The sequence below is a fragment of the Tribolium castaneum genome, chromosome 10 (genome assembly GCF_031307605.1).
Source record: "Tribolium castaneum strain GA2 chromosome 10, icTriCast1.1, whole genome shotgun sequence".
Lineage (NCBI taxonomy): Eukaryota > Metazoa > Arthropoda > Insecta > Coleoptera > Tenebrionidae > Tribolium > Tribolium castaneum.
Window position 1 is genome coordinate 1,960,927 of NC_087403.1, and position 119,041 is coordinate 2,079,967.

The 119,041-nt window shown below is 31.6% G+C and overlaps 8 protein-coding genes and 1 long non-coding RNA gene across 17 annotated transcripts; 4 read left to right on the forward strand and 5 right to left on the reverse strand.

Annotated features, from left to right (window-relative positions):
* Nucleotides 1-1,189: 1,189 nt before the first annotated feature.
* On the forward strand, nucleotides 1,190-13,213 carry LOC659133 (pro-interleukin-16). 3 transcript variants are annotated; one of them, XM_965465.5, is made up of 4 exons: nucleotides 1,190-1,528; nucleotides 10,313-11,175; nucleotides 12,659-12,899; nucleotides 12,950-13,213. In XM_965465.5, the coding sequence occupies exons 1-4, from the start codon at nucleotides 1,396-1,398 to the stop codon at nucleotides 13,096-13,098; spliced, it is 1,386 nt and encodes a 461-aa protein (XP_970558.1). In that variant the 5' UTR covers nucleotides 1,190-1,395; the 3' UTR covers nucleotides 13,099-13,213. The 3 variants fall into 3 exon arrangements, with proteins under 3 accessions (XP_970558.1, XP_008200226.1, XP_008200227.1); XM_008202004.3 differs by lacking the exon at nucleotides 1,190-1,528 and adding an exon at nucleotides 6,484-6,912; XM_008202005.3 differs by lacking the exon at nucleotides 1,190-1,528 and adding an exon at nucleotides 10,219-10,259.
* A 506-nt stretch (nucleotides 13,214-13,719) lies between these two features.
* On the reverse strand, nucleotides 13,720-15,349 carry LOC659052 (ethylmalonyl-CoA decarboxylase). Its single transcript, XM_015980752.2, has 3 exons — nucleotides 15,190-15,349; nucleotides 14,161-14,673; nucleotides 13,720-14,110 (listed from the first exon to the last, which is right to left on the reverse strand). The coding sequence occupies exons 2-3, from the start codon at nucleotides 14,664-14,666 to the stop codon at nucleotides 13,765-13,767; spliced, it is 852 nt and encodes a 283-aa protein (XP_015836238.1). The 5' UTR covers nucleotides 14,667-14,673; nucleotides 15,190-15,349; the 3' UTR covers nucleotides 13,720-13,764.
* A 434-nt stretch (nucleotides 15,350-15,783) lies between these two features.
* Nucleotides 15,784-16,880, forward strand: LOC135267208 (uncharacterized). Its single transcript, XR_010335565.1, has 2 exons — nucleotides 15,784-16,550; nucleotides 16,595-16,880. It is a non-coding gene; the product is annotated as an uncharacterized LOC135267208 (long non-coding RNA).
* Nucleotides 16,881-17,141: 261 nt separating this feature from the next.
* On the forward strand, nucleotides 17,142-23,468 carry Ipo9 (Importin 9). Of its 4 annotated transcripts, none has more exons than XM_064359232.1 (12): nucleotides 17,142-17,361; nucleotides 17,413-17,843; nucleotides 17,888-18,460; nucleotides 18,510-18,886; nucleotides 19,750-19,906; nucleotides 19,951-20,759; nucleotides 20,801-20,960; nucleotides 21,077-22,017; nucleotides 22,070-22,263; nucleotides 22,314-22,601; nucleotides 22,663-23,023; nucleotides 23,088-23,468. In XM_064359232.1, the coding sequence occupies exons 1-8, from the start codon at nucleotides 17,238-17,240 to the stop codon at nucleotides 21,293-21,295; spliced, it is 2,850 nt and encodes a 949-aa protein (XP_064215302.1). In that variant the 5' UTR covers nucleotides 17,142-17,237; the 3' UTR covers nucleotides 21,296-22,017; nucleotides 22,070-22,263; nucleotides 22,314-22,601; nucleotides 22,663-23,023; nucleotides 23,088-23,468. The 4 variants fall into 4 exon arrangements, with proteins under 4 accessions (XP_064215302.1, XP_064215303.1, XP_064215304.1 ...); XM_064359233.1 differs by having other exon boundaries at nucleotides 22,314-22,421; XM_064359234.1 differs by having other exon boundaries at nucleotides 22,070-22,086; nucleotides 22,139-22,263; nucleotides 22,314-23,023.
* LOC135267207 (uncharacterized) lies at nucleotides 23,402-25,657 on the reverse strand. Its single transcript, XM_064359235.1, has 5 exons — nucleotides 25,124-25,657; nucleotides 24,939-25,071; nucleotides 24,686-24,877; nucleotides 23,989-24,632; nucleotides 23,402-23,925 (listed from the first exon to the last, which is right to left on the reverse strand). The coding sequence occupies exons 1-5, from the start codon at nucleotides 25,461-25,463 to the stop codon at nucleotides 23,492-23,494; spliced, it is 1,743 nt and encodes a 580-aa protein (XP_064215305.1). The 5' UTR covers nucleotides 25,464-25,657; the 3' UTR covers nucleotides 23,402-23,491.
* A 142-nt stretch (nucleotides 25,658-25,799) lies between these two features.
* Nucleotides 25,800-26,744, reverse strand: Jwa. The gene is made up of 3 exons (XM_963319.5): nucleotides 26,452-26,744; nucleotides 26,187-26,404; nucleotides 25,800-26,141 (listed from the first exon to the last, which is right to left on the reverse strand). Exons 1-3 carry the CDS (start codon nucleotides 26,637-26,639, stop codon nucleotides 26,005-26,007), a joined length of 543 nt encoding a protein of 180 aa, XP_968412.1. The 5' UTR covers nucleotides 26,640-26,744; the 3' UTR covers nucleotides 25,800-26,004.
* Nucleotides 26,745-47,557: 20,813 nt separating this feature from the next.
* LOC103314818 (hypothetical protein) lies at nucleotides 47,558-59,458 on the reverse strand. Of its 4 annotated transcripts, none has more exons than XM_008201794.3 (9): nucleotides 59,090-59,447; nucleotides 58,308-58,500; nucleotides 58,087-58,263; nucleotides 57,801-58,039; nucleotides 57,443-57,754; nucleotides 54,366-57,395; nucleotides 51,347-53,441; nucleotides 50,396-50,565; nucleotides 47,558-50,307 (listed from the first exon to the last, which is right to left on the reverse strand). In XM_008201794.3, exons 1-9 carry the CDS (start codon nucleotides 59,285-59,287, stop codon nucleotides 49,267-49,269), a joined length of 7,455 nt encoding a protein of 2,484 aa, XP_008200016.1. In that variant the 5' UTR covers nucleotides 59,288-59,447; the 3' UTR covers nucleotides 47,558-49,266. The 4 variants fall into 4 exon arrangements, with proteins under 4 accessions (XP_008200016.1, XP_008200017.1, XP_008200018.1 ...); XM_008201795.3 differs by having other exon boundaries at nucleotides 58,735-59,447; XM_008201796.3 differs by having other exon boundaries at nucleotides 50,170-50,307; nucleotides 50,449-50,565; nucleotides 59,090-59,458.
* Nucleotides 59,459-59,518: 60 nt separating this feature from the next.
* Nucleotides 59,519-64,492, forward strand: LOC100141737 (kinesin-like protein KIF11-A). Its single transcript, XM_001807157.4, has 7 exons — nucleotides 59,519-59,683; nucleotides 59,735-60,026; nucleotides 60,077-60,234; nucleotides 60,280-61,663; nucleotides 63,197-63,484; nucleotides 63,534-63,707; nucleotides 63,760-64,492. The coding sequence occupies exons 1-7, from the start codon at nucleotides 59,634-59,636 to the stop codon at nucleotides 64,042-64,044; spliced, it is 2,631 nt and encodes an 876-aa protein (XP_001807209.1). The 5' UTR covers nucleotides 59,519-59,633; the 3' UTR covers nucleotides 64,045-64,492.
* Nucleotides 64,493-64,560: 68 nt separating this feature from the next.
* LOC655643 (cell division cycle protein 123 homolog) lies at nucleotides 64,561-66,308 on the reverse strand. The gene is made up of 7 exons (XM_962202.4): nucleotides 66,089-66,308; nucleotides 65,895-66,038; nucleotides 65,748-65,840; nucleotides 65,503-65,704; nucleotides 65,336-65,458; nucleotides 65,161-65,282; nucleotides 64,561-64,721 (listed from the first exon to the last, which is right to left on the reverse strand). The coding sequence occupies exons 1-7, from the start codon at nucleotides 66,104-66,106 to the stop codon at nucleotides 64,617-64,619; spliced, it is 807 nt and encodes a 268-aa protein (XP_967295.2). The 5' UTR covers nucleotides 66,107-66,308; the 3' UTR covers nucleotides 64,561-64,616.
* Nucleotides 66,309-119,041: the final 52,733 nt, after the last annotated feature.

Sequence of the window (119,041 nt, forward strand, 5' to 3'; positions counted from 1 at the left end):
CTTTTTGACTAAGTTATTCAGAGAAAGTCGCAATTATTTCGCAAAATTTTGTTTGAAACAAACCGAAAAGTCACTTAATTATACTAAAATTGGTGTTATTTTAGCCTTGTTTGATCTTGTTGACGTACAAACTTAAGTTTTTTTCTAATTTGGTTGAAATGTGATGAAAAATTTCCGAATTATATCGAAATGATTATTTTTTAGCTTATGAAACTGATTTATTTTGCAGAAATTTGTGAAAAACACCTAAAAATCACAAAATAAATTAAAATTAATGTTAGTTTCTTTGGATTTAACGCGTTTTTGGGTGAAATTTCTTTAAAATACTCCCAAAAAACATCGAAAATTATTTTCTTTTTTGAGTTGTAATTTTATTGTAATAATGTTTTCTTTGTACACCATTAAATTTTTATTACGATTACCACAACCGCAAGGACCTTTCTAGTTAATTTTCGGGCCACCCTTGTTATCCTAAACATCATTATCTGTTGTAAAACTTTACGGTCTACAAAGAAAATATAACTGCAAGCGAAATTTCGTCAAGGATAAGACGAAAAATGCCAAAATTTAGTCGGAAAAAGCTAAAATCCTACTTTTCTCAAACCTTTAAACACGTTTTTTACGTAGGTAGGCTAATTAGGCAAGAAAAATTAATGTTGGTTTTTCTCAAAATAAGCCGAAAAGCCACACTTGGTCGAAAATTTTTGGTTTTTGGTTCAGAGTTGTCGCTAAGAGCACGCTTTACAGCCAGAAAGGAAAATATTTCGCAAAATTTAATGCAAGTCAGACTGTTACAGTTGCAAAATTTCGCCTGGCTTGCTATTGATTGAAAAAGCGCCCGCATTTTTGGCCATTTCCCCACATTCTAGCCGTCATTAATTACCCCCATGCTATTAACTTAATGTGATTCTTGTGCCCCGATTAACCCAACGATTTTTTCGTTATGAAAATGGGTAGAGTAAAAATGCTGCTGCGCTCGGATGTTTCAGTGGTGTGTTGCGGAGATCGAGCCGGGATATCATTGTCTGGGCGAGGGTAGACGTCCTTTATCCACACCCTAATATCCGTTCCCCTTTTTGGGGTTCCACCGGCGAGCAGCGACGTACGTCGCACGTGTGTGGACCGAACCGACAGAGTCGGAAATAAAATGTTTGCGCCCTCGGAATTCCCATCTCCCCGTCCGTCGCGTATTTCGGGAGTCTTTATCCGCATCCCTCTCCTTCGGCAGTGCGATGTGCGACGTGCAGCATCATTCATCTGCAATTGTGGGAGCATGTGCGCATTGCCCGTCACATTGCCGGCGAGTAAACTCACTGAAAGCCACGATGCGGACACTGCTCGACGTCCTCGCAGCCAGTGCCCCAATTCGCGACACCTGAAGTGATCCCGCATATAATGGTACTTCTGCGACACTCGGAGTCCGCACACACCATGCTCGGGGCCGAGGGTGTGACCGACGCCGAAATCGCCACTTCGCCCAACCAAGACAACCGTCTCGGCAGCGCCGCCGAAAAACCATTCAACAAAGGTAGGCTATTTTACCGCATAGTTTCTCCAATCGGCAAAATTTTGCGGGGATAAGTGCCGGTTCACAAAATCACCGCTAATTGTCCTGACCCGACCTAAACACTCAGTTTGTTTTCCAGCTGCGGCTTCAATTAACTTTTACTTTTTATTACCATAATTCGATTTATACTTGGCTACTTGTGTAACTAATTTAAACAATCTGCCAGTAAAACATAAAAGAGTGAAATTTTGATTGGGCAATTAACCGAGTCAAGAAGCCTCACGTTGTTCTCCAAACGTATTCACCCCTGGCCGAGGATTCGATTTCAAGTTTAATGGCCCACAAAATTTTACCACCCACACTAACAAATTAACCGGCAAGTGCTAATGGCTGTGTTTATGATAGAATTCTTCTGGTGCACTGATAAACACATGTCGCAAAAAGCACGTGTGGTTGCTCAAGGTGCGCCGCAAGGTCCAGTTTTCGGCGAATGATCGGCGGGTAAGGTCAGAGTTTGGCGATTTTTTTGAAAATCTTAATTATGCGTGGCACAGATTTGGCGATTCGTGAGAGAAGCGGATGTGATTGATGGAAGGTCAAAGCGCCAAAACACGACTATCAGCTAATCGCTGTTAAACTGTTATTTTGACCTCATATTTCCCGATTTGTGTAAAGAGATGGGTTTATGACATGTGCGGGTGCCTCTTTATTGTTATTGCAACGGCCGGTGAAAAACTGGTGCGCGCTGGGAAGAGTAATTCGATTCGCTACACACGTTATGCAACGATATTTTATTCATATCGTATTTAGTGCTGACCATGGCGCGAATTTTTTCCACAATTACGTAGCGCAAGATTACCACAATATGCCCGCTATAAGCTGCAGACCCCTTGCGATGGTAGGATTTCTTAAAGGTGTCCAATTAACGAGACTGAATAAATTACTTCGATATTAAATAATATTTATGTGGACTAGCGTGGCCTATTAAGTTTGTGTCAACATAATAAATAAAATTCGGTTTCCTGCTTGTGCAAATGACGCAAATTGGATAATCCTAAAGCCTTAATTGAATTACGAGTAGCATTGATATCTGACACTTGATCGAGATTTGTTGCTGGAACGGGTCGAGGTTTTCGTCTTTGGAGGCGGTTTTGACTTCATCCCTCTGAAATATGGATACCTGGGGCAACCCTCGTCACCGTTCCGAGGGTGTTTTATTGCTATCAATAAATAACTCCGCTAACAGAGCAATTCGTTCAGGACCCTTTTGAGTAATATTTCATGGAATTTGTTGTTGGTAATGGACTTATCAGCACAAATACAAATACGATAAGAAAACCGTCTATACAATAAAGTACAAGACACGAGCCCGGTTTTATTGAGAGGTCAAAAAATAAATTTGACAATCACTAAGTTACACTCATTTATTTTACAAAATTTGGCCAAAAAGTGTCTAAAATCAACAAAAATAGACGGAATCTGCGGTATTTTACCCGCCTTACTTTACTTCTGAGCGAGATTGTATAAAAAAGTCAACAAAAAAATGTTATTAGGAGATATTATATATTTGTACAAGAAACTCATTTAACAGACATTTTTCAAAACAAATTTTGGTCAAAAGTGTTAATAAACTCGTCTTTATTGGGAGATAATAATAATAATTCTTGCTTTTTCGGATGTTTCAGCACATTTTTCAACCAGAAACCGAAAAATAAACAAACTTACGCTGAAATAAATTGTAGTTTTTGCTTTTTTCGAAAGGTTTTTTTCTCGATAAATTTTGTTGGCTGAAAAACCACCAAATTTTATCGAAATTGACATTTATTTTATCTTATTTCAGTTAATTTAGTTAGTTTTTGAACCTATAATTATTTTGTAAGATCTGGTCAAAAGATGCCTCAAAATCGCAAAAATAAAATGAAACTGATGTTACTTTGCCTATTACACTCGATTTTGTTTGTTTTTGAGCGAAACTTCGTAAAGAATAAGCCGAATATTGACAAAATCTGGTCGAAAAAGGAGTTATTCCTACTTTTTTCAAGTTTTTAAACAATTTTCAAAGTTGTGAAGTATTTTAGCTGGTTTTTGAAAAAGACACTTATTTATTTTTTAAGATTTGGTCAAAAAACTTCTAAAATTCACAAAAATAAGTCGGAATTGGTGATATTTTACTCGCTTTACTTCATTTTTCTACGAAATTGCATAAAAAAAGTCAAAAAAAGACAAAATATTGTTATTAGGACGCATTATATAAAAACGGTGTTGTTCTTACCGCTGAAAAATGATGAAATTAGATCGAAATTGATTTAATTTAGCTCGTGTTGTACAAGAAACTCATTAAAGATACACTTTTCAAAACAAATTTTGGTCAAAAGTGTGATTAAACTCGTCTTTTTTGGGAGATTTCGGTAGAGAAAACCGAAAAAGCACAATGTTAAGTCTATCAGTTCATAATTTTTGCTTTTTCGAGTGTTTGAGCACATCTTTCAGCCAGAAACCAAAGAATAAACAAATTTAAGGTGAAATAAAAAGTCATGTTTGCTGTTTTCGAACAGTTAATACACTAAGTTTTCTCTCTCGAAAAAATTTGCAAAAATTGGCTGAAAAATCACCAGATTTGATCGAAATTGCTATTGGTTTTATCTTATTTAAGTCAATTTAATTCATTTTGAAACCTAAAAACCATTTATTTTGTAAGATCTTCTCAGAAAACCTCTTAAAAAATCAAAAATATAATGAAACTGATGTTACTTTGTGACAGTTATACACGATCTGATTTGTTTTTGAGCGAAATTTCGTCAAGAATAAGCCGAATATTGACAAAATCTGGTCAAAAAAGGAGTTATTCTTACTTTTTTCAAGCATTTAAACACGCTTTTGAATTTCTTACCGAAATAAACCGAGCTAAAAAAATATCTTTACCAAAACTAAAAAAAATATTTTTTTTGCGGGACTGAAAAATCAAAAAGTTTAAGCCTAGGTTTTCATTAGTTTTTGTTTTTTTCGAGTGTTTTAGCACAATTTTCCGCCAGAAACCGAAGAATCAATCAACAAAGTTAGGTCGAAATAAATAGTAATTTTTGCTTTTTTCAGCGGTTAACGCACCAAGTTGTTTCTGGCTGAAAAATCACCACATTTGATCGAAATTGACATTAATTTTATCTTATTTCAGTCAATTTTGTTTCATTTATTTTGTAAGATCTTGTCACAATCCGCTTCAACATTGCAAAAATAAACTTTTTTCGCGTATTTTTGAGCGAAATTTCGTCAAGAATAGGCCGAATATTGACAAAATCTGGTCAAAAAAGGAGTTATTCTTACTTTTTTCAAGCATTTAAACACGCTTTTGAATTTCTTACCGAAATAAACCGAGTTAAAAAAATATTTTTACCAAAACTAAAAAAAAATTTTGCGTTTTATTAGCAAACCATCGTCAGTTTTGTTCATTAGTTTGAAATGTTATTCTAATTGAAATGAAATAACAATCCGCGTTTGCTGTTTGTTTGTTATTCGGAGCGACAAATGCAGCGAGTACACCCCTGGGCTACATTACTTGATACGTCTTACATGCAGATGCATCAGTGAGTCTATTTATGGATTTCTTTGTTGGCTATTTACATCATAGAGTGCATTCCACTACACATATTATGACGCTTGTTATATAGGACAAATTAATATATTTTCGAAACGGAGTAAAACTGTCCCCTGGCAATAGTAGGTTTGTTTGAAAAGGTGCGGTAGTATCGTAAACAGAAGTGTTTATTTATTGAAATTTTTCGTGTAAAGTGGGCGTCCTCTTAGCAATTACGAAAATAAACAAACAGCATAAAAGGGAAAAGGAAAAGCAGCGAGATTTAACTTTTTGGCGTAAGATGGTTTCGAAGATTGGGTAATTGATTGCGTGTGCGCCTCCCCCAGCCTTTGCAATTAATTTCTAATTACGTTTAATAGACGTTGCTCAAATGTCAGGTGACCATAACTAACAACTGGAATATAAATAATATTTCGCAACGAATTTCAATCTAGTTTTATTCCCGTTTCCACCACCGCCCCAAAATCCCACTTTTCCAAATTGTCCCCGAATGGTTATATTCGCTTGATCGCCCGCAAGTTGCTAAATATTTATTAGCGAATCAAGGTGTGATTATCTCACGTTACGCACCGACTCCTTCTGGCACAATTTGCGCTTTTTTCGTTTTCGGAACCGTTCTGAGCTGAATCAGCTCGTTTGCGGAGCTGTGACTGTCATCATAAAATTTCGAACTGCCAATTAAAAGGTCGTTACTGTCGCCGAACTCGATCCAATAACAATCAAATCATACTTTGCTCGCATTTCTGGACCGCCCCGGATTGAAAGCCGACACTTTTCTCGCGCTTCCGGACATTACATAATTTCGACAAAATTTGCCATGTGAGGGACTAATACAATATTATAATTTGTGAGTCACTTCAGCCCGTGCATTGTTATTGAACGTGGCCGACAAATACGGTTAATTAAAATATTATCTCGTAATTTATAAATAATCAACTTAATTGCGCAAGCTATTTTTAATCGTGAGTAGGCGACACATTTCCACATTTTCGTGCTTCTTCACCTCCAAGGCCGCCGGTAAAAATTGCTGAAACGCAGCATGTCAATCGCTTCCTTCCCTATCGTTGATTTACCTTAACAGGAAGCGGGCATGCGGAAGTCGTGCCAGGAATACTCAAAAGTACGCTCCGGCGTATGTGGATCATGGGTGCGAAATTTCCTTAATTATCCTCAGTGTGACGTCAGTTTTCTTGGTATACGGCTAAATTTGCATAATGAGCGCCTGCCACAATGTTGTTATTTAGAGCGGCTTCAGGTGCAGGCATGTTTGTATACAAAGGTTTACACCTACGAATTTTTACACGAAAACAATACGTTCTTTGAATCGGACTCGGTTTTGTGTATACCGTGTGAATCGCGCAAACTTGCCGTAATTCAGCGTTATTAAGCCTATCAGCAGAGGAATCAAACACAACATTCCAAATTTAGACATGTCGTAAATTATACATGATAACTTTATTTTCTCCATTGTGGTCAGTTGGTGGTTCGTGGAATTTTAATCCAGTCTTGGCGCATTTTCGAATTTGGGTTTTGCTGCAAATCGGTTAATTGTAGCGAAGGGTCAGTGACAGATCCATTTCCTTCGAAGTTCCGCAAGCGGAGCAATTTTCTTGCTAATGGAGTGAGTTAACAACGGGGGCTCGATACGTGTTTTAATTGGGTACTCGATTTGCTTAGTACGGTCCTGAGTTACTGTTCACGCTCAACAGGCGTATCCGTGAGTCTTCCTGCGTATTTCGACAAATAGTCAGCAACGTGAATGTGGTGTTATTTATGTGCTCCAAAGCGATTTTCAATGATTTTCCCGATATCGGTAAGACATTGCGGCCACTTCGTGGGCGGTTTTGTTGTTTCGTCTGAACTAATTTGAATATTTCGTCGGCAACTTTTGAATAAATTATTTCATTCTCGGGAATTTTGCACGTTTTTCCTTGCTGACGGACGATTAATTACCGATAACTGTACAATACACGTCACATTCCCGACCGGTGTAATAATTATTTACATTCGCTGCAATAAAGTAGCATTAATACTACAATAGAATAATAGAAATCAACTGTCTGCATTGTTTGACCGCGTTCGCTTTCAAACCAAGATGGTAAAAACGGTCAAATAGGGCACAGCGCGGCTCTGGAAAAATTTAAATACATATTTTCACCGATCGTTTCATTTATCCTCGACATAGTTGTGCACCAAGGGATCCCACGTCGAACTTTCGACAAATTTGCCGCTATTTCATGTCATTCGGACACAAACTACTCTTTTGGTGGCTTGATAACGATTTATTGGGGATGTAAACAGCTTTGTTCTCAGCGGAAAAGAGCCAATTGTTTTGCATGAGATAATCGCGTGTGGATGCCTGTTTAAAATATGTTTCCATTATATTAAAATTATTAAAAAGTCTGTGAATGGAAAATGCTTTATTCCTCCTGATTTACTTTCCACCATAAATTTGTACGATCTATCTACTTTACTGACTTGGAGCAGAGGCGGAGTTAGCGCCAGACGAATAAACCGAAAAAAGCAAAGAAAACCAATTTTGAAAAAATATAGTTTCAATTTATTCCAGTAGTAAATTGATCTTTAATATCAATTTCAGAGATCATCTCTGATAAAACAATGCTCGCGTCTTTGCTTAGATCGTCACTATTAGTGTTATTATCAAAAGTTGCAACTAAATAGTTACGTATCTTATTATAGTAATTCACTTTTAAGTCAAGTATGTGAATTCTCTTCACCAAGTCGACCAGAAATTATTCTTACGCAAGTAGCAAATTTTACTTTGCAGCTTTGAAAAAGTTTGTATTTAACTTTATACACGGGTTGTTTATCTACATGAAAAATTCAAATGACCTCAAACTCGGAAAAAAATCCTTGCAAATCATACGTACGTTGTTTATAGCATTATTATTTAAAAATAGCCACTAAACATGAGTTTTTTTATATGTGTTGTAAATACTTAAGGATATAGTACATGCAAAGAGGTTAAATACTAGCTAGTTTGTACTAATACAAAATAAAATCTCACTTACTCAAGATTTCAATTTCTTTGTTATTTTATTCTCAGAATTCTCAATTTTAAATCAAAAACAAAAGTCTTGTAAAAATATTTGGTACGTATAGTAATTTTTGTCAAATGGTTATTCCATATTTCTCTGCGACATGGTTAAATTTAAAATAATAAAAATGCATTAAATGGCAGCGTATTTAAACTTCTTTTACTTCAATTATAAAGATTTGTTCTTATACGATATAAACAAAAGGAAGTAAAAAAATAATCGACTTTTACAAATTCAAATTTTAAGAGTATGAAAAGTTTGTGGATGTCAAGTGCATTAATTGAGAGTTCAGTGGTAAAAAATGAGTTAAAAATTACACTAGTTTACAACGAATAACATATTTTTATCTCAAAAACATTATCTCTCCAACAACCAGAAACAAATTTTCATTTTCAAAACTTTTATTGAATATATTAAAAAAATAGACGTGATAGACAAATGGGACATACAGGGTGATTTTTTAGAACCTACATTAGAATCTTTTTAACATCCTAATATAGCTAGAGCTTTAAAATTTTGTATACTGTCTAAATCGACCATTTTGAGTTCAACTAAATTACTTTAAAAATGGCTGAGCTTTCGGAATTACAAAAAATTGACGCCAAGTTTGAAGTTTTAAATAGTAATCACACATTTTTATTGCATATTTGAATCCATCTTCTCAAGCTGAGTAAAATTTACCCAAGTTGTTGGTATTTATGTGTCATAGTTATTGACAGATGTCAGTTTTTTTGGTAAAATTTTTATATGCAAGGGTTTATCTAAGATATTACAGCCTTTGAACCCTATACGATATGTGAATAATTCTTTTGCATTCAATAACCGAAGGTTTGAGGAGTTTTCTAGAATTTTCGAGATCGTCAACTGTCAAAATTCATGGCTAGTATGATGGTTTTCAAAGTAACAGCTATAACTCACTTTTTTCAAATGGAACGACCTTGTTTTTTTACCGGCAATCGATAGAATATCGATATTTATTGTGACTTTTATCAATACGTCCTATACCTATCTCTTACAGTTTTTGAAAAAAATCACAAAAAACGGATTTTACTTCGTAGTTTTTATAGTTAATCAAGTAGATCTTGTAAAATGGTCAACAATTGTCAAACTTCAGTATTTTATTTAGTTTTTAGCTGGTTCATTATCGAATTAGCAGTAAAATAATAATATTTAATTATAGTTTATAATAGTCTGTCATTGAATTTTGAACTTCTTGACATTTTTTCTACTTACTACATACTTTTCTACTTATTATATAACACAATTTTATCTTATTTTCTGAAAGTTTACTTGATTAAAAATGAAAATAATGAGCTAAAATTCTATTTTTTTCGTTTATTTCAAAAACTGTAGGGATAGATATAAAGTTTTTAATGTGGGCTCTAAAAGGATCAGCCTGATCAGTGAGTAAGCACAAAAAAAATCGGTATAAATTATCTCTTGGTAAAAGAAAAAAAATTGTTAACAAGTGTTATTTAAGAAATGCAATGGAAGAAGGCAGATTAACAGTAGTATCAACAAGAAATTTCAGACGAAAAAGACCTAATTGACCCTAATTGACTAATAAACTGTTCTTGCACACCTACTTATTTGAATTTTCGACAACATAGATATTGTTTGTTAAAAAGTGAGCGGGCGGAGAATTTTGTAAAAAGTCGTTTTGTAATTTTTGGGGAGATTGGTCGTAAGGGCCCCCGAATCAGCTCAATCCGCCCCTGTTAAGGAGGCACATTTGACATCTGTTTTATGTTTCAATTAAGTCGGTGTTATAAATCGATGTTTTAAACGAATTTGGTTGCTTGGTTGTGTTATTGTGGACTAATCACAGACACCGCAAGATTATTCGAACGATTCATATCTCAACAGCGGTTGTTGAACCATTTTCTTGTTTATAATGGGATGAGTGCAGTATTCCCATTTTTCTAATTAGTAATCACATCCGCAAGCTGGAGAACAAAATCAAAATTTTCGAGCCATTTCAGCGGTAATTGTATTGAAGCAATTAACCGCAAGATGACGTATATCCTCAACTGTGCTCATTAACGAGAGTGATATCGTAGTCTCGCGCGAACCGCCGTGGAAATGTGCAACCAACTGAAAGGTTTCCCACACGTCTCTCCTGGCGTCCCTCTTCTAACCGCCGTATTTTTCCAGACCTGAACGGCAGCATCTCGCAGAAATGGAGGCGGTTACGTAACTGCTGCGCCTCCTTGCGGGGCATCAGCACCCAAAGCAGCCCCGAGGCGTCTCGGGACACCCTCCTCAATAGTCCTAGTCCGCGAATTCTAGTCAGTACTCCGCACCCGCACGCCACTTCGTCGCTGCGCCTCCCCGGGGCGAAGAAGAACAGCGTCCAGGACGTCCTGCGGGCGAAGCTGAGCCGCATCCATGTGGGGCTCCGCAAGCGCCGGGCCTTGTCCGTTCAGGAGTTCTTCCACAGCCCGACCCACGAGCCCCAGCAGCCCCAGCCCACGTTCTACGTCCCTTCGCCCGTCTCGCCCGACTCGGGCTCCGCCTCGCTCCCGACCATCGACTGCGATCACCCGGAGGAGAAGGTGCAGACGCGGCGAAGGGCGCGCTCACGCCAAAGAACAGTCAATTCGGTGAATTTAACTCGGGATTACGGCTATGATAGTGAGAGTCAAGGGTACGATTCCCTCCCGTATGAGCCGCCCCCTGACTACGACCTGGACGAAAACCAAGCAACGAGGCGCTGGTCGGTGGTTGGGAGTATTCTTCATAAGAATAACCAAGATAACAAAACGAAGAATCTAATTAAGTTAGAAAATGTAAATATTAAAATTCCCAAAACGAAGCTTAAGTTTGAACGGGCGAGATCGCATTCGCCCAACAAGAATAAATACCAGACGAAGCCAATTAAAAGTGAAGCCGACACGAGAAATTTTAATTCCAAAGTTGTTACCTCCAAAAGCCATTATGAACTTATGAGTGCTAAACAAAGGCCGGATGTTGGACAAAATGGTGAATGTGAACGGATGAGTAGCGACCATAAACAGGTACGTTCTTGCCTAATCGGCGGACCTACAAAATGCGGTAAAAACACACAGGGAACTGCATTGAGCCGCCCTATCTAAAGATCGCTCTACTCTGTATTAAATGTACTATTTTCCTTCAAACTCCACGATTTTTTATACGTATAAACTCGGGGAGTGGAAGCTTTGCCAAATAATAATGAATAGTGAAAAAAAAAATAGTAAAAGTTGTTTAGTTGATGAATAAATTGCTATTTACACATGTTTTTTCCCTTCCAAGATAAAATAATTTTTGTATGAATAAGTTTCTTGATTTTGCGTCATATGAAATATTATATTTTCTACACCAACGGTTCACAGCTGTGGACCTGACTTGACTTAGCTGATTTTGCGGACGCCTATAGTATTTGAATTTTTCTGCAAATTGCAAAAAAGTTTAAATAACATTTACTAGTTCTTTGTTGCGCCAAATGAGTGTTCTGCCTGGATTTAAAAAATTTGTCAAATATTTTGCAATTTGGGGCATTTATCAAAATTAAAAAAATCTTAAAATATCCAGATTGAAGGAAACAATCCACAATAACTCATTTTTGCATAAAATGAGCCGTTTCTTATTAGGGCCAGCAGTTTTTTTTTTTGAAATAAGGTAAGTAGAGGAACTGTTGGCAAAAAATACAAATTTTGAGCTTGTTTTGTGATTTTGTGGCGTCAAAGAAACTTTGAAATAAGATAATTTTTCCCTATTTAGAAACTGGTTTATTTTGCTATAACTATTTGGCGCAAAATACAAGAGAAAAAGTATCAAAAAAGATATTATGCAGAAACTATACAAAGTAAGCTGAAAAATTAAAGGTAGAAAGAAGAAAGATTTTTGTAAAAAATCTTGCGATTTCTGAAACACGCCAAAATAACTCATTACAAGCACATTGAACTATTTTTTTTTCAATAAAGGGCAATTTTTGTTAAATCAGTTTATAGGAATATCGCTTGAAGAATAGAGATTTTCTTAAGAATTCTTTTCAATAATAAGAAACTGATATGTGAAACGTATGCAACAGAGAAAGGCCAATCATTAAAAAAGCTAGATTGGACTGACACTATTAAAAAAATCTACAGTTTTTTAATCTAATAAATAATAATAAAGATCGATTCTCGTTGACAGTTAAGCTAAATTGAACGAAATAAACCGAAAAATGTAAACGTTAGATATCCAAATTTGAAAACCTCTTCTTCTGTTTTTCACCAACTTAATAAAACTCTCGTAGAATAAGTAACATATTTATGTTATAGTAATTATTCTATATTTCTTAATTCCACAGATAAATTCATCTTTTTAAAAATATCACAATGTGCAAGAATACAGAGGAGAATTCTTTTTTGCGTATTTTATTTTAGTCAAGCACCAAAGTGAAAACTTTGTTGCCTGTTAATAATTGGCTTCATTCATTTGCGTCATTTAACGTTTTTGCGGATTGCGAGAAAAAGGCCTCTAGACCGACTTTTCCAGGACTGGATTGAGGAGCTCGAGGAGATCGAGGAAGAGGAAGAGAGCAAGTTCTGCACGCTCCCTCGCGGAGGCGGCAGTACGTTTACGATAAGACAGGTTGTTTTCCAAAAGGGCCCCGGTTACAAGGCTTTAGGTTTTAGCATCGTCGGAGGGAGGGACTCTCCGAAAGGCAGCATGGGAATTTACGTAAAAACTATCTTTCCTAACGGTCAGGCAGCAGATAGCGGGACTTTAAAAGAAGGTTGGTAGGCCTAAGTGACAATCGCTGTTTTACAAAAAACTGTTTTACAGGTGATGAAATTTTGGCTGTTAACAGTAAACCCCTCCATGGAGCTTCGCACCAGGAAGCTATCGCCGTTTTCAAGCAAATCCGTTCAGGTCAAGTGCTGCTTCACATAGGGCGGCGCGTTGCGAAAAAACCGCGCGAGAGAGTTGCTTAAGGAAACGTCTTCTCGATTCTATGTATTCCAAAGACTATTTAGTATAAGCGTTTTATGTAGATATCTTACCCTAATGTTTTTTATACTGCTAATAAACATTTAAATCGCTGGTTTATCTCGTTTTATTAATAAAAAATTGCTTCTCCGTTATTCATTCTACTATGTTTGATGTTCTTCGCCAAGGCTGCCCCTTGTCAGCGAATTCTGTGATCAATTCGTTCTCTCATAACCAATTAAAAAAAACAGGTTTTCATAAAAATATTTATTTATTATTTATAAGAACTGTCGAAAATGTCTTTCTTGTTATTAAACACACATAACACATCGTCTTTGAACACTATTTATTAATCCTTTGTTATGAATTCTGGTGAGCTGGTTTAGTAGGCAACCAACAATCCAATGATAAAAATATACTACAACATCCGTAAAAATGTCAGGACATGCTGCGAGTTTTTTTTAATAATGAACACTTATATAGGAATCTCTCAACAACGCACACTGAAGAGGAAAAAAAAAGGGGCGTTTTGTGGAGAGGTGTCCGTTACGAGAGGTTTCACTGTAACTCAAATTTATGTAGATATATTACCCTAATGTTTTTTATACCGCTAATAAACATTTAAATCGCTGGCTTATCTCGTTTTATTAATAAAAAATATACACGTGTTATTACATTTTGGCGTCTCCGTTATTCATTTTAATATGCTTGATGTTCTTCGCCAAGGCTTCTTTATTCATTTCGCTGCCCCACGTGAGCGAGAAGAGGCTTTTCTCGTACGTTAGCGAATTCTGGTACGTGTCCCTGGCGGCCTTATTGACGCAATTTTTGAAGGAGCGGATAATCTGGTGGTGGTGCTGTAGCCTTAAGTCGATCCATTCGATGGCCTTAGCTAAGCAGTCTTCAACGGGAACGACATGATCGGCGATGCCGTTCTCGACACACCCCTGGGCGTTTAAAATCTGCGACGTGAGGAACAAATTAAGCGCTTTCTTGGCCCCAATTTTCTCAACAAGCCTGAAATAAACGATCAGCTAAACCGAACGAGCTTTGCGGGTCAATAATACCGCGTCGTTCCGCCCCACGCCGTTATGATCCCCATTTTCCCGTGGATGAAGCTGTATTTGACATCCTCCGTTGCGATAATGAAGTCGCAAAAGAGCGACACCTCGGTGCCGCCCCCCAGCGTGGGGCCCTGGATGAGGCACACGCTGAACATCGGAAGCTTCTGGAGACGCGTCAGCGTATCCTGCATCCAATTGCTCATGTAAAGCGCTTCCTTTTGCGTGCCGGAAGCTCTGGCGAATTCGAGATCGCCCCCGGAGCAGAAATTGCCCCCGAGGCCGCAGAGCAGCACGGCCTTGCCCTCGCGCCATTCCTCCAGCTTCTGGACGCATTGGCGCAGCTGGACCATCATTTTCCCGCTGATTGCGTTCTTTTTCCCCGGGTTATTGAAGTAGATCACGGCGAGGCCTTTGTCGAAGTACTTGTTTGAGAGAATAACGTCGCCGCTGGCAAACTGGCTTAAGTACTTTTCGATTTCGGCGAAGTTGTTTTCGGGGGATAGTGACATGTTGCGACTAGAAAACGAATTACTTTGAGCGGTCCTCGAAAATCGCCCGGTTTCCCTACGTTTCCAATACCCCTAACCTTGTAACTATTAATCATACGTGTTAATTATATGAGTATAATGTTAATTTCATTATTTCCATTGTATGCTAAAAATTAAATGAAATTAAGATTATTGTCTCAATGGCACAAAGGTAATTCTGAGATAATTTTCGCAATTAATGGCAAAAACGCCGACTTTGTATTCATTGCGGTGTATTTGCATTAGATTTATGCGCTCAAAGTCCCGAAATGAAGTCACAGGCATTTATTTGAATTTTGTGGCTAAGCAGCTGTTCGACTATCAGGAGGTGCTTATTTAAATTAATAAATATTTATCTAAAATTAAAAGGCCCAGTCCCCCATGAGTTTGTTTATTATTATTATGTATCAAAACAAATTTCAAGTTTGCAAAATTTGACTATCTTATCGCTTTGTTATCGCCGACTGTAATATCCCTACAACAAATCACCAAAAATAAGCCTTACCTCAAATATTCAGCGCGATTTTTTGAGTCAATAAACTTGCCGGTGCAGTGTCACTACGCAAAGTGATCGCTGTTACGTGTTGGGGTTTTTATAATTAACAAAAATACTAATGTAATAGCAATGTGATTGATAGGAATGGAATGGACTGCACTGTGTAATCGCCTCGTTATTGGAATGTTTAACCGTATCAGCGTGCCTTTGCAATTATGCAACAATTTTCATCGATTTTTTACCACTTACACAAACCAATTTAAATTACGCGCGACGTATTATGTAATAACAGCGGGTCATTTAAAATCGAGGAGTGGGAGAACCGCCGTAGTCATGCTGCTTGGGGGACGTCATATTTGGAGCGCGCCATACACCAAGTGTGTATTAGGATCATAAAAAGGCAAGAAGGTCTTTAAATTTTTTTCTCTTTGCATTCTTATGATCCTGTTCCAAAATCCAGTTTAAAATTTTGCAATTTTTAGAAGGTATTTCTAAGGAGCCACTTATACAAAGGAAGGTGTTGTGGATTGTCTATCATTTAGTTTAGAGTTAGTCCGGCAAATCAGAATCATCCTGTATGCTGTTTCAAAACTATAGAAATGCGACGTTGGCATTTCTGTAGTTTTGCAATACTTATGAAATTTAAAAGTGGAATCTCGGTGAAGTTTTCGCGCTGTCTGCTGATTGGCTAGAAGTAAACCAACCACCACTTGCCTGTGGGACAATTGGTACGACTGTCCCAACCATGGGGGTGAAAGTGGGATACGCGCATTGGCAACACGAGAGTATAGGCGAGGGGGGTTTTGCACTCCCGGGGAGATGAAAAGGGACGACCAATGACGACTGCTTATTTTAAAACAAGCGCGTATTTATTAGGGATTTCATTAAATTATATTTTTTGACGTAACAATGACATCTACGCTTGCGCGCAGATCGCACCGAAAATATCGCGCCAAAAGTGTTGTTTTGTCACTCATCGTTCAACGTGTTACCGGAAGTATGTAGCAATTATTTGTTTAATCGTTTAATCAAAGCAAAAATTCTGATTACAGTTCGTTAGTGAGTCAATTCCTGGTGTTGAGCGCCGACCAAAAAGATAAGTATCTCTTATTTTATTAATATAACCTCATCTTTTTGATTGGTGTTTCTTTCTATTTTAAAGGCATTGGTCTGGAGTGACGGATTTTTGATTTCTACTACTCAACTGAACTTTAGTCATGGCTGGTTATCGCAAATATTCCTGCAAATACCCCGGATGCACCAGTGATTATGTTCCCAACAAAGGACAGTCCAATAAGCATTTCTTCACCTTCCCTAAGAATCCAAAGCTTCAAGAATTGTGGAGGAATGCCTGCAAAATTGAGGATCCTGTAAGTTCAAAATTTTGGCGTTTTCGCTATTTAGGGTATTTCAGAATTTACTTTTAAGTTTCTTATTTGCGCTCGAGTGTGTCAGTGCACTGCATGTACCTCCTCGTGGTCGTAGCGTGGGCAACTGTTTGCTGACAGACAAGGTAAAAGTCATTGCAAAGCAGACCTTATTTTGTTTTAAGTCTCGAGCAGACAGGCAAAACATGCCAACACTGACTGATTTAATTTTTTTATAATTTTTGTATAATTAAGAAATAATACAATACTTTAATTTTTTGAAAAATTTAATTTGTTATGTTACTCAAGTGTACAATAAAAATGTTAACAAAATCTGTGTTTTATTACCCCAAAACAACTTTTTTTGTAAGTTTCATTTCAAATTTTGTTTAAAATAAATATAAAACGTTTTCATTTTGTTTAAAATGAAAATATATTTTTTTATTTTAAACAATTTGCAATGAAACTTGTAAGATAAAAATAATAAAAAACAATATAAAAGGAATTTATTCAAACGTGGCACTTTACCGTGGTAGTAACGCACTTCAGCACCAGAGGCGCTGGATTCTCGTGTTGCCAGTGATTTACTAGGGAATTATCACTTCTTAACCCTTTCTGTTCTGTGGTCCCAACTTTGTTGTCTTTATTTTCAAATGATTCAATCGTTCATGTGATTAATTCGAAATTAGAATGTCGGGGCAAAAACCAGCGTTGAAAAACGCAATCGCGCAAATTTTGAGTTGTGCCCTTCAGCCACACTCGGATATTCAGCGATTAACGGAAGAGCGCAAGAAGGCTCTGGAAATGACCGAAGGTTTGAAGCACGACATAACCTCATTTTTTTGTTATTGTTCCCTATTTCCAGATTATCCCTTTATCCTGTTGGAGATTATCCAAAGCAAGGAGGAAGCGTACGCTGAGAAGCTAATGGCAGCGACGTTTCTCAAAAACTACGTTGCGGACAGTTACGGGGCCAAGGAATTCGTCGCCCTGAACCCAAACCTGAGACAGAAGCTGAGCCTGACGTTGATCGAGTTATTATCACACGAGAATGATGTTATCAGACAGATGGTTCTCTCCTCCCTTGAACTCCTAGTCGTGAACGAGTATCCAAACCTCTTCAGTGTCATAAATAACAAAGTCATGAGTTATCTCCTGAGCGAGAACATGCTGGAAGTGACTGGGGCCATCCAGTTTATGAGGGGGCTGGGTTGCAACCAGAAAATCTTCTGTAGCGAGAATATGTACTTTCCGCCCGAGTACATCGAGCCGCTTTTGAACGTGCTCCACAACGAGGTGAGGCTTCCCAGTGTTTTACAAATGGGGAAAGTATTTTTTAGAACTTTCCTATGGACTTGCGAGCGGCCACTATCTCGTGCATGGTCCAGATCCTCATCAGTTGCAAGAAAACGCCGCTTTTTTCGGCCACTAACTCCCGTCTGACTGAGGTTTTCCAAAAGTTGTTGAGTGAGCCCTACAGCCGTTCGAACGATTTTAAACTAAGGGGCGAAATAATCAACCAAATCTCGCACGCTGTTGTCAACTTATCGGACTCCGTTTTGGAGCTAGTGACTCGCTGTTTGCCTGCCATTGGGCAAATAATGTTCAACTGTTGTCTCGAGTTCAAGGAGATTATCACGGGGCACAAGCAAGTGCCCCGCGATGCTCATGAGACCGAGCCTGAAAATTTCAACCAACTGATCCTGAACATCTTAATCCTCATTAACAATATTTTCGTTTTGCCGAACTATTCGTCCCTTTTGACCGATGGTTTGAACGATTTTATGTATTTATTGTTTATCCTGATGTGTGCGTATGATAACGTCGAGGAGACGCTTTTTACGGAAGAAAACCTTGATATAAGCCCCGAAATCGACTATACATTGCGTGGCCGCTGCGGGCACACTTTACTGGTAATAATCATTAAAACAATTTTCCGGTTTAAATTCCCGATTTGTTTAGGTTTTTATGGACCGGTGCGATTATGGCAAATTTTGTGCCTCGTTTCACCACGTGTTGCAGAAACATATAGCCGAGGCAAACCTGGCAAGGGTCAATTCCGAGGTTTACTATAACCGGATTTTGGAAGTGCTGATGTTCGGGGTTGGGCTTTTGAGCTACGTTTTTGAAGAACCGGAGCAGAGTTTTTTGTATTATATTGAACATTGGTCGAATTTGTTGCTTGAGCAGGGCCCGGATTGGACTGTTTTAGGGAGGCTGCTGTGGGTGGGCAGCAAATTCAGCACGCACCTGACACCAGTCACTTTGAGTCGGCATTTGAATGCCATTTTGGCAAATTATAACTCGCAAATTAGTGCCCTCCGATTGGCCTGTTTGGAGTAAGTGTGAGAATCGCAATTACAGTGGAACCTCGATTATCCGGTTTTTTGATGATAATTGAATTGAATACAAGGTTGCTAGAAGGTGGGATACCTATTGAAAAAAAGTTGAAAACGCAACAATTGAAAACAAATTACGTATATAATTTTGATAAAGTCTGTTTTTGTTATCTATTTAATTGAAATTCGATGTTTATTTGTGACTTAATTTATTGCTAATAAAAGGTTGTAAATGCTTTGACATTTTGCAAGTTACTGTCTTGTTTTGAAAAACTGCTCCGAATTTTTAACATCATTGTCACTGAAAAATTTTCGTAAATCCTTTGAAGATAATGCATTTTAAACGAAATTTTGAAAGTTTTTTTATTGTTTTGTAATGGGAACTTTTGTAACGTGTTGGAATTTTTAAACTGATTGGACACTCTGTTTTATTTTGGCAAAGCATTTTAAATTTTCTGACTTATTGGAGAAAGTTAATAAACATAAATAACAGATTTTACTCGGAGTTTTCCCCTTTGTTTAACAAAAAAATGTTTCAATTTTCAAAATTTTACGTGTGTAAAGTCCTAAAGTATACAACAGACGAACATTTTCTGTTTTATTTTTGCAAAATATTCCAAAATTAGGGAAAACAAAGGAAATCTTGAGGAAATCTGCCGTAAAAAAATTGTTTTATCCTTTAATGAGCACAAAAAATAATAGCATGCCAATAAAAAAAATATTTGAGACACTGTATAATCATAAATTCCTGAAATACGTCCTCGAATATAAATAACATCTACAAAATATCAGAAAAACCCTGTAGCTGGATAATTGGGGTTCCCTCTTTTTTGTTTCCGCCCCTTATCTCACACGATTTTTAGTGCAATTAGGTCGCATCTCTCAACACTCAAATCCAACCCCCACCGAATGGTATTCTCAAATTCTCAAACCGGAATAACTGAATGTTTGTTCAGTATTTCGGTTTTTTCGCCAACGATGTCAATCCTGTGTCTTGAAGCAATGGCCTATTTTTTTGAGGTAACCACTGTCCAAAAAAATTGTAAACTAACACAATTTTTTAGTTTTCACCCGAAAGTGCGGCTCGTAACTCGCAACGTATCATGCAGGTTATTCTAGACTCGCTCTATTCGCACATTTCGAACGCTAGCGTGATCCGAGAGGTAAAGTTTCTCCTAAGTAAAATCGTGGTGAATTCGAGTTGTAAAGACATAGTCCAGGATAGTTTCATTCCGTTTACGATAAAACTGATTTATAAGAGTTGTCCCAGTCCTTTAAGCCTGAAAGTTGACGTTCCGGAACGCGGATTTGATTTATTGAACACTGTGGTGAAGTTTTACCCCGAAACAATTGACAATAACGTGGTGCTTCAGGGGTTCTTGGCTGCGTGTAACTGTATCCTGGATTTTAACGAAAGTAGCATTATGGAAGTTGCTACCATTTTCATTAGTAATATTTTGATGAAAGCGTCCTTCCAAATTAAAACTTTGAGGGACATCAAGGGCAAAATCCTAGCTGAATATGTACCTGACGTTCTGTTTAAACTACTAGAACCGTATCCACAAGAAGCCGTTTGTCCGTCGAAATTCGGACGCTTGTGCGTTATCAGTATTATGACACTACCTGAGCAAATCCAACCCTGTATTGAATCAATACTTAAGGCCCTTCTCAGTGCGTTGCAACGAACGAATTGTCGCGATCCAATCAAAAGTTACTGTTTTATTTTCGCTTACATGTTCATGTGGCAAACTGAAAGCATTGTTAATTTCCTATCGGGGATTCCCGGGCCGGACGGTTGCAGCGCCTTGTCTTATTTCCTAAATAAGTGGCAAATAAACATGCTACATTGTGAGAAGTTCGAAAAGAGTATAATGTAAGTCATTTAATTACAAAAACAATTAATTGTGTCTCCAGTACTTTAGCTTTATGCAAAATGATTGAATACTCATTTACGCAAAAAGACGACAGGATTAACGAATGTAGGATACATCTGGAAGCACCATTCAACGACGATTGTTCAGGCCTTGAGAAACTCTACTTGTGCCTAATCAAAATATTATTGAGCGAAGTTGACGTAAGTAATTTTTTTTATTTATTATTATTTTATAATAAAATAGCATGGCCAGATTTCAAATAGCAAAAAAGTTCTAGACCTCTGGCTCCCCTGTATGATAATCACTGTTTTTTCAGGGCGATTGTAAATATTATCGGGAAACAGACGAAGTAATTAACGATGTGTTAGTCAAGAATCATCCAGTTTGTGATTTAGATTTAGTGGAACATATAAAATCATTCATCGGGAGCTACAATACGCACCATTATTACAACGTGGTGAAGAAATTTATACAAAAGTCCGAGGAAAATGTGCTTCGAGAGTTGGAGAAAAATAGCAAGCCGGCCACTTTATAGCTTTGTTATGCGGAAGTAAAATTATCGTTGGGGGAGCCTCTGAGTTAGGTCGAAAACAGTAACCATAAACGGCGGGAAATTGTTCCATATAAGTGATCCATCACATAGTCTTTAATTACACAACTGTTTAATAACACTTTTTAATTTTTTTTGCTTTCAAATTCCAACAATAAACACTTTCTACCATCAAAAACCGCAAACCAAAGTCAAAACTAGTCTTTACTGCCATACACTTTTAGAGTGATTCTCTCTAATTTAAGTAATTAACACTATACACGCAAAATTGTTAAACCATTCATTAAATGTGGAATTACGAAAATTTCGTTACTGTTTTCGACTTAGTTCAAAAGGCGTCTAGTTAATTTTATTTCCGATCTAGTCACGTGATTATTACCCCACTTTTATACTTTTTTAAATAAACGATTTTTACGAATAACTTTATTTTATTACGCAATATAAAACAATACGCGCTATCAGTCGTGACGTCACCTCCCCACTCTTATTACGGTAGGTCAGTTGCTCAAAGCTAAACAACCAGTCTTTTACATGTGGTGTAATACGTTTTTCGGTTTTTTGGTTGTGTTTGTGCGTTAATAACGTGTCAAATAGCTGCAGCGGGTGTAATTTGTGCCACTAGAGACTTTAATTTAATTTAGAAGTGACTTTTTGTGAAAATACGAACTTTATAAAAGAATACAGGGAACCACGTTGTCGGTGAGAAAGTGAGTAAGCTTTAATTATACTTTGAGAAACTATTATATTTATGCATTTTAGTGGCAGAAAAGCACATTGTTAAGTTTCACTTTATTGCGAAATTTTTTGGGGACGGTAATCGCTTTTTAGTTCGGGGAGAAAATGCTTTTACCAGCGGTCACGTCACCAAATTTAGGTTTGATGGCACAGTACAACCGATGAGAATTTCTGCAGAAGTTCTACCGAGCATGAAAAAGCTAAATTATACTGTGGAGGTTTGTATTTATTTAACTGTTAGACATTTCTTCTACAAAGTGTGTTTTAGATTTCATATGACCTAGAAGAAGGGGTTAAGACGGCACATTGTACCTGCCCAAGGGGCAACGTGGCTTGCCATCATATGGCTGCAGCATTATATTATGCTCATTATAATGTAAGTGCTACTGACATTGAGTGTCAGTGGAGTGCCCCATCAAAAACAACACCACAAACAGAAGTCATTAAGTTAGCTGATGTTTACAAGCCGAAATTATCAAACTATACGGCACTGTCTAGGTCCTCTACTGAGGACGAAATTATTCAGTTCCGTGCCGAAATAGGCGTCACGAATGTGGTGGGCTTCACTTGGCTCCTAAGACCAGAAGCAAGTGAAGAAGCCAGAAAAATTATTGCAGATATCGAAGAAATTCTACAAAGCTTAGAATACGTGCAGGCCATAGACAAACAAAAGTTTCTTTTGGAGAAGTGCAGAATAGATGAGGCACGCATTAAACTGGTTGAGGCGTGCACTCGGGGCCAACATGTTAACGAAAATTGGCATGTAGCAAGGAAACATCGTTTAACGGCCAGCAGGTTTGGCATGGTACTATCTGCTTGCAGTAGACGAAGATTCCCACCCTCTTTATTTAAAAATTTGGCGGAAGGCTATTCGCTTGACAGGGTTGCTGCTGTGCAGTGGGGTAAGACCCACGAGAAGACAGCGCTCAGAGAATTTGAAGAAGCGACGAATCTTAAAGTCCAAGAGACGGGATTTTGGTAGGTCGAAAATAATTAACACGTATAACTTAGATGAATAATGTAATATTACTTTTTTTTGTAGGTTGGAAGAATCAGGCTTTTTGGGAGCAAGTCCTGATGGATTAGTGGAAGAAGATGGGATTCTCGAAATTAAATGCCCATATAAATATAGGGACACTGACAGTTTGTCTGAAGCCCTGAAGGATAAAAAATATTTTTATTGGAGGGATGAAAATGAGGACATTAATCTTAACAGCAATCACAATTATTACCACCAAGTACAGGGGCAAATGCACATCACTGGTCGAAGTATCTGCTACTTTGTCGTGTGGACACCAAAGTGCACAGAGATATTTCAAATTGAAAAAGATCCGGGGTGGTCAGAAAATATCAATATTTTAAAAGAATTTTATCTTGACCAATATATTTCCTTTATTTCACAATAATAAACTGTATATAAATAGATGGTTTTTATTTTACATTATTTTAATCATCACAATCCTGAAACAATTCTGCTACCTCTTTAATTAATGGAAATTGGAGGTTTGTTAAAGCGGCAGTCGCTTTAAAAACAATATCTCCATAGTGGCACAAAGACTCTGGCAAAAAATTTAAAATATGATAACATTTTAATCGGCGTATTGCCCTTTCGACGTGTATTCTTGCACGTGCAATATTTTCGGTACACTTAACTTGCTCTGGTGTAAATTGGACATTTGATAAAAAAGGTGGAATATTCAAAGTGACCCCTGGTGGCAGAATATTTTGGATCAAAAATCCCTTATCGGCTAAAATCATATCTCCAGTTTTTAACATGTCGATTATTCCACAATTTAAAACAACTTTTTGATCAGAAGTTGATCCCACGTATAAATCACTTACAAATGTGATGACACCATTGGGTGCAACTCCAATTAGCCCTTTGAAAGTATTATGATGTTTGTAAGTACTATATGTTAATTTCTGTGTTGACATAGACTTACGTGATACCACAGTGAAAATTTCGGTACAATCTAGAACTGCTCTACAATTAGTAAAATTGCTAAAACATGTTGGCAAGCAAGATTTATTTTTTTCGCGCGAAGGCATTGTCGTCATAAACTGTTTATATAAAATTTCATATATTACATGGACAAATGTTAAAATAATATTAGAAACTGTGCTTTGGGCAACCCCAAAGCGTTGCGCCAAATCAAGTTGAGGGAAATTGAGTCGTAATTTTACTAGGGTTAAAAAGAGTTGGTCAATTCTAGTTAACTTTTGGACTGTCCATTTGTGGTAATATTTTATGTCCAACTTTTCGATTAAGTGAAACAATGCTTCGAAAATCTGGCTATTGGGAAGACCGGTATATAAAACAATGAGTTTGTCATTTCCTTGAACATTTTCATAGCAAAATCGTACTGTCAGATATTGTATTTTTGCTTTAAGTTCAGCATTTTCCTTTTTGAGAAAATACATTTCTGCTTCAAGAGCCGCATGTGACACCAAGGGTGCTTGCACACCCATAGATTCTAACGGAGCATCTTGAATTATATCTGCTGGTGCTGCAACTACGGCTGTAGACGTCGATGGCACTTCCTCTAAATTCATTGTCGATGGTACTGTTTCTTCCGGTATATCAACACTATTCAAATGATCAAATTGTAAATCAATTTAAAACTAGGATTCACTTTTTACCTTAATGATTCAGCGGAACTAGAACAAGAAGGGAGTCCTTGTTTTTTCATCTTTTTTTTTTCTGGAGATTCCACTTGAAAATAGGCTCTTTTTGCGATATTGTGCAAAAATAATTCAGGACCATTTTCCTTTCTTCCATCCCGAAAATGGCAGCTGCAAACGTAGGCTCCTGGTCCGGGTTCTACATCTCTTCTACATTTAACAATGAAACAAGCAATTAAAAATTAATATCAAAACATCTATTAAAAATTACCTCAACAATTTTTTCCATAGTGCTCGTTCTTTTCCCGACTTAGGAAAACTAAAAAAATGGCATTTATCGCGAGTACTATAGTGTTTGCAATCTGGAGCCCAACACATTCCCATAGTTGTGATGTAAAAACCTACTACACATGAACTATCAAAGTATCGCAACAAAATATTATTCACAAATCATACCTAATGATGTACCACAAAAATGAGATAATGTCTTGGAAAAACAGAATTTTAAAAATTCAAGAACACGAAGATATGGAGAACGATCGGAAAAAACACGATAACAAAAGACACTCACGAAAGAAGCACAGAACTCACAACCCGTACTACTTTCAACCATGTATGTGCCTGAACCCTCTACCCTCGTATACCTGCTATTCATCCCTCGTGATGGGGGAGGGGGACAGAAAACAACCCGTTTATTGGGGTTGCGCCGGTTGCACCCCATGAATTCGTCATTCAGAAGAAATCCAATGTCATTAGTGTGGCAAACCATTTTTCCCTCAGTTTTAAAAGGCCACATAATAATTTACATCAATATGATGTCCAAATTAAGAAAAACTGAATTTTGAAGTTTGAAAAAAGTTAGGTTAGAAAAGGATTTATGTGTTCAACTTACAGAAATATTAGCTCAGTTGCTAAAATCTTTAAGAAACGACATTGCATTTTTCATAGCTATCATTTCTCTGTAAAAGTAATGTTCCTACACTTCTAGCATTAAAGAAATACGAAAAACTTTTAAATGCCCATAAGAAAAGCATTGAAAATGGCGATTGTTTAGCTTTAAGGTGCTGACCTACCTCAAATGTCTACGTCACACTGATAGCGCGTATACACATTGGTAAGAATATCACATTAAAACAATACATAACAATATATTAAAATTCTTATGCAAATAAAAACACTACAACTACTAATAGAAATAATAATGCCATGCAATGAAAAAATAGAGTAGGGCATGTGGGAATCACTTTTTGGGTGCATTTTTCTTCGTGAACAGACGCTTAACGAACGTTTGGATTTTTTCGATAAAATGTTTAAGTTTGTTCAGCCACTTGACGCGGTTAGAACCCCTCTTGATCAAGCCCAAGTTGCTCAAGAAAAATCCCCATGGGGGTCCGCTTTAGCCCCAGATTTTCGACGCGATTGACGATTTTGTTCTTAATGTTCCTCAGTCGTAAAGACGAGTGAATGAAGGTGGCTGTAACAAGTGATTAATTTTCAATTTGGGGGCAAGTTGTTCTACCTGAAATCGGGAGCAAAATCCCGAATAAAAAAACCAGGAGGGACTTCAGCATGTAGGCGACGAAGTAGCAGCCCGCCAAAATGAGCAACAGTGAGACAATCGGGTGTTTCTTTTTGAATTGAGCTGCAGCGAAGCGTTCGTTGGTGATGTAGGAAAACACCATGAAAATGACCGCGGTGACCACGAACCCACAGGCCATTTTCGTGGGGTGGATGACGCTGGAAGGGGTTTCGTTAACTGGGGTCGAGGGCTGGGGGCGCCTTACCCGACAATGACGAAGATTATAAGTGACATTAAGAAATAGTTGCTTTGGTAGTAGAGCAAGTTGCTGGAGACTCTTTTACCCCATTTTTCCAAGTCGTTGACGTTCGGGATTTGGAACCGGGCTGACTCGAGGAGAAAGTCGTCCAAAGACCGCAAGGGGGCTATTTCGAATTCCGACACTTTATTCATTTTCACTGATTTTATTGAGTAATAGTTTTATTTAGAGTTTTGCATCATGGGCTTGACATTTGCACTGTGCCAGAAATCGGGCAATTGCGACTTTCGTGCTTTCGGGATTTCACGAGGGCTGTTAGGAATGCTAGAGTTTGTGAAGTTGAAGATGGACTTCGGTGGGCGGAGCCAATGCGTACTTTGTCGAATGTGAAGGGGTTTTAGGATTGTTATACTTGGAACACATGCAAAATATTTTTTTTTTGTCTTAAAACATTTGGTAAATTTAGATTTAACGCTAATTTCCAATGTGTGTTTGCAAGTGAATACATTATTAATTTTAAATTACGCGCTGTGATACTAGCACCCTGATTGGTCTACTCAGGTGTCAGGCGACTTTGGTCCGTCTTGCAATTTTAGCAATACTGTACAGTGAACATGAGAGTCTGTTTCGTCTGTAGAATATGTGCTTTTGTTTTGTTGTGAGTGTTTTTATGTATAACTAAATAAGTGCTTTTTGAATTTGTGTAGTTAAAGTAGTGATACTTCAACGAATCTACGAACTGAAATCAGTTAACTCGGAAGAGTTAAGAGTCAGTGCCTGACGTAAGTACTATATATATAAATAAGCATTGAATAAGATGTATCTTATACAATGGTATAAGAATAGCGTAATTGTTTAAAAATTGACAATTTACCCGGAAATTAACTGATCTTCATGCATATATGTTGCTGCTAATGTGTAAATTTGGCTAGTTTTTAAACTAGCTGTTTAGTTTGTAAACTAGCCAAAGCATTGATTATTTTAATACGAAACGCAGTTTCAACTAAAATGGTGGCTTGTTTACAAACTACCTAAGAATCTTGGCTAATTTACTTGACAGATAAAATTTAGTTGGATAGTTTATAAATTTTCCAAAACCTTCTTTGGTTAATAATTAAACTATACTTTCTGGTAATACAAAATATACAATCTTCTGACAATTTTGTCTTTTACTATTGATATTAATTTATTAATAATACATAATTATTAGGGCTAAAGGAGACGACAGAGTTAAACCAAGTGTGCGACAAAGACAAGTAGTAGGGGGCCATGATTTTTATTAACAATGTGTTTTGGGACTTCACTAAACAAACTCAGTTAACTAAAAATTTTTAGAGATAAATTTAATATTTTCGTTTATTTTTTTTATAATTTAAGAAGTAAGTCATCTAAGGATTCAACGCTAAAGTTTGAAGTTATGTTTCACCTTTACGTTCATTTCTTTTTCTCTCAAAACAGAAGGTATTTTGCCTTTATTAGGATATGCTCTTACGTTTACAATTTGCGCCTTTTGCCGCATTACTTTCTTATTTCTCTCAGTTTTATGCTCCGCTTTACGTTTATTCGTCTATATGTTCTCTCAATCTCTTATTTTTGTTTACGTGTTGTTTCACTTACCTTTTCTAAACTTTTTTTCATAGAAAAATTGTTGCCGTGATCCGGGTGTGAACACCCGACCTCCGCCGCCGAAAGTGGCGCTTATACCACTAGGCCACCAGGCCCCAGATACTGACCGTCTTTTGCAGATATTTTAAAACAAACTTTTTAAATAAATCAACATTACAAACTAAATAATTGCAATAATTTACATAAAACGTAAATACTTTCAGTTCAAAAGTCGGCGAATTAGCTCGAGAAAGCATTTTTTTCCACTTTTTTCAATTTAATTCTCTAATTTTTCATCAGATTCCATCAAAACATACCGGGCGTATAAGTCAACTAAAGTTTGAAGTTATATTTCACCTTTACGTTCATCTCTTTTTCTCTCAAAACAAAAAGTACGTTTACAATTTGGTGCCTTTACGTACTTTTACATTTTTGCCACATTATTTTCTTTTTTCTCTCAGTTTTATGCTTTGCTTTACGTTTATTCTTCTATATGTTCTCTCAATCTCTTATTTTTGTTTACGTGTTGTTTCACTTACCTTTTCTAAACTTTTTTTCATAGAAAAATTGTTGCCGTGATCCGGGTGCGAACACCCGACCTCCACCGCCGAAAGTGGCGCTTATACCACTGGACCACGAGGCCCTAGGTACTGACCGTCTTTTGCAGATATTTTAACACAAACTTTTTAAATAAATGAACATTACAAACTAAATAATTGCAATAATTTACATAAAACGTAAATACTTTCAGTTCAAAAGTCGACGAATTAGCTCGAGAAAGCATTTTTTTCAATTTAATTCTCTAATTTTTCATCAGATTCCATCAAAACATACCGGGCGTATAAGTCAACTAAAGTTTGAAGTTATATTTCACCTTTACGTCCATCTCTTTTTCTCTCAAAACAAAAAGTACGTTTACAATTTGGTGCCTTTACGTACTTTTACATTTTTGCCGCATTATTTTCTTATTTCTCTCAGTTTTATACTCTGCTTTACGTTTATTCATCTATATGTTCTCTCAATCTCTTATTTTTGTTTACGTGTTGTTTCACTTACCTTTTCTATACTTTTTTCCATAGAATAATTGTTACACCTGATCTTACAATCGAGGCTGTTCTGTAATTTCCCAAGCTCTAACTGTAAGTAGAGGTTATACAGTGTTAGAGCTCGGAAACTCCGTAAACGACCACGATAGGCGGAGCCAATGCGTACTTCATCGAGTGGGGAGATTGAGCAGTGGCGTAGCAAAAAACTATTCCATGATCAAGAAGGGTTTGAGATTTATAATTTGTAGTAGTTACTATTTCCTCTATTCAATAATAGCAAGATGAAATAGTAAAAATCATATCTAATGCTAATACACGTTGATCTCCTAGAAATACAAAGCAGAGACGTCGAATAAATAAAAATACTCAATGAGTAACGAGTAAAAACGCGTTTATTGCAAAAAATGTTTCTACTGGTATTTTTATTATAACTCGTAATATTGAAATGTTAAATTTTAAGACGAATTCCCTACAGATGTAGGGCCACGCCACGCCACTGTTTTCTACCAACACCCCTAATTTAAAGATTGGACTCGTCCGTGACGAGTTTTCGTCTCTGCGCACTCCTACCACCGTGGACGATTTGTTATTTTGCGGACTCTAAATCATCTTTTGACCATTGTAATGTGTTTCTATTAAAAATTAAAACTTGACTGCATTTAATTTCTGAATTTTTTATTCTTATATTGAAGCACTGCAAACCGATTTTTTTCACACCCTTTAAATCCTGCAATTTTCTTTATTTTTGCAGGAGATTAAGCCCTTCGATAGGGCCTTCGACTGTGAAAAAATCATGTTTGAACAAACACCCTTTGGGACCTTATGAATTTTTTAAGATTCTTTAAGATTTTCCTATTTTGCAAGCGTTATTTTTTTTCACCCCTTTTATATCCCGCAATTTTCTTTATTTTTGCAAGAGATTAAGCCCTCCGATTGCGCCTTGGACTGTAAAAAATTCATGTTCGGACAAACACCCCTTGAGACCTTAATGAATTTTTAAAGATTCTATAAAATTTCCCTATTTCGAAAACTTTATTTTCTTTTCATCCCTTTTATATCCTGCAATTTTCTTAATTTCTGTAGGAAATCAAGCCCTCTAATAGGGCCTTTGACTGTACAAAAATCATGTTCGGACAAACGACCCTTAGGATCTTAACGAATTTAAAAAAATTCGTATTTAAGGATTGCTCTAATTAGTCAAATTAATAACTAACTTGTCCAGCAAGAACCACGTGGAGGTTTAGAGCATTCTTGCCAGGAAAAAAGGATATAAGGATGAGGTAAACAATGATTATTTCAAATGAAGGGAATAAAGGAATTATTGGTTTGTGAAATGAAAAAATAGTACACAAAAATCAAAGCTTTTTCACTTGGCGTTAAATAAATGCTCTTACCTTTTGTACTGCATCTGCTACCATTTGTAGCAAAACCTAAAAAATAAATTAAAAACACAACCAACAAAAAAATTAATTTGTAGGAAAGTTACAACAAGCGACTTTAATAAATATTATACAGAATAAAGGATACACAATACGGTATAATATATGGCACACAAGCTATTAAATCAACACATCACAAGATAAAACGCAAAAAAATGCACCTACCTTCATATGGCTTCTGCGTTGGCTACTGTTTGTAGCAAGACATTTAAAAAATTAAAACAACACCAATAAAAATCTTTATTTGCATGAAAGTTACAACAAGCAACGTTTGTCAATATTAAACAAAATAAAAAATACACAATACGTTTGAAATTATTGGTTTGTGAAATAAATAAATACGACACAGCAATAAAATACACCTACCTTCATATCGCTTCCACGTTGGCTACCGTTTGTAGCATTAAAAAAAATAATAATAAAAATGAAACCAAAAAAATGTTTATTTGCATTAAATTTTGAGCAGCCACTTTCATTCATTGAAATTAAAGACAAAATTACGTGGCAATAAATTATTTGAGTGTTTTATTTTATTTATAGTTTCTGTATCTAAAATGCGTCACTCAAAATGTCACTTTCAACACCGCATTTAAAGATTTTAATTGCATTTAAGTTTTATGAAATTATTGGTTTGTGAAATAAATAAATACGACACAGCAATAAAATACACCTACCTTCATATCGCTTCCACGTTGGCTACCGTTTGTAGCATTAAAAAAATAAAAAAATAAAAATGAAACCAAAAAAATGTTTATTTGCATTAAATTTTGAGCAGCCACTTTCATTCATTGAAATTAAAGACAAAATTACGTGGCAATAAATTATTTGAGTGTTTTATTTTATTTATAATTTCTGTATCTAAAATGCGTCACTCAAAATGTCACTTTCAACACCGCATTTAAAGATTTTAATTGCAATTAAGTTTTATGAAATTATTGGTTTGAGAAATAAATAAATACGACACAGCAATAAAATACACCTACCTTCATATCGCTTCCACGTTGGCTACCGTTTGTAGCATTAAAAAAAATAATAATAAAAATGAAACCAAAAAAATGTTTATTTGCATTAAATTTTGAGCAGCCACTTTCATTCATTGAAATTAAAGACAAAATTACGTGGCAATAAATTATTTGAGTGTTTTATTTCATTTATAGTTACTGTATTTAAAATGTGTCACTCAAAATATCACTTTTCAACACCGCATTTAAAGATTTTAATTGCAATTAAGTTTTATGAAATTATTGGTTTGAGAAATAAATAAATACGACACAGCAATAAAATACACCTACCTTCATATCGCTTCCACGTTGGCTACCGTTTGTAGCATTAAAAAAAATAATAATAAAAATGAAACCAAAAAAATGTTTATTTGCATTAAATTTTGAGCAGCCACTTTCATTCATTGAAATTAAAGACAAAATTACGTGGCAATAAATTATTTGAGTGTTTTATTTCATTTATAGTTACTGTATTTAAAATGTGTCACTCAAAATATCACTTTTCAACACCGCATTTAAAGATTTTAATTGCATTTAAGTTTTATGAAATTATTGGTTTGTGAAATAAAAAAATACAACACAGAAATAAAATGCACCTACCTTTATGGCTTCCACGTTGGCTACTGTTTGTAGCAAAACAATAAAAAGAAATTAAAAACAACACCATTAAAAAATCTTTATTTGCATGAAAATTACTACAAGCGACATAATTTAAAGGTGTAAAAAACAATCAAGAATACTTATTATATTTAAGGATTGCTCTAATTGGTCAAATTAGCTAATAACTAATTTGTCCAGCAAGAACCACGTGGAGGTTTAGAGCATTCTTGCCAGGAAAAAAGGATATAAGGATGAGGTAAACAATGATTATTTCAAATGAAGGGAATAAAGGAATTATTGGTTTGTGAAATGAAAAAATAGTACACAAAAATCAAAGCTTTTTCACTTGGCGTTAAATAAATGCTCTTACCTTTTGTACTGCATCTGCTACCATTTGTAGCAAAACCTAAAAAATAAATTAAAAACACAACCAACAAAAAAATTAATTTGTAGGAAAGTTACAACAAGCGACTTTAATAAATATTATACAGAATAAAGGATACACAATACGGTATAATATATGGCACACAAGCTATTAAATCAACACATCACAAGATAAAACGCAAAAAAATGCACCTACCTTCATATGGCTTCTGCGTTGGCTACTGTTTGTAGCAAGACATTTAAAAAATTAAAACAACACCAATAAAAATCTTTATTTGCATGAAAGTTACAACAAGCAACGTTTGTCAATATTAAACAAAATAAAAAATACACAATACGTTTGAAATTATTGGTTTGTGAAATAAATAAATACGACACAGCAATAAAATACACCTACCTTCATATCGCTTCCACGTTGGCTACCGTTTGTAGCATTAAAAAAAATAATAATAAAAATGAAACCAAAAAAATGTTTATTTGCATTAAATTTTGAGCAAGCCACTTTCATTCATTGAAATTAAAGACAAAATTACGTGGCAATAAATTATTTGAGTGTTTTATTTCATTTATAGTTACTGTATTTAAAATGTGTCACTCAAAATATCACTTTTCAACACCGCATTTAAAGATTTTAATTGCAATTAAGTTTTATGAAATTATTGGTTTGAGAAATAAATAAATACGACACAGCAATAAAATACACCTACCTTCATATCGCTTCCACGTTGGCTACCGTTTGTAGCATTAAAAAAAATAATAATAAAAATGAAACCAAAAAAATGTTTATTTGCATTAAATTTTGAGCAGCCACTTTCATTCATTGAAATTAAAGACAAAATTACGTGGCAATAAATTATTTGAGTGTTTTATTTCATTTATAGTTACTGTATTTAAAATGTGTCACTCAAAATATCACTTTTCAACACCGCATTTAAAGATTTTAATTGCAATTAAGTTTTATGAAATTATTGGTTTGAGAAATAAATAAATACGACACAGCAATAAAATACACCTACCTTCATATCGCTTCCACGTTGGCTACCGTTTGTAGCATTAAAAAAAATAATAATAAAAATGAAACCAAAAAAATGTTTATTTGCATTAAATTTTGAGCAGCCACTTTCATTCATTGAAATTAAAGACAAAATTACGTGGCAATAAATTATTTGAGTGTTTTATTTCATTTATAGTTACTGTATTTAAAATGTGTCACTCAAAATATCACTTTTCAACACCGCATTTAAAGATTTTAATTGCAATTAAGTTTTATGAAATTATTGGTTTGAGAAATAAATAAATACGACACAGCAATAAAATACACCTACCTTCATATCGCTTCCACGTTGGCTACCGTTTGTAGCATTAAAAAAAATAATAATAAAAATGAAACCAAAAAAATGTTTATTTGCATTAAATTTTGAGCAGCCACTTTCATTCATTGAAATTAAAGACAAAATTACGTGGCAATAAATTATTTGAGTGTTTTATTTCATTTATAGTTACTGTATTTAAAATGTGTCACTCAAAATATCACTTTTCAACACCGCATTTAAAGATTTTAATTGCATTTAAGTTTTATGAAATTATTGGTTTGAGAAATAAATAAATACGACACAGCAATAAAATACACCTACCTTCATATCGCTTCCACGTTGGCTACCGTTTGTAGCATTAAAAAAAATAATAATAAAAATGAAACCAAAAAAATGTTTATTTGCATTAAATTTTGAGCAGCCACTTTCATTCATTGAAATTAAAGACAAAATTACGTGGCAATAAATTATTTGAGTGTTTTATTTCATTTATAGTTACTGTATTTAAAATGTGTCACTCAAAATATCACTTTTCAACACCGCATTTAAAGATTTTAATTGCAATTAAGTTTTATGAAATTATTGGTTTGAGAAATAAATAAATACGACACAGCAATAAAATACACCTACCTTCATATCGCTTCCACGTTGGCTACCGTTTGTAGCATTAAAAAAAATAATAATAAAAATGAAACCAAAAAAATGTTTATTTGCATTAAATTTTGAGCAGCCACTTTCATTCATTGAAATTAAAGACAAAATTACGTGGCAATAAATTATTTGAGTGTTTTATTTCATTTATAGTTACTGTATTTAAAATGTGTCACTCAAAATATCACTTTTCAACACCGCATTTAAAGATTTTAATTGCAATTAAGTTTTATGAAATTATTGGTTTGAGAAATAAGTAAATACGACACAGCAATAAAATACACCTACCTTCATATCGCTTCCACGTTGGCTACCGTTTGTAGCATTAAAAAAAATAATAATAAAAATGAAACCAAAAAAATGTTTATTTGCATTAAATTTTGAGCAGCCACTTTCATTCATTGAAATTAAAGACAAAATTATTACGTGGCAATTAATTATTTGAGTGTTTTATTTTATTTATAGTTACTGTATTTAAAATGTGTCACTCAAAATATCACTTTTCAACACCGCATTTAAAGATTTTAATTGCATTTAAGTTTTATGAAATTATTGGTTTGTGAAATAAATAAATACGACACAGCAATAAAATACACCTACCTTCATATCGCTTCCACGTTGGCTACCGTTTGTAGCATTAAAAAAATAATAATAAAAATGAAACCAAAAAAATGTTTATTTGCATTAAATTTTGAGCAGCCACTTTCATTCATTGAAATTAAAGACAAAATTATTACGTGGCAATTAATTATTTGAGTGTTTTATTTTATTTATAGTTACTGTATTTAAAATGTGTCACTCAAAATATCACTTTTCAACACCGCATTTAAAGATTTTAATTGCATTTAAGTTTTATGAAATTATTGGTTTGTGAAATAAATAAATACGACACAGCAATAAAATACACCTACCTTCATATCGCTTCCACGTTGGCTACCGTTTGTAGCATTAAAAAAAATAATAATAAAAATGAAACCAAAAAAATGTTTATTTGCATTAAATTTTGAGCAGCCACTTTCATTCATTGAAATTAAAGACAAAATTATTACGTGGCAATAAATTATTTGAGTGTTTTATTTTATTTATAGTTTCTGTATCTAAAATGCGTCACTCAAAATGTCACTTTCAACACCGCATTTAAAGATTTTAATTGCAATTAAGTTTTATGAAATTATTGGTTTGTGAAATAAATAAATACGACACAGCAATAAAATACACCTACCTTCATATCGCTTCCACGTTGGCTACCGTTTGTAGCATTAAAAAAAATAATAATAAAAATGAAACCAAAAAAATGTTTATTTGCATTAAATTTTGAGCAGCCACTTTCATTCATTGAAATTAAAGACAAAATTACGTGGCAATAAATTATTTGAGTGTTTTATTTCATTTATAGTTACTGTATTTAAAATGTGTCACTCAAAATATCACTTTTCAACACCGCATTTAAAGATTTTAATTGCATTTAAGTTTTATGAAATTATTGGTTTGAGAAATAAATAAATACGACACAGCAATAAAATACACCTACCTTCATATCGCTTCCACGTTGGCTACCGTTTGTAGCATTAAAAAAAATAATAATAAAAATGAAACCAAAAAAATGTTTATTTGCATTAAATTTTGAGCAGCCACTTTCATTCATTGAAATTAAAGACAAAATTACGTGGCAATAAATTATTTGAGTGTTTTATTTCATTTATAGTTACTGTATTTAAAATGTGTCACTCAAAATATCACTTTTCAACACCGCATTTAAAGATTTTAATTGCAATTAAGTTTTATGAAATTATTGGTTTGAGAAATAAATAAATACGACACAGCAATAAAATACACCTACCTTCATATCGCTTCCACGTTGGCTACCGTTTGTAGCATTAAAAAAAATAATAATAAAAATGAAACCAAAAAAATGTTTATTTGCATTAAATTTTGAGCAGCCACTTTCATTCATTGAAATTAAAGACAAAATTACGTGGCAATAAATTATTTGAGTGTTTTATTTCATTTATAGTTACTGTATTTAAAATGTGTCACTCAAAATATCACTTTTCAACACCGCATTTAAAGATTTTAATTGCAATTAAGTTTTATGAAATTATTGGTTTGAGAAATAAATAAATACGACACAGCAATAAAATACACCTACCTTCATATCGCTTCCACGTTGGCTACCGTTTGTAGCATTAAAAAAAATAATAATAAAAATGAAGCCAAAAAAATGTTTATTTGCATTAAATTTTGAGCAGCCACTTTCATTCATTGAAATTAAAGACAAAATTACGTGGCAATAAATTATTTGAGTGTTTTATTTCATTTATAGTTACTGTATTTAAAATGTGTCACTCAAAATATCACTTTTCAACACCGCATTTAAAGATTTTAATTGCATTTAAGTTTTATGAAATTATTGGTTTGTGAAATAAATAAATACGACACAGCAATAAAATACACCTACCTTCATATCGCTTCCACGTTGGCTACCGTTTGTAGCATTAAAAAAAATAATAATAAAAATGAAACCAAAAAAATGTTTATTTGCATTAAATTTTGAGCAGCCACTTTCATTCATTGAAATTAAAGACAAAATTACGTGGCAATAAATTATTTGAGTGTTTTATTTCATTTATAGTTACTGTATTTAAAATGTGTCACTCAAAATATCACTTTTCAACACCGCATTTAAAGATTTTAATTGCATTTAAGTTTTATGAAATTATTGGTTTGTGAAATAAATAAATACGACACAGCAATAAAATACACCTACCTTCATATCGCTTCCACGTTGGCTACCGTTTGTAGCATTAAAAAAAATAATAATAAAAATGAAACCAAAAAAATGTTTATTTGCATTAAATTTTGAGCAGCCACTTTCATTCATTGAAATTAAAGACAAAATTACGTGGCAATAAATTATTTGAGTGTTTTATTTCATTTATAGTTACTGTATTTAAAATGTGTCACTCAAAATATCACTTTTCAACACCGCATTTAAAGATTTTAATTGCATTTAAGTTTTATGAAATTATTGGTTTGTGAAATAAATAAATACGACACAGCAATAAAATACACCTACCTTCATATCGCTTCCACGTTGGCTACCGTTTGTAGCATTAAAAAAAATAATAATAAAAATGAAACCAAAAAAATGTTTATTTGCATTAAATTTTGAGCAGCCACTTTCATTCATTGAAATTAAAGACAAAATTACGTGGCAATAAATTATTTGAGTGTTTTATTTTATTTATAATTTCTGTATCTAAAATGCGTCACTCAAAATGTCACTTTCAACACCGCATTTAAAGATTTTAATTGCAATTAAGTTTTATGAAATTATTGGTTTGAGAAATAAATAAATACGACACAGCAATAAAATACACCTACCTTCATATCGCTTCCACGTTGGCTACCGTTTGTAGCATTAAAAAAAATAATAATAAAAATGAAACCAAAAAAATGTTTATTTGCATTAAATTTTGAGCAGCCACTTTCATTCATTGAAATTAAAGACAAAATTACGTGGCAATAAATTATTTGAGTGTTTTATTTCATTTATAGTTACTGTATTTAAAATGTGTCACTCAAAATATCACTTTTCAACACCGCATTTAAAGATTTTAATTGCAATTAAGTTTTATGAAATTATTGGTTTGAGAAATAAATAAATACGACACAGCAATAAAATACACCTACCTTCATATCGCTTCCACGTTGGCTACCGTTTGTAGCATTAAAAAAAATAATAATAAAAATGAAACCAAAAAAATGTTTATTTGCATTAAATTTTGAGCAGCCACTTTCATTCATTGAAATTAAAGACAAAATTACGTGGCAATAAATTATTTGAGTGTTTTATTTCATTTATAGTTACTGTATTTAAAATGTGTCACTCAAAATATCACTTTTCAACACCGCATTTAAAGATTTTAATTGCAATTAAGTTTTATGAAATTATTGGTTTGAGAAATAAATAAATACGACACAGCAATAAAATACACCTACCTTCATATCGCTTCCACGTTGGCTACCGTTTGTAGCATTAAAAAAAATAATAATAAAAATGAAACCAAAAAAATGTTTATTTGCATTAAATTTTGAGCAGCCACTTTCATTCATTGAAATTAAAGACAAAATTACGTGGCAATAAATTATTTGAGTGTTTTATTTCATTTATAGTTACTGTATTTAAAATGTGTCACTCAAAATATCACTTTTCAACACCGCATTTAAAGATTTTAATTGCAATTAAGTTTTATGAAATTATTGGTTTGAGAAATAAATAAATACGACACAGCAATAAAATACACCTACCTTCATATCGCTTCCACGTTGGCTACCGTTTGTAGCATTAAAAAAAATAATAATAAAAATGAAACCAAAAAAATGTTTATTTGCATTAAATTTTGAGCAGCCACTTTCATTCATTGAAATTAAAGACAAAATTACGTGGCAATAAATTATTTGAGTGTTTTATTTCATTTATAGTTACTGTATTTAAAATGTGTCACTCAAAATATCACTTTTCAACACCGCATTTAAAGATTTTAATTGCATTTAAGTTTTATGAAATTATTGGTTTGTGAAATGAATAAATACGACACAGCAATAAAATACACCTACCTTCATATCGCTTCCACGTTGGCTACCGTTTGTAGCATTAAAAAAAATAATAATAAAAATGAAACCAAAAAAATGTTTATTTGCATTAAATTTTGAGCAGCCACTTTCATTCATTGAAATTAAAGACAAAATTACGTGGCAATAAATTATTTGAGTGTTTTATTTCATTTATAGTTACTGTATTTAAAATGTGTCACTCAAAATATCACTTTTCAACACCGCATTTAAAGATTTTAATTGCAATTAAGTTTTATGAAATTATTGGTTTGAGAAATAAATAAATACGACACAGCAATAAAATACACCTACCTTTATGGCTTCCACGTTGGCTACTGTTTGTAGCAAAACAATAAAAAGAAATTAAAAACAACACCATTAAAAAATCTTTATTTGCATGAAAATTACTACAAGCGACATAGTTTAAAGGTGTAAAAAACAATCAAGAATACTTATTATATTTAAGGATTGCTCTAATTGGTCAAATTAGCTAATAACTAATTTGTCCAGCAAGAACCACGTGGAGGTTTAGAGCATTCTTGCCAGGAAAAAAGGATATAAGGATGAGGTAAACAATGATTATTTCAAATGAAGGGAATAAAGGAATTATTGGTTTGTGAAATGAAAAAATAGTACACAAAAATCAAAGCTTTTTCACTTGGCGTTAAATAAATGCTCTTACCTTTTGTACTGCATCTGCTACCATTTGTAGCAAAACCTAAAAAATAAATTAAAAACACAACCAACAAAAAAATTAATTTGTAGGAAAGTTACAACAAGCGACTTTAATAAATATTATACAGAATAAAGGATACACAATACGGTATAATATATGGCACACAAGCTATTAAATCAACACATCACAAGATAAAACGCAAAAAAATGCACCTACCTTCATATGGCTTCTGCGTTGGCTACTGTTTGTAGCAAGACATTTAAAAAATTAAAACAACACCAATAAAAATCTTTATTTGCATGAAAGTTACAACAAGCAACGTTTGTCAATATTAAACAAAATAAAAAATACACAATACGTTTGAAATTATTGGTTTGTGAAATAAATAAATACGACACAGCAATAAAATACACCTACCTTCATATCGCTTCCACGTTGGCTACCGTTTGTAGCATTAAAAAAAATAATAATAAAAATGAAACCAAAAAAATGTTTATTTGCATTAAATTTTGAGCAGCCACTTTCATTCATTGAAATTAAAGACAAAATTACGTGGCAATAAATTATTTGAGTGTTTTATTTCATTTATAGTTACTGTATTTAAAATGTGTCACTCAAAATATCACTTTTCAACACCGCATTTAAAGATTTTAATTGCAATTAAGTTTTATGAAATTATTGGTTTGAGAAATAAATAAATACGACACAGCAATAAAATACACCTACCTTCATATCGCTTCCACGTTGGCTACCGTTTGTAGCATTAAAAAAAATAATAATAAAAATGAAGCCAAAAAAATGTTTATTTGCATTAAATTTTGAGCAGCCACTTTCATTCATTGAAATTAAAGACAAAATTACGTGGCAATAAATTATTTGAGTGTTTTATTTCATTTATAGTTACTGTATTTAAAATGTGTCACTCAAAATATCACTTTTCAACACCGCATTTAAAGATTTTAATTGCATTTAAGTTTTATGAAATTATTGGTTTGTGAAATAAATAAATACGACACAGCAATAAAATACACCTACCTTCATATCGCTTCCACGTTGGCTACCGTTTGTAGCATTAAAAAAAATAATAATAAAAATGAAACCAAAAAAATGTTTATTTGCATTAAATTTTGAGCAGCCACTTTCATTCATTGAAATTAAAGACAAAATTACGTGGCAATAAATTATTTGAGTGTTTTATTTCATTTATAGTTACTGTATTTAAAATGTGTCACTCAAAATATCACTTTTCAACACCGCATTTAAAGATTTTAATTGCATTTAAGTTTTATGAAATTATTGGTTTGTGAAATAAATAAATACGACACAGCAATAAAATACACCTACCTTCATATCGCTTCCACGTTGGCTACCGTTTGTAGCATTAAAAAAAATAATAATAAAAATGAAACCAAAAAAATGTTTATTTGCATTAAATTTTGAGCAGCCACTTTCATTCATTGAAATTAAAGACAAAATTACGTGGCAATAAATTATTTGAGTGTTTTATTTCATTTATAGTTACTGTATTTAAAATGTGTCACTCAAAATATCACTTTTCAACACCGCATTTAAAGATTTTAATTGCATTTAAGTTTTATGAAATTATTGGTTTGTGAAATAAATAAATACGACACAGCAATAAAATACACCTACCTTCATATCGCTTCCACGTTGGCTACCGTTTGTAGCATTAAAAAAAATAATAATAAAAATGAAACCAAAAAAATGTTTATTTGCATTAAATTTTGAGCAGCCACTTTCATTCATTGAAATTAAAGACAAAATTACGTGGCAATAAATTATTTGAGTGTTTTATTTTATTTATAATTTCTGTATCTAAAATGCGTCACTCAAAATGTCACTTTCAACACCGCATTTAAAGATTTTAATTGCAATTAAGTTTTATGAAATTATTGGTTTGAGAAATAAATAAATACGACACAGCAATAAAATACACCTACCTTCATATCGCTTCCACGTTGGCTACCGTTTGTAGCATTAAAAAAAATAATAATAAAAATGAAACCAAAAAAATGTTTATTTGCATTAAATTTTGAGCAGCCACTTTCATTCATTGAAATTAAAGACAAAATTACGTGGCAATAAATTATTTGAGTGTTTTATTTCATTTATAGTTACTGTATTTAAAATGTGTCACTCAAAATATCACTTTTCAACACCGCATTTAAAGATTTTAATTGCAATTAAGTTTTATGAAATTATTGGTTTGAGAAATAAATAAATACGACACAGCAATAAAATACACCTACCTTCATATCGCTTCCACGTTGGCTACCGTTTGTAGCATTAAAAAAAATAATAATAAAAATGAAACCAAAAAAATGTTTATTTGCATTAAATTTTGAGCAGCCACTTTCATTCATTGAAATTAAAGACAAAATTACGTGGCAATAAATTATTTGAGTGTTTTATTTCATTTATAGTTACTGTATTTAAAATGTGTCACTCAAAATATCACTTTTCAACACCGCATTTAAAGATTTTAATTGCAATTAAGTTTTATGAAATTATTGGTTTGAGAAATAAATAAATACGACACAGCAATAAAATACACCTACCTTTATGGCTTCCACGTTGGCTACTGTTTGTAGCAAAACAATAAAAAGAAATTAAAAACAACACCATTAAAAAATCTTTATTTGCATGAAAATTACTACAAGCGACATAGTTTAAAGGTGTAAAAAACAATCAAGAATACTTATTATATTTAAGGATTGCTCTAATTGGTCAAATTAGCTAATAACTAATTTGTCCAGCAAGAACCACGTGGAGGTTTAGAGCATTCTTGCCAGGAAAAAAGGATATAAGGATGAGGTAAACAATGATTATTTCAAATGAAGGGAATAAAGGAATTATTGGTTTGTGAAATGAAAAAATAGTACACAAAAATCAAAGCTTTTTCACTTGGCGTTAAATAAATGCTCTTACCTTTTGTACTGCATCTGCTACCATTTGTAGCAAAACCTAAAAAATAAATTAAAAACACAACCAACAAAAAAATTAATTTGTAGGAAAGTTACAACAAGCGACTTTAATAAATATTATACAGAATAAAGGATACACAATACGGTATAATATATGGCACACAAGCTATTAAATCAACACATCACAAGATAAAACGCAAAAAAATGCACCTACCTTCATATGGCTTCTGCGTTGGCTACTGTTTGTAGCAAGACATTTAAAAAATTAAAACAACACCAATAAAAATCTTTATTTGCATGAAAGTTACAACAAGCAACGTTTGTCAATATTAAACAAAATAAAAAATACACAATACGTTTGAAATTATTGGTTTGTGAAATAAATAAATACGACACAGCAATAAAATACACCTACCTTCATATCGCTTCCACGTTGGCTACCGTTTGTAGCATTAAAAAAAATAATAATAAAAATGAAACCAAAAAAATGTTTATTTGCATTAAATTTTGAGCAGCCACTTTCATTCATTGAAATTAAAGACAAAATTACGTGGCAATAAATTATTTGAGTGTTTTATTTCATTTATAGTTACTGTATTTAAAATGTGTCACTCAAAATATCACTTTTCAACACCGCATTTAAAGATTTTAATTGCAATTAAGTTTTATGAAATTATTGGTTTGAGAAATAAATAAATACGACACAGCAATAAAATACACCTACCTTCATATCGCTTCCACGTTGGCTACCGTTTGTAGCATTAAAAAAAATAATAATAAAAATGAAGCCAAAAAAATGTTTATTTGCATTAAATTTTGAGCAGCCACTTTCATTCATTGAAATTAAAGACAAAATTACGTGGCAATAAATTATTTGAGTGTTTTATTTCATTTATAGTTACTGTATTTAAAATGTGTCACTCAAAATATCACTTTTCAACACCGCATTTAAAGATTTTAATTGCATTTAAGTTTTATGAAATTATTGGTTTGTGAAATAAATAAATACGACACAGCAATAAAATACACCTACCTTCATATCGCTTCCACGTTGGCTACCGTTTGTAGCATTAAAAAAAATAATAATAAAAATGAAACCAAAAAAATGTTTATTTGCATTAAATTTTGAGCAGCCACTTTCATTCATTGAAATTAAAGACAAAATTACGTGGCAATAAATTATTTGAGTGTTTTATTTCATTTATAGTTACTGTATTTAAAATGTGTCACTCAAAATATCACTTTTCAACACCGCATTTAAAGATTTTAATTGCATTTAAGTTTTATGAAATTATTGGTTTGTGAAATAAATAAATACGACACAGCAATAAAATACACCTACCTTCATATCGCTTCCACGTTGGCTACCGTTTGTAGCATTAAAAAAAATAATAATAAAAATGAAACCAAAAAAATGTTTATTTGCATTAAATTTTGAGCAGCCACTTTCATTCATTGAAATTAAAGACAAAATTACGTGGCAATAAATTATTTGAGTGTTTTATTTCATTTATAGTTACTGTATTTAAAATGTGTCACTCAAAATATCACTTTTCAACACCGCATTTAAAGATTTTAATTGCATTTAAGTTTTATGAAATTATTGGTTTGTGAAATAAATAAATACGACACAGCAATAAAATACACCTACCTTCATATCGCTTCCACGTTGGCTACCGTTTGTAGCATTAAAAAAAATAATAATAAAAATGAAACCAAAAAAATGTTTATTTGCATTAAATTTTGAGCAGCCACTTTCATTCATTGAAATTAAAGACAAAATTACGTGGCAATAAATTATTTGAGTGTTTTATTTCATTTATAGTTACTGTATTTAAAATGTGTCACTCAAAATATCACTTTTCAACACCGCATTTAAAGATTTTAATTGCATTTAAGTTTTATGAAATTATTGGTTTGTGAAATAAATAAATACGACACAGCAATAAAATACACCTACCTTCATATCGCTTCCACGTTGGCTACCGTTTGTAGCATTAAAAAAAATAATAATAAAAATGAAACCAAAAAAATGTTTATTTGCATTAAATTTTGAGCAGCCACTTTCATTCATTGAAATTAAAGACAAAATTACGTGGCAATAAATTATTTGAGTGTTTTATTTCATTTATAGTTACTGTATTTAAAATGTGTCACTCAAAATATCACTTTTCAACACCGCATTTAAAGATTTTAATTGCATTTAAGTTTTATGAAATTATTGGTTTGTGAAATAAATAAATACGACACAGCAATAAAATACACCTACCTTCATATCGCTTCCACGTTGGCTACCGTTTGTAGCATTAAAAAAAATAATAATAAAAATGAAACCAAAAAAATGTTTATTTGCATTAAATTTTGAGCAGCCACTTTCATTCATTGAAATTAAAGACAAAATTACGTGGCAATAAATTATTTGAGTGTTTTATTTCATTTATAGTTACTGTATTTAAAATGTGTCACTCAAAATATCACTTTTCAACACCGCATTTAAAGATTTTAATTGCATTTAAGTTTTATGAAATTATTGGTTTGTGAAATAAATAAATACGACACAGCAATAAAATACACCTACCTTCATATCGCTTCCACGTTGGCTACCGTTTGTAGCATTAAAAAAAATAATAATAAAAATGAAACCAAAAAAATGTTTATTTGCATTAAATTTTGAGCAGCCACTTTCATTCATTGAAATTAAAGACAAAATTACGTGGCAATAAATTATTTGAGTGTTTTATTTCATTTATAGTTACTGTATTTAAAATGTGTCACTCAAAATATCACTTTTCAACACCGCATTTAAAGATTTTAATTGCATTTAAGTTTTATGAAATTATTGGTTTGTGAAATAAATAAATACGACACAGCAATAAAATACACCTACCTTCATATCGCTTCCACGTTGGCTACCGTTTGTAGCATTAAAAAAAATAATAATAAAAATGAAACCAAAAAAATGTTTATTTGCATTAAATTTTGAGCAGCCACTTTCATTCATTGAAATTAAAGACAAAATTACGTGGCAATAAATTATTTGAGTGTTTTATTTCATTTATAGTTACTGTATTTAAAATGTGTCACTCAAAATATCACTTTTCAACACCGCATTTAAAGATTTTAATTGCATTTAAGTTTTATGAAATTATTGGTTTGTGAAATAAATAAATACGACACAGCAATAAAATACACCTACCTTCATATCGCTTCCACGTTGGCTACCGTTTGTAGCATTAAAAAAAATAATAATAAAAATGAAACCAAAAAAATGTTTATTTGCATTAAATTTTGAGCAGCCACTTTCATTCATTGAAATTAAAGACAAAATTACGTGGCAATAAATTATTTGAGTGTTTTATTTCATTTATAGTTACTGTATTTAAAATGTGTCACTCAAAATATCACTTTTCAACACCGCATTTAAAGATTTTAATTGCATTTAAGTTTTATGAAATTATTGGTTTGTGAAATAAATAAATACGACACAGCAATAAAATACACCTACCTTCATATCGCTTCCACGTTGGCTACCGTTTGTAGCATTAAAAAAAATAATAATAAAAATGAAACCAAAAAAATGTTTATTTGCATTAAATTTTGAGCAGCCACTTTCATTCATTGAAATTAAAGACAAAATTACGTGGCAATAAATTATTTGAGTGTTTTATTTCATTTATAGTTACTGTATTTAAAATGTGTCACTCAAAATATCACTTTTCAACACCGCATTTAAAGATTTTAATTGCATTTAAGTTTTATGAAATTATTGGTTTGTGAAATAAATAAATACGACACAGCAATAAAATACACCTACCTTCATATCGCTTCCACGTTGGCTACCGTTTGTAGCATTAAAAAAAATAATAATAAAAATGAAACCAAAAAAATGTTTATTTGCATTAAATTTTGAGCAGCCACTTTCATTCATTGAAATTAAAGACAAAATTACGTGGCAATAAATTATTTGAGTGTTTTATTTTATTTATAATTTCTGTATCTAAAATGCGTCACTCAAAATGTCACTTTCAACACCGCATTTAAAGATTTTAATTGCAATTAAGTTTTATGAAATTATTGGTTTGAGAAATAAATAAATACGACACAGCAATAAAATACACCTACCTTCATATCGCTTCCACGTTGGCTACCGTTTGTAGCATTAAAAAAAATAATAATAAAAATGAAACCAAAAAAATGTTTATTTGCATTAAATTTTGAGCAAGCCACTTTCATTCATTGAAATTAAAGACAAAATTACGTGGCAATAAATTATTTGAGTGTTTGATAATAATTTTATTTACTGTATTTAAAATGTGTCACTCAAACGCGATCACTAGCCACCGAATTGAAAATTTATACCGGAAAATTTAGATTTGCTTGAACACACGTCCGTTCGCGACAACGGCAAGTAACAAACTGAATAAATTGAACGAAACCGCACAATACACAATAATTTAAATAAACCGACTCACCTCGCTTCGCCTCGCCTCCCGCTCCCGCTCCCGATCTGACCCGTACCACTGCTCGCTGTCGACTGAACCGCCCTCGCCGCCTGCGCCGCACACCTAACCTCGGATGTGACGTCATCACACGTCTAAAACAAGTCATAACCAGAAACATTCACTGTCCAAATCCGTCAAATTTAGAAACATTCATACACAGAATTATTCAAAATAGAACAGTATTGATCTAGAAAAATTAATTATGACAAATGTATTTGTCTATAAACGTCTAAAATTATAAAAGTTTCGCATGCAGTTAATGGAAAAATAAAAATGCATGTTTATATTTAAACAGAAACTGGCAATGTGAAATTTTAGTGCGAAAATTAGTGGTAGAGCTCGGAAACTCTGTAAACGACCACGATAGGCGGAGCCAATGCGTACTTCATCGAGTGAGGAGATTGAGCAGTGGCGTAGCAAAAAACTATTCTATGATCAAGAAGGGTTTGAGATTCATAATTTGTAGTAGTTAAAATTTCCTCTATTCAATAATTGCAAGATGAAATAGTAAAAATCATATCTAATGCTAATACACGTTGATTTCCTAGAAATACAAAGCAGAGAGGTAGAATAAATAAAAATACACAATGAGTAAAGAGTAAAAACGCGTTTATTGCAAAAAATGTTTCTACTGGTATCTTTACTATAACTGGTAATATTGAAATGTTAAACTTTAAGACGAATTCTCTACACATGTAAGTACACGCCACGCCACTGTTTTCTGCCAACACCCCTAATTTAAAGATTGGACTCGTCCGAGACGAGTTTTCGTCTCTGCGCACTCCTACCACCGTGGACGATCTGTCATTTCGCGGACTCTACGGTAGGCAACTACCTATACCATTTTGCGTGAATTTAAAAAGTAATTCAAGAATTAAACATTTTTTCAACTGAACGGTCTAAATTAAATTGATGTCGTTATAGTGGTTATTTAAATGCATAGACGAAAGCAGATAAAATAAGCTGGTTATTACTCGGAAGTTGTTCTTCATGTAGTTTTATTTAACATTTTCTAGCTGAATTATTTCTTAACCGAATGCTAAAGTATAAACCAATCGCCTTTGTTACAGTCCACTCTGTATACTTGTTTTTCGTTTAGAGAAAGAAAGTTGCAAGACCACACGATTGGATGGAACGTAATGTAAAAAATAGGGATTTTTTACACTGAATTAAAAAGCACTTTACTATTAAAAAAATGTTTGATTTTATAATCGTTTTATACATATTGTTTTGAAATATTATTGACACGCGTTGTGACAGGCGACTGTCAATAATACTTACATGAGTATACCAAGTGACCATTTTATAAATATTACAAAGGTATAAAACTGGAATACCAAGCTAAAAATTTGGCACCTGCAACATTAATACAATTAATTGAAAATAAGACTGGAAAAAGAAAAAAAATTTATAAGAACATTTATTGGAAAAAATACGATAATTAAAAACATACAAATCGGTTTAATATAATTCAATTAATTTTGTTTCACAACTGAGTATAGATAAGTATTAACAAAAACAAAATAAAATACTCTCAATTGAATACTAAGTCTAGTTGCTATAAGCAAAAATATAAAATACACGATATTAGTCTATCAAGACCTAACATTACCTATGAAATAATCGCTGTAGACATAATTTAACAATGTTCTCCCAAGTATGTATAAAGGAATCGAAATACGTGTGAAATTATTGCATCTTTAATTAATGAAAAAGAGCAATACTAATCAATCAATTATTCTTATTTGCGTAATGCAATAAATTGTATCATCTTTTACTGATAGACCTATTAGATTAATTATATACAACGACAAACTGCACATGTAATTTAAATATTTTACATATACAAGGAAAATTTACAGTTAGAGGTACTAAAAGATTGCAAACGTAGCAATTACTATACAAGTAATAATCATTGTCCATCGACGCTACACCACCGGCTGTCGGATAATTTGTACTAAAGTGCAACCACTCGATAGCTCGACTAGTCAACAGAAACAACTAACAATTTTAACTTAAATATCATGCTATACACGTGTGCACTATCTTTTCTTGTTAAGGAAGGCCTTCTTGTGCGGAGCCGGCGTGTGAGGTCTCGATGCTGGTCTCTTGCGCGACGCGCCGCCGTCTTGGGAGCCATTGCAACAAGAACACATTTTTTTAACACTGCGTCTAGCACCCCTACCACTCGGCGAACAGTCCAAATCGTCTTCACAATGCAACTCCTCACAGCTCTCCTCATCCTTGATCAAATCATTCTTCGAAATCGCCACTCGGACGACTTTGTAGCCCCCGTCACTGAGTTCCTCGTCGCAACTAACACTGTGACTGTGCTTGTTGATGCAAGATTCCGGACTGTGGCTCGAGCTTTTCCCCAGATCGATGCTCCCGGTCGTGTCCTCCGAGCTCGACACTTCCACCGTCCACGTCTCCGAATTCTTATTGCGTTCCCCTTTTCGGCGATTACTGTATTTGAATTTGTACTTGTTCAGCGATGGCGGCGTGTTCTCGTGGTAAGGATCGGGCGAGACTGGCGAATTCAGCGTCACGTCGGACATCGAGGCGCAGTTTTGCAAAAGCGTGTGGTCCTCACACGACGACCCCGACTCGTTACTGGCACTGCTCTGACCGTTCGTCAGCTGCTGGTTCTGCTCGTACTCCAGCTCGGTTTCCGTTTGCTGATACTCGACTGAATCAAATAAAAAATCGGTCCTTAGCGAACCGGAGTTGTCGTCATCACTGAACAGCGTCATTCCAGACTTGTTCTCTTCTTTTTCCTGGCCAGAAGCCCGTTTCACTAAATCCTGAGACGACTGGTCGAACGACGGCGAGTGATTCGCGTCGAATAGAATATCCGCTTCTGGAAACAAATCACTCGTGCTCGGCTCGTCCACCCCCAAGTCTTCGCATTCTTCAGAGAGGGATTTTTGGAGGCGCAATTCGCGTTCGAGCGCTGCTTGTTTTCGCTGTAAGCAAAGTTGGTGCATCTCGCGGTCGAGTCGTTGCGGATTATTTGCTTTTTTGGTTTTGTTCTGGAAATAGGTCGCGTTGCCTTGGAATTGCTTCTGCTCGTTATTGTTTTGCTGAAAGGCAAAACTGACATAAGCAAAATAATATAAAACAACTAACAAAACCCAAAATTTACGGTGTAAGTTATTAAATGCTGATTACCTTCTCCCCATTATGTAAAAATTCCTCCTTGTTAGAAGGTTCATTATTTGTACCTGCTGATTCTGATGCTTTGCGGTATCTTGGAGGCGTATGCGACAACATAGGGCCGTTTGAAGTACACGCTGTCACTAATACCGACTGAACCCTTTCTAACGCTTTGCCTGGTTCACCTGCAATTTAACATTCATGCCAAAAACTGCACACCAACTACAGGACGCATCAAATTTTATTTGCAATACAAAAACACCGAGATTCTACTGTATTTTATTTAAATATTAATATTTTGTAATACGCATGTTTCGATCAAATAAATAGACAAAACTTAAAAATAGATAATTAGTAGTTTTTGCACGCTTCGACCGAGAAAAACATTGTCAAGTGAAAATAATAATTTGCAGAATAAAAAATTGATCGGACGTGTAACAAATAATAATTTCCACGACGTTGGCGAGAATACGCTATCCTGGATTGTTTTTTCAGTACATTGTGCCGTTTTTGAGGGAACGTTTACGCCAATAATAATTTTTAAATTTATTTATATAATAATACCGGTGTCCCTCAAGAGTGAATATGTGAATTTTATGTGTGAATTATCACGAGATACACAATTTGGTGAATTATTTGAAATTTAAAATGCACACAGTTAAAAAATTGATAAAGTTTGTATTCAGTTTTACAGACAATACGGTATTAATTATTTGTTTCAGCTGATATTTGTATAAATCAATTGAATTTTGCCACCTTTATGTTGCCCAGTTGTCAATCTAAAGTGGTATTTTTTATTATTGCAAAAAAAGTACAATAAATTAACTCGTTGCTTTAAGAGGTGTTAAAGACTGCGAATAAAATTTGCTTCGCCCTGCATTACTTTTTATTATTTAATTATACTATATTCCTTTGTTTGTGTCTAAAACTGGTGTTTTTTTTTTAATTTTTCTGCATTGGACTTACTTTTGTTGTTTTCCGCCGGCGCCATATTCATCGTAATCGCTTCCTGTGTCGTATTTTGTTCACTCGTCGCCAAATCTTCCTTCACGCACGAAGTCTGCGCTATAACCGGGGTGGCAATGGGGGCCGTTGCCGATTTCTGATACGTATGAAAAACCTTCTCTGACGAATTATCTTGAACTATAGTCTCCTCTAACTCGATATTACCAACAGTACTAGTAATACTGTTTGTACTATCGGGATGACTTCCCGATTCCGTCGAACTGTTAGCATTATCCTTCGGTTGCGAAATCGTCAACAACAGTTCGGTGTTCACCCTATCACTCTCGTCAATCTTTTTCAAAGTTAGCGGTTGTCCAAGTGTTACCGCGGTCAGATTATGCGAATTCGGCGGTAGAATCACTGGCGGTTGCCCACTAACCCCCGCCAAACTCTGCGAGGAAATCCCCGAAATTGGTTGAATGGTCGAATACTTGACTGTTGGAACAGCCGTTTTGTTCCTATTTTGGTTCAAGAAACTTTGAAAAAGGAGCATATTGGGACCGGACCGCGCCGGTACCGTAGCCAGTATTTTGCTCCCTCCGGAAACCACCGCAATTTGCTGCCCCCCTTTGACCATCGACACTGGCATTATGTAGTTTCCGGGGACCAAAACGGCAGTGTTCGGCATTTTCAAAGCCTCCCCAACGCTCGAATCCGCTATTATCAAATTCCGGGTCTGGTTGTTCCCGGCATCGGTCAAAATCAGTTGTTGTCGCGACCCCGACGAGCTATCATTCGACTCAGTCGTGACAGTTTGCACGTGGCTTTGCTCCTCTTCCTGCATCGAAATTTGCACAACCCCACAGGAACTGTCCTCACTGCCTACAGTCCGGTGGTCCTCGATGTCCGCCTCCGAGACCATACTACTGCACTGCCCGCTTTTTTTCGATCCGGAGTTTTTTTTCCGCTTGGAATTCTGGTTCGGGTTCGTCGGCGGGTTCGAGCGCCGTCGCGGCGCCGGCTTGTTGTTCAAATCCGGGGAATTCCTCAACTGTTCCGCATACTCGGCCAAGATATCGAAGATTCGTTGCGTTGTGTGTTCGTCCTCTTGCGGTTTTTGCTGCGGTTTCGGGATAGGCGAGGCTTTGGACGCTTGAGTCGTCGTGTTTTTCACCGTTTTGCCTTTGGAACTTTTCGAGGAGACTTTGGGGATTGAGGGCGCGGGCGCTGGGGTGACACACGGGCTGGAACTTCCCTGCGAGGTAACACTGAGGGCGGGCGAGGCCGCTGGTTGCAAATTACAGTAACTGCTAACGACAACCACCGGGGATAACTGGGTGTATTTCTGGCCCTGGTTCAGATATGTTACGCTGATTTTCTGGGGGGTTTCGTTGGGTTCCGACGTGTTGGGCTCCGAGGGCGTGGTCGTGCTGCTTCGCTCCTTGATTTGCTTGTAGACCATGTCGAATTCGCGCAATTGTTCGAGAGTTGTGGAACTTAGATTGGACTGGGGGCTTGTGCGTATTACGTTTGAGGGGATTTGTAGTACGGGTTTGACGATTCGGGCGTTTTGTACTAACGTGGGGCGGGTTACTGTCACTCTACCAACAGTCTCCTCGTTTGTACTCTCACCGTCGGACTGGCCGTCTTTTGCTTTGCCTTGCAGCGCGGCTGCTAGTAACGCACTCATTTTGCTGTGTATCACCGTGTCTTTGACCAGCGATATTTGGTCCGAATTTGACGTCGCGATTCGGAAAACTTGACCCCGTCCTGGTGGAATTAAATTGATTGTTTGACCGACGGGCATTTGGCGCGTGTAGATCACACCGCCTTGAATCGGTTGAATGTTGACTGAGGAATTTTTCGTCGTTGGTGTCTTCTTGTTCGTTTCAGCGTTCGTTACGGTTTCTGTGCTTGTACTCGACGCTTCGCTCGTTTCGGTATTGTTCTGATAAACTGATTTACCGAAGGCTTGCTGGAACTTGGGCAAACTCGACTTACAGATGAACTGTAAAATGGTGCCTTGACCACTTGATGTCGTGTTTGTTGTTGTTTTCGTAGTCGTGGTCACAGTTTTGGTTTCTTCCAAATTCGACTCAGTTTTCGGGGTGTTTGCCTAAACAAATACAAATGGATAAAAACAAACAACAAAAATCTGGGAGCGACAACAGCCTAAGTCCATTTTTTTCAAAAAATAAATAATTTAAAGTGAACGTTGAACAGACTTTATTTGGAACAATGTTAAAAGTTTGTAAGTCCTTTATAAAATATAGTGACCGTTGAGTTTTTTTTTTGGATTTTTTATCTGTAACGACTGATAATTTTATTAGAAACTGTGAAAATGCCCCTTTTAATGTGTATTCAATGAAACCAGAAGACTTTTTGGACTTTTGTACCATTTAATTGTAACATCACCTTATGTTAACATAAAATACGAAATGTGGAAATATTTAAGAACAATACTAAATTCTTATTGAAATAATCCTTGTTTAACTGGTAATAAATTAAGTGATTATCAATATTATTAATTCTATTTCGTTCTATTTGGTGCACAATAAAAAGTTAAGTTGTGACGGGAGAAAATAAATAACTAAAAAAATACGTCTCGTGTTTAATTTAAAAAAAAGTGTCACTCTTATTATGCGAGTTAAATTATGTTTGCTTCCTTTATCATTTTGTAAAGCTACCCTGCGTGTAGGAACATACATTGTTCTCTAAATTTTCGGACATAAAACTGAGTCGTCTACCAGTCAAAAAACAATTTTGTTTGAAAAACAAACGTTTTAATGCATTAAACATTAATTTATCATTTGGGCATAATTTATTTTGGCTTTTTACATACTGAAAAAAAAAACTTTATATGTTTAGGGCGTTAAAGTAATAACTATAAATCGAATAAAACCAAATATCTCTTTGTTAACCTGCTACATTCACTTACAATAAAAAATTCTATAACAAAATAACCGCTTATAATAAGAATTTTTGTTTTAAATTAGTCTTGGACTTGGCTGCTTTCGCTCTCAGGTAGAGGAATAATTACCTGTCCTTCCGATTGCGTCGTCAGTTTATTACTTTGTGTAGTGGCGGGTCTTATAATTTGTTGCGAAAGAATGTTAATGAGAGGCGAGGAACGATTTCGGATGCAGTTACTTTGGCCCGGCCGAATAATTTGTTGCGATAGGATGTTGATAAGAGTTGAGGGTTGCGAAGTGGTTGGTTTATTAGCGGAAGTTGAGGCTGGAGTGGCTGTCGTCGTTGGTTCCGAATTCGAATTGTGTTCGGGTTTGTCGGAGCGCGGTTGTCCGATTCTTTGGATGTGTGGGGTGATTTGGGTACTTGTTTGCGTGTTTTGTACAGGGCCGGTTGAAGTCGATCGTCCGCCGGAAATTTGCACCACATTCACAATATGATTCACGTTAGTTGGCCTAATCATTTCGTAGTCATTTAACCCGGGAACATTCGACAAAACACTGCGAACGTAATTCGTGTCGAGGGGTAGTCGCTCGAGGACCACCCGCGGGTTCATGTTGTTCCTGGCGATGTTGTGCTTCTTCTTGTCCTTATCGGCGTGCTTTTTGGGTTTCTTCGCCCTGTCGTGCCGGTGGTTGCTGTACTTTTTGAGGTTTTTGTGGCCTGTTCTTCTCTCACGTTGCATGTTTCTCGAACGGATCCTCTTCAGTCTGTCACTATTGTGCCGCCTAACCGTCCTTGGTGAATACTTATCGTAGGTTGTTAGTCTGTCGAAGTTGGAATTTTTTATTCGGTATTTGCAACACATGACTTTGCGCGGCCTCCCGACGTGCCTCTTCTTGTTAGTGTAGTTGCAGTTGTTGCAATTTTCCGAATAACTCGGGATGAAACTCTTGATCATTTCGTCTGATAGCCGGTGGAGGATTATTTTTAATTCTTTGTGGTTAGTCCACTTGGGTTTTTCCTTATACTTATAGGGATAGTCATTTTTGGTTTCTGTTTCTGATTGGCAGTCTTTGGAACTTTCCTCTTGACAGTCATCGATTTTTACAACAGTCTCTTCGTTAATATCACTTTTGGTTTCATTTGACGAGTTCTCATCACCTTTTGTTATGATCATCGGATGTTGTTCGGACAGCTTGAGCAACATTTTACGTTCGTTAGTTTCTGGCTGTGCCGCGTTTTTTGGTCGAGCTGGTTCGACATTATTTTTGTCATTTTCTAAAGTTTCCGCATTGTTGCTAGGGAGGCTGTTCCCGTTTTTTGGCAACCAGCCGTTTTTTGACAGCAGTTCTATGATTATCTTGTGTTTACTCAATTCTTTCTCGAGTATTGGCGTTGATCCGTTTTTTGGAGACGACGTTAACTCATCAGATTTCGGCTTTTTCTCCGGCACGACTTTAATTTCCTCTGTGTTTGTTCTTTTGTTATTCGATTCATCTGAGGTACTTTTAGGTGGTTCGAGATTATTGCCCAAAACTTCAATATGTAGAGACTTGTCCGCCTTGTCGGTAGTTGTGGGCGCTGGGATTTTATCAAAACTAGGAAAACCTTTGCTGGGTGATAAAGCTACATCCTCCTTGTATTTGTAGCTCATACTTGAGAGTAAAAAATTTTTAGTTTGGGACGGGCTTCTCTCGTATTGATTTGAATTTTGTGGCGTTACATCGTGTCTTAAGCCGCTTGGTTGAGGTAGAATTTTATCACTTCTCTCGTTTTTTGCTTGTGTTCGTTTGTTGGTTAAATTGAGTGTATCAGTTTGAAACGGCACGTTTGGAGTCGTTACAAGGTTTGGTTTCTGGTGGTGAAAGTCCGTCGGTTGATGTCTTTTTGGCTCAGTAGCCGCCATTCGTGCGAATTCATACGAAATTACGTTATGTAAAAAATTATCACTGGGTGAGTTGTAGTTATTCACGAATTTCTGATAATCATCGAAGTCGTTGTCGGATGGTTTTCTTTTGATGTTACTTCGGAAGTCCAGAACATCTCTAGATTGTTTATTGCCTCCTGTACTTTTTGAAAAGTCGACAGCGCCATCTGCACTCCTTTTAAATTGTGTGTTTGACGTCAAGTGGTTGAAGAACACTTCAGAATAGCTTCTTGAAGTCGTATTGTGTGAAGGGCTTCCGTTTGGTTGGAATGGATTCGGTGGATTGAATGACAAGTTTTGGTCAAAGCGCGGGTCGGAAAACCAATTATGTTCTCTATGTAAATTTTGCGAACTATTTGCTAAATTATTGCTTTCTAAAATATTTTGTGAAACCTGAGGTTTATTCCTTTTAATGTTATGTCTGAACATTCTCAGTGATTTTAAGGTGTTAGGATCAGATTTCGCTTGGGGTACTTCCGGTGGTGGTTCTGGGTTGCAATTCTCGATCATATCAACGAATTTTTCATCGGCATAAAGAAACCGCTCGTAGCCCCTCTCAATGCCCGCCAATTCGTCAACGGGCTCGCGCTTAACACCCTCAAACATCGAATAATCAATATCGACAAATTTCAGTTCCGTTACGAGATTTTTAGTACGTTCCATATCGTTTAAATACATTTCACACAGTCGGTGGAGGTCTTCCCACCGCAACAACCAACTTAACAAGTGGTACCTCGGACCGTTCAAAACCACAGCTAGATCATCACAAAGCTGGGACGAAATGCCCAATTGTTCAAAGTTCAAGGCCTCGTTGAGAGCAAAATTTGTTGTTAAGCGTAAATCGAGATTTGGTTTACACATCCACTTGCCACAAGCGTTGCAAATCCAGGAGATTTCGTCCGCTGTCGTGACCGGAGGGTGCAACTTACACTCCCAAATTTGGCCCGTGTCTAGCACGTTAAAACCGGATAATTTTGCCAGTTCTTCGATTTTTCGCAAACGGTCGAGAGTCGGCTCCAGACTGAAAGCCGTGAGGGCACACTCTCTACTAACTTGAACGTTATCCTTCAAAATATCGGCCAAATTCGAAAAGCCGTTCGCGAGACGTTTCGTCGTTTCTTCAACCTTCTCCGTTTCGTTTTCGGTTTTTTGAGATTCCAGGTTGTTCATATCCGTCGTCAGGGCTCTAATGTACAGCTCGATTGTGAACGTGCGCAACTTCAAACCAAACTAGAAAGTTGACGAATTAGTAGCAACACTTCCTTTTTAATTTTTACCTTATCGTGTATTATTTCGCAACAGATGTAAATGTGTTGGGCGGCTGTCGCCGCTTGGATAATGCGCCGAACCGAGACTTCGACCTTCTCAACCATTGAGTGTTCTATGCTGAAGGCAATCCACGAATCGAGAAGTTGCTTCAAAACTTCACCACTTTCCTCAATCGGCTTGGTAACAGCAGCAGTAACAAACACTTGAGACGCCAGAAATGTTATTTCCGGGTAATTACGCCAGACTTTCGAGATTTTGACCCGTTTCTTTGCAAATCTCCGAATCAAATGTAAACCTTCCTCCAAGCTAAGTTTCTTAAACTGAAGCAAATTTTAATAATACGAAAAACTGGATTACCAGCCCTACCAATGCAACTATTTCCGACCTCCTGTTATACCTGTAGAGCAACGCGACGTGGATATCAAAACAAAAAAGAATGTGTGTTTTTGTGGCATTTAGACTGAAATTTTGCGTTTGGGACAAGTTGTAACAATTCATAAACGCCGTAACTAAATTCAGGGCCAGATCCTCGCACTGGGACTCGCATAATTTTTTCAAACGCACGGAAACTAAATAAGCGGTTTCGACACAGAAAAACTCAATTTCTGCAAGAAAAATGATTAGTAAGTCGTAGGATTACGCTATGTCGTACCATCTTGGCCAATCGCCGCGTTGCTGTCATGCAATAAATTGGCTAAAACCGGGTCATCCCAGGGATTCTTGATTACATCGGCTAATTTTTGGAATTTCTTCGAAAACACATCACTTATTTTCATCAACTCGTTCTGCGTCTTCTCCACCTCGCTCAGGAGCTTTGCCTCAAAGTCACCTGAAAGGCCGAATTAGCCACTGTGGATGGGGACACGTGTTTACCTTTGAACATTTTCCATTTTCCCGTCAAGACAATGTTTAGTGTGTGTAATTTCGCCCAGTCCATTATTTGGACGATGTATCCAATGTCCGAATTTTCTTGATTGCACTGACCTAGACTTTTCCATATTTCTATAAGTGATTCGATTTTCTTAGGGAACGGTTCAATTTTGCTTTTCAAAATATACTCAAATTTCTGGAAGAGAAAACTACGATTACGACTAACTTATTACAAAAAAGTGCGGTACTGAACAATCTCATGAAGCTAACTTAAGTGAACAAAACTAAGTAATTGCAAAAAGAATGAAAACTAGTGGGTGATTTCATAATAAACAAATGAGAATTCGGTTGTTTTTGGGTTGAATGAATGCAAGTGTTATGAAATCACCCAGGTTTCTAAAAAATAATAAAATATAAAAAAGATGCGTGCTTTAAACGGTGTGAAGTCGTTAACTCCCTGGCTTTTAGAACTCATCTTGATGGAAACACAGGAACAAGCAATTAAACAAACAAATCTCCAGCTCTAGCAACAGAACTGTCGGGAACTAGGTGGCATTTGATTCGAGGCACTCCAACAAAAACACAGTCTACACCAAACATAATCATATTGCACTCAACAATTTTGTCTCAACATTTCAGAACTGGCCAAACTCTTCAATTTTCAGAAAATTTCTTAATGGAACATGGCGGCCATGCGAAAATTGAACTACACACTGTCCTTCACGATAATCATGCGAAAATTAAATAAACTAATGTGCGGAAAGCACAAAAATTTAATTGTTCACCTTATACACATTTATAAAGTTTCTTTCTTGATCTTTGTTTACATTTGATTTACTCTCAAGTTTGTTATCGTCCTCCTGTGACGCCATATTTACACCAGTTATCTGCACGCATACGCTTTCTCCTACGCATGAATCACAACACCGCTGGAGCGCGCCAAACTCAAATTTTAAAACCTCCACAACATTGCCGATTATCATTATCTCTGCCGCGCCCCCAGTCCCCACAAAACCACAATTTTCTTGTCTTCACAATGACTAAGCCACATTTCCTTAATCCCAGATAACTCCAACAACACCAAAAACACAATATTGAAAAAATAAAACACGTTTTTTTCAGCACGCAATCACGGCACCAGTAGTGTTGCCGGGCTAGACAACCAGCCGTCGCGTGCGTATTGTGGATTGCATAACGTTCACTGGTGACTTCAGTCGGGCCCTGTTGGTGCGCCCTGATATCACTAAAAAAAACCGTTAAAAACCGTTAGTGACGCTGCACACGAGCTGTGATAACTACCTGTGATTACATTGTAAAAAACCTGTGAAAATGTTCGGTAATCGTCCCATTCACCCGATAAGGGTGTGCGTGAGGGCTAGGTGAGTGAATTGATCACCAAAAACTTAGTTAGGTAACTCACAAAATCATAGGCCTCTGACCCAGAGCGAGATCTCTGCAAATGCCCCGAAAGTGGTGAAGTACATGAACACGAAGCACCTTCTGGTCCGAAGGGGGGTAAACAAGAGGAAGCGCACCTATGACCGCGTTTTTAGCGAGCACGCCGACCAAATCGAAGTTTTTCGGCACACGGTTGCCCGCTTCATTAGTAGCATTACTCGAGGTTACTCGTTCACGTTTTTCGCGTACGGCCCAACGGGCACCGGCAAGTCGTACACGCTGTTCGGGGAAGGCGAACAGGCCCTTGTTACGGACTTCAAGAAGGTGAGTCCCAGTGGCCGAGTTCTTGTTAGCTTAGCCTTTGATTATTATAGGATAGGGCGATCGGTTTGATTCAGCGAGCTGCTTACCAGCTGTTTTGCGAGTTAGAGCAGCTCGACTCGAGCAGGGTTGAGTACACGGTGCGCCTGTCGTTCATTGAAATTAACCACGAACAGGTTTTCGATTTGCTTGTGGAAAATGGGCCTTTGAGGTTCGTAGTCTTGGTAGTTGGGTCGTGTTTAAGTTTTTTGTTTAGAGTTTACGATGATCCCCTGGAGAACGGTTCGGTTTGCATTAAAGATATGTCGAAGGTCACGGTGTTTAACGCTGACGATGTCAACGACTGGGTTAATGTTGGCCGCAGAACGCTCAGAAAGAGTGCTTATTACGCGTATCTTTCGCACCTGATGGTCACTTTCTTCGTGGACATCAGAGAAACGACCCCGGAGGGAGCGCATGTTCTTAGAACCGCTCGTTTGAGCTTTGTTGAGGTGGCTGGTGGTGAACATGCCACTGAAATTGACGAAGGACGAACACTGGACACTGCCGTTGTCCACCAGTCGCTTGATGCGTTTGAAGAGTGCATTAAAGCGTTGGGGATGCAACAACGGTCAATCCCATACTCTAGCGCGAAATTGACCCGAATTGTGCAAAACAGTCTTGGCGGAACCGCCAGAGCTTGTTTTATGTCGACGTTCTCAACCAGCACTCAAGCCTGGACTGAGATTTTGAGTAGTCTGCAGATAGCGACCTTGATGAAACGTGTTGCCAATTATCCCAGGTTGAATACTGCTAGAACCCTAGCAGATGCGACACGTGAGCTGGACGGAATAATTGCACGCAAGGAGACTGAATTGGCGGAGATGCGCCAAGCGCTAGGTCCGTACGTAAGAGCGGACGCCAATCTCACCGAAGATCAGATCAGTGCCAACAAGAAAATTGTTGATTTATTGCGTGAATTGCTCGAATTGCGGGAACACCGGGCGCTGCTTGAAGCCGAGTACCGCAGGCTGGACGCTTCGTTTATCCGAACGAAGAGATTCCGGGAATACGCCCACGCCCAATTGGAAGCGGACCAGGACCTGACCGAACAACAGAGAAGATGTCTCGTGCGCCGTTTCATCGCGCGAAACAACGAAATGATCCAAAATGCTAACAACTTGCTCGACATGTGCGAGGAAAGGATTGCACAAGCAAAGATTCCGCCGCGCCAAGTTCAGGTGCAAGCCGATGCAAGTAACGCCGATTTGGCTAAGCAAGTCGTTGAAGTCACGACTGATGCTTTGAGCGATGTTGAACAAGCGACGAGCTCGTACAAACGCCAGCAACTTACACGAGTTGTGAAGATGGCACAACTTAACACCTACTTGCGAAGACGCTTCTTGGCCGATTTGCAACAAATTAGCGATATGATGGGCAAAATTAAAGACTTGCGTCCGTTGGATATCAACGATTTGCTCAATGACCAAGCACGCTCCTCTGCCGATCAAATCGCGTATTTTATCGACAATATTTACGGCGAAGTTTCGCACTATATGAAACTACCAGACCAGCCCAAAGCCGAGATTGGGAAAATGAATGAGGGGATTGCTGCAGACATCGAAGAAGTTACACGAACTGAGACGGAGGTTCGCGCTGAGGTAAGTGGTCTTAAAGGGGACGATCACAAAGTAACGGTCAATTCCAAAGCGTTTATTGTGTTGGTGTTAACGCGTGAAAAAAAATTAAATAAACATTAGAATTTTGGGGATTTTTTTAACCTTGAAATAATTTCCGGCAAAGTAAAAAATTAATATGAAAATTACTACAAATAGATTAACAGAGATCGATGTAGGATTAAATTCTACTCAATTTTTTTGAAAAAATGGGGCATATTATTTCCAAGCCTTAAAAATTTGATTGCTTACTTTTTTGAAATTTGAAACAACCGAAGTTTTGCCATTTCTAAATATTTAAAAATTGTAGTGTTCGATTTTAGAAGGAAAATCAAATGTAAATAAAAAAATTGTGTAAATTTTTCGAAAACTGCTTAATATATGTAAGGAAATTCTGATCAAAACTGACTTACAAAAACTAGAATAATCTTAAAGCACAATAAAAAAATTGCTTTCAGTTTAAAGTAAAAAAAACTTGATTTTTGTTGCTTTATGGCTTTATATTTGCTTTATTGATTTATATTTTTCTGATGAATAGCGTTAAAACTTGTTTTTTTTTCCTCATATTTCCCTTACACCCTGTACACATTTTTAAAATTTTTTGTAGTGTGTATGTTTTTAGCTTGGTCATTATTTTGGTATTGAAACTGTTGAAAAATAATTAATCTTTTCCCATTTTTTTCATATTATTAAATTAAGTGGCGGCCACACTACAGGGTGTCTCAAAATTGGCGAATTCCGAGTTTAGAGCATTGTAGGGAATCACTTCAGAAGTACAAATATAGAAAAAAATACAGATCGGTGCTTCCCCCGAAGGTCACTGTTTGAATTGCGTTTTCTTCAAATGTAGGCTAAAAGTTTCAGTGTTTTATATTATTTATGGATTGTGGAGAATAATAATGTAAAAGAATTTCTCAAAAAAATTGTTTTATTTAAATAAACCTTAATTTTTTGTGATTTTCCGGTTCATTTAAAAAAAATTAAGATTTTATTTCTCCAAAATGAAGCTAATTTTTCAGGAAATTGTTTTACATTATTATTTTTCACAAATGTCTTAATCATAAATAAAAATAAACAGTGAAATTCCTAGCATACATTTGAAGAAAAAGCAATTTAATGTACATTTTCTAACCAAGGTATCTTTGTGGGGAAGCTCACAATCTTTATTTTGTTTCTATATTGCACTACTCTACAGTACTGTGAACTGGGAATTCGCCCAATTTTGAGACAATAACTTCTTTCTGTTACAAATAGTTGCACTTGATAGGAATAATCATGAAGAATTTTATTTCTAAAGAATGCACACTCACACACGCACTCTGACCATGTTCCTGGGTTTTAAGGTTAAAAGCCATATTTTTCTGGGTTGCTTAAATAATGCTTTGCTATTTTATTAAATAATAATTAATATAATAATATAATTATAATAATAATACAATGATTTTAATGATTTTTGGGTTAGATAATCGTTGGGCTTTCTCTCCACTTTCAAACGCTACATTAACGAGATAATTTCAGTTGGATCGCCATCAGGCCGAGAGAAGCCAGCATTATAACCTCGTGTTCCGTTTCTTTGATGACCTTTTAAAGAAATTGGATGAGCGCGAAGCTAGAATTCGCATTCAGTTCGACGAAGGGAACGCTTCGGTTGAATGTTTGAATAACGAAATGCAAAAGGCTAAACGCGACAAAGAGATCCTCGTGAAGGAGGTGTTACTTCTGCAGGAAGCAATGCAATTTGTCCGTGACCAGCTCAATGGGAAAGACGGCAGCTTCTTCGAGGAAGCGAGCAAGATGATGAGCGTTGTAAATTGATAATTGATTGTTTTGGCTATTTTTAATCCACATTTTCCAGCCGGGAAAGATGGCATTCTCGTTCGAAAATTTGAACGTGGGTGAAGTTTCGGAACAATTTAGCAACACCGTGAATGATTTTTACACGGAATCCACCGAACAGGCGGAAAACATCGAGGATTTCACTGATGATATCGTAGATGCTTTTAAGTCGGTTGTTCAGACTCACAATAATGTAAGTTTTTAATTTGCGTCGTTTGGCCGTGTTTATTTCTAGTGTGTTTTAGCACAATGCCCGCACGGCTAGGCAAATCCAAACTATTGGGAAAGGTGTCAGGGAAAACATTTTGGAAAAGGCGTATGCTAACACTACCCATATTGCAAAAATTGCCGAAGGGGCAAGCGCCAATCAGGAGTATTACGCTTCCAAAACGAGGAATATCGTTGATCAGGTGATGGATCAGCTGGAATCGATTCATGGGAAGATTCAGTTCCCGCCAGGCGAAGGAGAGGAGGCTTCTGCCGCAGAGAACGATCCCGAGAACATTGAAAATGTTGCCCCACGTGTTTGAATCTCCCCCAAGAAGGGAAGGAGAAGTAAGTGGTTTAAGTTACATTAACACAGTTAATATTTCGTTTTGATTATTAAACGTTGGGAAAGTACTTGTTTTAATTTTATCTGCAGCATGCGATTTTTTTTTGTTTTTGTGGTGGTTACCAAAGTTCCTCTTGTTGCTTGCGAAAATTGCTTACATTGCTTTAAAATTACCATAATCAGATTATCGCCCGGTATTTCAGTTGACTGTTTAAACCAAAGATATTTTCGTTATCAATTTCTTTCCTGGTTTGACGTATTTGAGTGCGGTTTTGCCAAAAAGCCAAAGATTTTACCCAAGTTCTGAAATACCAGGCGTTAATGTGATAAGCATTACCCACTTTTTTAAAAACTGAGTGCTTGGTTTAGGGTTTTTTTAATTTTATTTGACGTTCTGAGTTCTTAATAAAAATTACTTTCAGTAACTGTGTACTTTTATTTCTCTCAACCCTACTAAAGATTTTTATACTCTCGTTAAATAAAAAATACAATCTTTTAAGAAAAAAAACTTTTATTCAATTAAAAAAAATCGCTGTTTGACAACAAGACTTAAGTAAATGCGTTCGCAAATTTGTAAATTGCATCAGTTCTTGACATGATGCCAATATCAGAGTCCAAATATCTGAAGATTGGAGCGACTTCTTCTGGTACTTCCTAAAGAGATAAATGAAGAAATTTTGATTGGCTTTACATACATAGCGTGAGTTAAAGTAAGGCATAAAAAATCCTCAAACAGGTCGATTTTATTTTGGTAAATGCTACATTTTGACACCATGGTAACATTTCTGACGTCACAGGTTACTGAATTGTGTCACCAGTTCTAATTTTTTTAGATGGTAACCGATATTTTTGGTTACTGTTTTTGGCAGTATACTCTTATCTTTCTGGTATAAAAAAAATTTAAATAATGAATTAAAAAAAAATCGTAGAAAAAAGAAAATAACATAAAAAATATTGTTTAATTACATGTAAAAGGCTTTATTTTATAAAGGATTGTTTTTTGCTTATTTTGAAATATTACAATAAATATATGAAATAAGACAATAACAAGAATTTTATGCGTAACTTTAAACTCACTGTATTTCGTAGTTACCTTATCAAACAGAGAAGAAATTTCTTTCCAAGAAAATGCATATAAATTCGTTTTACTGTTTAATGGCCCAAAATCAATAATACATGGTTGGTCCGGAAACGATATTATCACGTCGAAAGTATCTAAAATGAAACATCGTTTGGGTTACAAGTTATAACATAAGACCTAAAATTACAGTGTCTTTTTGGGAACACGTCCGCAATATTTTCCTTATAAAAATTGCTAAGAGTCTCAATAATCACAGGACCCTCATCTTTGAAATGGGCATAATACGTTGGCCAATCTCTAGGCGTTATACCTAAAAAAATCAATCAAAATTCGTGTTTTTTGTGACTTTTGTACCTCTTAAGACTTTGTTGACGACAATGCATCGGAATTCGCTAGCGGGGTGAATACTTTTCCAGGGCTTTAACGCTATATAAAAGGGAATACTGCTTTGGGTTGAAAAGTCCTCTGAAATAATATTTGAGGCGGAGAGGAACAACGACAAGTCATCTAAATTTGTAACTTTCAACTGGTTCCCAAAACTGAACATTTTAGCATCCTGAAACACCCCTGTGTGGTTGAATAATTAATTGAAACCCTACCATAGGTGCATGCCAGTTGTTTTTAACAAAAACGTTCTTATCTAAAGTGTTAATTGCATTTTTTACCTCAGTCACGAATTCGTGCGGACAGATCTAAAAAAGTAAAAAAGGTATCAGAAAGAGGGCCAGACCGACAACGGAAAATACTTCTTCGATGTTTACATCGGACTCATCTGACTGGAGTTTTTGCAACAAAATCGGCGGGATTTCGATTAGAATTGTTTTGAGCGCGACAGATTGGAACTTTTCGTACCAAAAATGAATCGAGAAAAGTTTCAAATCTTGCGATTCCTGTAACGGAAGCGGTAGAAAACGATTTTATTTTTTATTTGAATACAAACCAACATGGTGTGACTCATAACCTCACTGTTTCGGATGGTCAATTTTTGGCGCTTGATACGTCCAGTGTCCAAAGATGAATTATTTCATTCACTTCATTTTTATCAGTTACACAAAAAAATGATAACAATAACAATAATAACAAGACGTACTCGAAAGATGTCGCGCTTGTGTACGGATTCCTGGACATTACAGTCGACCAGACAGACAATCGCTGCGCGCATGGAGCTAGCACCATATCCCCATCATTCTCGTTTTCTACAGTCAAGTTCACACCAGGAAAACTATCAAAATAATCGTAAATCATTATAAAAACATCAATAAGCTGTTACGCTGACTTGCATATCACATTTGTAGAACATCTCCTGACCATTCTAATGTGTTTCTATTATAAATTAAAACTTAACTGTATTTAATTTCTGCATTTTTTATTCTCATATTCAAGCAATGCAAACTGATTTTTTTTCACCCCCTTTATATCCTGCAATTTTCTTTATTTTTGCAGGAAATTAAGCCCTTCGATAGGCCCTTCGACTGTAAAAATGAATGAATTTGAAAACTTTAAAAGTTTACATCTTGTTAAAAGATGGTTTTATACGCAAAATGAGCCGCTGAATTCAATGGAACAAACCGCATTGCTCTACGACTTTTAGTTTTTGAGTTATGAATTATTTTGGTAAATAAAATTTTTCACTATAGATATTGCCTATCTTAATTTTTAGCAAAAAACTTTAAAAGTTTACATCTTGTTAAAAGATGGTTTTATACGCAAAATGAGCCGCTGAATTCAATGGAACAAACCGCATTGCTCTACGACTTTTAGTTTTTGAGTTATGAATTTTTTTTGGTAAATAAAATTTTTCACTATAGATATTGCCTATCTTAATTTTTAGCAAAAAACTTTAAAAGGTTACATCTTGTTAAAAGATGGTTTTATACGCAAAATGAGCCGCTGAATTCAATGGAACAAACCGCATTGCTCTACGACGTTTAGTTTTTGAGTTATGAATTTTTTTTAGTAAACAAAATTTTTCACTATAGATATTGTATATCTTAATTTTTAGCAAAAAACTTTAAAAGTTCACATCTTGTTAAAAGATGGTTTTATACGCAAAATGAGCCGCTGAATTCAATAGAACAAACCGCATTGCTCTACGACTTTTAGTTTTTGAGTTATGAATTTTTTTTGGCAAATAAAATTTTTCACTATAGATATTGCCTATCTTAATTTTTAGCAAAAAACTTTAAAAGTTTACATCTTGTTAAAAGATGGTTTTATACGCAAAATGAGCCGCTGAATTCAATGGAACAAACCGCATTGCTCTACGACTTTTAGTTTTTGAGTTATGAATTTTTTTTGGTAAATAAAATTTTTCACTATAAATATTGCCTATCTTAATTTTTAGCAAAAAACTTTAAAAGTTTACATCTTGTTAAAAGATGGTTTTATACGCAAAATGAGCCGCTGAATTCAATGGAACAAACCGCATTGCTCTACGACTTTTAGTTTTTGAGTTATGAATTTTTTTTAGTAAATAAAATTTTTCACTATAGATATTGTATATCTTAATTTTTAGCAAAAAACTTTAAAAGTTCACATCTTGCTAAAAGATGGTTTTATACGCAAAATGAGCCGCTGAATTCAATAGAACAAACCGTACTGCTCTACGACTTTTAGTTTTTGAGTTATGAATTTTTTTTTGTTAATAAAATTTTTCACTATAGATATTGCCTATCTTAATTTTTAGCAAAAAACTTTAAAAGTTCACATCTTGTTAAAAGATGGTTTTATACGCAAAATGAGCCGCTGAATTCAATAGAGCAAACCGCATTGCTCTACGACTTTTAGTTTTTGAGTTACGAATTTTTTTTGGTAAATAAAATTTTTCACTATAGATATTGCTTATCATAATTTTTAGCAAAAAACTTTAAAAGTTTACATCTTGTTAAAAGATGGTTTTATACGCAAAATGAGCCGCTGAATTCAATAGAACAAACCGCATTGCTCTACGACTTTTAGTTTTTGAGTTATGAATTTTTTTTAGTAAATACAATTTTTCACTAGAGATATTGTATATCTTAATTTTTAGCAAAAAACTTTAAAAGTTTACATCTTGTTAAAAGATGGTTTTATACGCAAAATGAGCCGCTGAATTCAATAGAACAAACCGCATTGCTCTACGGCTTTTAGTTTTTGAGTTATGAATTTTTTTTGGTAAATAAAATTTTTCACTATAGATATTGCCTATCTTAATTTTTAGCAAAAAACTTTAAAAGTTTACATCTTGTTAAAAGATGGTTTTATACGCAAAATGAGCCGCTGAATTCAATAGAATAAACCGCATTGCTCTACGACTATTAGTTTTAGAGTTATGAATTTTTTTTAGTAAATAAAATTTTTCACTATAGATATTGCCTATCTTAATTTTTAGCAAAAAACTTTAAAAGTTCACATCTTGTTAAAAGATGGTTTTATACGCAAAATGAGCCGCTGAATTCAATAGAACAAACCGCATTGCTCTACGACTTTTAGTTTTTGAGTTATGAATTTTTTTTGGCAAATAAAATTTTTCACTATAGATATTGCCTATCTTAATTTTTAGCAAAAAACTTTAAAAGTTTACATCTTGTTAAAAGATGGTTTTGTACGCAAAATGAGCCGCTGAATTCAATAGAACAAACCGCATTGCTCTACGACTTTTAGTTTTTGAGTTATGAATTTTTTTTGGTAAATAAAATTTTTCACTATAGATATTGCCTATCTTAATTTTTAGCAAAAAACTTTAAAAGTTCACATCTTGTTAAAAGATGGTCTTATCCGCAAAATGAGCCGCTGAATTTAATAGAACAAACCGCATTGCTCTACGAATTTTAGTTTTTGAGTTATGAATTTTTTTTGGTAAATAAAATTTTTCACTATAGATATTGCCTATCTTAATTTTTAGCAAAAAACTTTAAAAGTTCACATCTTGTTAAAAGATGGTTTTATACGCAAAATGAGCCGCTGAATTCAATGGAACAAACCGCATTGCTCTACGACTTTTAGTTTTTGAGTTATGAATTTTTTTTGGTAAATAAAATTTTTCACTATAGATATTGCCTATCTTAATTTTTAGCAAAAAACTTTAAAAGTTCACATCTTGTTAAAAGATGGTCTTATCCGCAAAATGAGCCGCTGAATTTAATAGAACAAACCGCATTGCTCTACGAATTTTAGTTTTTGAGTTATGAATTTTTTTTGGTAAATAAAATTTTTCACTATAGATATTGCCTATCTTAATTTTTAGCAAAAAACTTTAAAAGTTCACATCTTGTTAAAAGATGGTCTTATCCGCAAAATGAGCCGCTGAATTTAATAGAACAAACCGCATTGCTCTACGAATTTTAGTTTTTGAGTTATGAATTTTTTTTGGTAAATAAAATTTTTCACTATAGATATTGCCTATCTTAATTTTTAGCAAAAAACTTTAAAAGTTCACATCTTGTTAAAAGATGGTTTTATACGCAAAATGAGCCGCTGAATTCAATGGAACAAACCGCATTGCTCTACGACTTTTAGTTTTTGAGTTATGAATTTTTTTTGGTAAATAAAATTTTTCACTATAGATATTGCCTATCTTAATTTTTAGCAAAAAACTTTAAAAGTTCACATCTTGTTAAAAGATGGTCTTATCCGCAAAATGAGCCGCTGAATTTAATAGAACAAACCGCATTGCTCTACGAATTTTAGTTTTTGAGTTATGAATTTTTTTTGGTAAATAAAATTTTTCACTATAGATATTGCCTATCTTAATTTTTAGCAAAAAACTTTAAAAGTTCACATCTTGTTAAAAGATGGTCTTATCCGCAAAATGAGCCGCTGAATTCAATAGAACAAACCGCATTGCTCTACGACTTTTAGTTTTTGAGTTATGAATTTTTTTTGGTAAATAAAATTTTTCACTATAGATATTGCCTATCTTAATTTTTAGCAAAAAACTTTAAAAGTTCACATCTTGTTAAAAGATGGTCTTATCCGCAAAATGAGCCGCTGAATTTAATAGAACAAACCGCATTGCTCTACGAATTTTAGTTTTTGAGTTATGAATTTTTTTTGGTAAATAAAATTTTTCACTATAGATATTGCCTATCTTAATTTTTAGCAAAAAACTTTAAAAGTTCACATCTTGTTAAAAGATGGTTTTATACGCAAAATGAGCCGCTGAATTCAATGGAACAAACCGCATTGCTCTACGACTTTTAGTTTTTGAGTTATGAATTTTTTTTGGTAAATAAAATTTTTCACTATAGATATTGCCTATCTTAATTTTTAGCAAAAAACTTTAAAAGTTCACATCTTGTTAAAAGATGGTCTTATCCGCAAAATGAGCCGCTGAATTTAATAGAACAAACCGCATTGCTCTACGAATTTTAGTTTTTGAGTTATGGATTTTTTTTGGTAAATAAAATTTTTCACTATAGATATTGCCTATCTTAATTTTTAGCAAAAAACTTTAAAAGTTCACATCTTGTTAAAAGATGGTCTTATCCGCAAAATGAGCCGCTGAATTTAATAGAACAAACCGCATTGCTCTACGAATTTTAGTTTTTGAGTTATGAATTTTTTTTGGTAAATAAAATTTTTCACTATAGATATTGCATATCTTAATTTTTAGCAAAAAACTTTAAAAGTTCACATCTTGTTAAAAGATGGTTTTATACGCAAAATGAGCCGCTGAATTCAATGGAACAAACCGCATTGCTCTACGACTTTTAGTTTTTGAGTTATGAATTTTTTTTGGTAAATAAAATTTTTCACTATAGATATTGCCTATCTTAATTTTTAGCAAAAAACTTTAAAAGTTCACATCTTGTTAAAAGATGGTCTTATCCGCAAAATGAGCCGCTGAATTTAATAGAACAAACCGCAATGCTCTACGAATTTTAGTTTTTGAGTTATGAATTTTTTTTGGTAAATAAAATTTTTCACTATAGATATTGCCTATCTTAATTTTTAGCAAAAAACTTTAAAAGTTCACATCTTGTTAAAAGATGGTCTTATCCGCAAAATGAGCCGCTGAATTTAATAGAACAAACCGCATTGCTCTACGAATTTTAGTTTTTGAGTTATGAATTTTTTTTGGTAAATAAAATTTTTCACTATAGATATTGCCTATCTTAATTTTTAGCAAAAAACTTTAAAAGTTCACATCTTGTTAAAAGATGGTTTTATACGCAAAATGAGCCGCTGAATTTAATAGAACAAACCGCATTGCTCTACGAATTTTAGTTTTTGAGTTATGAATTTTTTTTGGTAAATAAAATTTTTCACTATAGATATTGCCTATCTTAATTTTTAGCAAAAAACTTTAAAAGTTCACATCTTGTTAAAAGATGGTCTTATCCGCAAAATGAGCCGCTGAATTTAATAGAACAAACCGCATTGCTCTACGAATTTTAGTTTTTGAGTTATGAATTTTTTTTGGTAAATAAAATTTTTCACTATAGATATTGCCTATCTTAATTTTTAGCAAAAAACTTTAAAAGTTCACATCTTGTTAAAAGATGGTCTTATCCGCAAAATGAGCCGCTGAATTTAATAGAACAAACCGCATTGCTCTACGAATTTTAGTTTTTGAGTTATGAATTTTTTTTGGTAAATAAAATTTTTCACTATAGATATTGCCTATCTTAATTTTTAGCAAAAAACTTTAAAAGTTCACATCTTGTTAAAAGATGGTCTTATCCGCAAAATGAGCCGCTGAATTTAATAGAACAAACCGCATTGCTCTACGAATTTTAGTTTTTGAGTTATGAATTTTTTTTGGTAAATAAAATTTTTCACTATAGATATTGCCTATCTTAATTTTTAGCAAAAAACTTTAAAAGTTCACATCTTGTTAAAAGATGGTTTTATACGCAAAATGAGCCGCTGAATTCAATAGAACAAACCGCATTGCTCTACGAATTTTAGTTTTTGAGTTATGAATTTTTTTTGGTAAATAAAATTTTTCACTATAGATATTGCCTATCTTAATTTTTAGCAAAAAACTTTAAAAGTTCACATCTTGTTAAAAGATGGTCTTATCCGCAAAATGAGCCGCTGAATTTAATAGAACAAACCGCATTGCTCTACGAATTTTAGTTTTTGAGTTATGAATTTTTTTTGGTAAATAAAATTTTTCACTATAGATATTGCCTATCTTAATTTTTAGCAAAAAACTTTAAAAGTTCACATCTTGTTAAAAGATGGTTTTATACGCAAAATGAGCCGCTGAATTCAATAGAACAAACCGCATTGCTCTACGACTTTTAGTTTTTGAGTTATGAATTTTTTTTGGTAAATAAAATTTTTCACTATAGATATTGCCTATCTTAATTTTTAGCAAAAAACTTTAAAAGTTTACATCTTGTTAAAAGATGGTTTTATACGCAAAATGAGCCGCTGAATTCAATGGAACAAACCGCATTGCTCTACGACTTTTAGTTTTTGAGTTATGAATTTTTTTTAGTAAATAAAATTTTTCACTATAGATATTGTATATCTTAATTTTTAGCAAAAAACTTTAAAAGTTTACATCTTGTTAAAAGATGGTTTTATACGCAAAATGAGCCGCTGAATTCAATGGAACAAACCGCATTGCTCTACGACTTTTAGTTTTTGAGTTTTGAATTTTTTTTGGTAAATAAAATTTTTCACTATAGATATTGCCTATCTTAATTTTTAGCAAAAAACTTTAAAAGTTCACATCTTGTTAAAAGATGGTCTTATCCGCAAAATGAGCCGCTGAATTTAATAGAACAAACCGCATTGCTCTACGAATTTTAGTTTTTGAGTTATGAATTTTTTTTGGTAAATAAAATTTTTCACTATAGATATTGCCTATCTTAATTTTTAGCAAAAAACTTTAAAAGTTCACATCTTGTTAAAAGATGGTTTTATACGCAAAATGAGCCGCTGAATTCAATAGAACAAACCGCATTGCTCTACGACTTTTAGTTTTTGAGTTATGAATTTTTTTTGGTAAATAAAATTTTTCACTATAGATATTGCCTATCTTAATTTTTAGCAAAAAACTTTAAAAGTTCACATCTTGTTAAAAGATGGTCTTATACGCAAAATGAGCCGCTGAATTTAATAGAACAAACCGCATTGCTCTACGACTTTTAGTTTTTGAGTTATGAATTTTTTTTGGTAAATAAAATTTTTCACTATAGATATTGCCTATCTTAATTTTTAGCAAAAAACTTTAAAAGTTCACATCTTGTTAAAAGATGGTTTTATACGCAAAATGAGCCGCTGAATTCAATAGAACAAACCGCATTGCTCTACGACTTTTAGTTTTTGAGTTATGAATTTTTTTTGGTAAATAAAATTTTTCACTATAGATATTGCCTATCTTAATTTTTAGCAAAAAACTTTAAAAGTTTACATCTTGTTAAAAGATGGTTTTATACGCAAAATGAGCCGCTGAATTCAATGGAACAAACCGCATTGCTCTACGACTTTTAGTTTTTGAGTTATGAATTTTTTTTAGTAAATAAAATTTTTCACTATAGATATTGTATATCTTAATTTTTAGCAAAAAACTTTAAAAGTTTACATCTTGTTAAAAGATGGTTTTATACGCAAAATGAGCCGCTGAATTCAATGGAACAAACCGCATTGCTCTACGACTTTTAGTTTTTGAGTTTTGAATTTTTTTTGGTAAATAAAATTTTTCACTATAGATATTGCCTATCTTAATTTTTAGCAAAAAACTTTAAAAGTTCACATCTTGTTAAAAGATGGTCTTATCCGCAAAATGAGCCGCTGAATTTAATAGAACAAACCGCATTGCTCTACGAATTTTAGTTTTTGAGTTATGAATTTTTTTTGGTAAATAAAATTTTTCACTATAGATATTGCCTATCTTAATTTTTAGCAAAAAACTTTAAAAGTTCACATCTTGTTAAAAGATGGTTTTATACGCAAAATGAGCCGCTGAATTCAATAGAACAAACCGCATTGCTCTACGACTTTTAGTTTTTGAGTTATGAATTTTTTTTGGTAAATAAAATTTTTCACTATAGATATTGCCTATCTTAATTTTTAGCAAAAAACTTTAAAAGTTCACATCTTGTTAAAAGATGGTTTTATACGCAAAATGAGCCGCTGAATTCAATAGAACAAACCGCATTGCTCTACGACTTTTAGTTTTTGAGTTATGAATTTTTTTTGGTAAATAAAATTTTTCACTATAGATATTGCCTATCTTAATTTTTAGCAAAAAACTTTAAAAGTTTACATCTTGTTAAAAGATGGTTTTATACGCAAAATGAGCCGCTGAATTCAATGGAACAAACCGCATTGCTCTACGACTTTTAGTTTTTGAGTTATGAATTTTTTTTAGTAAATAAAATTTTTCACTATAGATATTGTATATCTTAATTTTTAGCAAAAAACTTTAAAAGTTTACATCTTGTTAAAAGATGGTTTTATACGCAAAATGAGCCGCTGAATTCAATGGAACAAACCGCATTGCTCTACGACTTTTAGTTTTTGAGTTTTGAATTTTTTTTGGTAAATAAAATTTTTCACTATAGATATTGCCTATCTTAATTTTTAGCAAAAAACTTTAAAAGTTCACATCTTGTTAAAAGATGGTCTTATCCGCAAAATGAGCCGCTGAATTTAATAGAACAAACCGCATTGCTCTACGAATTTTAGTTTTTGAGTTATGAATTTTTTTTGGTAAATAAAATTTTTCACTATAGATATTGCCTATCTTAATTTTTAGCAAAAAACTTTAAAAGTTCACATCTTGTTAAAAGATGGTTTTATACGCAAAATGAGCCGCTGAATTCAATAGAACAAACCGCATTGCTCTACGACTTTTAGTTTTTGAGTTATGAATTTTTTTTGGTAAATAAAATTTTTCACTATAGATATTGCCTATCTTAATTTTTAGCAAAAAACTTTAAAAGTTTACATCTTGTTAAAAGATGGTTTTATACGCAAAATGAGCCGCTGAATTTAATAGAACAAACCGCATTGCTCTACGAATTTTAGTTTTTGAGTTATGAATTTTTTTTGGTAAATAAAATTTTTCACTATAGATATTGCCTATCTTAATTTTTAGCAAAAAACTTTAAAAGTTCACATCTTGTTAAAAGATGGTTTTATACGCAAAATGAGCCGCTGAATTCAATAGAACAAACCGCATTGCTCTACGACTTTTAGTTTTTGAGTTATGAATTTTTTTTGGTAAATAAAATTTTTCACTATAGATATTGCCTATCTTAATTTTTAGCAAAAAACTTTAAAAGTTTACATCTTGTTAAAAGATGGTTTTATACGCAAAATGAGCCGCTGAATTCAATGGAACAAACCGCATTGCTCTACGACTTTTAGTTTTTGAGTTATGAATTTTTTTTAGTAAATAAAATTTTTCACTATAGATATTGTATATCTTAATTTTTAGCAAAAAACTTTAAAAGTTTACATCTTGTTAAAAGATGGTTTTATACGCAAAATGAGCCGCTGAATTCAATGGAACAAACCGCATTGCTCTACGACTTTTAGTTTTTGAGTTTTGAATTTTTTTTGGTAAATAAAATTTTTCACTATAGATATTGCCTATCTTAATTTTTAGCAAAAAACTTTAAAAGTTCACATCTTGTTAAAAGATGGTCTTATCCGCAAAATGAGCCGCTGAATTTAATAGAACAAACCGCATTGCTCTACGACTTTTAGTTTTTGAGTTATGAATTTTTTTTGGTAAATAAAATTTTTCACTATAGATATTGCCTATCTTAATTTTTAGCAAAAAACTTTAAAAGTTCACATCTTGTTAAAAGATGGTCTTATACGCAAAATGAGCCGCTGAATTTAATAGAACAAACCGCATTGCTCTACGACTTTTAGTTTTTGAGTTATGAATTTTTTTTGGTAAATAAAATTTTTCACTATAGATATTGCCTATCTTAATTTTTAGCAAAAAACTTTAAAAGTTCACATCTTGTTAAAAGATGGTTTTATACGCAAAATGAGCCGCTGAATTCAATAGAACAAACCGCATTGCTCTACGACTTTTAGTTTTTGAGTTATGAATTTTTTTTGGTAAATAAAATTTTTCACTATAGATATTGCCTATCTTAATTTTTAGCAAAAAACTTTAAAAGTTTACATCTTGTTAAAAGATGGTTTTATACGCAAAATGAGCCGCTGAATTCAATGGAACAAACCGCATTGCTCTACGACTTTTAGTTTTTGAGTTATGAATTTTTTTTAGTAAATAAAATTTTTCACTATAGATATTGTATATCTTAATTTTTAGCAAAAAACTTTAAAAGTTTACATCTTGTTAAAAGATGGTTTTATACGCAAAATGAGCCGCTGAATTCAATGGAACAAACCGCATTGCTCTACGACTTTTAGTTTTTGAGTTTTGAATTTTTTTTGGTAAATAAAATTTTTCACTATAGATATTGCCTATCTTAATTTTTAGCAAAAAACTTTAAAAGTTCACATCTTGTTAAAAGATGGTCTTATCCGCAAAATGAGCCGCTGAATTTAATAGAACAAACCGCATTGCTCTACGAATTTTAGTTTTTGAGTTATGAATTTTTTTTGGTAAATAAAATTTTTCACTATAGATATTGCCTATCTTAATTTTTAGCAAAAAACTTTAAAAGTTCACATCTTGTTAAAAGATGGTTTTATACGCAAAATGAGCCGCTGAATTCAATAGAACAAACCGCATTGCTCTACGACTTTTAGTTTTTGAGTTATGAATTTTTTTTGGTAAATAAAATTTTTCACTATAGATATTGCCTATCTTAATTTTTAGCAAAAAACTTTAAAAGTTCACATCTTGTTAAAAGATGGTTTTATACGCAAAATGAGCCGCTGAATTCAATAGAACAAACCGCATTGCTCTACGACTTTTAGTTTTTGAGTTATGAATTTTTTTTGGTAAATAAAATTTTTCACTATAGATATTGCCTATCTTAATTTTTAGCAAAAAACTTTAAAAGTTTACATCTTGTTAAAAGATGGTTTTATACGCAAAATGAGCCGCTGAATTCAATGGAACAAACCGCATTGCTCTACGACTTTTAGTTTTTGAGTTATGAATTTTTTTTAGTAAATAAAATTTTTCACTATAGATATTGTATATCTTAATTTTTAGCAAAAAACTTTAAAAGTTTACATCTTGTTAAAAGATGGTTTTATACGCAAAATGAGCCGCTGAATTCAATGGAACAAACCGCATTGCTCTACGACTTTTAGTTTTTGAGTTTTGAATTTTTTTTGGTAAATAAAATTTTTCACTATAGATATTGCCTATCTTAATTTTTAGCAAAAAACTTTAAAAGTTCACATCTTGTTAAAAGATGGTCTTATCCGCAAAATGAGCCGCTGAATTTAATAGAACAAACCGCATTGCTCTACGAATTTTAGTTTTTGAGTTATGAATTTTTTTTGGTAAATAAAATTTTTCACTATAGATATTGCCTATCTTAATTTTTAGCAAAAAACTTTAAAAGTTCACATCTTGTTAAAAGATGGTTTTATACGCAAAATGAGCCGCTGAATTCAATAGAACAAACCGCATTGCTCTACGACTTTTAGTTTTTGAGTTATGAATTTTTTTTGGTAAATAAAATTTTTCACTATAGATATTGCCTATCTTAATTTTTAGCAAAAAACTTTAAAAGTTTACATCTTGTTAAAAGATGGTTTTATACGCAAAATGAGCCGCTGAATTTAATAGAACAAACCGCATTGCTCTACGAATTTTAGTTTTTGAGTTATGAATTTTTTTTGGTAAATAAAATTTTTCACTATAGATATTGCCTATCTTAATTTTTAGCAAAAAACTTTAAAAGTTCACATCTTGTTAAAAGATGGTTTTATACGCAAAATGAGCCGCTGAATTCAATAGAACAAACCGCATTGCTCTACGACTTTTAGTTTTTGAGTTATGAATTTTTTTTGGTAAATAAAATTTTTCACTATAGATATTGCCTATCTTAATTTTTAGCAAAAAACTTTAAAAGTTTACATCTTGTTAAAAGATGGTTTTATACGCAAAATGAGCCGCTGAATTCAATGGAACAAACCGCATTGCTCTACGACTTTTAGTTTTTGAGTTATGAATTTTTTTTAGTAAATAAAATTTTTCACTATAGATATTGTATATCTTAATTTTTAGCAAAAAACTTTAAAAGTTTACATCTTGTTAAAAGATGGTTTTATACGCAAAATGAGCCGCTGAATTCAATGGAACAAACCGCATTGCTCTACGACTTTTAGTTTTTGAGTTTTGAATTTTTTTTGGTAAATAAAATTTTTCACTATAGATATTGCCTATCTTAATTTTTAGCAAAAAACTTTAAAAGTTCACATCTTGTTAAAAGATGGTCTTATCCGCAAAATGAGCCGCTGAATTTAATAGAACAAACCGCATTGCTCTACGAATTTTAGTTTTTGAGTTATGAATTTTTTTTGGTAAATAAAATTTTTCACTATAGATATTGCCTATCTTAATTTTTAGCAAAAAACTTTAAAAGTTCACATCTTGTTAAAAGATGGTTTTATACGCAAAATGAGCCGCTGAATTCAATAGAACAAACCGCATTGCTCTACGACTTTTAGTTTTTGAGTTATGAATTTTTTTTGGTAAATAAAATTTTTCACTATAGATATTGCCTATCTTAATTTTTAGCAAAAAACTTTAAAAGTTCACATCTTGTTAAAAGATGGTCTTATACGCAAAATGAGCCGCTGAATTTAATAGAACAAACCGCATTGCTCTACGACTTTTAGTTTTTGAGTTATGAATTTTTTTTGGTAAATAAAATTTTTCACTATAGATATTGCCTATCTTAATTTTTAGCAAAAAACTTTAAAAGTTCACATCTTGTTAAAAGATGGTTTTATACGCAAAATGAGCCGCTGAATTCAATAGAACAAACCGCATTGCTCTACGACTTTTAGTTTTTGAGTTATGAATTTTTTTTGGTAAATAAAATTTTTCACTATAGATATTGCCTATCTTAATTTTTAGCAAAAAACTTTAAAAGTTTACATCTTGTTAAAAGATGGTTTTATACGCAAAATGAGCCGCTGAATTCAATGGAACAAACCGCATTGCTCTACGACTTTTAGTTTTTGAGTTATGAATTTTTTTTAGTAAATAAAATTTTTCACTATAGATATTGTATATCTTAATTTTTAGCAAAAAACTTTAAAAGTTTACATCTTGTTAAAAGATGGTTTTATACGCAAAATGAGCCGCTGAATTCAATGGAACAAACCGCATTGCTCTACGACTTTTAGTTTTTGAGTTTTGAATTTTTTTTGGTAAATAAAATTTTTCACTATAGATATTGCCTATCTTAATTTTTAGCAAAAAACTTTAAAAGTTCACATCTTGTTAAAAGATGGTCTTATCCGCAAAATGAGCCGCTGAATTTAATAGAACAAACCGCATTGCTCTACGAATTTTAGTTTTTGAGTTATGAATTTTTTTTGGTAAATAAAATTTTTCACTATAGATATTGTATATCTTAATTTTTAGCAAAAAACTTTAAAAGTTTACATCTTGTTAAAAGATGGTTTTATACGCAAAATGAGCCGCTGAATTCAATAGAACAAACCGCATTGCTCTACGACTTTTAGTTTTTGAGTTATGAATTTTTTTTGGTAAATAAAATTTTTCACTATAGATATTGCCTATCTTAATTTTTAGCAAAAAACTTTAAAAGTTCACATCTTGTTAAAAGATGGTCTTATACGCAAAATGAGCCGCTGAATTTAATAGAACAAACCGCATTGCTCTACGACTTTTAGTTTTTGAGTTATGAATTTTTTTTGGTAAATAAAATTTTTCACTATAGATATTGCCTATCTTAATTTTTAGCAAAAAACTTTAAAAGTTCACATCTTGTTAAAAGATGGTTTTATACGCAAAATGAGCCGCTGAATTCAATAGAACAAACCGCATTGCTCTACGACTTTTAGTTTTTGAGTTATGAATTTTTTTTGGTAAATAAAATTTTTCACTATAGATATTGCCTATCTTAATTTTTAGCAAAAAACTTTAAAAGTTTACATCTTGTTAAAAGATGGTTTTATACGCAAAATGAGCCGCTGAATTCAATGGAACAAACCGCATTGCTCTACGACTTTTAGTTTTTGAGTTATGAATTTTTTTTAGTAAATAAAATTTTTCACTATAGATATTGTATATCTTAATTTTTAGCAAAAAACTTTAAAAGTTTACATCTTGTTAAAAGATGGTTTTATACGCAAAATGAGCCGCTGAATTCAATGGAACAAACCGCATTGCTCTACGACTTTTAGTTTTTGAGTTTTGAATTTTTTTTGGTAAATAAAATTTTTCACTATAGATATTGCCTATCTTAATTTTTAGCAAAAAACTTTAAAAGTTCACATCTTGTTAAAAGATGGTCTTATCCGCAAAATGAGCCGCTGAATTTAATAGAACAAACCGCATTGCTCTACGAATTTTAGTTTTTGAGTTATGAATTTTTTTTGGTAAATAAAATTTTTCACTATAGATATTGCCTATCTTAATTTTTAGCAAAAAACTTTAAAAGTTCACATCTTGTTAAAAGATGGTTTTATACGCAAAATGAGCCGCTGAATTCAATAGAACAAACCGCATTGCTCTACGACTTTTAGTTTTTGAGTTATGAATTTTTTTTGGTAAATAAAATTTTTCACTATAGATATTGCCTATCTTAATTTTTAGCAAAAAACTTTAAAAGTTCACATCTTGTTAAAAGATGGTTTTATACGCAAAATGAGCCGCTGAATTCAATAGAACAAACCGCATTGCTCTACGACTTTTAGTTTTTGAGTTATGAATTTTTTTTGGTAAATAAAATTTTTCACTATAGATATTGCCTATCTTAATTTTTAGCAAAAAACTTTAAAAGTTTACATCTTGTTAAAAGATGGTTTTATACGCAAAATGAGCCGCTGAATTCAATGGAACAAACCGCATTGCTCTACGACTTTTAGTTTTTGAGTTATGAATTTTTTTTAGTAAATAAAATTTTTCACTATAGATATTGTATATCTTAATTTTTAGCAAAAAACTTTAAAAGTTTACATCTTGTTAAAAGATGGTTTTATACGCAAAATGAGCCGCTGAATTCAATGGAACAAACCGCATTGCTCTACGACTTTTAGTTTTTGAGTTTTGAATTTTTTTTGGTAAATAAAATTTTTCACTATAGATATTGCCTATCTTAATTTTTAGCAAAAAACTTTAAAAGTTCACATCTTGTTAAAAGATGGTCTTATCCGCAAAATGAGCCGCTGAATTTAATAGAACAAACCGCATTGCTCTACGAATTTTAGTTTTTGAGTTATGAATTTTTTTTGGTAAATAAAATTTTTCACTATAGATATTGCCTATCTTAATTTTTAGCAAAAAACTTTAAAAGTTCACATCTTGTTAAAAGATGGTTTTATACGCAAAATGAGCCGCTGAATTCAATAGAACAAACCGCATTGCTCTACGACTTTTAGTTTTTGAGTTATGAATTTTTTTTGGTAAATAAAATTTTTCACTATAGATATTGCCTATCTTAATTTTTAGCAAAAAACTTTAAAAGTTTACATCTTGTTAAAAGATGGTTTTATACGCAAAATGAGCCGCTGAATTTAATAGAACAAACCGCATTGCTCTACGAATTTTAGTTTTTGAGTTATGAATTTTTTTTGGTAAATAAAATTTTTCACTATAGATATTGCCTATCTTAATTTTTAGCAAAAAACTTTAAAAGTTCACATCTTGTTAAAAGATGGTTTTATACGCAAAATGAGCCGCTGAATTCAATAGAACAAACCGCATTGCTCTACGACTTTTAGTTTTTGAGTTATGAATTTTTTTTGGTAAATAAAATTTTTCACTATAGATATTGCCTATCTTAATTTTTAGCAAAAAACTTTAAAAGTTTACATCTTGTTAAAAGATGGTTTTATACGCAAAATGAGCCGCTGAATTCAATGGAACAAACCGCATTGCTCTACGACTTTTAGTTTTTGAGTTATGAATTTTTTTTAGTAAATAAAATTTTTCACTATAGATATTGTATATCTTAATTTTTAGCAAAAAACTTTAAAAGTTTACATCTTGTTAAAAGATGGTTTTATACGCAAAATGAGCCGCTGAATTCAATGGAACAAACCGCATTGCTCTACGACTTTTAGTTTTTGAGTTTTGAATTTTTTTTGGTAAATAAAATTTTTCACTATAGATATTGCCTATCTTAATTTTTAGCAAAAAACTTTAAAAGTTCACATCTTGTTAAAAGATGGTCTTATCCGCAAAATGAGCCGCTGAATTTAATAGAACAAACCGCATTGCTCTACGAATTTTAGTTTTTGAGTTATGAATTTTTTTTGGTAAATAAAATTTTTCACTATAGATATTGCCTATCTTAATTTTTAGCAAAAAACTTTAAAAGTTCACATCTTGTTAAAAGATGGTTTTATACGCAAAATGAGCCGCTGAATTCAATAGAACAAACCGCATTGCTCTACGACTTTTAGTTTTTGAGTTATGAATTTTTTTTGGTAAATAAAATTTTTCACTATAGATATTGCCTATCTTAATTTTTAGCAAAAAACTTTAAAAGTTCACATCTTGTTAAAAGATGGTCTTATACGCAAAATGAGCCGCTGAATTTAATAGAACAAACCGCATTGCTCTACGACTTTTAGTTTTTGAGTTATGAATTTTTTTTGGTAAATAAAATTTTTCACTATAGATATTGCCTATCTTAATTTTTAGCAAAAAACTTTAAAAGTTCACATCTTGTTAAAAGATGGTCTTATCCGCAAAATGAGCCGCTGAATTTAATAGAACAAACCGCATTGCTCTACGAATTTTAGTTTTTGAGTTATGAATTTTTTTTGGTAAATAAAATTTTTCACTATAGATATTGCCTATCTTAATTTTTAGCAAAAAACTTTAAAAGTTCACATCTTGTTAAAAGATGGTTTTATACGCAAAATGAGCCGCTGAATTCAATAGAACAAACCGCATTGCTCTACGACTTTTAGTTTTTGAGTTATGAATTTTTTTTGGTAAATAAAATTTTTCACTATAGATATTGCCTATCTTAATTTTTAGCAAAAAACTTTAAAAGTTCACATCTTGTTAAAAGATGGTTTTATACGCAAAATGAGCCGCTGAATTCAATAGAACAAACCGCATTGCTCTACGACTTTTAGTTTTTGAGTTATGAATTTTTTTTGGTAAATAAAATTTTTCACTATAGATATTGCCTATCTTAATTTTTAGCAAAAAACTTTAAAAGTTTACATCTTGTTAAAAGATGGTTTTATACGCAAAATGAGCCGCTGAATTCAATGGAACAAACCGCATTGCTCTACGACTTTTAGTTTTTGAGTTATGAATTTTTTTTAGTAAATAAAATTTTTCACTATAGATATTGTATATCTTAATTTTTAGCAAAAAACTTTAAAAGTTTACATCTTGTTAAAAGATGGTTTTATACGCAAAATGAGCCGCTGAATTCAATGGAACAAACCGCATTGCTCTACGACTTTTAGTTTTTGAGTTTTGAATTTTTTTTGGTAAATAAAATTTTTCACTATAGATATTGCCTATCTTAATTTTTAGCAAAAAACTTTAAAAGTTCACATCTTGTTAAAAGATGGTCTTATCCGCAAAATGAGCCGCTGAATTTAATAGAACAAACCGCATTGCTCTACGAATTTTAGTTTTTGAGTTATGAATTTTTTTTGGTAAATAAAATTTTTCACTATAGATATTGCCTATCTTAATTTTTAGCAAAAAACTTTAAAAGTTCACATCTTGTTAAAAGATGGTTTTATACGCAAAATGAGCCGCTGAATTCAATAGAACAAACCGCATTGCTCTACGACTTTTAGTTTTTGAGTTATGAATTTTTTTTGGTAAATAAAATTTTTCACTATAGATATTGCCTATCTTAATTTTTAGCAAAAAACTTTAAAAGTTTACATCTTGTTAAAAGATGGTTTTATACGCAAAATGAGCCGCTGAATTTAATAGAACAAACCGCATTGCTCTACGAATTTTAGTTTTTGAGTTATGAATTTTTTTTGGTAAATAAAATTTTTCACTATAGATATTGCCTATCTTAATTTTTAGCAAAAAACTTTAAAAGTTCACATCTTGTTAAAAGATGGTTTTATACGCAAAATGAGCCGCTGAATTCAATAGAACAAACCGCATTGCTCTACGACTTTTAGTTTTTGAGTTATGAATTTTTTTTGGTAAATAAAATTTTTCACTATAGATATTGCCTATCTTAATTTTTAGCAAAAAACTTTAAAAGTTTACATCTTGTTAAAAGATGGTTTTATACGCAAAATGAGCCGCTGAATTTAATAGAACAAACCGCATTGCTCTACGAATTTTAGTTTTTGAGTTATGAATTTTTTTTGGTAAATAAAATTTTTCACTATAGATATTGCCTATCTTAATTTTTAGCAAAAAACTTTAAAAGTTCACATCTTGTTAAAAGATGGTCTTATCCGCAAAATGAGCCGCTGAATTTAATAGAACAAACCGCATTGCTCTACGAATTTTAGTTTTTGAGTTATGAATTTTTTTTGGTAAATAAAATTTTTCACTATAGATATTGCCTATCTTAATTTTTAGCAAAAAACTTTAAAAGTTCACATCTTGTTAAAAGATGGTTTTATACGCAAAATGAGCCGCTGAATTCAATGGAACAAACCGCATTGCTCTACGACTTTTAGTTTTTGAGTTATGAATTTTTTTTGGTAAATAAAATTTTTCACTATAGATATTGCCTATCTTAATTTTTAGCAAAAAACTTTAAAAGTTCACATCTTGTTAAAAGATGGTCTTATACGCAAAATGAGCCGCTGAATTTAATAGAACAAACCGCATTGCTCTACGAATTTTAGTTTTTGAGTTATGAATTTTTTTTGGTAAATAAAATTTTTCACTATAGATATTGCCTATCTTAATTTTTAGCAAAAAACTTTAAAAGTTCACATCTTGTTAAAAGATGGTCTTATCCGCAAAATGAGCCGCTGAATTTAATAGAACAAACCGCATTGCTCTACGAATTTTAGTTTTTGAGTTATGAATTTTTTTTGGTAAATAAAATTTTTCACTATAGATATTGCCTATCTTAATTTTTAGCAAAAAACTTTAAAAGTTCACATCTTGTTAAAAGATGGTCTTATCCGCAAAATGAGCCGCTGAATTTAATAGAACAAACCGCATTGCTCTACGAATTTTAGTTTTTGAGTTATGAATTTTTTTTGGTAAATAAAATTTTTCACTATAGATATTGCATATCTTAATTTTTAGCAAAAAACTTTAAAAGTTCACATCTTGTTAAAAGATGGTTTTATACGCAAAATGAGCCGCTGAATTCAATGGAACAAACCGCATTGCTCTACGACTTTTAGTTTTTGAGTTATGAATTTTTTTTGGTAAATAAAATTTTTCACTATAGATATTGCCTATCTTAATTTTTAGCAAAAAACTTTAAAAGTTCACATCTTGTTAAAAGATGGTCTTATCCGCAAAATGAGCCGCTGAATTTAATAGAACAAACCGCAATGCTCTACGAATTTTAGTTTTTGAGTTATGAATTTTTTTTGGTAAATAAAATTTTTCACTATAGATATTGCCTATCTTAATTTTTAGCAAAAAACTTTAAAAGTTCACATCTTGTTAAAAGATGGTCTTATCCGCAAAATGAGCCGCTGAATTTAATAGAACAAACCGCATTGCTCTACGAATTTTAGTTTTTGAGTTATGAATTTTTTTTGGTAAATAAAATTTTTCACTATAGATATTGCCTATCTTAATTTTTAGCAAAAAACTTTAAAAGTTCACATCTTGTTAAAAGATGGTTTTATACGCAAAATGAGCCGCTGAATTTAATAGAACAAACCGCATTGCTCTACGAATTTTAGTTTTTGAGTTATGAATTTTTTTTGGTAAATAAAATTTTTCACTATAGATATTGCCTATCTTAATTTTTAGCAAAAAACTTTAAAAGTTCACATCTTGTTAAAAGATGGTCTTTTCCGCAAAATGAGCCGCTGAATTTAATAGAACAAACCGCATTGCTCTACGAATTTTAGTTTTTGAGTTATGAATTTTTTTTGGTAAATAAAATTTTTCACTATAGATATTGCCTATCTTAATTTTTAGCAAAAAACTTTAAAAGTTCACATCTTGTTAAAAGATGGTTTTATACGCAAAATGAGCCGCTGAATTTAATAGAACAAACCGCATTGCTCTACGAATTTTAGTTTTTGAGTTATGAATTTTTTTTGGTAAATAAAATTTTTCACTATAGATATTGCCTATCTTAATTTTTAGCAAAAAACTTTAAAAGTTCACATCTTGTTAAAAGATGGTCTTATCCGCAAAATGAGCCGCTGAATTTAATAGAACAAACCGCATTGCTCTACGAATTTTAGTTTTTGAGTTATGAATTTTTTTTGGTAAATAAAATTTTTCACTATAGATATTGCCTATCTTAATTTTTAGCAAAAAACTTTAAAAGTTCACATCTTGTTAAAAGATGGTCTTATCCGCAAAATGAGCCGCTGAATTTAATAGAACAAACCGCATTGCTCTACGAATTTTAGTTTTTGAGTTATGAATTTTTTTTGGTAAATAAAATTTTTCACTATAGATATTGCCTATCTTAATTTTTAGCAAAAAACTTTAAAAGTTCACATCTTGTTAAAAGATGGTTTTATACGCAAAATGAGCCGCTGAATTCAATAGAACAAACCGCATTGCTCTACGAATTTTAGTTTTTGAGTTATGAATTTTTTTTGGTAAATAAAATTTTTCACTATAGATATTGCCTATCTTAATTTTTAGCAAAAAACTTTAAAAGTTCACATCTTGTTAAAAGATGGTCTTATCCGCAAAATGAGCCGCTGAATTTAATAGAACAAACCGCATTGCTCTACGAATTTTAGTTTTTGAGTTATGAATTTTTTTTGGTAAATAAAATTTTTCACTATAGATATTGCCTATCTTAATTTTTAGCAAAAAACTTTAAAAGTTCACATCTTGTTAAAAGATGGTTTTATACGCAAAATGAGCCGCTGAATTCAATAGAACAAACCGCATTGCTCTACGACTTTTAGTTTTTGAGTTATGAATTTTTTTTGGTAAATAAAATTTTTCACTATAGATATTGCCTATCTTAATTTTTAGCAAAAAACTTTAAAAGTTTACATCTTGTTAAAAGATGGTTTTATACGCAAAATGAGCCGCTGAATTCAATGGAACAAACCGCATTGCTCTACGACTTTTAGTTTTTGAGTTATGAATTTTTTTTAGTAAATAAAATTTTTCACTATAGATATTGTATATCTTAATTTTTAGCAAAAAACTTTAAAAGTTTACATCTTGTTAAAAGATGGTTTTATACGCAAAATGAGCCGCTGAATTCAATGGAACAAACCGCATTGCTCTACGACTTTTAGTTTTTGAGTTTTGAATTTTTTTTGGTAAATAAAATTTTTCACTATAGATATTGCCTATCTTAATTTTTAGCAAAAAACTTTAAAAGTTCACATCTTGTTAAAAGATGGTCTTATCCGCAAAATGAGCCGCTGAATTTAATAGAACAAACCGCATTGCTCTACGACTTTTAGTTTTTGAGTTATGAATTTTTTTTGGTAAATAAAATTTTTCACTATAGATATTGCCTATCTTAATTTTTAGCAAAAAACTTTAAAAGTTTACATCTTGTTAAAAGATGGTTTTATACGCAAAATGAGCCGCTGAATTCAATGGAACAAACCGCATTGCTCTACGACTTTTAGTTTTTGAGTTATGAATTTTTTTTAGTAAATAAAATTTTTCACTATAGATATTGCCTATCTTAATTTTTAGCAAAAAACTTTAAAAGTTCACATCTTGTTAAAAGATGGTTTTATACGCAAAATGAGCCGCTGAATTCAATAGAACAAACCGCATTGCTCTACGACTTTTAGTTTTTGAGTTATGAATTTTTTTTGGTAAATAAAATTTTTCACTATAGATATTGCCTATCTTAATTTTTAGCAAAAAACTTTAAAAGTTTACATCTTGTTAAAAGATGGTTTTATACGCAAAATGAGCCGCTGAATTCAATGGAACAAACCGCATTGCTCTACGACTTTTAGTTTTTGAGTTATGAATTTTTTTTAGTAAATAAAATTTTTCACTATAGATATTGTATATCTTAATTTTTAGCAAAAAACTTTAAAAGTTTACATCTTGTTAAAAGATGGTTTTATACGCAAAATGAGCCGCTGAATTCAATGGAACAAACCGCATTGCTCTACGACTTTTAGTTTTTGAGTTATGAATTTTTTTTGGTAAATAAAATTTTTCACTATAGATATTGCCTATCTTAATTTTTAGCAAAAAACTTTAAAAGTTTACATCTTGTTAAAAGATGGTTTTATACGCAAAATGAGCCGCTGAATTCAATGGAACAAACCGCATTGCTCTACGACTTTTAGTTTTTGAGTTATGAATTTTTTTTAGTAAATAAAATTTTTCACTATAGATATTGTATATCTTAATTTTTAGCAAAAAACTTTAAAAGTTTACATCTTGTTAAAAGATGGTTTTATACGCAAAATGAGCCGCTGAATTCAATGGAACAAACCGCATTGCTCTACGACTTTTAGTTTTTGAGTTATGAATTTTTTTTAGTAAATAAAATTTTTCACTATAGATATTGTATATCTTAATTTTTAGCAAAAAACTTTAAAAGTTTACATCTTGTTAAAAGATGGTTTTATACGCAAAATGAGCCGCTGAATTCAATAGAACAAACCGCATTGCTCTACGACTTTTAGTTTTTGAGTTTTGAATTTTTTTTGGTAAATAAAATTTTTCACTATAGATATTACCTATCTTAATTTTTAGCAAAAAACTTTAAAAGTTTATATCTTGTTAAAAGATGGTTTTATACGCAAAATGAGCCGCTGAATTCAATGGAACAAACCGCATTGCTCTACGACTTTTAGTTTTTGAGTTATGAATTTTTTTTGGTAAATAAAATTTTTCACTATAGATATTGCCTATCTTAATTTTTAGCAAAAAACTTTAAAAGTTCACATCTTGTTAAAAGATGGTCTTATACGCAAAATGAGCCGCTGAATTTAATAGAACAAACCGCATTGCTCTACGAATTTTAGTTTTTGAGTTATGAATTTTTTTTGGTAAATAAAATTTTTCACTATAGATATTGCCTATCTTAATTTTTAGCAAAAAACTTTAAAAGTTCACATCTTGTTAAAAGATGGTCTTATCCGCAAAATGAGCCGCTGAATTTAATAGAACAAACCGCATTGCTCTACGAATTTTAGTTTTTGAGTTATGAATTTTTTTTGGTAAATAAAATTTTTCACTATAGATATTGATTATCTTAATTTTTAGCAAAAAACTTTAAAAGTTCACATCTTGTTAAAAGATGGTTTTATACGCAAAATGAGCCGCTGAATTCAATGGAACAAACCGCATTGCTCTACGACTTTTAGTTTTTGAGTTATGAATTTTTTTTGGTAAATAAAATTTTTCACTATAGATATTGCCTATCTTAATTTTTAGCAAAAAACTTTAAAAGTTCACATCTTGTTAAAAGATGGTCTTATACGCAAAATGAGCCGCTGAATTTAATAGAACAAACCGCATTGCTCTACGAATTTTAGTTTTTGAGTTATGAATTTTTTTTGGTAAATAAAATTTTTCACTATAGATATTGCCTATCTTAATTTTTAGCAAAAAACTTTAAAAGTTCACATCTTGTTAAAAGATGGTCTTATACGCAAAATGAGCCGCTGAATTTAATAGAACAAACCGCATTGCTCTACGAATTTTAGTTTTTGAGTTATGAATTTTTTTTGGTAAATAAAATTTTTCACTATAGATATTGCCTATCTTAATTTTTAGCAAAAAACTTTAAAAGTTCACATCTTGTTAAAAGATGGTCTTATCCGCAAAATGAGCCGCTGAATTTAATAGAACAAACCGCATTGCTCTACGAATTTTAGTTTTTGAGTTATGAATTTTTTTTGGTAAATAAAATTTTTCACTATAGATATTGCCTATCTTAATTTTTAGCAAAAAACTTTAAAAGTTCACATCTTGTTAAAAGATGGTTTTATACGCAAAATGAGCCGCTGAATTCAATGGAACAAACCGCATTGCTCTACGACTTTTAGTTTTTGAGTTATGAATTTTTTTTGGTAAATAAAATTTTTCACTATAGATATTGCCTATCTTAATTTTTAGCAAAAAACTTTAAAAGTTCACATCTTGTTAAAAGATGGTCTTATCCGCAAAATGAGCCGCTGAATTTAATAGAACAAACCGCATTGCTCTACGAATTTTAGTTTTTGAGTTATGAATTTTTTTTGGTAAATAAAATTTTTCACTATAGATATTGCCTATCTTAATTTTTAGCAAAAAACTTTAAAAGTTCACATCTTGTTAAAAGATGGTCTTATCCGCAAAATGAGCCGCTGAATTTAATAGAACAAACCGCATTGCTCTACGAATTTTAGTTTTTGAGTTATGAATTTTTTTTGGTAAATAAAATTTTTCACTATAGATATTGCCTATCTTAATTTTTAGCAAAAAACTTTAAAAGTTCACATCTTGTTAAAAGATGGTTTTATACGCAAAATGAGCCGCTGAATTTAATAGAACAAACCGCATTGCTCTACGAATTTTAGTTTTTGAGTTATGAATTTTTTTTGGTAAATAAAATTTTTCACTATAGATATTGCCTATCTTAATTTTTAGCAAAAAACTTTAAAAGTTCACATCTTGTTAAAAGATGGTCTTATCCGCAAAATGAGCCGCTGAATTTAATAGAACAAACCGCATTGCTCTACGAATTTTAGTTTTTGAGTTATGAATTTTTTTTGGTAAATAAAATTTTTCACTATAGATATTGCCTATCTTAATTTTTAGCAAAAAACTTTAAAAGTTCACATCTTGTTAAAAGATGGTCTTATCCGCAAAATGAGCCGCTGAATTTAATAGAACAAACCGCATTGCTCTACGAATTTTAGTTTTTGAGTTATGAATTTTTTTTGGTAAATAAAATTTTTCACTATAGATATTGCCTATCTTAATTTTTAGCAAAAAACTTTAAAAGTTCACATCTTGTTAAAAGATGGTCTTATCCGCAAAATGAGCCGCTGAATTTAATAGAACAAACCGCATTGCTCTACGAATTTTAGTTTTTGAGTTATGAATTTTTTTTGGTAAATAAAATTTTTCACTATAGATATTGCCTATCTTAATTTTTAGCAAAAAACTTTAAAAGTTCACATCTTGTTAAAAGATGGTTTTATACGCAAAATGAGCCGCTGAATTCAATGGAACAAACCGCATTGCTCTACGACTTTTAGTTTTTGAGTTATGAATTTTTTTTGGTAAATAAAATTTTTCACTATAGATATTGCCTATCTTAATTTTTAGCAAAAAACTTTAAAAGTTCACATCTTGTTAAAAGATGGTCTTATCCGCAAAATGAGCCGCTGAATTTAATAGAACAAACCGCATTGCTCTACGAATTTTAGTTTTTGAGTTATGAATTTTTTTTGGTAAATAAAATTTTTCACTATAGATATTGCCTATCTTAATTTTTAGCAAAAAACTTTAAAAGTTCACATCTTGTTAAAAGATGGTCTTATCCGCAAAATGAGCCGCTGAATTTAATAGAACAAACCGCATTGCTCTACGAATTTTAGTTTTTGAGTTATGAATTTTTTTTGGTAAATAAAATTTTTCACTATAGATATTGCCTATCTTAATTTTTAGCAAAAAACTTTAAAAGTTCACATCTTGTTAAAAGATGGTTTTATACGCAAAATGAGCCGCTGAATTCAATAGAACAAACCGCATTGCTCTACGACTTTTAGTTTTTGAGTTATGAATTTTTTTTGGTAAATAAAATTTTTCACTATAGATATTGCCTATCTTAATTTTTAGCAAAAAACTTTAAAAGTTCACATCTTGTTAAAAGATGGTTTTATACGCAAAATGAGCCGCTGAATTCAATAGAACAAACCGCATTGCTCTACGAATTTTAGTTTTTGAGTTATGAATTTTTTTTGGTAAATAAAATTTTTCACTATAGATATTGCCTATCTTAATTTTTAGCAAAAAACTTTAAAAGTTCACATCTTGTTAAAAGATGGTTTTATACGCAAAATGAGCCGCTGAATTCAATAGAACAAACCGCATTGCTCTACGACTTTTAGTTTTTGAGTTATGAATTTTTTTTGGTAAATAAAATTTTTCACTATAGATATTGCCTATCTTAATTTTTAGCAAAAAACTTTAAAAGTTCACATCTTGTTAAAAGATGGTCTTATCCGCAAAATGAGCCGCTGAATTTAATAGAACAAACCGCATTGCTCTACGAATTTTAGTTTTTGAGTTATGAATTTTTTTTGGTAAATAAAATTTTTCACTATAGATATTGCCTATCTTAATTTTTAGCAAAAAACTTTAAAAGTTCACATCTTGTTAAAAGATGGTCTTATCCGCAAAATGAGCCGCTGAATTTAATAGAACAAACCGCATTGCTCTACGAATTTTAGTTTTTGAGTTATGAATTTTTTTTGGTAAATAAAATTTTTCACTATAGATATTGCCTATCTTAATTTTTAGCAAAAAACTTTAAAAGTTCACATCTTGTTAAAAGATGGTTTTATACGCAAAATGAGCCGCTGAATTCAATAGAACAAACCGCATTGCTCTACGAATTTTAGTTTTTGAGTTATGAATTTTTTTTGGTAAATAAAATTTTTCACTATAGATATTGCCTATCTTAATTTTTAGCAAAAAACTTTAAAAGTTCACATCTTGTTAAAAGATGGTCTTATCCGCAAAATGAGCCGCTGAATTTAATAGAACAAACCGCATTGCTCTACGAATTTTAGTTTTTGAGTTATGAATTTTTTTTGGTAAATAAAATTTTTCACTATAGATATTGCCTATCTTAATTTTTAGCAAAAAACTTTAAAAGTTCACATCTTGTTAAAAGATGGTCTTATCCGCAAAATGAGCCGCTGAATTTAATAGAACAAACCGCATTGCTCTACGAATTTTAGTTTTTGAGTTATGAATTTTTTTTGGTAAATAAAATTTTTCACTATAGATATTGCCTATCTTAATTTTTAGCAAAAAACTTTAAAAGTTCACATCTTGTTAAAAGATGGTCTTATCCGCAAAATGAGCCGCTGAATTTAATAGAACAAACCGCATTGCTCTACGAATTTTAGTTTTTGAGTTATGAATTTTTTTTAGTAAATAAAATTTTTCACTATAGATATTGCATATCTTAATTTTTAGCAAAAACCTTTAAAAGTTCACATCTTGTTAAAAGATGGTTTTAAACGCAAAATGAGCCGCTGAATTCAATGGAACAAACCGTATTGCTCTACGACTTTTAGTTTTTGAGTTATGAATTTTTTTTGGTAAATAAAATTTTTCACTATAGATATTGCCTATCTTATATTTTAGCAAAAAACTTTAAAAGTTTATATCTTGTTAAAAGATGGTTTTATACGCAAAATGAGCCGCTGAATTCAATGGAACAAACCGCATTGCTCTACGACTTTTAGTTTTTGAGTTATGAATTTTTTTTGGTAAATAAAATTTTTCACTATAGATATTGCCTATCTTAATTTTTAGCAAAAAACTTTAAAAGTTCACATCTTGTTAAAAGATGGTCTTATACGCAAAATGAGCCGCTGAATTTAATAGAACAAACCGCATTGCTCTACGAATTTTAGTTTTTGAGTTATGAATTTTTTTTGGTAAATAAAATTTTTCACTATAGATATTGCCTATCTTAATTTTTAGCAAAAAACTTTAAAAGTTCACATCTTGTTAAAAGATGGTCTTATCCGCAAAATGAGCCGCTGAATTTAATAGAACAAACCGCATTGCTCTACGAATTTTAGTTTTTTGAGTTATGAATTTTTTTTGGTAAATAAAATTTTTCACTATAGATATTGCCTATCTTAATTTTTAGCAAAAAACTTTAAAAGTTCACATCTTGTTAAAAGATGGTCTTATCCGCAAAATGAGCCGCTGAATTTAATAGAACAAACCGCATTGCTCTACGAATTTTAGTTTTTGAGTTATGAATTTTTTTTGGTAAATAAAATTTTTCACTATAGATATTGTTGCCTATCTTAATTTTTAGCAAAAACCTTTAAAAGTTCACATCTTGTTAAAAGATGGTTTTAAACGCAAAATGAGCCGCTGAATTCAATGGAACAAACCGTATTGCTCTACGACTTTTAGTTTTTGAGTTATGAATTTTTTTTGGTAAATAAAATTTTTCACTATAGATATTGCCTATCTTATATTTTAGCAAAAAACTTTAAAAGTTTATATCTTGTTAAAAGATGGTTTTATACGCAAAATGAGCCGCTGAATTCAATGGAACAAACCGCATTGCTCTACGACTTTTAGTTTTTGAGTTATGAATTTTTTTTGGTAAATAAAATTTTTCACTATAGATATTGCCTATCTTAATTTTTAGCAAAAAACTTTAAAAGTTCACATCTTGTTAAAAGATGGTCTTATACGCAAAATGAGCCGCTGAATTTAATAGAACAAACCGCATTGCTCTACGAATTTTAGTTTTTGAGTTATGAATTTTTTTTGGTAAATAAAATTTTTCACTATAGATATTGCCTATCTTAATTTTTAGCAAAAAACTTTAAAAGTTCACATCTTGTTAAAAGATGGTCTTATCCGCAAAATGAGCCGCTGAATTTAATAGAACAAACCGCATTGCTCTACGAATTTTAGTTTTTTGAGTTATGAATTTTTTTTGGTAAATAAAATTTTTCACTATAGATATTGCCTATCTTAATTTTTAGCAAAAAACTTTAAAAGTTCACATCTTGTTAAAAGATGGTCTTATCCGCAAAATGAGCCGCTGAATTTAATAGAACAAACCGCATTGCTCTACGAATTTTAGTTTTTGAGTTATGAATTTTTTTTGGTAAATAAAATTTTTCACTATAGATATTGTTGCCTATCTTAATTTTTAGCAAAAAACTTTAAAAGTTCACATCTTGTTAAAAGATGGTTTTATACGCAAAATGAGCCGCTGAATTCAATGGAGCAAACCGCATTGCTCTACGACTTTTAGTTTTTGAGTTATGAATTTTTTTTAGTAAATAAAATTTTTCACTATAGATATTGTATATCTTAATTTTTAGCAAAAAACTTTAAAAGTTCACATCTTGTTAAAAGATGGTTTTATACGCAAAATGAGCCGCTGAATTCAATAGAGCAAACCGCATTGCTCTACGACTTTTAGTTTTTGAGTTACGAATTTTTTTTGGTAAATAAAATTTTTCACTATAGATATTGCCTATCTTAATTTTTAGCAAAAAACTTTAAAAGTTTACATCTTGTTAAAAGATGGTTTTATACGCAAAATGAGCCGCTGAATTCAATAGAACAAACCGCATTGCTCTACGACTTTTAGTTTTTGAGTTATGAATTTTTTTTAGTAAATAAAATTTTTCACTAGAGATATTGTATATCTTAATTTTTAGCAAAAAACTTTAAAAGTTCACATCTTGTTAAAAGATGGTTTTATACGCAAAATGAGCCGCTAAATTCAATGGAGCAAACCGCATTGCTCTACGACTTTTAGTTTTTGAGTTATGAATTTTTTTTAGTAAATAAAATTTTTCACTATAGATATTGCATATCTTAATTTTTAGCAAAAACCTTTAAAAGTTCACATCTTGTTAAAAGATGGTTTTAAACGCAAAATGAGCCGCTGAATTCAATGGAACAAACCGTATTGCTCTACGACTTTTAGTTTTTGAGTTATGAATTTTTTTTGGTAAATAAAATTTTTCACTATAGATATTGCCTATCTTAATTTTTAGCAAAAAACTTTAAAAGTTTATATCTTGTTAAAAGATGGTTTTATACGCAAAATGAGCCGCTGAATTCAATGGAACAAACCGCATTGCTCTACGACTTTTAGTTTTTGAGTTATGAATTTTTTTTGGTAAATAAAATTTTTCACTATAGATATTGCCTATCTTAATTTTTAGCAAAAAACTTTAAAAGTTCACATCTTGTTAAAAGATGGTCTTATACGCAAAATGAGCCGCTGAATTTAATAGAACAAACCGCATTGCTCTACGAATTTTAGTTTTTGAGTTATGAATTTTTTTTGGTAAATAAAATTTTTCACTATAGATATTGCCTATCTTAATTTTTAGCAAAAAACTTTAAAAGTTCACATCTTGTTAAAAGATGGTCTTATCCGCAAAATGAGCCGCTGAATTTAATAGAACAAACCGCACTGCTCTACGACTTTTAGTTTTTGAGTTATGAATTTTTTTTGGTAAATAAAATTTTTCACTATAAATATTGCCTATCTTAATTTTTAGCAAAAAACTTTAAAAGTTTACATCTTGTTAAAAGATGGTTTTATACGCAAAATGAGCCGCTGAATTCAATGGAACAAACCGCATTGCTCAACGACTTTTAGTTTTTGAGTTATGAATTTTTTTTAGTAAATAAAATTTTTCACTATAGATATTGTATATCTTAATTTTTAGCAAAAAACTTTAAAAGTTCATATCTTGTTAAAAGATGGTTTTAAACGCAAAATGAGCCGCTGAATTCAATAGAACAAACCGCATTGCTCTACGACTTTTAGTTTTTGAGTTACGAATTTTTTTTGGTAAATAAAATTTTTCACTATAGATATTGCCTATCTTAATTTTTAGCAAAAAACTTTAAAAGTTTACATCTTGTTAAAAGATGGTTCTATACGCAAAATGAGCCGCTGAATTCAATAGAACAAACCGCATTGCTCTACGACTTTTAGTTTTTGAGTTATGAATTTTTTTTAGTAAATAAAATTTTTCACTATAGATATTGCCTATCCTAATTTTTAGCAAAAAACTTTAAAAGTTCACATCTTGTTAAAAGATGGTTTTATACGCAAAATGAGCCGCTGAATTCAATGGAACAAACCGCATTGCTCTACGACTTTTAGTTTTTGAGTTATGAATTTTTTTTAGTAAATAAAATTTTTCACTATAGATATTGCCTATCCTAATTTTTAGCAAAAAACTTTAAAAGTTCACATCTTGTTAAAAGATGGTTTTATACGCAAAATGAGCCGCTGAATTCAATGGAACAAACCGCATTGCTCTACGACTTTTAGTTTTTGAGTTATGAATTTTTTTTGGTAAATAAAATTTTTCACTATAGATATTGCCTATCCTAATTTTTAGCAAAAAACTTTAAAAGTTCACATCTTGTTAAAAGATGGTTTTATACGCAAAATGAGCCGCTGAATTCAATAGAACAAACCGCATTGCTCTACGACTTTTAGTTTTTGAGTTATGAATTTTTTTTGGTAAATAAAATTTTTCACTATAGATATTGCCTATCTTAATTTTTAGCAAAAAACTTTAAAAGTTTACATCTTGTTAAAAGATGGTCTTATACGCAAAATGAGCCGCTGAATTTAATAGAACAAACCGCATTGCTCTACGACTTTTAGTTTTTGAGTTATGAATTTTTTTTGGTAAATAAAATTTTTCACTATAGATATTGCCTATCTTAATTTTTAGCAAAAAACTTTAAAAGTTCACATCTTGTTAAAAGATGGTTTTATACGCAAAATGAGCCGCTGAATTCAATGGAGCAAACCGCATTGCTCTACGACTTTTAGTTTTTGAGTTATGAATTTTTTTTAGTAAATAAAATTTTTCACTATAGATATTGTATATCTTAATTTTTAGCAAAAAACTTTAAAAGTTTACATCTTGTTAAAAGATGGTTTTATACGCAAAATGAGCCGCTGAATTCAATGGAACAAACCGCATTGCTCTACGACTTTTAGTTTTAGAGTTATGAATTTTTTTTAGTAAATAAAATTTTTCACTATAGATATTGCATATCTTAATTTTTAGCAAAAACCTTTAAAAGTTCACATCTTGTTAAAAGATGGTTTTAAACGCAAAATGAGCCGCTGAATTCAATGGAACAAACCGTATTGCTCTACGACTTTTAGTTTTTGAGTTATGAATTTTTTTTGGTAAATAAAATTTTTCACTATAGATATTGCATATCTTAATTTTTAGCAAAAACCTTTAAAAGTTCACATCTTGTTAAAAGATGGTTTTATACGCAAAATGAGCCGCTGAATTCAATGGAGCAAACCGCATTGCTCTACGACTTTTAGTTTTTGAGTTATGAATTTTTTTTAGTAAATAAAATTTTTCACTATAGATATTGCCTATCTTAATTTTTAGCAAAAAACTTTAAAAGTTTATATCTTGTTAAAAGATGGTTTTATACGCAAAATGAGCCGCTGAATTCAATGGAACAAACCGCATTGCTCTACGACTTTTAGTTTTTGAGTTATGAATTTTTTTTGGTAAATAAAATTTTTCACTATAGATATTGCCTATCTTAATTTTTAGCAAAAAACTTTAAAAGTTCACATCTTGTTAAAAGATGGTCTTATACGCAAAATGAGCCGCTGAATTTAATAGAACAAACCGCATTGCTCTACGAATTTTAGTTTTTGAGTTATGAATTTTTTTTGGTAAATAAAATTTTTCACTATAGATATTGCCTATCTTAATTTTTAGCAAAAAACTTTAAAAGTTCACATCTTGTTAAAAGATGGTCTTATCCGCAAAATGAGCCGCTGAATTTAATAGAACAAACCGCATTGCTCTACGAATTTTAGTTTTTGAGTTATGAATTTTTTTTGGTAAATAAAATTTTTCACTATAGATATTGCCTATCTTAATTTTTAGCAAAAAACTTTAAAAGTTTACATCTTGTTAAAAGATGGTTTTATACGCAAAATGAGCCGCTGAATTCAATAGAACAAACCGCACTGCTCTACGACTTTTAGTTTTTGAGTTATGAATTTTTTTTGGTAAATAAAATTTTTCACTATAAATATTGCCTATCTTAATTTTTAGCAAAAAACTTTAAAAGTTTACATCTTGTTAAAAGATGGTTTTATACGCAAAATGAGCCGCTGAATTCAATGGAACAAACCGCATTGCTCAACGACTTTTAGTTTTTGAGTTATGAATTTTTTTTAGTAAATAAAATTTTTCACTATAGATATTGTATATCTTAATTTTTAGCAAAAAACTTTAAAAGTTCATATCTTGTTAAAAGATGGTTTTAAACGCAAAATGAGCCGCTGAATTCAATAGAACAAACCGCATTGCTCTACGACTTTTAGTTTTTGAGTTACGAATTTTTTTTGGTAAATAAAATTTTTCACTATAGATATTGCCTATCTTAATTTTTAGCAAAAAACTTTAAAAGTTTACATCTTGTTAAAAGATGGTTCTATACGCAAAATGAGCCGCTGAATTCAATAGAACAAACCGCATTGCTCTACGACTTTTAGTTTTTGAGTTATGAATTTTTTTTAGTAAATAAAATTTTTCACTATAGATATTGCCTATCCTAATTTTTAGCAAAAAACTTTAAAAGTTCACATCTTGTTAAAAGATGGTTTTATACGCAAAATGAGCCGCTGAATTCAATGGAACAAACCGCATTGCTCTACGACTTTTAGTTTTTGAGTTATGAATTTTTTTTAGTAAATAAAATTTTTCACTATAGATATTGCCTATCCTAATTTTTAGCAAAAAACTTTAAAAGTTCACATCTTGTTAAAAGATGGTTTTATACGCAAAATGAGCCGCTGAATTCAATGGAACAAACCGCATTGCTCTACGACTTTTAGTTTTTGAGTTATGAATTTTTTTTGGTAAATAAAATTTTTCACTATAGATATTGCCTATCCTAATTTTTAGCAAAAAACTTTAAAAGTTCACATCTTGTTAAAAGATGGTTTTATACGCAAAATGAGCCGCTGAATTCAATAGAACAAACCGCATTGCTCTACGACTTTTAGTTTTTGAGTTATGAATTTTTTTTGGTAAATAAAATTTTTCACTATAGATATTGCCTATCTTAATTTTTAGCAAAAAACTTTAAAAGTTTACATCTTGTTAAAAGATGGTCTTATACGCAAAATGAGCCGCTGAATTTAATAGAACAAACCGCATTGCTCTACGACTTTTAGTTTTTGAGTTATGAATTTTTTTTGGTAAATAAAATTTTTCACTATAGATATTGCCTATCTTAATTTTTAGCAAAAAACTTTAAAAGTTCACATCTTGTTAAAAGATGGTTTTATACGCAAAATGAGCCGCTGAATTCAATGGAGCAAACCGCATTGCTCTACGACTTTTAGTTTTTGAGTTATGAATTTTTTTTAGTAAATAAAATTTTTCACTATAGATATTGTATATCTTAATTTTTAGCAAAAAACTTTAAAAGTTTACATCTTGTTAAAAGATGGTTTTATACGCAAAATGAGCCGCTGAATTCAATGGAACAAACCGCATTGCTCTACGACTTTTAGTTTTAGAGTTATGAATTTTTTTTAGTAAATAAAATTTTTCACTATAGATATTGCATATCTTAATTTTTAGCAAAAACCTTTAAAAGTTCACATCTTGTTAAAAGATGGTTTTAAACGCAAAATGAGCCGCTGAATTCAATGGAACAAACCGTATTGCTCTACGACTTTTAGTTTTTGAGTTATGAATTTTTTTTGGTAAATAAAATTTTTCACTATAGATATTGCATATCTTAATTTTTAGCAAAAACCTTTAAAAGTTCACATCTTGTTAAAAGATGGTTTTATACGCAAAATGAGCCGCTGAATTCAATGGAGCAAACCGCATTGCTCTACGACTTTTAGTTTTTGAGTTATGAATTTTTTTTAGTAAATAAAATTTTTCACTATAGATATTGCCTATCTTAATTTTTAGCAAAAAACTTTAAAAGTTTATATCTTGTTAAAAGATGGTTTTATACGCAAAATGAGCCGCTGAATTCAATGGAACAAACCGCATTGCTCTACGACTTTTAGTTTTTGAGTTATGAATTTTTTTTGGTAAATAAAATTTTTCACTATAGATATTGCCTATCTTAATTTTTAGCAAAAAACTTTAAAAGTTCACATCTTGTTAAAAGATGGTCTTATACGCAAAATGAGCCGCTGAATTTAATAGAACAAACCGCATTGCTCTACGAATTTTAGTTTTTGAGTTATGAATTTTTTTTGGTAAATAAAATTTTTCACTATAGATATTGCCTATCTTAATTTTTAGCAAAAAACTTTAAAAGTTCACATCTTGTTAAAAGATGGTCTTATCCGCAAAATGAGCCGCTGAATTTAATAGAACAAACCGCATTGCTCTACGAATTTTAGTTTTTGAGTTATGAATTTTTTTTGGTAAATAAAATTTTTCACTATAGATATTGCCTATCTTAATTTTTAGCAAAAAACTTTAAAAGTTTACATCTTGTTAAAAGATGGTTTTATACGCAAAATGAGCCGCTGAATTCAATAGAACAAACCGCACTGCTCTACGACTTTTAGTTTTTGAGTTATGAATTTTTTTTGGTAAATAAAATTTTTCACTATAAATATTGCCTATCTTAATTTTTAGCAAAAAACTTTAAAAGTTTACATCTTGTTAAAAGATGGTTTTATACGCAAAATGAGCCGCTGAATTCAATGGAACAAACCGCATTGCTCAACGACTTTTAGTTTTTGAGTTATGAATTTTTTTTAGTAAATAAAATTTTTCACTATAGATATTGTATATCTTAATTTTTAGCAAAAAACTTTAAAAGTTCATATCTTGTTAAAAGATGGTTTTAAACGCAAAATGAGCCGCTGAATTCAATAGAACAAACCGCATTGCTCTACGACTTTTAGTTTTTGAGTTACGAATTTTTTTTGGTAAATAAAATTTTTCACTATAGATATTGCCTATCTTAATTTTTAGCAAAAAACTTTAAAAGTTTACATCTTGTTAAAAGATGGTTCTATACGCAAAATGAGCCGCTGAATTCAATAGAACAAACCGCATTGCTCTACGACTTTTAGTTTTTGAGTTATGAATTTTTTTTAGTAAATAAAATTTTTCACTATAGATATTGCCTATCCTAATTTTTAGCAAAAAACTTTAAAAGTTCACATCTTGTTAAAAGATGGTTTTATACGCAAAATGAGCCGCTGAATTCAATGGAACAAACCGCATTGCTCTACGACTTTTAGTTTTTGAGTTATGAATTTTTTTTAGTAAATAAAATTTTTCACTATAGATATTGCCTATCCTAATTTTTAGCAAAAAACTTTAAAAGTTCACATCTTGTTAAAAGATGGTTTTATACGCAAAATGAGCCGCTGAATTCAATGGAACAAACCGTATTGCTCTACGACTTTTAGTTTTTGAGTTATGAATTTTTTTTGGTAAATAAAATTTTTCACTATAGATATTGCCTATCTTAATTTTTAGCAAAAAACTTTAAAAGTTTACATCTTGTTAAAAGATGGTTTTATACGCAAAATGAGCCGCTGAATTCAATGGAACAAACCGCATTGCTCTACGACTTTTAGTTTTTGAGTTATGAATTTTTTTTGGTAAATAAAATTTTTCACTATAGATATTGCCTATCCTAATTTTTAGCAAAAAACTTTAAAAGTTCACATCTTGTTAAAAGATGGTTTTATACGCAAAATGAGCCGCTGAATTCAATAGAACAAACCGCATTGCTCTACGACTTTTAGTTTTTGAGTTATGAATTTTTTTTGGTAAATAAAATTTTTCACTATAGATATTGCCTATCTTAATTTTTAGCAAAAAACTTTAAAAGTTTACATCTTGTTAAAAGATGGTCTTATACGCAAAATGAGCCGCTGAATTTAATAGAACAAACCGCATTGCTCTACGACTTTTAGTTTTTGAGTTATGAATTTTTTTTGGTAAATAAAATTTTTCACTATAGATATTGCCTATCTTAATTTTTAGCAAAAAACTTTAAAAGTTCACATCTTGTTAAAAGATGGTCTTATACGCAAAATGAGCCGCTGAATTCAATAGAACAAACCGCATTGCTCTACGACTTTTCGTTTTTGAGTTATGAATTTTTTTTGGTAAATAAAATTTTTCACTATAGATATTGCCTATCTTAATTTTTAGCAAAAAACTTTAAAAGTTTACATCTTGTTAAAAGATGGTTTTATACGCAAAATGAGCCGCTGAATTCAATGGAACAAACCGCATTGCTCTACGACTTTTAGTTTTTGAGTTATGAATTTTTTTTAGTAAATAAAATTTTTCACTATAGATATAGCCTATCTTAATTTTTAGCAAAAAACTTTTAAAGTTTACATCTTGTTAAAAGATGGTTTTATACGCAAAATGAGCCGCTGAATTCAATGGAACAAACCGCATTGCTCTACGACTTTTAGTTTTTGAGTTATGAATTTTTTTTAGTAAATAAAATTTTTCACTATAGATATTGCCTATCTTAATTTTTAGCAAAAAACTTTTAAAGTTTACATCTTGTTAAAAGATGGTTTTATACGCAAAATGAGCCGCTGAATTCAATAGAACAAACCGCATTGCTCTACGACTTTTAGTTTTTGAGTTATGAATTTTTTTTTGTAAATAAAATTTTTCACTATAGATATTGCCTATCTTAATTTTTAGCAAAAAACTTTAAAAGTTTACATCTTGTTAAAAGATGGTTTTATACGCAAAATGAGCCGCTGAATTCAATAGAACAAACCGCATTGCTCTACGACTTTTCGTTTTTGAGTTATGAATTTTTTTTGGTAAATAAAATTTTTCACTATAGATATTGCTTACCTTAATTTTTAGCAAAAAACTTTAAAAGTTCACATCTTGTTAAAAGATGGTCTTATCCGCAAAATGAGCCGCTGAATTTAATAGAACAAACCGCATTGCTCTACGAATTTTAGTTTTTGAGTTATGAATTTTTTTTGGTAAATAAAATTTTTCACTATAGATATTGCCTATCTTAATTTTTAGCAAAAAACTTTAAAAGTTTACATCTTGTTAAAAGATGGTTTTATACGCAAAATGAGCCGCTGAATTCAATGGAACAAACCGCATTGCTCTACGACTTTTAGTTTTTGAGTTATGAATTTTTTTTAGTAAATAAAATTTTTCACTATAGATATTGCCTATCTTAATTTTTAGCAAAAAACTTTTAAAGTTTACATCTTGTTAAAAGATGGTTTTATACGCAAAATGAGCCGCTGAATTCAATAGAACAAACCGCATTGCTCTACGACTTTTAGTTTTTGAGTTATGAATTTTTTTTTGTAAATAAAATTTTTCACTATAGATATTGCCTATCTTAATTTTTAGCAAAAAACTTTAAAAGTTTACATCTTGTTAAAAGATGGTTTTATACGCAAAATGAGCCGCTGAATTCAATAGAACAAACCGCATTGCTCTACGACTTTTCGTTTTTGAGTTATGAATTTTTTTTGGTAAATAAAATTTTTCACTATAGATATTGCTTACCTTAATTTTTAGCAAAAAACTTTAAAAGTTTACATCTTGTTAAAAGATGGTTTTATACGCAAAATGAGCCGCTGAATTCAATGGAACAAACCACATTGCTCTACGACTTTTAGTTTTTGAGTTATGAATTTTTTTTAGTAAATAAAATTTTTCACTATAGATATTGTATATCTTAATTTTTAGCAAAAAACTTTAAAAGTTCATATCTTGTTAAAAGATGGTTTTAAACGCAAAATGAGCCGCTGAATTCAATAGAACAAACCGCATTGCTCTACGACTTTTAGTTTTTGAGTTACGAATTTTTTTTGGTAAATAAAATTTTTCACTATAGATATTGCCTATCTTAATTTTTAGCAAAAAACTTTAAAAGTTTACATCTTGTTAAAAGATGGTTCTATACGCAAAATGAGCCGCTGAATTCAATAGAACAAACCGCATTGCTCTACGACTTTTAGTTTTTGAGTTATGAATTTTTTTTGGTAAATAAAATTTTTCACTATAAATATTGCCTATCTTAATTTTTAGCAAAAAACTTTAAAAGTTTACATCTTGTTAAAAGATGGTTTTATACGCAAAATGAGCCGCTGAATTCAATGGAACAAACCGCATTGCTCAACGACTTTTAGTTTTTGAGTTATGAATTTTTTTTAGTAAATAAAATTTTTCACTATAGATATTGTATATCTTAATTTTTAGCAAAAAACTTTAAAAGTTCATATCTTGTTAAAAGATGGTTTTAAACGCAAAATGAGCCGCTGAATTCAATAGAACAAACCGCATTGCTCTACGACTTTTAGTTTTTGAGTTACGAATTTTTTTTGGTAAATAAAATTTTTCACTATAGATATTGCCTATCTTAATTTTTAGCAAAAAACTTTAAAAGTTTACATCTTGTTAAAAGATGGTTCTATACGCAAAATGAGCCGCTGAATTCAATAGAACAAACCGCATTGCTCTACGACTTTTAGTTTTTGAGTTATGAATTTTTTTTAGTAAATAAAATTTTTCACTATAGATATTGCCTATCCTAATTTTTAGCAAAAAACTTTAAAAGTTCACATCTTGTTAAAAGATGGTTTTATACGCAAAATGAGCCGCTGAATTCAATGGAACAAACCGCATTGCTCTACGACTTTTAGTTTTTGAGTTATGAATTTTTTTTAGTAAATAAAATTTTTCACTATAGATATTGCCTATCCTAATTTTTAGCAAAAAACTTTAAAAGTTCACATCTTGTTAAAAGATGGTTTTATACGCAAAATGAGCCGCTGAATTCAATGGAACAAACCGTATTGCTCTACGACTTTTAGTTTTTGAGTTATGAATTTTTTTTGGTAAATAAAATTTTTCACTATAGATATTGCCTATCTTAATTTTTAGCAAAAAACTTTAAAAGTTTACATCTTGTTAAAAGATGGTTTTATACGCAAAATGAGCCGCTGAATTCAATGGAACAAACCGCATTGCTCTACGACTTTTAGTTTTTGAGTTATGAATTTTTTTTGGTAAATAAAATTTTTCACTATAGATATTGCCTATCCTAATTTTTAGCAAAAAACTTTAAAAGTTCACATCTTGTTAAAAGATGGTTTTATACGCAAAATGAGCCGCTGAATTCAATAGAACAAACCGCATTGCTCTACGACTTTTAGTTTTTGAGTTATGAATTTTTTTTGGTAAATAAAATTTTTCACTATAGATATTGCCTATCTTAATTTTTAGCAAAAAACTTTAAAAGTTTACATCTTGTTAAAAGATGGTTTTATACGCAAAATGAGCCGCTGAATTCAATAGAACAAACCGCATTGCTCTACGACTTTTAGTTTTTGAGTTATGAATTTTTTTTGGTAAATAAAATTTTTCACTATAGATATTGCCTATCTTAATTTTTAGCAAAAAACTTTAAAAGTTTACATCTTGTTAAAAGATGGTCTTATACGCAAAATGAGCCGCTGAATTTAATAGAACAAACCGCATTGCTCTACGACTTTTAGTTTTTGAGTTATGAATTTTTTTTGGTAAATAAAATTTTTCACTATAGATATTGCCTATCTTAATTTTTAGCAAAAAACTTTAAAAGTTCACATCTTGTTAAAAGATGGTCTTATACGCAAAATGAGCCGCTGAATTCAATAGAACAAACCGCATTGCTCTACGACTTTTCGTTTTTGAGTTATGAATTTTTTTTGGTAAATAAAATTTTTCACTATAGATATTGCCTATCTTAATTTTTAGCAAAAAACTTTAAAAGTTTACATCTTGTTAAAAGATGGTTTTATACGCAAAATGAGCCGCTGAATTCAATGGAACAAACCGCATTGCTCTACGACTTTTAGTTTTTGAGTTATGAATTTTTTTTAGTAAATAAAATTTTTCACTATAGATATAGCCTATCTTAATTTTTAGCAAAAAACTTTTAAAGTTTACATCTTGTTAAAAGATGGTTTTATACGCAAAATGAGCCGCTGAATTCAATGGAACAAACCGCATTGCTCTACGACTTTTAGTTTTTGAGTTATGAATTTTTTTTAGTAAATAAAATTTTTCACTATAGATATTGCCTATCTTAATTTTTAGCAAAAAACTTTTAAAGTTTACATCTTGTTAAAAGATGGTTTTATACGCAAAATGAGCCGCTGAATTCAATAGAACAAACCGCATTGCTCTACGACTTTTAGTTTTTGAGTTATGAATTTTTTTTTGTAAATAAAATTTTTCACTATAGATATTGCCTATCTTAATTTTTAGCAAAAAACTTTAAAAGTTTACATCTTGTTAAAAGATGGTTTTATACGCAAAATGAGCCGCTGAATTCAATAGAACAAACCGCATTGCTCTACGACTTTTCGTTTTTGAGTTATGAATTTTTTTTGGTAAATAAAATTTTTCACTATAGATATTGCTTACCTTAATTTTTAGCAAAAAACTTTAAAAGTTCACATCTTGTTAAAAGATGGTCTTATCCGCAAAATGAGCCGCTGAATTTAATAGAACAAACCGCATTGCTCTACGAATTTTAGTTTTTGAGTTATGAATTTTTTTTGGTAAATAAAATTTTTCACTATAGATATTGCCTATCTTAATTTTTAGCAAAAAACTTTAAAAGTTTACATCTTGTTAAAAGATGGTTTTATACGCAAAATGAGCCGCTGAATTCAATGGAACAAACCGCATTGCTCTACGACTTTTAGTTTTTGAGTTATGAATTTTTTTTAGTAAATAAAATTTTTCACTATAGATATTGCCTATCTTAATTTTTAGCAAAAAACTTTTAAAGTTTACATCTTGTTAAAAGATGGTTTTATACGCAAAATGAGCCGCTGAATTCAATAGAACAAACCGCATTGCTCTACGACTTTTAGTTTTTGAGTTATGAATTTTTTTTTGTAAATAAAATTTTTCACTATAGATATTGCCTATCTTAATTTTTAGCAAAAAACTTTAAAAGTTTACATCTTGTTAAAAGATGGTTTTATACGCAAAATGAGCCGCTGAATTCAATAGAACAAACCGCATTGCTCTACGACTTTTCGTTTTTGAGTTATGAATTTTTTTTGGTAAATAAAATTTTTCACTATAGATATTGCTTACCTTAATTTTTAGCAAAAAACTTTAAAAGTTTACATCTTGTTAAAAGATGGTTTTATACGCAAAATGAGCCGCTGAATTCAATGGAACAAACCACATTGCTCTACGACTTTTAGTTTTTGAGTTATGAATTTTTTTTAGTAAATAAAATTTTTCACTATAGATATTGTATATCTTAATTTTTAGCAAAAAACTTTAAAAGTTCATATCTTGTTAAAAGATGGTTTTAAACGCAAAATGAGCCGCTGAATTCAATAGAACAAACCGCATTGCTCTACGACTTTTAGTTTTTGAGTTACGAATTTTTTTTGGTAAATAAAATTTTTCACTATAGATATTGCCTATCTTAATTTTTAGCAAAAAACTTTAAAAGTTTACATCTTGTTAAAAGATGGTTCTATACGCAAAATGAGCCGCTGAATTCAATAGAACAAACCGCATTGCTCTACGACTTTTAGTTTTTGAGTTATGAATTTTTTTTGGTAAATAAAATTTTTCACTATAAATATTGCCTATCTTAATTTTTAGCAAAAAACTTTAAAAGTTTACATCTTGTTAAAAGATGGTTTTATACGCAAAATGAGCCGCTGAATTCAATGGAACAAACCGCATTGCTCAACGACTTTTAGTTTTTGAGTTATGAATTTTTTTTAGTAAATAAAATTTTTCACTATAGATATTGTATATCTTAATTTTTAGCAAAAAACTTTAAAAGTTCATATCTTGTTAAAAGATGGTTTTAAACGCAAAATGAGCCGCTGAATTCAATAGAACAAACCGCATTGCTCTACGACTTTTAGTTTTTGAGTTACGAATTTTTTTTGGTAAATAAAATTTTTCACTATAGATATTGCCTATCTTAATTTTTAGCAAAAAACTTTAAAAGTTTACATCTTGTTAAAAGATGGTTCTATACGCAAAATGAGCCGCTGAATTCAATAGAACAAACCGCATTGCTCTACGACTTTTAGTTTTTGAGTTATGAATTTTTTTTAGTAAATAAAATTTTTCACTATAGATATTGCCTATCCTAATTTTTAGCAAAAAACTTTAAAAGTTCACATCTTGTTAAAAGATGGTTTTATACGCAAAATGAGCCGCTGAATTCAATGGAACAAACCGCATTGCTCTACGACTTTTAGTTTTTGAGTTATGAATTTTTTTTAGTAAATAAAATTTTTCACTATAGATATTGCCTATCCTAATTTTTAGCAAAAAACTTTAAAAGTTCACATCTTGTTAAAAGATGGTTTTATACGCAAAATGAGCCGCTGAATTCAATGGAACAAACCGTATTGCTCTACGACTTTTAGTTTTTGAGTTATGAATTTTTTTTGGTAAATAAAATTTTTCACTATAGATATTGCCTATCTTAATTTTTAGCAAAAAACTTTAAAAGTTTACATCTTGTTAAAAGATGGTTTTATACGCAAAATGAGCCGCTGAATTCAATGGAACAAACCGCATTGCTCTACGACTTTTAGTTTTTGAGTTATGAATTTTTTTTGGTAAATAAAATTTTTCACTATAGATATTGCCTATCCTAATTTTTAGCAAAAAACTTTAAAAGTTCACATCTTGTTAAAAGATGGTTTTATACGCAAAATGAGCCGCTGAATTCAATAGAACAAACCGCATTGCTCTACGACTTTTAGTTTTTGAGTTATGAATTTTTTTTGGTAAATAAAATTTTTCACTATAGATATTGCCTATCTTAATTTTTAGCAAAAAACTTTAAAAGTTTACATCTTGTTAAAAGATGGTTTTATACGCAAAATGAGCCGCTGAATTCAATAGAACAAACCGCATTGCTCTACGACTTTTAGTTTTTGAGTTATGAATTTTTTTTGGTAAATAAAATTTTTCACTATAGATATTGCCTATCTTAATTTTTAGCAAAAAACTTTAAAAGTTTACATCTTGTTAAAAGATGGTCTTATACGCAAAATGAGCCGCTGAATTTAATAGAACAAACCGCATTGCTCTACGACTTTTAGTTTTTGAGTTATGAATTTTTTTTGGTAAATAAAATTTTTCACTATAGATATTGCCTATCTTAATTTTTAGCAAAAAACTTTAAAAGTTCACATCTTGTTAAAAGATGGTCTTATACGCAAAATGAGCCGCTGAATTCAATAGAACAAACCGCATTGCTCTACGACTTTTCGTTTTTGAGTTATGAATTTTTTTTGGTAAATAAAATTTTTCACTATAGATATTGCCTATCTTAATTTTTAGCAAAAAACTTTAAAAGTTTACATCTTGTTAAAAGATGGTTTTATACGCAAAATGAGCCGCTGAATTCAATGGAACAAACCGCATTGCTCTACGACTTTTAGTTTTTGAGTTATGAATTTTTTTTAGTAAATAAAATTTTTCACTATAGATATAGCCTATCTTAATTTTTAGCAAAAAACTTTTAAAGTTTACATCTTGTTAAAAGATGGTTTTATACGCAAAATGAGCCGCTGAATTCAATGGAACAAACCGCATTGCTCTACGACTTTTAGTTTTTGAGTTATGAATTTTTTTTAGTAAATAAAATTTTTCACTATAGATATTGCCTATCTTAATTTTTAGCAAAAAACTTTTAAAGTTTACATCTTGTTAAAAGATGGTTTTATACGCAAAATGAGCCGCTGAATTCAATAGAACAAACCGCATTGCTCTACGACTTTTAGTTTTTGAGTTATGAATTTTTTTTTGTAAATAAAATTTTTCACTATAGATATTGCCTATCTTAATTTTTAGCAAAAAACTTTAAAAGTTTACATCTTGTTAAAAGATGGTTTTATACGCAAAATGAGCCGCTGAATTCAATAGAACAAACCGCATTGCTCTACGACTTTTCGTTTTTGAGTTATGAATTTTTTTTGGTAAATAAAATTTTTCACTATAGATATTGCTTACCTTAATTTTTAGCAAAAAACTTTAAAAGTTCACATCTTGTTAAAAGATGGTCTTATCCGCAAAATGAGCCGCTGAATTTAATAGAACAAACCGCATTGCTCTACGAATTTTAGTTTTTGAGTTATGAATTTTTTTTGGTAAATAAAATTTTTCACTATAGATATTGCCTATCTTAATTTTTAGCAAAAAACTTTAAAAGTTTACATCTTGTTAAAAGATGGTTTTATACGCAAAATGAGCCGCTGAATTCAATGGAACAAACCGCATTGCTCTACGACTTTTAGTTTTTGAGTTATGAATTTTTTTTAGTAAATAAAATTTTTCACTATAGATATTGCCTATCTTAATTTTTAGCAAAAAACTTTTAAAGTTTACATCTTGTTAAAAGATGGTTTTATACGCAAAATGAGCCGCTGAATTCAATAGAACAAACCGCATTGCTCTACGACTTTTAGTTTTTGAGTTATGAATTTTTTTTTGTAAATAAAATTTTTCACTATAGATATTGCCTATCTTAATTTTTAGCAAAAAACTTTAAAAGTTTACATCTTGTTAAAAGATGGTTTTATACGCAAAATGAGCCGCTGAATTCAATAGAACAAACCGCATTGCTCTACGACTTTTCGTTTTTGAGTTATGAATTTTTTTTGGTAAATAAAATTTTTCACTATAGATATTGCTTACCTTAATTTTTAGCAAAAAACTTTAAAAGTTTACATCTTGTTAAAAGATGGTTTTATACGCAAAATGAGCCGCTGAATTCAATGGAACAAACCACATTGCTCTACGACTTTTAGTTTTTGAGTTATGAATTTTTTTTAGTAAATAAAATTTTTCACTATAGATATTGTATATCTTAATTTTTAGCAAAAAACTTTAAAAGTTCATATCTTGTTAAAAGATGGTTTTAAACGCAAAATGAGCCGCTGAATTCAATAGAACAAACCGCATTGCTCTACGACTTTTAGTTTTTGAGTTACGAATTTTTTTTGGTAAATAAAATTTTTCACTATAGATATTGCCTATCTTAATTTTTAGCAAAAAACTTTAAAAGTTTACATCTTGTTAAAAGATGGTTCTATACGCAAAATGAGCCGCTGAATTCAATAGAACAAACCGCATTGCTCTACGACTTTTAGTTTTTGAGTTATGAATTTTTTTTGGTAAATAAAATTTTTCACTATAAATATTGCCTATCTTAATTTTTAGCAAAAAACTTTAAAAGTTTACATCTTGTTAAAAGATGGTTTTATACGCAAAATGAGCCGCTGAATTCAATGGAACAAACCGCATTGCTCAACGACTTTTAGTTTTTGAGTTATGAATTTTTTTTAGTAAATAAAATTTTTCACTATAGATATTGTATATCTTAATTTTTAGCAAAAAACTTTAAAAGTTCATATCTTGTTAAAAGATGGTTTTAAACGCAAAATGAGCCGCTGAATTCAATAGAACAAACCGCATTGCTCTACGACTTTTAGTTTTTGAGTTACGAATTTTTTTTGGTAAATAAAATTTTTCACTATAGATATTGCCTATCTTAATTTTTAGCAAAAAACTTTAAAAGTTTACATCTTGTTAAAAGATGGTTCTATACGCAAAATGAGCCGCTGAATTCAATAGAACAAACCGCATTGCTCTACGACTTTTAGTTTTTGAGTTATGAATTTTTTTTAGTAAATAAAATTTTTCACTATAGATATTGCCTATCCTAATTTTTAGCAAAAAACTTTAAAAGTTCACATCTTGTTAAAAGATGGTTTTATACGCAAAATGAGCCGCTGAATTCAATGGAACAAACCGCATTGCTCTACGACTTTTAGTTTTTGAGTTATGAATTTTTTTTAGTAAATAAAATTTTTCACTATAGATATTGCCTATCCTAATTTTTAGCAAAAAACTTTAAAAGTTCACATCTTGTTAAAAGATGGTTTTATACGCAAAATGAGCCGCTGAATTCAATGGAACAAACCGTATTGCTCTACGACTTTTAGTTTTTGAGTTATGAATTTTTTTTGGTAAATAAAATTTTTCACTATAGATATTGCCTATCTTAATTTTTAGCAAAAAACTTTAAAAGTTTACATCTTGTTAAAAGATGGTTTTATACGCAAAATGAGCCGCTGAATTCAATGGAACAAACCGCATTGCTCTACGACTTTTAGTTTTTGAGTTATGAATTTTTTTTGGTAAATAAAATTTTTCACTATAGATATTGCCTATCCTAATTTTTAGCAAAAAACTTTAAAAGTTCACATCTTGTTAAAAGATGGTTTTATACGCAAAATGAGCCGCTGAATTCAATAGAACAAACCGCATTGCTCTACGACTTTTAGTTTTTGAGTTATGAATTTTTTTTGGTAAATAAAATTTTTCACTATAGATATTGCCTATCTTAATTTTTAGCAAAAAACTTTAAAAGTTTACATCTTGTTAAAAGATGGTTTTATACGCAAAATGAGCCGCTGAATTCAATAGAACAAACCGCATTGCTCTACGACTTTTAGTTTTTGAGTTATGAATTTTTTTTGGTAAATAAAATTTTTCACTATAGATATTGCCTATCTTAATTTTTAGCAAAAAACTTTAAAAGTTTACATCTTGTTAAAAGATGGTCTTATACGCAAAATGAGCCGCTGAATTTAATAGAACAAACCGCATTGCTCTACGACTTTTAGTTTTTGAGTTATGAATTTTTTTTGGTAAATAAAATTTTTCACTATAGATATTGCCTATCTTAATTTTTAGCAAAAAACTTTAAAAGTTCACATCTTGTTAAAAGATGGTCTTATACGCAAAATGAGCCGCTGAATTCAATAGAACAAACCGCATTGCTCTACGACTTTTCGTTTTTGAGTTATGAATTTTTTTTGGTAAATAAAATTTTTCACTATAGATATTGCCTATCTTAATTTTTAGCAAAAAACTTTAAAAGTTTACATCTTGTTAAAAGATGGTTTTATACGCAAAATGAGCCGCTGAATTCAATGGAACAAACCGCATTGCTCTACGACTTTTAGTTTTTGAGTTATGAATTTTTTTTAGTAAATAAAATTTTTCACTATAGATATAGCCTATCTTAATTTTTAGCAAAAAACTTTTAAAGTTTACATCTTGTTAAAAGATGGTTTTATACGCAAAATGAGCCGCTGAATTCAATGGAACAAACCGCATTGCTCTACGACTTTTAGTTTTTGAGTTATGAATTTTTTTTAGTAAATAAAATTTTTCACTATAGATATTGCCTATCTTAATTTTTAGCAAAAAACTTTTAAAGTTTACATCTTGTTAAAAGATGGTTTTATACGCAAAATGAGCCGCTGAATTCAATAGAACAAACCGCATTGCTCTACGACTTTTAGTTTTTGAGTTATGAATTTTTTTTTGTAAATAAAATTTTTCACTATAGATATTGCCTATCTTAATTTTTAGCAAAAAACTTTAAAAGTTTACATCTTGTTAAAAGATGGTTTTATACGCAAAATGAGCCGCTGAATTCAATAGAACAAACCGCATTGCTCTACGACTTTTCGTTTTTGAGTTATGAATTTTTTTTGGTAAATAAAATTTTTCACTATAGATATTGCTTACCTTAATTTTTAGCAAAAAACTTTAAAAGTTCACATCTTGTTAAAAGATGGTCTTATCCGCAAAATGAGCCGCTGAATTTAATAGAACAAACCGCATTGCTCTACGAATTTTAGTTTTTGAGTTATGAATTTTTTTTGGTAAATAAAATTTTTCACTATAGATATTGCCTATCTTAATTTTTAGCAAAAAACTTTAAAAGTTTACATCTTGTTAAAAGATGGTTTTATACGCAAAATGAGCCGCTGAATTCAATGGAACAAACCGCATTGCTCTACGACTTTTAGTTTTTGAGTTATGAATTTTTTTTAGTAAATAAAATTTTTCACTATAGATATTGCCTATCTTAATTTTTAGCAAAAAACTTTTAAAGTTTACATCTTGTTAAAAGATGGTTTTATACGCAAAATGAGCCGCTGAATTCAATAGAACAAACCGCATTGCTCTACGACTTTTAGTTTTTGAGTTATGAATTTTTTTTTGTAAATAAAATTTTTCACTATAGATATTGCCTATCTTAATTTTTAGCAAAAAACTTTAAAAGTTTACATCTTGTTAAAAGATGGTTTTATACGCAAAATGAGCCGCTGAATTCAATAGAACAAACCGCATTGCTCTACGACTTTTCGTTTTTGAGTTATGAATTTTTTTTGGTAAATAAAATTTTTCACTATAGATATTGCTTACCTTAATTTTTAGCAAAAAACTTTAAAAGTTTACATCTTGTTAAAAGATGGTTTTATACGCAAAATGAGCCGCTGAATTCAATGGAACAAACCGCATTGCTCTACGACTTTTAGTTTTTGAGTTATGAATTTTTTTTGGTAAATAAAATTTTTCACTATAGATATTACCTATCTTAATTTTTAGCAAAAAACTTTAAAAGTTTACATCTTGTTAAAAGATGGTTTTATACGCAAAATGAGCCGCTGAATTCAATGGAACAAACCACATTGCTCTACGACTTTTAGTTTTTGAGTTATGAATTTTTTTTAGTAAATAAAATTTTTCACTATAGATATTGTATATCTTAATTTTTAGCAAAAAACTTTAAAAGTTCATATCTTGTTAAAAGATGGTTTTAAACGCAAAATGAGCCGCTGAATTCAATAGAACAAACCGCATTGCTCTACGACTTTTAGTTTTTGAGTTATGAATTTTTTTTGGTAAATAAAATTTTTCACTATAGATATTGCCTATCCTAATTTTTAGCAAAAAACTTTAAAAGTTTACATCTTGTTAAAAGATGGTTTTATACGCAAAGTGAGCCGCTGAATTCAATAGAACAAACCGCATTGCTCTACGACTTTTAGTTTTTGAGTTATGAATTTTTTTTGGTAAATAAAATTTTTCACTATAGATATTGCTTACCTTAATTTTTAGCAAAAAACTTTAAAAGTTTACATCTTGTTAAAAGATGGTTCTATACGCAAAATGAGCCGCTGAATTCAATGGAACAAACCGCATTGCTCTACGACTTTTAGTTTTTGAGTTATGAATTTTTTTTAGTAAATAAAATTTTTCACTATAGATATTGTATATCTTAATTTTTAGCAAAAAACTTTTAAAGTTCACATCTTGTTAAAAGATGTTTTTATACGCAAAATGAGCCGCTGAATTCAATGGAACAAACCGCATTGCTCTACGACTTTTAGTTTTTGAGTTATGAATTTTTTTTGGTAAATAAAATTTTTCACTATAGATATTGCCTATCTTAATTTTTAGCAAAAAACTTTAAAAGTCCACATCTTGTTAAAAGATGGTTTTATACGCAAAATGAGCCGCTGAATTCAATAGAACAAACCGCATTGCTCTACGACTTTTAGTTTTTGAGTTATGAATTTTTTTTGGTAAATAAATTTTTTCACTATCGATATTGCCTATCTTAATTTTTAGCGAAAAACTTTAAAAGTTTACATCTTGTTAAAAGATGGTTTTATACGCAAAATGAGCCCCTGAATTCAATGGAACAAACCGCATTGCTCTACGACTTTTAGTTTTTGAGTTATGAATTTTTTTTAGTAAATAAAATTTTTCACTATAGATATTGTATATCTTAATTTTTAGCAAAAAACTTTAAAAGTTCATATCTTGTTAAAAGATGGTTTTAAACGCAAAATGAGCCGCTGAATTCAATAGAACAAACCGCATTGCTCTACGACTTTTAGTTTTTGAGTTATGAATTTTTTTTGGTAAATAAAATTTTTCACTATAAATATTGCCTATCTTAATTTTTAGCAAAAAACTTTAAAAATTTACATCTTGTTAAAAAATGGTTTTATACGCAAAATGAGCCGCTGAATTCAATGGAACAAACCGCATTGCTCTACGACTTTTAGTTTTTGAGTTATGAATTTTTTTTAGTAAATAAAATTTTTCACTATAGATATTGCCTATCTTAATTTTTAGCAAAAAACTTTTAAAGTTTACATCTTGTTAAAAGATGGTTTTATACGCAAAATGAGCCGCTGAATTCAATGGAACAAACCGCATTGCTCTACGACTTTTAGTTTTTGAGTTATGAATTTTTTTTGGTAAATAAAATTTTTCACTATAGATATTGCTTATCTTAATTTTTAGCAAAAAACTTTAAAAGTTTACATCTTGTTAAAAGATGGTTTTATACGCAAAGTGAGCCGCTGAATTCAATAGAACAAACCGCATTACTCTACGACTTTTAGTTTTTGAGTTATGAATTTTTTTTGGTAAATAAAATTTTTCACTATAGATATTGCTTACCTTAATTTTTAGCAAAAAACTTTAAAAGTTTACATCTTGTTAAAAGATGGTTCTATACGCAAAATGAGCCGCTGAATTCAATGGAACAAACCGCATTGCTCTACGACTTTTAGTTTTTGAGTTATGAATTTTTTTTGGTAAATAAAATTTTTCACTATCGATATTGCCTATCTTAATTTTTAGCAAAAAACTTTAAAAGTTTACATCTTGTTAAAAGATGGTTTTATACGCAAAATGAGCCGCTGAATTCAATGGAACAAACCGCATTGCTCTACGACTTTTAGTTTTTGAGTTATGAATTTTTTTTGGTAAATAAAATTTTTCACTATCGATATTGCCTATCTTAATTTTTAGCAAAAAACTTTAAAAGTTTACATCTTGTTAAAAGATGGTTTTATACGCAAAATGAGCCGCTGAATTCAATGGAACAAACCGCATTGCTCTACGACTTTTAGTTTTTGAGTTATGAATTTTTTTTGGTAAATAAAATTTTTCACTATAGATATTGCTTATCTTAATTTTTAGCAAAAAACTTTAAAAGTTTACATCTTGTTAAAAGATGGTTTTATACGCAAAGTGAGCCGCTGAATTCAATAGAACAAACCGCATTACTCTACGACTTTTAGTTTTTGAGTTATGAATTTTTTTTGGTAAATAAAATTTTTCACTATAGATATTGCTTACCTTAATTTTTAGCAAAAAACTTTAAAAGTTTACATCTTGTTAAAAGATGGTTCTATACGCAAAATGAGCCGCTGAATTCAATGGAACAAACCGCATTGCTCTACGACTTTTAGTTTTTGAGTTATGAATTTTTTTTGGTAAATAAAATTTTTCACTATCGATATTGCCTATCTTAATTTTTAGCAAAAAACTTTAAAAGTTTACATCTTGTTAAAAGATGGTTTTATACGCAAAATGAGCCGCTGAATTCAATGGAACAAACCGCATTGCTCTACGACTTTTAGTTTTTGAGTTATGAATTTTTTTTGGCAAATAAAATTTTTCACTATAGATATTGCCTATCTTAATTTTTAGCAAAAAACTTTAAAAGTTCACATCTTGTTAAAAGATGGTTTTATACGCAAAATGAGCCGCTGAATTCAATAGAACAAACCGCATTGCTCTACGACTTTTAGTTTTTGAGTTATGAATTTTTTTTTAGTAAATAAAATTTTTCACTATCGATATTGCCTATCTTAATTTTTAGCAAAAAACTTTAAAAGTTTACATCTTGTTAAAAGATGTTTTTATACGCAAAATGAGCCGCTGAATTCAATGGAACAAACCGCATTGCTCTACGACTTTTAGTTTTTGAGTTATGAATTTTTTTTGGTAAATAAAATTTTTCACTATAGATATTGCCTATCTTAATTTTTAGCAAAAAACTTTAAAAGTTCACATCTTGTTAAAAGATGGTTTTACACGCAAAATGAGCCGCTGAATTCAATATAACAAACCGCATTGCTCTACGACTTTTAGTTTTTGAGTTATGAATTTTTTTTAGTAAATAAAATTTTTCACTATAGATATTGTATAAGATGGTTTTATACGCAAAATGAGCCGCTGATATTTTCTGGATTCCGCCTGTTAATGCGTAAAAGAAAGGCTATTTAAAACA

Excerpts from the sequence above, each read along its gene's own strand:
- LOC659133 (XM_965465.5), top strand. The coding sequence starts at position 1,396 with ATGGTACTTCTGCGACACTCGGAGTCCGCACACACCATGCTCGGGGCC. Across the intron at positions 1,529-10,312 it reads CGAAAAACCATTCAACAAAG|ACCTGAACGGCAGCATCTCG; the intron begins GTAGGCTATTTT and ends GTATTTTTCCAG. Across the intron at positions 12,900-12,949 it reads TAGCGGGACTTTAAAAGAAG|GTGATGAAATTTTGGCTGTT; the intron begins GTTGGTAGGCCT and ends ACTGTTTTACAG.
- LOC659052 (XM_015980752.2), bottom strand. The coding sequence starts at position 14,666 with ATGTCACTATCCCCCGAAAACAACTTCGCCGAAATCGAAAAGTACTTA. Across the intron at positions 14,111-14,160 it reads GCGTGGGGCGGAACGACGCG|GCTTGTTGAGAAAATTGGGG; the intron begins GTATTATTGACC and ends CGTTTATTTCAG.
- Ipo9 (XM_064359231.1), top strand. The coding sequence starts at position 17,238 with ATGTCGGGGCAAAAACCAGCGTTGAAAAACGCAATCGCGCAAATTTTG. Across the intron at positions 17,362-17,412 it reads GGCTCTGGAAATGACCGAAG|ATTATCCCTTTATCCTGTTG; the intron begins GTTTGAAGCACG and ends CCCTATTTCCAG. Across the intron at positions 18,887-19,749 it reads CTCCGATTGGCCTGTTTGGA|TGCAATTAGGTCGCATCTCT; the intron begins GTAAGTGTGAGA and ends CACGATTTTTAG.
- LOC135267207 (XM_064359235.1), bottom strand. The coding sequence starts at position 25,463 with ATGTGGCCTTTTAAAACTGAGGGAAAAATGGTTTGCCACACTAATGAC. Across the intron at positions 25,072-25,123 it reads TTTTTGTGGTACATCATTAG|TAGGTTTTTACATCACAACT; the intron begins GTATGATTTGTG and ends GTTCATGTGTAG. Across the intron at positions 24,633-24,685 it reads AGTTCCGCTGAATCATTAAG|TGTTGATATACCGGAAGAAA; the intron begins GTAAAAAGTGAA and ends TCATTTGAATAG.
- Jwa (XM_963319.5), bottom strand. The coding sequence starts at position 26,639 with ATGAATAAAGTGTCGGAATTCGAAATAGCCCCCTTGCGGTCTTTGGAC. Across the intron at positions 26,405-26,451 it reads ATAATCTTCGTCATTGTCGG|CGTCATCCACCCCACGAAAA; the intron begins GTAAGGCGCCCC and ends AACCCCTTCCAG. Across the intron at positions 26,142-26,186 it reads GATTTTGCTCCCGATTTCAG|CCACCTTCATTCACTCGTCT; the intron begins GTAGAACAACTT and ends CACTTGTTACAG.
- LOC103314818 (XM_008201794.3), bottom strand. The coding sequence starts at position 59,287 with ATGATAATCGGCAATGTTGTGGAGGTTTTAAAATTTGAGTTTGGCGCG. Across the intron at positions 58,264-58,307 it reads AAAATGGAAAATGTTCAAAG|GTGACTTTGAGGCAAAGCTC; the intron begins GTAAACACGTGT and ends TCGGCCTTTCAG. Across the intron at positions 50,566-51,346 it reads GCCGGCGGAAAACAACAAAA|GTGAACCAGGCAAAGCGTTA; the intron begins GTAAGTCCAATG and ends GTTAAATTGCAG.
- LOC100141737 (XM_001807157.4), top strand. The coding sequence starts at position 59,634 with ATGTTCGGTAATCGTCCCATTCACCCGATAAGGGTGTGCGTGAGGGCT. Across the intron at positions 61,664-63,196 it reads AGACGGAGGTTCGCGCTGAG|TTGGATCGCCATCAGGCCGA; the intron begins GTAAGTGGTCTT and ends AGATAATTTCAG. Across the intron at positions 63,708-63,759 it reads TTGTTCAGACTCACAATAAT|CACAATGCCCGCACGGCTAG; the intron begins GTAAGTTTTTAA and ends AGTGTGTTTTAG.
- LOC655643 (XM_962202.4), bottom strand. Across the intron at positions 65,705-65,747 it reads ACAACTGGCATGCACCTATG|GATGCTAAAATGTTCAGTTT; the intron begins GTAGGGTTTCAA and ends GGGGTGTTTCAG. Across the intron at positions 65,459-65,502 it reads CGTCAACAAAGTCTTAAGAG|GTATAACGCCTAGAGATTGG; the intron begins GTACAAAAGTCA and ends TGATTTTTTTAG.